We start from the raw sequence: 138117 nt of genomic DNA, 5'->3' as shown, positions 1-138117 counted from the left end.
CAGCTTCCACCTAATCATCGCCCCACATTTGGGGACTCACATCTGATCTGGACAACCACCCCCTGGCGACACCGCACCCATCTCTGAATCAGCTCGGTGGAGGTCACACAACCAGCTGACGAGGGCTCTGTAGAAAAGAATGAAGCCTCAAATAGGCAAGGTTTCAGGGTTCCTTCCAACCCTGGGATTTTAAGAGATTCTTTGAGGAAGAAATAAGGGAAAAGCAGAAAGAGAAAGAGAATAGAGAGGAGAGATGGGGAGGAAATGAAAGAATAAAATTTAAGAAGAGACAGGAAGGAAGGCCGGAGGCTGGAGACCATTCTGTGCATGTGCCAATCACCCATTCATACGGAAGGAAGCTGGTAAGGGCCTGATGGAGTGTCACGGCTCCCTGGTCGTCCACCTCCAGCACCTGCCCACTCCCGTCCCGTGAGGCCAGCCTGGGGCCTGGCTTTGCCCCGAGAGCACCAGGCTGGCTGAGCAGTGCATGCTCCTCCAGCGGGACGCGGGGCCCGGGACCAAGGAGGGGAAGGACTCTCAGAACCCTGCACATCTCCCTGGGGCCCTCAGGGTTCTAGGAGGTCTCCAGTCCTTAGGACAAGAACCCCGTCTTCCCCTCCTCGCTCCATACCCACGACCAGAGAACTGGGTTAGGCCAAAGCTGCTGAGCACTCACCCAGCCAGGCCTCTGCCAAATGCAATCATGTGGGTGGATTCCTGAACCAGTTATGAAATTGAGCCAGTCCCTGCCCCCTGCTCAAAGGCAGCAGTTTTGAATAGAACAAAGCTTTTATAATATAAGATTATATTTCTGAGCCACGTCCCCGGCAGTGGGCTAGTTGTAGTGGAGGGCTCGAGCTGTGACTCTCAGAAGCGATTTTTTTTTTCTCTGACACAGGTTTGCTGGTCTGAGCAGGGAACCAGGGCTCTGGCCCTGGGAAGAATCACAGCCCCCCGCCTCTGCCAGGAGACAGGCTAGGATAGGAGGCTGGGTGTCTGGACCTGGGCCGGGTCCCCAGAGTGGACTGGTCCTGTTAGGAAGCCTTGATACCCACCGACAGGGTGAGGGAGGAGAAGAGTTGGAAGCTGGAGCTACAGCTGGAATGTTTATCTGCTCCCCTATTTCTATGCCTTTCCTCTTATACTTCCCTTTCTGGCCACTCCCTGTTTTGCAGAGGGATTCCACTGACACAGGGCCAGCCCAGGCCCTGCCGGGTGGGCTGGTCAGGGCCACAGCACTCCCTCTTAATTCCTGTTTCTGTCTCCCGTTCTCCTCCACACAGGAAACCTCACTTCTAGGACTATCGCATCAGTGTGCTTTCAGCACTGATCCTACATGTGCACCCACCTCAGCTCACCCCAGGGACTCACAGACCTTGTCAGTTGTCCATCATCCACTGAGCAGCCCTGTCCCAGACACACACGAGCGCACACGCGCAGGCACCTGCTTGGGCATGCACACACAGCTCCTCCACTGAAGGTGCCAGCTTGTTCTGCGGAACCAGCCTTGCCAGGTTGGTTTTCTGCTCTCCATCATTTGCCTGCTCTGTACTTTGTGTTATCTGGGACTTCTTTTGGGCAAGGTGCAGCAGTCTTGCCCCTATGAATCCCCTCACGGTCTTCTTCTCACTGGAGGTGAAACAGAAACCAGGCAGTCCACACACGTGTGCACATGCACACACACACACACACACACAGCAACACCCCATCAGAGCCACAGTGTCGACCCAAGGAGGATTTGGCACCCACACAACACGCTCCACGTGCATGCCCTTGAGCTCCCTGGACTCCTGGAGCTTAGCCTGCAGAGAGCCACCCACCCTCCCTGCAAGCCCTCTCCATTCCTTCCAGCCTCCACCATCCCACGTGGTTTCACCCCCTCCACCCAGGAGTCGGAGGCGCCGCCGAGAAAGAGCAGGCGGCAAAATCACAGGACAGTCAAACCAACACGAAATCACACAAAGGATCCCAAAGGGAGGATCCTGGGGGCTCCTTCCTTCTGTGGTTTCCACCAGCATCCCCCAGGCTTCCTTCCTCTGTCCCCCCCCCCCCCCCCCCAGAAAGAGCCAGCGAGCCCAGTTCAAATCGATTGTTTTATTGACTGTTTACATACAGACGCCTTTAGAAAAGGGCGCGGGCTCCGGAGGGGGCAGGGCGCTCCTCCGCCCCGGGCCGCACTTGTGCTGCGCTTTGCGGACGGGCCGGTCCCGACGCCCGACCCCCACCCCCCTCCCGCCCCATCCCCGACGTTTACCTTCAAGAATGAAAACAGGACCCCGCCCCAGGCGCCGCGCCGAGTCCACCCTCCCTCCCGCCCCCACCCCTGCCCGCCCGCCCCCCGCCCCCCTACACTACACGGTCACACTTTACGGAACACAGACTTCTGCTACGGAGCTCGCTCGGCCGTAGGACTAGTCGCCGGGAGGGAGGGGGGCGGGTGGCCCAGGACCGGGCCTCTCCGGTCCGCATCCCGCCGCCCGGCGCGCTCCGGCTTTGTGCTGCGACCTGGGGCGCGGCCCGGGGACCGCCCTGGACTTCCTTTGCACCCCCCTCCCCCAACCTGGAACGCAGGTCTGGGCTGCGGGCAGCAGCGGAGGTGGAGGTGGAGGTGGAGGTGGAGGCGGAGAGCTCCGAGCGCCGGGACCCCAACTCACCCACAACGAAACTCCCCCAGGACCAAGCCCGCGGCTCCGCGGCGCCTTAAGTTAGGAGGAGGAGGGAGAGAACGGGGTCCCCCCCCACGCGTCCCAGGGGCTGGGAAGGGGGTGTTAGCACCAGACCCGGAGCGTCGCTGTCTTTGGGGGGCGGGGGGACAAAAACAAAAACAAAAAAACACAACGAAAATATGAAAATCGGAGGCGGAGCTGAAAGGCGCCCCAGGCACCGGGCTGGGCTCCAGCCCATCAGCAGGTTGGGGGGTTGGGGACACCGACGGGTTTGCTTCCCCGGTCGGAAGCGGGCTTCCAAACTAAGACTAGGGAGTTGCCACCAAAGTCCTGGCTTCTGGGACGTGCACCCCAGGAAGGACGGAGTGGGGGTCCAGGCGGGACCCTGCAGCGCTCCGCGCAAGGGGCTTCTGCTGCGGGTCCGGGCTGACCCCGGGCCGCAGCGTTGCCACCAGACGCTCCCCAGGTCGCCTCGGTTTCCTCGGGTTCCAGGGCCCACGGCGAGGCAGGAGCATCACACTTTGCAGATAACAATTGCGGTGGGAGTGGAGAGGCGCGGGCGTGGCTTCAGGGGCGGCAGGTGGGGTATCAGAGGGAGGGCAGCGCGGGTACTGTGCTTGCCACGGAGGGGCACTGGGTCCGCCAGGTAGTGGGGGGCCAGGGACGGGTGAAGTCGTCCCCCTCCCCACTAGAGGTCCCCGGTAGTGAAGGTCGGGGCTGGCAAAGGGGCGGAGTAAGTGAAGGTTGCAGGACGGGGTGGGGGTGGGCAGCGTCCTGCCAGCCGGGGGCTTCTGCTCCCGGGCACCCAAGGTGGGGGACGGGAATGGGCGGGCCCTCGGCGCTGGGGGTTCAGCCTGCCGTCTGCTTGTAGTTGCCATTAATTTCCTGGGCGATGTTGACCGCCTCAGCGCCCAGGGGCAGCCGATCACTGTACTCAGAGCCCGCCTCGAACTCCTCTTGGTTGGCCTTGGACTGGGACTCCGCCAGCGAGCAGGCCGCCAGGCTCTCCTCCCTCTGCAGGTCCCCGCCTGGGTCCCCCTGCTCCGCGTCTTCGTCCAGGCCCTCCCCGGAGGCCTCCTCTGGCCCCCCCGCGTCTGCCCCGCCGCCCGCGGGGTAGCTTTTCTCGGACTCGAGGTAGGAGGCACGCGGGTCAAAGTCGGCGGCGATGCGTTTCTCCATGGGGTCAGGGGCCTGTGGCCGCAGGATTAGACGGTAGGGCTTACCTGGGTGTTTGGCCAAGAGGTGGCAGCAGGCGGCGCCCAGCAGGGGCACGGTGGCCAGCACCAGGAGGAACACGCTCACCGCCACGATCACCAGCAGGGAGGGCAGCTCCTTCTTGGTGGCGAACACCACCTGCACGTGGCAGGCCTCCCCTGCTAGCGCCAGGCACACGGAGTAGTTAGTGCCGGGCCGCAGGCCGCGGAACCAGTAGGCGTTGACCCCCTCCTCCACGCGCGACCACTGCACGGCCGCGCCGCCCCCGGCTGGACACAGGTAGAGCAGGCGCAGCGGCCTCCGGCCGGGCCGCCCCGGGCCCCCGGGCCCGGATCCCCAGCGCGCCGCCAGCGGCGTCAGCTGCACCCGAGCCTCGCGCTCCGCCACGTCCAGCGCGATGACCCCCAGCTCGAAGACGTGCTGCTTGAGCTCCGAGCTCTGGTTGAACGCGTGGTTGGACACGTACCGCGAGGGGTCCCCGTGGCCGCAGCGCTGCTCCTCCACCGGGTGCGCGGAGACCTGGTCCTCCGCCTCCTCCCCCTCACCTGCCTCCGCCTCCGCCTCCTCCTCTTCCTCCGGCCCTGCCTCCGCCTCCCCGAGGGCAACCCGGGCCAGGCCTTGGCCTTTGACTTTGCCCTCGGGCTTGGACGGTAGAACGCTGTTGCCTCGGCCTTTGGCTGTGGACTTGCGCTCAGAAGTAGGGGCCTGCCCTTCAGAGTCTCCCCCAGCGCCCGGAGCGTGCTTGGGGGGCCCAGCAGCCGCCACCGCCACGCGGAGGGACGTGGAGTTGGCGCCCAGCTCATTGTGGGCACGGCAGGTGTAGATGCCCGCTTCCTTGGCACTCAGGAGGGGCACCAAGAGGGAACCGTTGGTGAGGGCCAGGAATCGGGGGTTGGCTGGAGGTGCGGGCCACGCGGATGCTGGAGTGGGGGTTGGGGCCTCGGTCTGGGTCGGCCCGTCCCCATCTCCTTCCTCCTCCCTGTCCTCTGCCCCAAGCCCCTCGTCCTCCCCGCTCGGGACGGGAGGCTCTAAGACTATGGTACCACCCGGGATCTGAAGTTGCCATTGCAGGCGGGGTGTGGGGTGTCCTTCCGCGACGCAGTGGAGCATGAGCGCCAGGCCCGCGGGCAACGGGCTGCCCGGAGCCTCAGGCGGCGGCTCCGCACTCAGCCGCACGCTGGGTGGGACACAGGACAGGGCGGGCAGGCGGTGCACCGGCACCCCCTGCAGCGCCGGGGGCGAGGCACACGCAATGGAGTCGGGCTCGGGTAAGGAGACCCTGGTGCTTGCGGCCCAGGTCTGCAGCCACACGAGGCTGCAGCCGCAGTGGAAGGGGTTGTGATACAGTTGCAGATGCGACAGCGCGCTCAACGCGTCGAAGGTGCCGGGAGCCAGAGTACGCAGGCGGTTGTTGTTGATGCGCAGGGAGCGCAGGTCGGGCAGTGCCCCGAGGGCGTCCCGGGGCAGCGAGCCCAAGCGATTGTGGTTCATTTTGAGCAGCTGCAGCGCGCTCAGGTTACGCAGGTCGCTCCACGGAAAGCTGGATATGAGGTTGTGGCTGAGGTCGAGGTTCTTGAGCTGGCTCAGCACCGCCAGCGCGCCCGGCTCCACCGTGCGCACCTCATTGTGGGCCAGCCACAGCGACGTGACCTGGGTGACGTCGGCGAAGGCCCCGCGCCGCAGCACCGTGATCTTGTTGGCCGACAGGCTAAGCGTGGTCACGTTGGCCGGCAGTCCTTCGGGCACCTCGCGCAGCTCCTTGTACGCGCAGTCGGCGAACTGGTGCGCGTACTTGTCCACGCAGGCGCAAGGCTCTGGGCACGCTGCAGCCACTCCTAGCAGAGCCCAGGCCAGCCACAGGGCCCGCGCGGGCACCATCGCGGAATCTGCAGGTGGAAGCCAGGGGAAGAGGGGAGAAGGTGACTCAGGAGCCCCGCTTCCCTCCCCCTATTAAGTACTGTCTGCGCAAACCCATCTAGGGCAGGCCCTAGGGCTCCAGTAACCTCCTCTGGGCTCAGGAGTCTCTCTTGGGCACGAGTGGGGCTCCATCAAAGTCTCAGGATCCAGTGCATGCTCTCTCTCAGGGCCCTGACTTCCTCTTCTAGCGGCCTCGGACCTCGATTTTCCCCCCTATCCCTTCAATCTGGCACCAGACCCCTCGGAGGCTCAGCGGCTCGCCTGTCTGCGCTGGGCTCTGCCCTGACCCCCGTGTGTGTGTGTGTGTGTGTGTGTGTGTGTGTGTGTGTGTGTTTGTGTGTGTGTGTGTGTCTAAGCCTTCGTTTAACTCCTGGGCAGGGAACCACAGTAAAAGTATTTTTGTCCGTGACCTGTTGTCCTTCCTGGAACCATGTGTCCCATGCACAGCGCTCGCACACGCGACCATAGGAGCAGACAACAATACAAACACGCGCTGGGCACCGCCATCAAATCAAGTCCTGCAGGGGTTTAGAGGTTCCCAGCCCATGTGCTAGCATACACACACAAAGACACCCAGGCGTGGACACACTGCACCCTGGAGACTTCATTGTTCTTTCGGCTGAACCTAGCTTTTGCACAGCGTTCTCCCTCGCGGCGCTCTCCTGTTCATTGTGCAGCTGAGCTGACAGACACAAGGACACAAGTCCTCGCACGAACCGACCCACACACGGGCACACGCGCGCACGCTTGCATGCACAAAAGCCCTCCGCTGAGGCTGAAATCCCAGCGGACCAGCAATGCCCAGAACTTGCAGCGGTGGTGGGAGGCGACCCGGGCAGCAGACCCGACGGCGCCCCTCCCTCAGACACCCAAGCACTCTGCCCTGGGCTGCAGCTCCCTGGGACGTGGGAGAACCGAGGTTGCTGGGTCAACTTCCGTCTGAGGGAGGAGGTCCTCCCCCACGCCTGGACCGGGATTGTTGAGGAGGATGTCACTAAAGATGCCTCCTCCCATCCCCAAGAGCCCAGGCGGCTCCCAGAGGGCATGGGGTCCCCAAGCTGCAGGTGACGGGCTGCCACTAGCTAAGGAAGCCAGAGATGGTCCCAGAATCTGCCCCTTTTCTGCAGCTCCGATGCCTTAGCATCCCTCAACACCCCCCCCCCCCCCAGTTAAACCTTCTCATCCGCAGCCACCCAAACAGCCTGCTGCTCCCACCTGGGGCTCTGGGACGGTAAGGCTGAGCCCCTCCCACACGCCCCTCTTTGGGAACCTGGGTTCCCCACGCCGCCTTTGCTCCCAGGGGAGGCCCCCTCCCCGCCCCTCCTGGTCTCCCCCTGACGGCACCAGCGGATTACGGGCCCCCAGGTGGGACCTACCTACACCCGGGGCGAGGTTGTGGGGCATCCCCAGGCTTACCCGCTGCTCGCCGACCCTCCGCTCGCTGCCCTCGGGCTGCAACCCCTGCTCCGGACGGGAGGTCTGGGGGCCAGGCCACTGCCCAAGGGCGCTTTCCACATCTGTTGCTGGCTGTGGGAAAGACCGGGGAGGGCGGAGAAGGGGCCAGGTGAGAGTGGGCAGCTCCCGGGCCCTGAGGTCCCGCTTCAGTTTTTCCTTTCGCGTGCGTTCCCCCCACGTCTGGCTGGCTGCACACTGGAGTCCTCGCGCGCTCCCGGCTGGGCGGCCACGCGCACAGCCTCTCCCACCTCCCGCATGGGCCGCATTTGTTAAAGCCGCAGCGGCTCTCCCCGAGGCTGAGCCGCGCGGGTCCCCAGGGTGCCCCCGCGCGCACCGCCCTCCTCCGGCTCTCCCCGGGTCCCCGCACACCCAGACCCACGGCTCCCCACGTTCACACACCGGGCAGACATTGCCACTGTGCCTAATCACACCGCCCCCCACATCCAAACACATTAGTGCAGACACACACGGACCCTTCACACCCTCCACGCAGTCGACCTTCACATGTTAGAATTCTTTATCATCATGTAATAATAACCGAGGCAATGTGCGGAGGCCTCTCTACCTTCACACACCTTTTCAAAGGCTCACCCTCGCCCGGGACGCTCACCATTGTCCCCCCCCTCCCCGCCACGCGCACACACACATTCACGCTCACTCACCCTCACGCGCGGGTCCCGCCGGGGCCGGGGAGCTTCGCTGCTAATTGAATGCCAGCCGCTTTTACGCCCAGCAACACGTGAGACAAACCATCTTTGAGGAATTTGGGGGAAGGCGAGGCGCACGACCGGAGGGGGGGGCGTGTCTTTGCCTTTAAACTCTTTCTGCAAACGCGGGCCGCGCCGCCGGCGGACCTGAACTAGGACCTGCTGAGCTGCGCGCAGCCGGGCGCGCGCGGACCCTTCCTTCCCGCACCCCCCTCCCCACTAGCAGCCTCCTCCCCGAAGCCACGTTCAACACGATGCATAATTGATAGTGTTAGCAGAGCGCCTCGCCCTCCCTGCTATTTTTTGCTTGGATCTGGGTAGATGCGAGCCCTGGTCTCCCCCGCCCCCCGCCTGTCCAACCCGGAGACGGGAGCGCACGACCCGCGGGGCGCGCGGGGAGGTGACGCCTACACCCCAGCCCGCCGCCGCCCCTGCCCAGCCGCTTACGCCCTAATCTTTGGGTCTGGATTTCCGTGGCTGGAGCAGCGCGCGAAGCCCACCGCCCAGCCTGCAGCCTGGGCGCACGGCCCGGTGGCGGGGAGCGCGGTACCGGCCTACGCCTCCCTCCCCCGGGGCGGCCTGGGCGCACCCCGGCGCCTTACCGTCAGCTCTTGGCAGCTACCGGGGAGGGGGGCACCGGGGCTGAGCGGCAGGCAGCAGCGCCCCAGGGATGGTTACAAAACGTCTGCTCCTCCCGAGCCGTGTGGGCTGGGAACTTCAGGCCCGAGCCTCTCTCGCCGTCCCTCCCTCGCCAACGTCTTCACAGCCTCTCCGGCAAACCGTCAACCCCACGCACTAGCCCCCAAGCCTCCGCGGCCGCCACCGCCAGCGTGTCTCACACCCTCACACAACAGCCGGCCTCAGCAGATTCGAATACTCGCTGTTCCCGACTCTCGCTCCCTGTCTCTGGCGAAACCCCGACATTTCTTTTAGCGACGAGGAGGTGGAGGCGCAGGAATGTCGAGGCATTTGGCTGAAACTCGATGTGTAGCTCCTGCCTGCCCATAGCAGCCCTGGAGGCCAGAATGGGGAAGGGGATGCAGGCTCCGGGAGACCCCGGGGACCCCCCCCCCCCCCGCCCTTCCTTCCCGGTCCTTTCCCTGGACGCTGCGCGCTCTGGGGCGCCCGGTTCCCGAGCCCTCATCCCAGGCCGGTGCGGGGGTTCTCTGGCGGTGGGTCGATGATGCGGGTTTGGGGCCTCTGAGATCAATCTCCCGATTTGAGTGTTGAGCATTTTAATGAGCCAGGGAAGTGGGGAAGGGAGACGGACGAGGAGCTTTGCAGCTACACGGGCTGCCCAACCGGCGCTCCGAGAATCCTTTGTAAATTAAATATGAACCGACCCGCGCGCGCTCAGCATCCCTCTCTCTCTCCTCCTCCTGCGGGGGCTGCAGGCAGCCCAACGGGCTGGGACCGGCCCGGCTCCTTCGGACCAGGATTGCAAACCCAGAATGTCACTCCACCTGCCTGGGCCTGACGACCTAGGGGGAGAGTACAGGGGCGCCCTGAGAGCGATGGGGTCTTCAAGGAGGGTTGGAGGGATGAGGGAGCCTGGGCTCCGCAGTCTGGGGCTGAGTCCCTGCGGTTGGGCCAGGGAGTGGCGCAGCGGGAGGGTCCGGTGCAACCTCTTTGTCCGTGGAGCCAGGGCGGCGTGTTGGGAACGCGCAGGGGGGCGGTTCTGCGACCTCGGTTCTGGAAGAGGGGTCCCGGAGGCGGGGGGCCCGCAGCAAGGATGGGCAGGCAGGGCCCGGGGGCGCGGGTCTGGGAGATGTCCGGGGGCGCGGGGGAGGGGCGCCTGCCCTAGAGGCGGGGGCCGAAGCTCGGGCGGGAGGCGCCCTGCTTGTGGACCTTTCCACCCAGCTTTCACCTTTCTTGTGGTTCTTTTTGGCTTGGTCGAGGAGGCGGACAGGTAGACAGGCGGGCGAGGGACAACCTGGAAGCGCTGATGGAATGGAAGGCGGAGGCTGGGGAGCAGAAGGGGGAATGGGCTGGCTCATCCTCCGCGGAGAGCTTCCCGGAACCGCAGGGACCCGCCCCGCCAGCGTCCCGGGAACCCCCGGGGCCCGCGGGCCACGCAGGACCCCCCTTTCCGTAGCTCGCTTGCCAGGGTTGCAGAAGCCAGAGGATTCGGCGGGGAGACGGGGCTCCGGGGGCCAGGAGGGCGGCCAAGGATGCGGTGGTCACCCAGGCGAGGGACCGGCCGCCCACGGGCCCCTGCGACCCCCGCCCACTCTCCAGCGAGCGCTTCTGTGCCCCGAGCCCCCGTGGGGGAGAGACGCCCCTTACCCCCGCCTGCGACCCCGGAGCGCCTAGTGCCTGCCCTGCCGGGGCAGAGTCCGCCGAGGCCGGGGCGGGAGCCACGCCTGCAGGATCAGCCTGGGACCCCCCCGGGGCGGCCGGGGCGCGGGAGCTGGCGTGCGGTCTGTAGGGTGAACGATGCTACAGTTGCGAGGGGCCCGGGAGCCGGAGCAGCGAACACCCCACCCCCGCCGCCGCCCACGTCCTTGATCGTTAAAGAAACAGGCACCTAATCAGGTGCGTGGAAGTAGGTAGGCGGGGAGGAGGGATTCAAGGTTCTCAGCCGCCGGGGGTGGGGGGAGGGGGCGGGTTCCAGAATGGGATTCTGTAGCATCCCCGGCTCAGGCTTCTGGACCAGGATGGGGGCCGGACCCTCGACAGCCCCCCCCCCCCCCGCAGCTGTGGCTCCAGGCTGGTCTTTGCGGATCGACTTCTGACTGCAGACTTCGCGGACCCGCGTGGTCCAGAGGGTGAGGAGGGTTGCAAGCCCGCGGCCCCCCGCGCTGGTTCCCGCCGCTCCGTGGGCGCCCGGTCCCGGTCCCGGGCCTGGTCCGTGCGCGCCCCCTGCTGGACACGGTGTGCCGGGAGCAGAGGCCGGGGCCGGGGCCCAGGGGGGCCCGCGCCCCCAGGGCACCGCAGCTTTCCTTCTCAAGCCCACCCAGTCTCGCCCAGGGCGTCTGCAGCCTCCTGCCCGCTGCCCACCACACGCGCCCCCTTGAGTCCCAGCACGTTCCAGTGCGCTCAGTTCTCCCGGGAGGGAGGAAATCTCCCCCTCTGCCTTCCTCACCCACACCCCCCACCCACCCCTGGTGGGGTGAGCGCGTTCTCTTTGAGTCTTATAGGAGGGTTCTAGAACACAGTCCTTAAGCCTTATGACTTTGTCAGGGACCTAAAATGTCCCAGATCTGGAAAAGAAAATCTGCTGGCTCTAAAAGCTGGGGAAACCCCCTGAGAGGTCGGAAGTCGTAGATTTTTTTTAAATTTTTTTTTATTTATTTATGATAGTCACAGAGAGAGAGAGAGGGGCAGAGACACAGGCAGAGGGGGAAGCAGGCTCCATGCACCGGAAGCCCGACGTGGGATTCGATCCCGGGTCTCCAGGATCGCGCCCTGGGCCAAAGGCAGGCGCTAAACAGCTGCACCACCCAGGGATCCCCTGGAAGTCGTAGATGTTTAATAGGAAAAAGTTCAGCACTTTTCTAACACCGTGTGAACGATCCAGTTGCACCTGCACTCAAGAGTCGTATGTGCCCTCGTATTTAGTGTGGCACGTGAGTGACTTAAGGGATGTGGGACGGCCTCGAAAGGCAGAATGGACCCAGGAGGGCATCAAATCCTCCCTGCATCACAGCGGGCTCAGGAGTCTTCCCACAGCTGCCCTCCAACCAGGGTCTCCAGAACACTCGCCGCTCCCGCCTTGCAGCTCCCACCTTGCAGCTCCGCAGTGTGCCCCCACCCCCTGGCCTCCCAACACGCACTCACACAGCGCTCCTACCTCTCTCCCCCGAGAAGCAGCTTTCTTTTTTCTAATTTCCAGCAAAAAAGCTCCCCAGCCTGGGAAGCCAGTTCCCCTTGAGGATAGCTCCTCCCACCTGCCAGCTCTCCTTCCCCTCCTACACCCTCGATGGAGTGGTCAAGAGGGGAAAGGTTTCAACGGCAGACTCCACCAGGTACCAGCTGTGTGACCTTGGCCAAGTTACTTAACCTCTCTGTGCCTCAGGGGGGGAAAAACGGGCATAAATAAGAATAACTATTGTGTTAAGTGGCTGTGAGGATTCAGTGAGTCAATGCATGCAAATCGCATAGTACCTGGCTCTTAGTGCTCAGAAACTGAGTTATTTTTTTCCAACAATAGCCAGAATTAGCCATTATTATTGCCTCCCAGAGTTGGGTACGGGTATGATGAGATGTTCTGCTACACCTGCTCCCACATGCTTGTGTCCCCCCGCCTGCTCCATAGGAAGAAAGACCTTGGCCCTGCCCCCATGTGTCTCTCTTTCCTCCCTCCGCCCCTACCCCCATGGCATGGGTCGCAATCAGAATTACTATTACGATTTGTAAAGCTCTGTAGTCTCAGATACTGAAACTCAGATTCTCATGCTTGTAGCTGTCACCAGTGTGCCTGTTTGGAAAGAAAGACTTGCAGCTGCAGCCCTGGTGGAAGGTTTTTAATTAAAACCACAATCTGTTTAAGTATTTATTGGGCTCAGTGACTTTAATTATTTTCCGGGGAAAAACAAAACAAAACAAAAATCCACATTTGCATATGGGAAGACCATTGATTTCGGAGGAAAGTAGCAACCTGTGGCAGTTTGCTGGAGGCCACTGGGAGGAATTTCCTGAATGGTTCAAATGAAGCTCGACATTATTAATAACCTGGGATCCAGTCCACAACCTTCCTCCCAGTGCTTTCATGAAATTAGCTTAACATGCTGGCAAGGCCCTTTATTGCCATCAAAATTAACGACGGCTCTTCCGGTGGCGTCTCTTGTAATTATCTGGGACTGTGCTTGTCTCACTAAAAATGGGGGGGGGGGGGAGCTCCTGCCTGGAAGAGGCAACAGACCTGCCTGCGAGGGGCAGCGTGCTTAGCTCTTCTACTCAGCCCGAGCGAGACTGGTTCTCCCCAGAGTGAGGAGTCTGGGCAGCCTGCCCCCTCCACAGTAGGGTGAAGCAGGGTAAAGGAGGGTTTCCATCTGCAGATAACAAAGTTCCCATCTCGAAGGGAGCAAGCAGGCCTGGCTTCAGGGCTGGTTGGTTCAGTGGCCCAGTGACATCAGCAGGGCCCTCTCCTGCCCCTCTCCTCCGCCACCCTTAACGGGGCTCCTGCCTGAGTCTTGTGTTCCTTGATGCCCGTTGGAGGGCTTCGGCAGCAGCTGGGGTAACATGTTTGGTGGCGGCAGACTAGTGGGACAGAGGGACTGGATTCCCTTTCTACAAGCCACAGCCTCTCCTTAGGTCTTATCCACGCCTATTGGCTCAGGACCTCTCATCTCTGAGCCAATCAGTGGTAAAGGGGATCGAATTGATTGGCTGAGAGTAATCATCTAGCCCTGAAAAGGATGTTGAGGACTCAATCCCAAGATTATCTCCAGGCAAGAAATCCCCTTTAAATCGAAGTGCTGGGGAATGGCATGATCGGAGTAATCTATAATTGTGTCAAACTGAATCGAAATGAAACTGACCGTAATGATATTAGATGCCAGGTCAGACATTAAACCACATTAGACACCATATCTGGAGATCGGACCAGCCTATGTCCACCATCTGTGACCAGGATCAGGGCGCAGTGCGCCACCAGGATTAGGGAGCTCTCTGGGGTAGGTACACGTACAAGCTAGCGAATTCTCTGCTTTCACAGAATTCTTGAAATGATAAAAATTTGTTCTTGGAAATGCCTGCGCTGGGATCCAAATGCCTGTGCTGGGATCCAAAGCTATTTTGGGAGCAGTAGAAGCTTGAGTCTTCAGTTGGATATTTATGAACAGGAGATGTTTATGAACTCAAAGATGTTCCTACATGACTTCACATCCTGAACATGTCGCCCGGTCCCACGGCAGAGAAGAGAGGCACTTTACTGTCGAGGTGGAAGACAAGGGGGAAGAACTGTACCCTGGTCTTATGAAGAATGTGGAGGCAGCGCAAAGCTGCCAGCTTCACAGACTCCTTGTGTGACCTTAAGCGACTTCTGTCCTCCTTCTAGATGTCCATGCTTGTGAAGGTAGGAAAGTGGGCTGGGTGTGCTCGGAGGCCCTTCCAGTGCTGCTGCTCTCTGAGGCCTTGGCTCTTGGGTGCTGTGGCTTTAGAAGGAGCCAGTTTGCCGGTTGAATTGGAGCATCTAGGGAGCCTCTGCAGGGGCTTCCTGCAAGAAGAGGTCTTTGGAGAGTCTGGGAACCATTGCTTGCCCTCCCCCTCATGGCCCTGGATGGCTTCTTTATTTTCCTTTCTCCACACTGCACCTGCCTTATCTCTTGAGGTCATCAGCACACCTGGGCCAGGAGCTAACTCCTCCTCCCCAAAACTGCTCTCTGTTCTTCTCAGGGCAGGGGGAGTCTTCTTGCTACAAAACACATCTTGAAGGCTCTTCCTGTAGTAGGATAAGTGAGACATCACTAGAAATTAAGTCTGATCACTCAGTATTTCAGGAGCCTGGTACGTGGGCCCAGGAAGAAATGCCAAGGCTGCCAGGGGCTTCCGGACTGGAGTGGGCATGCAGAAGGAAGACACAACTCTTCATGCCGTTCTGGCCACTGCTCTCTGCTCTGCTCCCCTCAGGTCTCCATCTCCTGGTGCCCTTAGTAGTGCCCTCAGAAGCCCCGTTTGCTGTGACCCCCTGAGGTCCCCCTGTGGCCCTCATCTGAGACCATAAGGGTCCGGCCTGGGGTGAGCGGCTCCTCCTCCTTCATCCTCCAGGTGGAAACTCCTAGAGGGTCACCCAGAGCTTTCTCATCTCCTGTCCCCATCAAAGCCAGAACAGCACAGGATGGGGCACATGGTGGCATCGAATAAACTGAATGTCCTCTGAGATAGTCTCTCACTGACAACAGGCTCTTTGTTTTTGGAACCCATTTCCCAGAAGCAAAGCTGCGATAAGGATTCACGCACATGCCCATTGACTGAGGAAATTTCTTAGCAGAAACTGGCAGGAGAAGGGAAGTAGGAGAGGAAGGGGAAGAAGCCAAGGCAGCGGTGTGATCTCAGGAAATCTCAGCCGAGGCCTGATCCCCGGGAGTTCTAGGCATAAATCACACCTCAGAGTCTATACTGATTGAGGCGGGGAAGCTCGGCCTCCTCCATGGATGCACAGCAGCGGTCAGACACTGCCTAGGGGCTGCTCCGGGAGATAGAAACTTCCAGGCACTTCCCCCGCTCACGAAGCTTCTCTGAGATGCCTTCTCAGGGTAGTCTGGTCAAGGACAGGCCGAGCTTGGTGGCCAGCGCTGACCTTGCTGGTTAGGAGGCCCTTGAGACTCTCAGGCAGATGGCTGATTCTGGATGGGAAACAGGCCCCCACGCAGGTCTCCCGTATTAGCCCCCATACCCCGCTCCAGGGCGCGTGGGCCCCAGAAGCAGAGCCATCCCACGTGTGGGGAAGACTGAGGTTGTGCCCTTCATTGGAGCAGGTCCCAATGACTAACAGCATATCCCAGAGAAAGAGCACTCCTGCCAGGCAGCTGGCCGGGGCAGAGACGTGGAGGAAGGACAGCCCTCCCTCAGGCGAGCCTCGGCATGTCCAATTCTGCACCCAGGTAAGGCCAGATCTGATGGCCGTGTCTTGGGGACAGCCAGGGACATTTCAGTGTAAGGGGGGCCAGAGCAGGAGACCAGGGAGTAGGGGGCTGCCCCTGCTTTCCTCTCTGACTTTCTGCCTTCTTTGCCTCAGTTTCCCTTCCTGTGCCATGGGGCTAAACATCCTTTCCAACCTGTCTGTCTCCTCTGGGACAGGAGCTTAGACCTGTCCTTTCTTGCTCTCAGGCCTGTCCCTACCTAGTCCAAAAGGAGGAAGCATCTTTCAAGTGCAGCCACCCCCAGGAGGGACCGCCCCCTCCCCTAGTTCTCTGCAGGGCCCTCTTTGAAGTGCCCCAAATAGGTTTTCCCTGCCAGCCAGCAAACGCCTCAGCCTCATTTCCCTGAGCCCTTATCTCCAGACCCAGCTGGAAACTTGATGTATTTATTTGCTTCTCCCAGAACCTCTTCTGTCCAACCCACAGCTCTGCTGGTGCTGCAGAAAGTGACCTTCCTGGAGATGGCTGTGTCTGGTAGCCAGGTGGGGGCCGAGGAGGGAAGGGACAGCAGTAAATCCCTCCAGCCTTCAGCCTGCAGGGTGACCCCATTGTCATCGCTGTAGTCATTGTCTTGGCTTCATAGGGGTAGGGGAGACAGTTTAGGAGGCTTGGAGAGATGGGGACAGAAGTACCAGAAGTAGTTGGGGATAGGGTCTTTCCATTCTTAAATGGACTGGAGTCAGGAGGGGGAGGGAGAAAGAGAGAAAGAGAGAGAGAGAGAGAGAGGAGGAAAGTGAAGGAGAGGGGAGCAGACAGGATAGGGGAGGAGGAAGGGAGGAGGGAGCGGGGAAGGAGGAGGAGGAGGGGAGGGGAAGGGAAGGGAGGAAGGAAGGGGAAGGGAGGAGGGAGGAGGAAGGAGGGAGAGGGGAGGGCACTGGAAGGAAGAAGCCCACAGGGCCTTGTGGGGTCAGCACAGTGCCTTCTCTAGGGTGCTGGAGGTATAGAGTTACTTTTTACTCAGTGTTGCCAATTCACAGTTTCGTGCTTTCTGTATGTCACTGCATTTGTCCTCCTCATTTCTGAAGGCTGTATTATCACCCCCAATTTGCATATGAGGCCACAGAGGGAGGCGAAGGAGCTTGTCTAAGGTCACACATGGGATTACGAGTCAGGTGTCTCCAGAGCCTGCAGCTCCTAACCACCTGCAGACTCCGGGACCCTACCTCGGGCCTAGCCTAGTCCTCTGCCGTCCTCTGCCTCGGGGGCTGCTCTCATTACCGAGAACTCCTCTCCAGCGTCAGCCAGCACCGTGGGGCCATAGAACTCCGAGAGAGAGTCTCTGAAGGCAAATTCTGTTCCCAGGCCCTCGCGCTCAAGCTGGTCAACGAACAGTTTCAGACGATCAGACAGGTGACACCGGATTTCACACTTAGGTCCTCTCACACTTGTCCGGCCGGCGTTGCGGAAGATGTCTGTGGTTAGTTAGCCAGCTTTTGTAATCTGCTTGGCTGTCGGGTTTGGGATCCTGATATTTATAAACTGAGTTTAGCACAGTCCAGGCAGCTGGTCTTTAAGGAATTCCTCAGGGCTGAGTTTAAGGAGGTTGCTGGAGCCAAGAATGAAAGAATTCTCCCTCCCTTTGTCAGCAAATGCGTTTTGTAAGGGTGGGTAGAGACTTCCACACTTTCTGTTGTGTTTTATTTGGGAAGGGGTGTCTCACTTGAAGGTCTAGACCCTTCTCTCTAAAGAATCACCACAGGCATCTGCTGGGTCTGATCTGATCAGATCAGATCTGATCTACTCAGATCTGAAGGGTCTGGAGCTGACACCTGGATCTGGATACAAAAATGAATGATGGGCCTGCCCCCCTCTGGCCCCAAGCCCCGGGCCCAGGTACCAGGCTCACCCCAGCACCAAGGCTACTCCAGGAGAGCGCGTCCTTGCAGACTTACTTCTGCTCACGTTCCCTCCCTACTGCCTCCCTGCAGCCCCTTCCACCTCATTCCCACCAGCAAGTCAACCACATGAAGGGCTTAATAAGCCCCAAGACACTTCTTACTTGCAGTGTCACTGGGGATGGGGACTTCCCCTAAATCACGCATTCTCAACGGAGCAAGATTACCCCACAGAGGATGCAAATTGGTTCAAGGGGGTCCCACTAACCACCTTAGATATTTCAGTGGTTTCTGACCCCGCAAAGGACCACAGCACACACACAGACATATGGTACGTGTGTGTAAGGCAAAAGGAAAGGGATCTCTACTTGCAGATGATAGGATTTTGTATGTAGAACGTCCTAAGTAATTGATAGGGTATCTATAGTATTAAAATTTCATGGGGGGAGGGGCATGACTAGGTAAAAATAGGTCTAAAGAGGCTCCTTATGGGGGCAAAATAAAAGTTTTGAGAAGCACAGCTGGGCCCAGAGTGTTGGGATGTTAGCTTTTTAAAGCTTGAATTTCACACTTGTGAGACCGAAAGATCAGGAGGGAACAGGAAGGGGAGGGCGGGGAGTGTCCCCGCCCCCGCCCCCGCCCGCCCCGTGGCGCCAAGGCGGTGCACCTGCCAGCTGTGGGTCACAGATGGCTCCAGTCTAGACACAGGCGCCCCGTTGGGCAAACTCCAACTCTGTGACATACAAGTTTAATGACCTTGAGTAAGGTGCACGGCCTTCCCGCCCCCACCCACACCCGCACCCCGTGTTCAGCTGTAGAGAGAGGATGAGAGGGGGCTGGGAAGGTTCCTGGGACTAAATGGGGTGCACGGTTCCTTCGGTCATGCCGCTGCGGGCAGTACTCCCCGGCTCCAGGGGGAGGCTCGGGCTCCCTACTGATCCTCGGCTGGGGTGGAAGCGGATTGCTGGGGCAGCGAAGAGGATGCTGCGGAGGGGGCAGGCCACTCCCAGGGCCCATAGGAGGGGGTTCCCAGAAGCTCCTGCCCCTCTGTCCACAGCTTCATGGACTCTGAAGCTGCTAAAGCGACCTATCCGTGGCCTCAAGAGTGACAAATTCAGGACACCTGGGTGGCTTAGTGGTTGAGCATCTGCCTTTGGCTCATGTTGTGATCTCAGGGTCCTGGGATCGAGTCCCATGTTGGGCTCCCTGCATGGAGCCTGCTTCTCCCTCTGCCTGTGTCTCTGCCACTCTCTCTCTCTCTCTCTTTCTCTCTCGTTGTGTCTCTCATCAATAAATAAATAAAATCTTTTTTTTAAAAAAAAGATTTTCGTCTGCTTCCTAACTCCATTGCTAATCTTCATCGCCCAATGTGCCCCTAAATTTCATATAGCCCCAAATCCTAACCTAAGGCCTTAGGCCACCTTACTTTTTTTTTTTTTTTTAAGATTTTATTAATTTATTCATGAGAGACACAGAGAGAGAGGCAGACACAGGCAGAGGGAGAAGCAGGCTCCATGCAGGGAGCCTGACATGGGACTCGATCCCGGGACCCCGGGGTCACGCCCTGGGCCAAAGGAGTGGCTAAACCGCTGAGCCCCCTGGGCTGCCCCCTTACACCACCTTCTAGCCCTTCTGACCCCGCCCTATCCTTACCCTCGGCTCTAACCTGGGCCCGGACAGGACCTTAGCTCTAATCCTCATCCATGGCCCTTACCCTAATTCCCCTGGCAGGTAGCCCAGGATTTCTCCAAATGAAGTCACAAGTTTTGCAATACCTGCCTCCCTCCCGAGCTTGTGGTTACCTAATATTTGTCCTTGAATTAGACCTTCAAATAATCCCACTTTAGCGTCATTCTGAGCAGCGATGTTCCAGAAATCAGGGTTTTGATACGCTGGCTCTATGTTTTTCTAGGACATATTAAACTCAGCACAACCCGGTGAACGATCCTACCCGCTCCCCCCCTCCAAGCTCTACCCAAAGTGCCTCCTGTGCCACCCGCTGCGAGGCCGCACCTAGGGAAGCACCAGGCGCCCCGGAGCCCCAGCCCCATGCACCCCTACCCCCCACTGGCCCCGCAGGGTCTCTGCGTCCCCTGCTGGCTGAGCCTGGGAGCGGCTGTTGCTCAGCTCCTTGGGGGTCCGGGGTCTGGGGTCGCGACCTGCTGCTGCCTTTGGCCTGCCACTTGGTGTCATTAACTGTGGGGTTCTTCAATTGTGAGGGCTGAAGAAAGGTGAGAAAGGACCACCCCCCTTCCCATACTCTAGGCACAGGGGCTGGAGACACCTGGGGTGTGGGGTGGGGACAACCTGAGGTCAGAGGATCCAGCAAAGGGGGGGCTGGCAGGTGGAGGGTGAAGGGTAAACTCAGAGAGGGACAATTGTCGGGGTTGGGAGTAGGGGTTGGAGGGAGAATGGGTGGGAGTAAGGATGAAGGGGGGCAGGCAGGGGGTGGGGGGAGAGAGGACAGGGGAGGGACACAGGTACCAGGCAGCAGCTGGGTATTGGGCCGGTAGAGGGAAGAGTAAGGTTGGAGTTAAAGCAGATTTCTGGGCCAGGTTCCTGGGGGTGTGAGCGCCTGGGCCTCAGGAGGCCCTGGAGCAGGCCGGGCTGGCCGCCGCTGGGCCGAGCCGTCCCTGGAAGGTTGCTCTCCCCCTCAGGTATGCAAGGCTGACACCCCTCTTTGGGGTGTGTTGGGGACACAGCACCACTGGCTTCTCAGCCACTCCAGTGTGGACACCCCTGCTCTCCTCCCTGATTCCCTCGGACCCCCCGCAATCGCCTGCTCCATTCCAGATCCTGTTTTTTTTTTTTTTTATTCCCTGAAGCCAACCCCATGCGTATATATATATATATATATTTTTTTTTTTTTGCTAAGATCTAACATCTATTAATTTTTTATAACTCACGAAGCAATAAAACTGTCATCTTCGTTGTCTGTAAAATAAGATCTTATGTTTGGGTGGTTCTTCACATATTCAAAAGCTATTTCCACATTCTCTCATTGGTTCATGCAAAGGCCTGTGATGTAAAAATGATCCCTATGATCCCATCTGACAGAGCCGGGGCCCAAGCACCGGGGAGCTTGACACACCAGACCCGTCAGAGGCTGTGGAGCGAGGACGAAACTCAGCGCCCTGACCTCTATCCCAGCAAGTTCATGGTGAGCTGACCTAGCGTTCAAACGGGAGGCACAGGGGACGCCTCCGGATTCGCTCTCGGGGACTAAAACTCCAGGACTGGAACTTGGGCGTCTGGGGGCAGGGAGATGCGGTTAAGGGTGGTGGCACTGATCAAATGACAATTCCGGGGCCGCTCACCCAGGCCTGGGGGAAGGCCAGTTCCCACACTGCCTGTGCTGTGGGAATCCCTGCGTGTACTCCTGTGGGTTCCACCTGTGACACCCTGGACAGCAGCACATTGATTACACATTGCTAATGTTCTGGGCTCCCCTCCCCCATTTGGGGGGTTTTCCCACTGGGACTCTGGGGACACAGACAGGGGGTGCACGATTACCCTGCAGGGACTGAGGGGGAAGTTGTTAGACTCTGGTCTCTGGCTCCTGACTCCCTCTAGGGGGCAATTCTTGAAACTGGTGCTTCTTTTCCTCCTCCTCCATTTGCCTCTCCTTTTGGGAGATGATCCCCCGCAGACCCACCCTGGGTCTCCCCCTTTGGAATGGGGGGAGTTCACATCTGTGAGGCCCTCGGCACTGAGCAACATGGGGTCTCAGCTCTCCTAGGTCCCGAAAGGATTTCACAAAGGGCAGCTCTCCCACATCCAGGGTCCTACCCTCTTCCCCCGGCAAGAGGCTGCCCAGTGGCTCCTGGGGTGGGCTGAGCAGCGCTTGATTGGTGCATCAGACTTTGAACATTCACATCTTTTTTTTTTTTTAAGATTTAATTTATTTATTCATGAAAGACACACAGAGAGAGAGAGAGAGAGAGAGAGAGGGATTCTCACAGGCAGAGGGAGAAGCAGGCTCCCTGCACCGGGAGCCCGACATGGAACTCAATCCCTGGACCTGGGATCCCGCCCTGAGCCAAAGGCAGATGCTCAACCACTGAGCCACCCAGGGATCCCCCAACATTCACATCTTTATTAAAGGCTGCATAACTGGAGAGAGGCACAACAGCCCTTTGTTAGAAAACCTGCGGTCAAATGCATTGGGGTTCACCATAGGACCAGTGCTCCCACTGTGGCAGCCAGTTCCTAGGTAATCCCTCAGGGAATCTCCAGGGCACCTCGATGAATGGGGGCTGAGGCGTGGGCATGCAGACCTCCCCCCTGTGAAAGCTCAGGCTCTGGAAGCTGGAGGTCTGGGCTGTGTCCTGGTGGCAGGAGCCAAGGAAGAGGGAACGTTGGGTAGCAGGGCAGGGCCAGTGGTTCTGCTAGTCAGAGGGAAGGCCCTGACCTGCCGGTGTTCTGCTGCTGATCTCTGGTACGACCACAACGCTGGGGACCTTGGTTTAGGGCTGAGAGCTAGGTTTAAGGCCTTGTCCACTGCCTCGGTGGCCATTGTCCATGTCTAAACCCAGAATGGCAGAGCTGGACGGGAACTCAGAGACCAGCTGGACCGACTGGCCCATTTATCAGGTGGGGATGCTGGAGCTCGGGAAGGGGTCTTTTCCTAGGTCACATCCCTGTCCAGACTAGGACGGGCTATGTTACGGCGCCCTGCTCCTCTTTCGGGGAGCAGTCTAACCGAACACTGGCTCTGAGTCTTAGCGGGCATCAGAATCATTTGGAGGATGTGCTGAAACAGCTGGCTGGGCCCACCTCAGAGATGCTGATTCCAGAGGGCCGGGGGAGGGCTCTCGGGGGATGCCAACACTGCAGGTCCCTGGTGTATGTGGCAAGCAGCGCTGGGTAGGAGGACACTCCTTGGTGCGGCGGATGTGGGCAGTGCAGAGGGCAAAAGCCATGCAGGCAGTGGCTGGTGGCCTGAGGACCAAGGAGCAAAGCCTAACTAAGAGGAGGTGGCTGCGTGGCCAGCAGGAAAGAAGCAAGCTCGGAAGGGTCATACTTTGGAGGGAGGGGTAGGCATGGAGCAGCAGCTTCTGTCTCTGCAGATATGAGGCCCTCTGGGGACAAAAATGCATTTTGTTCCCGAAGAAGTGAACAGAGAGCTGGCCTTCAGACACGCAGACGGTGGGAGAACCAAACTCAAGAGGGCAGTTTGGTTTGAAAGGCACTTGGGGTACCCGTGGGTGCTGCGGGCACTGTCTGCGGGGACGACCAGCAGGTCCCCTACTGCAGTGACTGGGGGTCAGGGAGGGGCTGCAGGGACACTCATGGAAGTGGCAAGTTGGGGGTGGGGGGGCCACTCGGCCCGGAGGCCAGGCCTTCTTTATGCTCTGGTTTTGGCTCCTTGACAAGAGGGGCCAGGGCTCAGGGGAAACCAACCCACCGGTGCCCCCAAAGCCTGAAAGGGGATCTGGTGGCCCTGGGCGGTTAGGACTCAGACTTTCTTGGCTCAGAACCTTCTCTGTGGGGTTTTTAGAGAAGGGGAATTTGGTCCCAGAGAGCTGATTCTGGACCAAATGACGACCGAGGGCTAGGGATTAGGACACGGGAATGCTGTGATGGGTCGGGGCAGGCGGCTGGCTCAGGGACCCCATCCCTCTCTGTCCCCGGAGATTCCAAGCCAGTCTTGGCTTCCTCTCAGCTCTGCTGGCATGCCCTCTTTGCAAAGCTGTGGCCAGTGAGAAGGGTGGAGAGGCCTTGTGCCGGAGCGGAGACGGCCCCCTCCGACCGGCCTTTGAAGTAGGTGCTCAGGGCCTGCAGGCTGACAGCTCGCTGGCTCGGGGGGGACGTGCTGGTCTGCGGGCCCAGGTAGCGGCTGTACTTCTTCAAGCCCTGCTGTGGGTCACGGCGGTGCGCGGCCAGCAGCTCGGTGAAGCTCACATTGTGCAGGGCCAGGAGGCGGGCCTGGGCCTGGGCCAGGGCGGCCGCCTGCACCAGGGGCTGCAGGGACGCAAAGCACTGCAGGCTGCTGAAGGAGTAGACGTGCTGGGCTAGCCAAGGGCCCGGGGAGATCTCGAGGAGCCGGCACAGGTCTCGCAGGGCCAGCACGGTGGCCAGGGCGCTGCGTTCGTTCACGTTTCTCGCCAGGTAGGTCTTGGCCAGACTCCTGAGTCTGAAGCTGCTGGCCTGGGGAACCCGCTCCCGGACGAGGGGCAGCACAGCCAGGAAGCCCGAGATGGCCTCCTGGAACCCCCACAGCCTGTTCATGTCTTCCAGGGCCCGGAAGAAAATCGGGAGGCTGGGCCCCCACAGCTTGGAGCAGGCCAGGACGGGGCGGCGCATGGAGCCCAGGAAGCCAAGGAAGTGCTGCAGCCCCACCTCCAGGGAGACGGCCTTGGAGAACATGCTGGAGTAGGCCTGGGGCTGGATGAGCACGCGGAACTCACTCTCCCGGTTTACAGCCGCCAGCTGGCTAATCTTCTGGGCTGGGCAGGAGAGAAGGGCAGGGTGAGGCCCCAGGGGCCTGTGAGCCCCAGGGCGGGGGCAGCGGGACCACTAGGGCTGCCGTCCCCCCACACGGAGGCCCCACCTTGGGGCCTGCCGGCAGGAACCAGGCATCAGCCTCCAAATGCGGCTCTACGCGGCTCTACGCTGGCTGCGGTGGGGCCAGGGGTCAGGAGGGGGAGGGCTGGCCACTCTGCAGACATCCCCTACTCACCTGCTGGGAGTCCAGCTCCCCCCTGCCCCCGCCCCCTGCCCAGAGTTTGCCAAGCAGGTTAGGTCCGGGTCCCTCCTGCCCGCCTTCCGTTAGCCTCACCCGCCTACACTGGGGACCCCTCTGTGTCTCCACCACATCCTCCGCTCCCTGCCTCAGCCTCCAGTCGGGACCATCGGTCGCTGAGCCGAGACTCCAGCCTGCTCAGAGCCCTGGGACACGCGGCCCACCTGTGCGACCTACTCCCTTCAGAACGTGGCTCAGAGCCGCCCTGTGAGGTCTGCAAACGACTGCCCCATCCTCGGGGGGCACCACTATTTCTGCCTGGCTGGGCCGGCCCCAGGCTGAGTCTGTGCCACACGGCAGGCTGGGACCTTCTGGTTCGACAAAGGGTACTGCAGGTAAGGCCTGTGGGGCGGTGAGGGGCTCCTGGGAGGAGGGCTCATCTTCCTCCACGACCTCGGCCTCCAGCCTCCCTGTGCAGCCCAGCGGTGGCATGAGCCTCTACCCAGAACCCCGCCCTCGAGGCCCAGGGCCTTGCTTGGACTGCTGGCCTCAGAGCGGGGACTTCCCACACGGTGGTTCTGTCTAGAAGTGCGCTGCCAGGGCTCAGAGAAGCGCTGGTCAGAGGTGAGCTCAAGAATGCACCTGCCTCATGCTCTCAGGCGCTGGTCAAGGCAGGAGTCCTTATTCCATCAGCCAAGAGGGACACCTGGGGTCCCGGGGGGACGCCACGCGCTGCCTGCTTTCTGGCTGCTGTCACTGGCCAGAGCTCTGGGCTCTCCTGGGCTCAGAACATAGCTCTGCCTGCACCTATTTCCGGGACTCGGAGACTAAGCTTAGAGCGGGGTGGGGGTGGCCACTGGAGAACCCACTTTCACTGTCAATCTTGAGGTCAAAGAAAACCAGGGGCCTGTCTTCTGCTTGGGGGTCGGCGAGGCTGTTGTCCAGGACCCTGAGGGAGCTAGGGCCCTCCAGCTGGAGGTCACTGGACTCGCTGCTGCTGTCGTCCAGCTCTCGGGAGGACTGCAACACAGAAAAACCAACAGGTCAGGGGTCCGGAGGGCGAGGGTGCATGCTGGCAATGCGAGCCTGTGCCCGTGATGAGCCTGTGTGTGCGTGCCTGCATGGTGTGAATGTGGGGACACGAGTGAGCTGGTGTGGTCGGCGGCACCGGCACGCACACGAGGGAGGGCAGGGTGTCGGGAAGAGGGAGGTGTATGTCTGAGTGTGCGCGCACGAGGATGTGTCGCAAGAATGCACGTCGATGTGTGTGTGCACGTGAGGCCATGTGTGAACCACACAGTAGTGAGCAGGAGTGAGAGACTGAGATCACGCAGGGGCGTGTGTGAAAGCACGAGCAAGGGAACGAGGGCAAATGTCAAACGTGTGTGTGCATGCATTGGGTGTGAATTTGTGAACCTGTGTTGACAGGTGTGTGGGCCTGTGAGTGTATGTGAGGGAGTGCACGGTGTGGGTGTGGACGCTCAGGGAAGGGGCCAGTGCTGTGGGGGGCACGGCCGGAGGGTCTGCTGCTCCCTTCTCTCTGAACAGACGCGGAAGAAACTCATGAGCTTGGGACAGGAGGAAGGAGGCTCAGCTCAAACCCCAGAACTTCCTCGGGAAGGGGCCTGGAGCCTGGCTCTCCTCGTCCCCGTGGCCAGCCCAGGCCCCAGCGCCCTACACAGAGGCTGGGGCGGGGGGTCCCGCTCAGCCTCAGGAGCGCCCCATCTGTGGCTGCAGGGCCGGGCAGCGAGAGCAGTGGGGAGAGGCCTCGCGACTGCTCAGGGAACCCTCAGGCCCAGGGCTCCCCTACCGGGGCGCCCGAGGCCCTGTTCCCTCCAGCTCAAGGCAGAGACACCGAGCGGCTCGGGGCTGGGGTAAGGCTCCAGGGCTGCAGCTCCCTTCATCTGCACAGCTGCCAACCCCACAAGTGTCTTCGGTGGCCTGCTCAGGATGTCCTGGGAATGCCACCTGCGGGTGGAGCCAGAGACCAAGAGGAAAGGACAAGGCCGATGTCACGGGCCAGGAGGGGGGCGGGGGTAGGGGGGTACTGCTGGCACAGTCCAGAGCAGGCCCCGGGTCTTCCTGCCTCCGGACAGCCTCTAGCAGGGTGATGCTGGGTCGACTGCCCTGCGGCTACCTGAAGCCTCCCAGGATTAATGCTGGCTTCCGGCTAATGTCCCTGGCTCGGGGGCGGGGGGGTGGGGGTGGCATGGCTCTAGCCCTAATTTTACTCCCCAGGTGAAACATTTTAACAAAACATCAGCCAAGAGCCAAGTCATTACTCAGCACAGGTAAAATGTGCTGGATTTTCCTAGGAGTGGCTGAGTTTTACTGTTTGCTTTCCATGGCCCTACCCCAGGCTCACCAGGTCCTCCCAGTCACTGACAGACTATGAATCCATCTAGAGTGGGTCTTGCTTAAAGCCCGAGATGTGATCCTGGAGACCCGGGATCGAGTCCCACGTCAGGCTCCCTGCATGGAGCCTGCTTCTCCCTCTGCCTGTGTCTCTACCTCTCTCTCTCTGTGTCTCTCATGAATAAATAAATAAAATCTTAAAAAAAAAAAAAAAAAAAGAGAGAAGCCGAGAGTTAGGGGGTTCCACACATAAGGCCCCTGCATATCCCGATCCCTGATTTGGCCATGCATCAAATGTGGATTTTGCCTGCCTTGCTCTGAGTCTTCTCATGGCCCCAGCTCCCTTCCGTCCTGTAAGGAGCCTCTGCAGGTGTCTTCCTCCAAGTTGCTGGCTAACGGACCAGAGACGTCACCTTCTTCCCCTGCCCCGGAAGGAAAAATCCAAGTTTTTTTTTTTTTTTTTTTTAATCTTCAGCCTTCCAGACCTTGCTCTTGCACTTGGGCTGGTGGAAAGAGCTGGACTCCTCTTGCTGTGTCCTCCCCAGAGCCAAAGAACTGTCCCTTTTCCCGAGGCCTCTTGGTCACCCACTGACATGGCACACTGCCAGCTTTCTCTTCGTCCTTCCTATTTTTGATCCTAATATAACAGCAAATGCACATACAGTGGCCCGGAGTCCTTCCACCAGTCTCCTTCCTTCTGGAATATCTTCTTGGGCTTTAGAGCCATAGTCAGCTCTTCGGATATCCTCTTCCAAGATCTGAACTCCCTGGAGAGCAGCACCGCAGCTTCCTTGGGCCAGCTCCATCCTCATACCGGGGTCATTTATGATGGCCAGCAGAATCTCATTTGTAGGGCCTCCCGTTGTCCTGGGGTCATTTTCTCTTTTGTGGTGGCACAACATTTTCTCTTACGTTCGGTTTCCCGAACGTACTGAAGACCATGCTGGCTCCCTTCATAGAAGGACAGCCTCCCTTCTGCTGAGCTCGTCCCTGGCGGGAAGGCTGGAACCTCCAGCCCTGACTCTTCTTCCTCTCGGATTCCTCTTCACTCTCGGGACTTCTGTCGAGTGCAGTTAGCGCACGGGGATGATCTCGCCAGAACGCCTTCCACTGAACTCCAGCTGGCCGTACACGCGAGCCCCCTCCCTGCCCTAAATCCCAGCAACACGGCCAGGAAGTACTGGCACGCTTAGAAGAGACGTCGGAAGACCCAGCAATCAACACAAGATGCAGGCTGTCTTCCTGCCCCCCCCTGCTCACAGAAGGGGCGCCACTGCTGGGCTTCCGTCCACCGTCCGGGTGACTGAGTGTGCGGGTGGGGAGCGGAGAGGGATAGTAGGAGAGACCCGGACCCAAGCCAGGAAAAGGCCTTTTCTTGCAAAATGCTTGAGATCTGCTGGGGAGGGAAGAGGAACAGCGGGAGAGGAAACAGAGCGGGGGAAGATGAGAGTCCACATGCATGACCTGGAAAGTGAGAAGTGGGAAGCTCCAGGGAACAAGCGAGCGGGCGGGCGTGGTGGGAATGGAAGGAGAGAGGAAGAGGACTTGAAGATGTGCTTCTGGGAGCTGGGAGTCAAACCCCCTTTAATATTCTTTGAAAGATGCAAGTAAATACTAGGCTTCATTTCTTTATTATACTTGTAACGGACTGTGTTTCTTTGACTGCCACAGGGGGCCCAGGCGTTTTTCAGGATACACACGGCACTAGGATACACATGCAGCCTGGCTGGTGAGCCACAGTTCACTGATCTTCCACACAGATTAACTCAGTCGGGCAACTGCATTCCGAACCCACACAGCAGGCCTACCGGCCATACCAACCCTACCCACAGGAAGCAGCTGGGTTGGCATTTTAATCACCTTCCACGAGCCTAGGAGGTTTCTTTGGGAAGATCCCGTGTCCCCCTCTCCCCTGTTGGATCACATCCCAGGACATACGGGTCACCTCCATTCAAGGCTGATAACACATACAAATCACAGACGTGCCACCGAATCCCCCAATTCAGTGGTTCTCTCCTTTCTGGCTGTGCATTAGCAGCTTCAAAAAATCCAGATGCCCAGGTTGTACCCCAGACCAATTCAATTACGATCTCTGGGGGTGGGAGCCAGGAATCTGGCATTGATAACCGATCCCCCCATAAACCCCCCCCCAAAAAAAAGACTCCCGTGTGCAGCCGGGGTTGGGAACTACTGTCCGAGTGGTCAGCAGCCACTTAGACAGGAGCCCGACTCTTTGATATTCAGCATCCGGTCACCCGGTGTCGTCTAGGCAGTATCACCATTAATTCTTATCAAGAGTCCCCAGGTTTCTGAGGAATTTTCTTAGCACCCAAGCTTAAATGACAGCTGGGATCAGTTTGGCAAGACACACACCTCTCTCGTTTTTGCAGACACAAAGCCCCAGGTCTTGCAAAGTCTGGAAGGCCCGAACCACTTCACAGGTATCTGCAAACTGGACCATCCTGTCAGCTAGCCTGTGACTCCCGCTGCCCTCTGCCCACTGCGCCCAGCTTCTCAGACGAGCACCTGCTTCTTTTCCTGACACCCACACTCACCAGCGTCACGGCCCCTCTCATGCATCGGCCATCCCCCACGGGCCTCCCTTCTACGGCTGGCCACCACTGCCACTTCAGCCACGGACTGCCCCCTCCTGTGTCCGCTTGGTCCTGCTACTGCCGGACACTGAGGCTAGTCATCTGTCACAAGGATAGGTGAGAGCAACTATTTTTTCCTGCCTTGGGCCCTAACACAGAGCCTATGGCAGAGGCACCGCTGACCACCCCCTTCCCCCCGCCCGCCCTGCCTCGTTTTCAGGCCTCGTCCTCACCCACAGGCCTGGGTCTTGCCCCTCCGCTGCCTTCTCCCACTCACGGATCACTCTTCCTGTGCAAGCAGTCTCTCCTTGAGCCTTGCCCATCTTGCCAGGCTTGTGCCAGAGCCCCCAGATTCCAGCAACAGACTCAGCTACAGCCTGGGGTGGGGGTCCCTACGCACCTGATATGCTTGGAAAACATGCTCTTTAAGTAGTAGGCCAACTTTCACACCTGGAAGGTGGGATGGAGGCCACGGTGGGGTGCGGTGGGGTGGTGGTGGCTGGGGCAGGGGTGTGCAGAAGCCTGGAACACCTTGCGAGGGTTGCCCTGCTCCCCAGTCAAGTTCCTGCAGGTACTCTAGGAGCTCCAGGGGCCTGGCAGGGGGCATAGGAGGTGGGTGAGAAATGCACAAAGGGCCCTGATTTGTTTCCTTTTAAAATACTATGTTTTATAAAAGTTTGGGTTAATTTTAAAGTAATGGTTAATTTTTAAAATGTACGGTCTGAAAAATACCAACACAAAAGCAGTGGCCCTCTGGCTCTCTCCCACTCCAGAGCTGGCCTCCGGAGGTGAGTGGCTGCTTCTAATTTTTTTTTAACTCATCACGACCTAAAATGAACTTCTTTCTCCCTCCTCCCTTGAAGAACCTCAGCTGTCACCTAGTGCCTCCCTGCTGACAGCTGAGGCTTAGGCTGACACCTGCCCCCTCGATATTGCCGGTGAGACCCCTGGCATGGCCATCCTTTCTCCCAGTGTCCTTTCTAAGCTTCTTTCTACCTCTGCCCCAGGTCAGTTTTGCTTTAGGAGGTTTTGGGGATGGAAAGAGATGCCCAGAGTTTCAGAGGAATGTAGAATGTGGAAAGGGAAGACGGAAAATCTGACTGGTGCTGAGGAACAATCGAGAGATGCCTCCAGGGTGGGTAGAGAGCCTCCGCTTGCGCGGCCAGGCAGATGCTGCGATGTACTGAGAGGAGAGGCAGAGAGATGAGTCTGAGGGATCTATGGGGCATCTGAGGGCAGATGTCAGAGGGCCACGGGCTACTTTGGTCTAGCAGCAGGAGCGAGCGCCAGGCACTAATGGAAGCCACGGGTGTGGCTTAGACCACAGGGAAGGGCACACTAGGAAGAGGAGGGGCTGTGGCTGGAAAGAACAGAGGCCTGGGAGGAAGGAGGATGAGGAGCAGCAGCTGGAGCTATGGGAACTGGGGTGGGGAGGGCAGGGGCCTTCGAAGTACCTGAGAGCTCGAGGGACAGGATGCTGTGGTCAGGGTCCCCATGGGCCAGTTCATGGTAGGATGTGCAGGGGTTGGCCACAGGGCTGCTGGCTGCAGCGGAGTGGGGTGAAGACCCCGGAGAAGACAAGGTGCTGGGTGTGGAGGTCACCCAGAAAGAAGGCTGGGCCTGGCTAAGGAGAGGCCACCTGGGAGGCAAATGCTAGAGCCTTCCCTCTGTGGGAAGGAGGCAAATGCCGGAGCCTTCCCTCTGTGGGAGGGAGGCAGGAGGAGGCATGAAATGGTCTGGGGTGAGTGGGGTCCCCTCAAGGCACAGGGGACCTTACCAGGTGGTGGGACCAGTCTAGGAGGCACAGAAGACCCGACCCGTCTCCCACTCTGATGCTCACGGGGTGTGGGAGAAGAGGGGACACAGTAACCCCCCCACCCCCCAGAGAACCAAGTTTCAGCGCAGGGAGGACACAAAGCCACCTGCAAGGGAAGAGCTGAATCCAGCAGGGAACGTGATGGTCGTGGAAGAAGGGTGTGCAAGGGCAATCATTCAACAAGTATTTATTGAGTAGCCATATCTGCCAGTCCTGACCTCATGGGCTGGGGTCCTGGCAAGGCCCAGTAGAAAGCCTTGGGGTGGCAGGATGGGGCAGTGGGAGGTACAAAGGGTAACAGATGCTTCCTATTTTTTGGGCAAAGAGGCCCGGGGGTGTGAGGAACGGCAGCCTGAATCTCACTCGTGCCCTTTCGGGGGAAGAGGGCTTACATGTCCTTGCTGAAGCCATCCAGCCATTCCTTCCTCGGTCTGCTCCTTGACCACAATGCACTGAATGCCTACGGCGTGCAGGGTCTTTGGTGCATGGGCCGGGCTGGGCCACACAGTGGGGTGGAGGCAGCCCGGGCAGCAGGGGCTGAGTGAGTGGCCACAAGGCTCCAAGAGAGGATGGTGGCCAGCAGCTAGAGCAGAGGGAGGTGCCAGGGACTCTGAGGCCTGTCTGAGGGCGGCTGGGCTGGTGGGGGGCGTCTCTGGAGGGCAAGGGGGTGGCAAGGCAACTGGAGAGCTGTTCAGTGGGACCTGGACCACGTAGTGGCTGAGGGGGTTCTCCCCGGGGGCTGTGTCAATCCCTGGGGGAGATTCCCGCCCTAAGAGTCTGGGGCGCTCTGTCCCCCTTCATTCCCACTGTTGAGAGAGGTGTCAAGCTGAGCAGCCACAGCGGAGAAAGGAAGGGCAAAAAAGTTGTTGAGCCACTGGGCTATGTTGGGGGAGCCCCGGAGGGAGCAGCCGAGGGAGCGCACTGCTCCGCGTGCCCGGCGTCGGTGGCCCATGGCCCTCTGGAAGAAGCAGGGACCCTCCCGGGCACCGACAGGATGGCCGGGAGGCCCTGTGGCTGCAGGGGTGGTGGCCTGGACTGCAGGGGCAGGGTAAGTCCACATGGGTTTACAGTACACTTTGAGGGGCAGGCGGAAGATACGCCCAAGACGGGTGGTTCTCTGCACTCTACGGGACAGGGGGCCGGTCCCGCGGCGGGGGCGGACGGCAGCCTCCTCCTGGTGGCGGGCAGGCTGGCTGGGAGAGTCGGCCTCAGAGACTGCGGCGGGGTGGTGGGAAGACCGAGCCGGGGGGCGGCATGCGCCATGGGGCAGGCGGGAGGCCCAGCAGAGGCGGAAGGCTCCTTGTGCTCTTGGCAGGGGGTGGGCAGGCGAGGCATGTGGTGTCGCGGTCTCCGTGGACTCCGTGCACTTTCCAACACAGAACCTCAGACTGAGAGCTGGAAGGGACCTCAGAGGCCACCCAGTCCAACCTTTCACTCTGTTCGGATCCCCTTTTCCCCAGCCTCCGTTAACCAACCTCCAGGGACAGAAGGGTGGCAGCCCACAGCGGTGCTCGCTCCACCGTGGGGTGGTTTTAAAGTCCTCTCTTACGGAGTGAAAACTGGCCTAATTGGGCCCTGTGCACTGCTGCCCACACCCTCGCGCCCCTGCGCTGACCCTCGCTGGCTGCGGTTAGCTGGGGTATGGGTTCTCATCCACCCTCCTTGCTGAGGACTTAGAGGTTAGAGAACACATAAGGAAGCTCCAGGCGTAAGGAAGCTCCAGACAAAGGCATTGGCTAGTCCAGCAAAGAGACAGGGCGCTGGAAGGAAGCGTTCTATCAGCATTTCGGAGGAGTACATATGGTTACTGAAGGCTCCTGCCCTGGTACGGGGGGACGGCTGGGGTGGTCCGGGCCCGCAGCTGGCATTTGGAGGCTGTCCTCAGGACAGCGGGGAACTCACTGCCTCGCTGGAGAACTCCCCAGGCGCAGGGCAAGTCTGAGAGTCACCTGCTGTGGCTGTGTCCCCTGGGACCTGGAGTGGGGGGAGGCAGGAGTCCGGGGCCGAACTTCTGGACCACTCACCGAGTTTTCAGCGTCTGAGTCTTCCGAGCTGCTGATCACCACGACGCGTTCCTCTGAAACAAGGCAGGGGGGACAGCATTAGGCCCTCCCGGGACGCCCGCTGGGTGGGGCCCCAGGTATACACTCCGTGGGAATCCCTGAAGGGCCAGTGGATGGGGCAGACGACGTGTGCCCTGCAGCGGGGGGAGATGGGAATATTCCCCGGGCATGCCTGCTGGTCTGGGTCTGTTTATTCAGCTTGGTTCCTGACACCCCTCTTTACGAGGGACCTTCCATCAGGGTCTGCTTATTCAAAACGGCTTTCTGTCACTGCCTACTGTGCCCTGTGCGTGAATACTCGATTTAGCTATTGGCCTTGAAATCGGAATTTGCTCCCCGATACAGGCAACTTGGCAAGCAGCACCTGCTTTGGAACTTTTGCAATCCTAGAGAAAGAAGCACGTTGGTTTGCTCCAACCCTCAGCCTCATGAGCTGAGATGTTTGGCTTAGAAGATACTTTATTTGGTTAATCAAAACCTTTTGATTACCAATAGCATTGTGAGCAAGGAATGTCGGTCAGGGCTCAGTGTGCAAGCAGGATCAGGGCTCAGTCTGGGATCTAGAATGAAAACAAAGGGGGCCTCTGGGTGAAGCAGATCTAGAAAGAACTGTCTCGACCATTCCAGAATTCTATTAGTTGACCTCAGCTCATGCCCCAGGACTCCCTGTCTGGCAGCGTCCCTAAGAGAGATTGAAGGACAAATGAGGCACACTTGAGGCAGGTGACCTTTGCAGACAAATTTGGGAAGTGAGAGGTGTGGACTTTCCCCGAGGTCTCTCTGGGCACGTGCTAGGTACCCACCAACAGATGCACCCTTGTGTGTGTCGGGGGAAGGAGCTACGGAACCACGGGCTTCCTCGCACTGGAATCCCAGTACATCACGCAGTAACTTGTATCCATCCTCACTCCCTCCTCTGGCAAACCGTGGGTGTCCCCTCTCCCCTCTGGTGGCAGCTGAGGGCACAACAAAAGGGGGACGATGTTGCCTTTGGCCTCCCTGGGTCCCACCCAGGCCTTGGAGGACAGCACGCTGGCTTTGGCCTCTGCCGCCTGCCCGCCTCCCTACCTGCCTCCCCAGGGTCGCCGGTTGAGTGGTTGCTGTTGGGCAGAAAGACCTCGTTTCCCATGATGGGACTTTCGGGGCTGGAGGGCCCATCCAGGGGTGGCGAGACCGCCTTGGAGGTGCTGGGCCTGGGCTGCTCCGGGGAGCTCTGGGCCAACCGAGTCTCCCGCTCCTCCTCAGACTCCATCTTGATGGCCTTCCTGGGGCACTCAGTTTGGCAGGACTTCCTCTTCTGGGGAGTGACTTTGTTGCAGACCTCCTACACGGCAGGGAGTCAGAGGCCAGGTTAGCAGCCTTCGGGGGTGCCGGGGCGGTGGGCAGAGATGCAGACCTGGGTGGCAGGGGCCTGTGGGCCTCCCTCACCCCGGTCCCCCCGCTCTCGCCGTGCAGATCGTGTCTCTCTCCACACAGGGTGCCCCCTGAGCCATCACACGCACTGGCTGTGCGCTGACCACCGCCTTTGCAGGCCTCTGCCCGCCCCGGAGCGGCTCGTGCTTATGGGGGGCTTTGCAGCATGGCCCCCAGGAGCAAGGGAGAGAACAGAGTCGGTGCTGACAAAGGCCTGCATTCTCACCCCAATCGGCCCCGCCTGCCGGGTGGGACCTGGGCCTTGGGTGGGGTGCGGAGGGAAGCTCACCTCTCTGCAGGACGGGTCTCTGATGGAGTAGGCGTGTACCGGCACCGGGTGGACCCCGGGCACCGACTGTACCAAAGCCCCAGTGTGGGTCTCCGTCAGCTGCGGGGCCTGCGCCGGACTCTCCAGCATCTCCTCCGGCGGTGGGGTCTAGAAACAGATGGAAATGAGAACCCCGGCCTGGGGGCGGCCCAGGGACCAGGAATTCCTCCTCGCACCCTCCAGGACCTCACCTTCTCGGGCCCATGAGGTGCTGGCTCTCGCCCAGAGCCAGCCAGTGACTTCTGGTATCGCACGGACCAGAAGGCCTGACAGCTTGCTCAACAGCTAGCTCTAGAAACAAAGCTCTCACTCCCCACGGAAGCCAATCCTCTCCAGGTGCGGAGTTCCAACAGCGAGGACACCCTCCCTGGGAGCTTCGCCGTGACCCTCACTCTGCCCCCGGGCCTTGATCCCACGCGGCCAGAGAAGCCAGTACACACCCGGGACACATCACTTAAAACTACTCCGGCCTCAGTTCCCCTGTGCAGAACGGGAATACCGGTACCAGCGGTCTCAGGGGACGCTGTGGATGAAGCGTGCTTAGAAGAGCACCTGGCACTTCCTAAGTGCCACCACCGATAACGGTCAGTACTGTTTTGGTCGCACCAGGTGAAGTGTGTCCTACATCTAAGTCAAAAGGAAGCAGGCAGGGGCAGTTCCTCCAAAAGCTAACCACAGAATTTCCAAATGAGCCAACAATTCTGCTCCCAGGCACAGGCCCAACGGACTGGAAACATGTTCAAACAGAAACCTGCACACGAATATTCACAGCGGCCAAAAGGTCCATCAGGTGCTGAGTAGATACACAAAATGCGGCGCAGCCATTGGTCGGGACATTATTTGGCCACAAGAAGGAAGGTGCAGCCTGGATGAACCTTGCACGCTGCGCTAAATGAAATGAAGGCAGCCAGAGAAGAACGCACGTTGTACGGCACCCCCCAGGCGAACAGGGCCACGTCTCCTTTCGGGGCAATGGCCCAGCTGGGTGGGGTGGCTGTACAAGACTGAGGGTGCTAGAGGTCACCCAACTGTACTCTCTAAGATGGTTCAGATGGCGACTTCCCTCTATGAATTTTCCCACAATAGAAAAAAAAAGATTACCGTTAAAAGAAAGAAACAGGGACCATCCCGTGGTTATTGCCAACCTAAGAGAAGGGTCAGAGGGACAAGGGGTGAAGCTATCTGATTCCCCAAGGTCCTGGACCAAGGCAGGGTTTGAATCTAGTGTTTCTGAAATGCAAGTTCCTTTATTTATTATTTATTTATTTATTTATTTATTTATTTATTTATTTATTTGACAGAGAGGGGGTGGGGAGAGAGCCTAAGAAGGGACAGTGGCAGAGAGAAGGAGAGGGAGAAGCAGGCTCCTCACTGAGCAGGGAGCCAGCTGTGGGGCTCCATCCCAGGACCCTGGGATCATGACCTGAGCTGAAGGCGGACACTCAACCGACTGAGCCACCCAGGTGTCCCCAAGTTCCCTTTTCTTTAGTCACTGTCTCTCCTTTCTATCCCTCCACACCACCTTTCTCTACTGTGAAGCATCCGCTGGACAGTTTGCTGAAAATAAGTGACAAGTGATGTGGGAAGTGTCCCTCGGAGAGGGGAGGCCCAGACTCTGGCGTTCGGCTCCAGGAACCCTGGCCTGCTATTCCTGCCTCCAATCCTGCCCCGTTGGTGCTCCAGCTCCGTGTGTGCCCAGGAGATGACCATGAGCAGAGCCCTGCGGTGAGCTGTGTAGTGAAGGAAAGGGAACCCCTCACAGCTGGACGGGGTGCGTCCTCGAGCAGAGCTACTCTGGAGAAGCCAGACCCTGGACTGTGAGATTAGGAGGAGGCCGGGGATATGCCTTCCTCCCAGGGACAAGCTCTCTCCCTCCTGTGTGGTAGAGGAGGGGTCAGGACCACACTCACAGGGGGAACCCCGGGAACTGCCTGGCCAAACCCGTGCTGGGGGCAGGAAGGGGAAACCCAGCACGGGATGGAGCCACGTGCTGCACCGGAACCCCCAGCCGGGGCTCTCCTTGGTCTCAAGCACTCTGATGTGGGATGTGGGCTCCCGTATCATTTGCTATAATGGACTGATTTCTTTTGCCCCCTCTTCCTTCCTGGATTTCTTTTTCTCAGCATCTTTACAGAAAGGAAGGAGAGCGGTCCCTCTGGATCAGAGCAGAGTGTGTATCTGGGGGAAGGGGAGAGAACAGACGATCTCCTGGGCCTCTAGGAACGCATACAATCTCCGCAGAGTGCTCTACACCAGTATTTTTCAAACTGTAGTCTGTGACCCACTGGCGGACCATGGAAGCAATCCAGTAGGTCAGGACTAGCATTTTTAAACGTTATGCACAATAGTACAGAACAGAAAGCATTAGAGCACATCCCATGTAACAAGTGTAATTTACTGTGCAAAACTATCATTTTAGTCACAGTTTGGCATGTCCATGTGCATATACTGTAGACTAGATATAAAATATATTTCTCAGGGGGTAGTGGTCAAAAATTGAAACCACCTCACACCCGTGAGGATGGCTATTACGGAAAAAAATGCGGGTGAAGATGTAAAGAAAACAGAGCCCCTGCGCACCGTTGGTGGGAATGCAGGACGGCGTAGCCCACCATGGAAAATTGCAGAGTGACTCCTCAAAACATAAAAAAATAGAATGACCAGGATCCCTGGGTGGCTCAGTGGTTTGGCGCCTGCCTTCGGCCCAGGGCGTGATCTTGGAGTCCCAGGATCGAGTCCCACGTCAGGCTCCCTGCATGGAGCCTGCTTCTCCCTCTGCCTGTGTCTCTGCCTCTCTCTCTCTCTCTGTATCTCTCATGAATAAATAAAATATTTTTTTATTTTTTATTTTTTTATTTTTTTTATGAATAAATAAAATCTTAAAAAAGAACCAGAATGACCATATGATCCAGCAATTCTGCAGCTGGGGTTATTTTACATTATGTTGTATTTTATCACATATTATGTTGTATTTTATCATTTATGGAAGTTTTTTAAAAGAAGTTGAAAAGGTCCTTTTTTAAAAGAAGTTGAAAAGGTCCTTTTGCGTCTGGATCTATGACTCACTAGTAGGTGAAGACCCCCTTCTATGAACTATGAACTTCTATGAGCTATGAACGCCCCACAGGTGGGCCTGCCTTCTTCTCTCTGCCTCTGCTGCACCCATGACACCCTGACTCTCCTGTTAACGAAGCAGGGGACACACAGGAGGGCTCACTAAAGACAAAAAAATCATGATGACTGATTTCCAGTCACTTTATAGCTTTAAAATGTTTTATTTTTTTCATTGAAGTATTATAACATCATTACAAAAAGAGCCTAGAGGGATCCCTGGGTGGCTCAGCGGTTTAGTGCCTGCCTTTGGCCGAGGGTGTGACCCCGGGGTCCGGGATCAAGTCCCGCATCAGGCTCCCTGCATGGAGCCTGCTTCTCCCTCTGCCTGTGTCTCTGCTTCTCTCTCTGTGTGTGTCTATTATGAATAAATAAATAAAATCTTTAAAAAAAAAAAAAGAGCCTAGAAGTCAAAGGAAAACGCCTCTAAGCTGGGCAGTCCCAGTCAAGCCTACCGCTGCGTCTTCTCATCGCCTCTCACACCCATGCCATGAAAGTAAAGCAACGCTTTCAAGAGGGATCAAGTGTTGGTACCAAAAGCCCAGCTCCTGCTTCCTAAAGCCGGGGCATGGGCCCAAGAGTGGCCTTTCTCCTCGCCTCGAGGAAGGACCGGACTTTCTCCTGGGACAGCCGGACCGTGCCTGCCACCTCGCCAGGGCTGCTCCATGGGTCCCTGGGGCTCCCAGTGTGTGAAATCTGTTCCCCTCCCCCAGCTCCACTGGCCTCCCTGCCCCCTTCTCCAGCCTGCTACCAAAGTAAAGCAAGAGGCTTTGCAAAAAAGAGCATTCTTTTTTTTAATTTAAAAAAATTTTAAACTAAAAAAATTTTTATTATTATTATTATTTTGCATTCTTCTGATGTCCCAAGTTCAAACTGCTAAGTAGTGGATAGGATAGTGAGAGGTCACATAAGACCCAGCAAAATGCTGTTCATTAACCAGGGACTGGGACCTGGAAGACAGCCGGGCTCTGTGGACCCGGGACACTTTGCACAGTTATTCATAGGATTTTTTTTTTTTTTTTTAAATAGGATTTCTGTGGGGACTTATTCATTCTAGCACTGTAATACCAAAACAACCCAAATATGCCCTGGCAGGGAACTGGCTAAATATAGTACGTCACATCCATTCCATAGGCCACTATGCAGATGTCAGAAGGCATCAGGAAGCTCCCTACCTATGGACAGTGTAAGAATTCCAGAGAATTCCAGAATACTTCCTTGGGTGAAAAAGCTTGGCCACAATACTATGAATATATGGTATTATGCTACCTTTGTACCAAAAAGGAACGGAAAAACCAACTACCTGTAATCGTATTTGCTTGTAGTTAGATAAAGAAATTCTGGAATGGGCAGCCCTGGTGGCGCAGCAGTTTAGCGCTGCCTGCAGCCCAGGGCGTGATCCTGGAGACCCTGGATCGAGTCCCACATCGGGCTCTCTGTATGATGCCTGCTTCTCCTCTGCCTGTGTCTCTGCCTCTCTCTCTCTGTCTCTATGAATAAATAAATAAAATCTTAAAAAAAAAATTCTGGAAGGATATGTAAGAAATTAATAGGTACATGGGCATGAGAAGTAGAAAGACAGGGACAAGGTGGGAGTGAGACATTATGTATCATTTTCTTTCTTTTTTCAAATCCAGGTAAGGTATGTGCAGGACTTGGGCGGCAAGGTGCCATACGTAGGGTATTATGTGAAAATATAGGATATGCACAATTACAGTCTTAGGCAGTATAAGAAATCATTGTGATGCTGGCTAATGGAAGGCTCAAATGAGGAATGGAGTAGGGAGGGATGCTAGGTGAGTGCTAGGTGAGTGTCCTCCCTACCTCAAAACAGTGGTTCTCAACTTAGCTATAAATTATCATCACCTGGGGGCCAGGAAAAAAATTTTTAGTACAACTTATATACAGTGAAATGCAGAAATTGTGAGTGTACAAAAGTTTAAAAAATTGGAGTACAGTTGACATATTTATCACTTTCTGTGTTTTTATTTCTGACAATGTGACTGTATTACTGATCTAAAAAATACAATAAAATGTCCTTTTTTACTTTTCAAGCTAAACATATGGGGATGCAGTACCCAAGGCAATTAGGAGTTGGCTTCTAGTCCTACCTATAGTTCGCCATGTCATGGAGCCCTGAGTTAAGTCACCCTCTCCCTGGGCCATACCTTCATCCTGTACAACAGAGGGGGTTAGACTCCATGCTCTCTCCTAGCTCTAAAATTCTCAGAGGCTAAATCCTGCCTCCTCCAGGAAGTCTCTCCAGATTGCCTCTGTCTATAGCAATCTCTCTCTCCTAAAGGCCATGCATGGCAAAGCTAGGAAGGCTCACCTGACTGCTACCACCAGACCTGCTTTCCATGGATCAGTCTGGCGTGCACATCCTTGACAGGGAGGGGCACGCACACATGGATGAGCAGGATGTGGAGGAGACCAGATGCCTGGTCCAAGAAGGAACTCAGGAAACTTAGCCCGAAGGAGAGGAATCATGCCTGCAATCATCCAAGAGAGCAAGCCAAAGAGGTGCCCCTGCATTTTCACCCAGGCAAGCAATCTAAGAGCAATCCAGAGACGGGAGTGGCCGCCTCAAGAATGAGTGAGCTTCAAGTTCCTGGAGGTGTGTGTGTGGACAGCCACAGGTCAAGGGTGCTGCAGAGGGAATGCCAACATAGGGGGGTTATGGACACCTCCAAATCCCGAGAAACTATGGTTCCTGCATACATGCTGCTCCTGAAATCACACCAATGAAACCCAAGCTGCTGGGCCTGAGGTCTGACTCCTGGCCCCATTCTTGCTCCAAGAGCCAAGTGTAGGGAGAGAGGAAGGGAAGGCCCTTATGTCGATTCCAGGAAAAGGCTCACGTATCTGGGGTGGGGTACAGGATAAGGGAGAGGTCCTCTACCACAACTATCAGGGCCACCCACAGCGACCGCCTTCTTCACCTCCTGTCCACCCCTTCCCGAACCCATCAAGTGCCACTCTGGCATTCAGCAGCCCAGAACCAGCCAGTTCCAGAACCAGCCAGCCTTCCTTTCTTCCCTCCCACCGAAAGCTCCAGTCCAGCCACCTGCCATCCCTCTCAGGCACTCTCCCTCCTCTACTGCCTGCAGACACGGGGACAAGAAGACTGTTTCCTTCCTGACGCAGGGGAACTCCGGAGCCGCCGATCTGCTGGACCATACCGCCTCCCCTTCAGACCTCAACCCCTCTCACCTGGTCAACGTCTAAAGAATCCCTGGGAGTGCCGGCAGCGTCTGGGCTGGCTCTCCTGGGTACAGCTAGATCTGGAGAACACAGAAAAGGTCAAAGGCAGGTCAGGGATATTTTGGCTTGGGCCGGAGACAGAGGAAATGTCCCTGCTGCTTTTCCTAGACTCATGCTTCAGGACCTCTCACGGCAGCGGGAGAGGGGCTCCGTGGAGGGGCTGCCATGTGGAAGGAGAGCTCCCTAACTGCAGTGAGCATGAACCCAAAAGGGAGGGGGGAAGCAGAAGAGAACAAGCCCCAGGCGCACCTGTCCATTTCTTGGCCGCCACCAAGGCAAAGTGTGAACAATCCAAAGGCTGTTATTGCTCGCTGACTTCTCTGCATACAGTGAGAGCGTCACGGTACTCTTATGACCCACAGCTCCTTTCCCTGCCACTGCCCAGTTACGGTACCAAAGACAAGCTGCTTAAACTCTGTGGGGGTCGTTTCCTGTATATGGAGTAACATTCGCTGCCTTGTGGAGGAGGCACGAGTCCATGACCACTCTAGAATTATGCTTTTATGGGCCCACGTCCACCAGCCCCAAGGGCAGGAGAGAGGGAGCTGAGGGAGCCCCCATGGCTGGCGCTTGCTCAGATGCCTTCAGATTCTGTTGCCACCCACCCCTCTCCCAGTAAGGGCGTCCTCACACCAGTTATCTATCTAGAGCTCAGATTTCAGCCTAGAGATTTTTGTCTAAGGGCTTTTAAAGGTTCCTCGCCCTGGGGGCCCTGTTGGGCATCTCTTCCCCCAGTGTCTTCTGAAAGCCCCCCACCCCCTCCCCGACATCACCAGCTCATACAGAGTCGCCACGACTCCTGGATTTGGACTGCAGAGCCAAGCACTACCTCATCTCCAGCTATGTAATGTGTCCCATCTGTGTCCTGGTTGGACTGGACAACTCTTGAGCTCAGGAACTGGCCTGCTGTCCACTTCCCAAGTGCCCAATACCAGGCAGGGCCCACGAAGGTGGGCAGTTGGTCCAGATGACAGGCCATGGGGGAGGCAAAGCATCTCCTCCACTGAGCCACAGCATGGTTTTGGGTAAACATCCAACCACTCAACAACCAACCAACCATCCAAATTTTTGGGGGTAAATATCCATCCAAGGGGACAACCTGGGTGGCTCAGTGATTTAGCACCGGCTTTGGCCCAGGGCGTGTTCCTGGAGACCCAGGATCGAGTCCCACGTCGGGCTCCCTGCATGGAGCCTGCTTCTCTCTCTGCCCGTGTCTCTGCCTCTCTCTCTCTCTATGTCTCTCATGAATAAACAAATAAAATATATTTTTTAAATAAAATATTTTTTAAAAAAATCCATCCAAGGGAGCGGGTTTTCTCCGCTCCCTTCTGCTCTAACTTCACCGCTGACTGCTCTGTTGCTAGATACCGGGCTGAAGAGGAACTTCCTGGAGTGCTTCTCTCTCCGGGGCTGAACTGATACTGGGTCTGGTTCTCAGCTTTGTATTTTGACTTCTCTGAGGATCGCCACATCACAGCTCATCCTAAAGGGTCTTGCAAATTGGTAAAACGTGACCCCCTTGGGAGGCCGCAGACCCACCCCAGGGCCTCCCCTCCTCCTTACCCTGTGCTCTAGAATCTACCATGCGAGCAAACCCGAGACTTCACGTGTCAAAAGCCACAGTTTCCGCTTCTGCCACCTGCAAATGGTCCTTTCCGGCCCCTTCCCCCCACCCAGGGAGCAACAGTGATGCAAAAGGATGCAAAGGGGCGGGCGCTCACCTGTGCCCCGGGTGATGCAGGAGACGAGCTCCTGCAGGCGCACTTTGAATTCCTCGAAGCCGTCGGTGCGCACGGCCGTGTGCAGGTCGTGGGGCTCCTCCTGGCGCAGGCGGTGGAGCGCGTCGCGCAGGAAGCCGTGCATGTCCAGCACCTCCTGGTCCGAGGCGTAGAGCTTCATCCTGCGCACCAGCGCGCTCCCCGTGCGGATGCGCTGCAGCACGGCCTCCAGGCGGCCCATGCGGCCCGCCAGCTCCTCGTAGCAGCGCTGGTACCGCGCCGTGACCCCCGCGAGCAGCTCCTGCTCCCGCGCCAGCACGTGCTCCACCAGCTGGCGCACCCGTGCGTGGATCAGCGCCTCGGTGTCGGCGCGCGCGCGGCCCAGCTGGCTGACGGCCGAGTGCATCTGCGCGTGCGCCGCCCCGAAGGCGCCGTCCTGCTCCTGCAGCACCCGGGCCATGGTGTCCAGCTCCTCCTGGCGCTGCTGGATCTCCGCGCTGATGTCGCACTTGAGCTCGCCGTGGCTGCTGTCCAGGAGCGCGCACGAGCAGCACAGCGGCTTGGAGCAGCCTCGGCAGTAGATGCTGCGGACACACGAGGCCGGCGCGGTTGAGGGCTCTCCTGCGCCCCCCCCCGCCCCCCAGCTCTCCTAGGGAGACTCCCCTTCGAGGGTGACCTCGAATCGTGGCATGTTCCCCGGTTCCGTCTGTGGCCAGCGCGATGGTGTCCAAACCACCAATAAAGCATTAGCACAGGGAAAGGTACTGAGGTTCCAACCGCTGGCCTCCACCCAGCCTCCACCCAGCCTCCAGCTAGCCTCCACCCAGCCTCCAGCTAGCCTCCACCCAGCCTCCACCCAGCCTCCAGCTAGCCTCCACCCAGCCTCCACCCAGCCTCCCCCTAGCCTCCACCCAGCCTCCAGCTAGCCTCCACCCAGCCTCCAGCTAGCCTCCACACACACAGGGGATCAGTGCTTCACACACTTCTGAACTTCCTTTCCCTTCCTGCGAGCAACCAGATGAGCGTCCGGATGCCTCCTTCCAGCCCTCTGTCTGCTTTAAACCACTTTGCACAGATAGCCAGGCTATGCAGCTGCTCGAAAGGATCTTAAGGAGCTGAGGCGACGCATCCCGTGTAATCCTCACTAGAGTTTCAGAGGCGAGGAGAGCTACCGTTACCCTCATTTCACAGGTGAAGAAACAGAGGCCCTCAGAGGTTAAATAATTGCCCCAAGTATCTACAACAATTCTAGTAGGTTGATACTTGGTTTACAAGAAGGATCATGCTACAAATGAGATCATGAGTCATGACTCTGTAACTTCCTCCTCTAATTTAACTTTTGCTTAGGACAACATTCCTGGAGGTCTGATGAGTATGGGTCTAACGTATTCTCTTTAAAAGCTCCCTGAAAGGGGATCCCTGGGTGGCTCAGTGGTTCAGTGCCTGCCTTTGGCCCAGGGCGTGATCCTGGAGTCCCGGGATCCAGTCCCGCGTTGGGCTCCCAGCATGGGGCCTGCTTCCCCCTCTGCCTGTGTCTGCCTCTCTCTCTCTCATGGTCTATCATGAATAAATAAATAAAATATTAAAAAAAAAAAGCTCCCTTAAATTCCATGTGTACCACAACTGATCCAGTCAGTCTCCCGTTATGGACAATCCAGTGATTTCCTATTTGTACTCCCCCCGCCCCTTAATGCCAATATGGACAATGTTAGGCCGCTTTATGTGGCCTAACGCGTCTTCTGTTCTATGAAATAGGTTACAAATGATAGGAGTGCTAAATCAAACCGTATGCATGCTTTTAGTTATTTAATATATTTTAGCTAGCAGACACTTCTATGGCATTATTATAAACACTTGAGGAATATCAACCCTTTTAATCCTCCTAACAGTCCTACAGAGTAGGAATTATTATATCTTCATTTTTTTAAAAAAGATTTTATTATTTTACTCATGAGAGACACAGAGAGAGGCAGAGACACAGGTAGAGGGAGAAGCAGGCTCCATGCAGGGAGCCCGACGCGGGACTCGATCCTGGGTCTCCAGGATCACACCCTGGGCTGAAGGCAGCGCTAAACCGTTGAACTACCTGGGCTGCCCTTATATCTTCATTTTATTTTATTTTATTTTATTTTATTTTATTTTTTTAAATTTTTATTTATTTATAATAGTCACACACACAGAGAGAGAGAGAGAGAGAGGCAGAGACACAGGCAGAGGGAGAAGCAGGCTCCATGCACCGGGAGCCCAACGTGGGATTCGATCCCGGGTCTTCAGGATCACGCCCTGGGCCAAAGGCAGGCGCCAAACCGCTGCGCCACCCAGGGATCCCTATATCCTCATTTTAATGATGGGGAACCTGAACAAGAGGTACAATGACTTGTCCAAGGTGACACAATTAGTGAGTGATAGACTCTAGAGACAAACTGTAGTAGGCAGAAAATGTACTAATAATCCCCAGAACCTGTGTATGTTACCTTATATGATGGCAAGGACTTAGTACATGTGATTAAGTTAAGGATCCGGGATGGGAAGATTATCTTGGATTATCTGGGTGGACCCAGTATAATCACGAGGGTCCTTATAAGGAAAATAGAGGGGGAAGCAGGCAGGCGTGAGGAAGAAGATTTGATCATGGAAGCAGAGGTCTCATGATGCTATCCTGCTGGCTTTGAAGATGGACCGGGGTCATGAACCAAGGCAGCCCCTAGAAGTTGGAAAAGGCAAGAAGACAGATTCTCCCCAAGAGCCTCCAGAAGGAACACGGCCCTACTGACACCTTGATTTTATCTCAGTGAAACCCGTTTCAGGCTTCTGACCTCCAGAGGTACATAATAATAACAACTTTGTGATATTTCGCTATACCTTTCTCTTCCTACCATCTTGGGGCCTGTGGAGGCTTTTTTTTCCTTTTTTTTTAAAGATCTTATTTATTTATTCATGAGAGATACACAGAGAGAGGCAGAGGGAGATACACAATGTAGGCAGAGAGAGAAGCAGGCTCCTCGCAGGGAGCCTGATGTGGGACTCGATCCCAGCACCAGGACCATGCCCTGAGCCAAAGGCAAACGCTCAACTGCTGAGCCACCCAGCCGTCCCAGGGCCTGTGGACGCTTGCTGGGAACAGGACTCTTAGAATGACAAGTATGTCCACAGGGCTGTGGTGCTAGGCCGTGTTTGCTGGCTATACGTGGGGTTTCCAGAACCAGAGGGAGCACACAGATCTTCTTAAAATTGAAGGTGTTTATGCGTGAGATGAAACTGAATTCCATCCAGGCAAGAGCTATGCTTACGTGAACAAAGCAAAGAACAACAGGGTGACTCCCGGTGGCAAAACAAACCAAACCAGAGTAGTCTGGGGAGAAGCAATTCATGCTTGTGGAAGCAGTGGCATGGTTCATGCCAAATTCCCAAGCAACCTTCCTGCTAAAGCCATTGGTCATAGAATTCATGTGATGCTGTACCCCTCAAGAATTTAAACTTACAAGTAAATACATAAAGGTGTAGAAAAGAAAATCAATTTGTAATGTTTTAAGCTCCCAAATTTGCAGTAATTTGTTACAGCAGCCATAGGAAACTACCATAAAACCCCAGGCAGTCTGGCTCAAGTCCATGGTCTCAAACACTCCAATGCTGCCTCTTCCAACACTCCCAGGAAAATACTGTTAGTCATTTCCCCAGAAATATTGCTGTAATTTGTTCTCACTAGCAACGATAGCCCACCTGAGGCCAGGAGAAAGGATCTTAGCTGGAGCCACTTTGGCCTCCGTTACTGAGATCAATTTGTCTTGGAACTGCTAGCAGAGACCCTGCTGGCCAACCTGACTTCAAAATTGTGGCACCAGGCACAGGGCCTCAGCTTCGCCAGCTCTCAACCTCCCCACACCCCCCGAGAAGGGAAGGCCTTAGAGCTTAAACCTCTTGATCAAACACAGGAGGACTTATTCCAGGCCAGCATAGGTTTCCTGGAGAGCCCAGAGTATGAGGGAATCATGGAGGCTGCCACTAGGTCAAGGGCCTTCAGCTCCTTCCAGCCTCGGGAAATATGATGTAAGTGACAGAGACCCAGCAGCAAGAGGCAGGGCCAGTGACTGATGTCAGTGGCAGCTGAAGCAGAGAAAAGAGCTGGACAAATGCAGATCTGACCTCGGCCCAGCGCCCTGGGCAAATACCTAACCTCCTTGCACCTCAGTGTTCTTATCTGTAAAACAGGGATAATCCCCAACTCACATGGGAGTGGAGTAGAGGATCAAATGAGAGAAGTCCTACATAAATGTTCTCAACAAAGACTGTGATTATTGTAATTGACTGAAATATTCCTACTCAACCAATGATACGAGTAACGAGAAATGCTGAGCAATTATGAAGAGAACTAGTAATTCTGCAGAGGGCAGCTTGGCACCAGCCATCAAAATCACAAATGTTTTTATCCTCTGACCCAGCAATCTCTCTTACAGGTATCTGTTCTATAGCTCTATCTCTACGTCTTTGAAACAACATCTGTACAATGTCACGCAGTATGTAAGAGCAAAAAATAGAAACAATGCTAGGCAATATGTTTTATAAATTAGGATACAGCCTTACAGTGAAATCCTATGCAGCTTTAAGAAACCACAGAAGCTCTTTATATGGAAAAATCTCCATGGCAAAATGAGGATGATAATAGGAATGATAGAAAGATTAAATGAGTTAATATATGTATATATATATATATATATACATACATACATAAAAGGTTAGAGTAGTGACTAGCATACAATGATGTTCAATATTTGTACTATTATAATGTATATTTTATTTTATATTTTTTAAAAAAGATTTTATTTACTTATTTGAGAGAGAGTGAGCAAGAGAGAGAGGACAAGTAGGGGGTAGAGGGAGAGGGAGAAGCCGACTCCCCATTGAGCTGGAGCCTGATGCAGGGCTTGATCCTGGGACCATGGGATCATGACCTGAGCCAAGGCAGATGCTTCTCTGACTGAGCCATCCAGGCCCCCCTATAATGTATATTTTATTTTATTTTTTTTTAAGATTTTATTTATTTATTCATAGAGACAGAGAGAGAGAGAGGCAGAGACACAGGCAGAGGGAGAAGCAGGCTCCATGCAGGGAGCCCGATGTGGGACTCGATCCAGGGTCTCCAGAATCACGCCCTGGGCTGCAGGCGGCGCTAAACCGCTGTGCCACCGGGGCTGCCCTATAATGTATATTTTAAATTAAAAAAATCAATAAGATGCTACCTATTGTGTAAGAATGAAGTAAGATGGAGTTAGGAACAGATGGGGCTAGGCAGGGCAAGATAAGAGAAAGGCCCAGAGTCAGGCTCCCATAAATCCCAAGGACACTGAGAGGCCCCAGAGTCAGGCTCCTACCCATCCCAAGGAAACAGAGATAATGCAGCAAAAACAGAAAAAATAAAAAATAAAAATAAAATAAACCTGGCTCCGTAACTCCAAAATGTTAGGGAGTATCTTCCTTTGGTGGTTAGATGGACAGACCAGACCCCGAGACAGCCATATATCAATCACTCAAGACAGCACAAAGAAATCTCAAGGCTGTGGGCTGCCTGGTTAGGTTCTCAATAAAAGGCCAGCCAGAAAGCCTTCAGCGGCAACCCTGTCGGGACCCCCCTCACTTCTGAGATCTTTCTCTGTATCTTGGCTTAATAATCTTCTATCACTTTACTCACTCTCTGTCCACGACATTCATTCTTCGACTCTGTGAGACAAGAACCTAGCTCTTCCATATGAAGACTATATTCAGGGGCCCCTGGGTGGCTCAGTGGGTGAGCATCTGCCTTTGGCTCAGGTCATGATCCTGGGGTCCTGGGATTGAATCCTGCAGTGGGCTCCCCGCAGAGAGCCTGCTTCTCCCTCTGCTTATGTCTCTGCCTCTCTCTGTCTCTCATGAATAATTTTTTTTAAAAAAGACTATACTCATATTTGGTTGTATCTACATAAAGACATTTTAGAAGGACACACAAGTTGATAAAAGTGGTTCTGGGTGGGGCAGGGCAGAGGTGGAATGAGACATTTCACTGTTAAGTCCTTTAAATGGTTTTTATATTTGGGGTGCCTGGCTGGCTCAGTCAGTTGAACATGAGACTCTTGATCTCGGGGTTCTGAGTTCAAGCCCCACACTGGGGGTAGAGCGTACATTTAAAAACAACTGTTCTAATGAAATCTTTTGACTGCTTTCATGTTTGAACCTTGTGAATGGATGCCTATTTTCTAAATGAGAGAAGAGAACACAAGTCAATGTGGGCAACCACATAGTGCATAGAAATAGAGAACTAAAGCTTGCTGTCACTTTCCCTGCTTTGGACCCTGGGAAGGGCTGAGTCTGAACTCAGCCTCCCTTCCTTAGGAGGAATGTTCCAGAGCTACCTTGGTGGCTCAGCAGTTGAGCATCTGCCTCCAGCTCAGGGTGTGATCTGGGCCAGGGATCGAGTCCCACATCAGGCTCCCTGCTGGGAGCCTGCTTCTCCCTGTACACCTAGGGTAGCCTGGCTGGCGGTAGAGCAAGACTTTCTGGGTTGACCCCAGTCTCTGCTAGGGCCTTACTCTGAAGCCCCATCTCCCCTAAATGGGTCCTCCTAGGGCAAGTGGCCACTGCTCCCCCACTGGACAGAGCAGACAATTGGCAGCAGGTTTCCGTGAGGTGGTTGGCCTGCATCAGACTCCCTGGGTCTGAAAGCTCCCAGCCTTCTGATAAGACCGAGGTGCAGACCATAAATTGGAGTGGCTCATCAACGGGCTGCCCCCCGGGACCAGGACTTCCTTGGCCTAAGATTCCTTCACCCTCATTCAAGGGACCCTCACTGAGCAGCACCTGTGTGCTTGGCACTTTGCGGAAGGCAAGGTGAGGTGGGCACATGCCCACAAGGAGCTCCATGACAAAAACCAGAACTTAGACACAGACATAGAAAATAGCTCTGAAGCAAAATGACAGTAATTTGCTCCTGGATTACTCAAAAGAATGAACTAAAACAGCATAGAATTAATAAGAAGTTGCTCCAGAAAGTGGCTGGAATATTACAGAATTAAGAGTCGAAAATCACTTAATTCTAGCCTAGCAATTCAGATGAAAAGAGATATGGAAAAAAATTTCGATGCTCTCATTCACAAACAGCAATTTGCAAATGCTTAAAAAACAAACCCAAACAAACTGTAGACGTAATTCTAGCAAAAAGTATACATATGGAAAAAAAAGACAAAACTACTGAGAAAAATCTAAAAAACAGGAAGATGTACCCAGGTCCCAATGAAGGAGGCTAAATATTAATGATTATCAATTCTTCTCAAGTTAGTATAAAGGGTTAAGGGAATTTTAATCAAATCACAGATGAGATTTTGAAACTGTACTGACTGATTCTACATTTCACAGGATGGAATAAACAGATCAAATAGTTAAGAAATTTTGGGGAAGCCAGTGTCAGGAAGGGGAATTTTCTCTGCCAAGATAACATAGGACAGAATGTCCATTAAGAGAGTACATGTGGGGGCACCTGGGTGGCTCGGTTTGTTAAGCGTCTGGCTGTTGGTTTTGGCTCAGGTCATGATCTCAGGGTCATGGGATCGAGCCCCATGTCGGGCTCCGCACTGGGCGTGAAGTCTGCTTAATATTCTCGCCCTCTCCCTCTACCCCTTCCCCAAAGCACATGCTGTCTGTCTGTCTCTCTCTCAAATAAATAAATAAATAAATAAATAAATAAATAAATAAATCTTAAAAAAAAAAAAAAAAGAAGAGTATGTGTGGAGCTAGTCTCAGAGTAATGAGAAAGATGAGCAGAACAGACTAGATAGTCCTGAAATAGGCCCTGGCATCTATAATAATGTGACATTTTATGGAATACAGAAAGCATCCCACACTAATGGACATTAAACAATTCCATTCAGCAACTGGAATCAAGAAAACTGGCTACCCAGGGGCAAAAAAGCAAGTTAGAGCTTGCTTCATATATCACACTTCAACACATTTGTGATGGGTCACAGAATTAAAGATGAACCCTAATGATATGATATGCTAGTTGACTGTTTACTTATGATGGTAAAGACCTTATAACCTCTGAAGAAATGGAAGAAATCATACAATCGACGGATGCGACTACCTAAAAATTCAAAACTACGTATTTTCTGGAAAGGCATTCACAACTGTCTATCATGAGAAAAGCAAGTTACAGAATGCCACACACTGTTCGTTTTGGTTTAGATGATTATAGAGATCCCAAGAGGGAGAGAAAACAGTCTACATTGATGGGAGTTAGTCACTTCTTTCTCTTTCTCCCTCCCTCCCCCTTTTCATCTATTTAGATCTTCCAAAAATTTCCATAATCACTTCAAAGTAAAGGAGTTTGGGCTTTAAATAGAAGGCAATGGAGACCTCAAAAAACATTCCATCTGGGAATTACAAAACTCTTCCTCTTCTTCCCTGAGATGGGTTGTTTCGCTTATCCATTTATGACTGTTCAGTGAACTATGTTGTTAATATTTTTTTCATTTTTTAAAGATTTTTAAAAATTTATTTATTAATGAGAGAGAGAGACAGAGACAGAGACACAGGCAGAGGGAGAAGCAGGCTCCATGCAGGGAGCCCAACGTGGGACTCGATCCCGGGTCTCCAGGATCAGGCCCTGGGCTGAAGGCGGCGCTAAACGCTGAGCCACCGGGGCTGCCCTTTTTTTCATTTTTTAAAAGATTTTTAAATTTATTTATTGATGAGAGAGAGGCAGAGGCATAGGCAGAGGGAGAAGCAGGCTCCCTGTGGGGAGCTCAACGTGGGACTCGATCCCAGGACTCCAGGATCACGCCTTTAGCCAAAGGCCGACACTCAACCACTGAGCCATCCAGGTGCCCATGTTGTTAATATTTTAATAAAAGCCTCACATTGGTGGCAGCAGAGGCGACTAGTGACCCCGTGTGAACAAAGCTGCTCTCAGGGATCCATGTGCATCATCTTCCTTAAGTTCGATCCTCGTCCTGTTTCCAGAAATGCATACAGGCTCGTCCTGGGGCCAACAGGGATGAATTTTACCACAGACCGTCCAGGTTAGCTGACCTCTGGGGGACAAGGAGGTCCTCAGTGGGCCTGACATGGAGGAAGGCAAGGAAGGGGGCGCGTGGCTGGGCCTCAGCACGCGGACCCACTGGCCGCGCTCACCGACCACCTGCAGCCAAGCGAGAGCGGGGCGCCCGGGCCGAGGTGAGCTGGCGGCCCACCTTCGGACCACAGACGCGGCCAGCCTGTCCTGCCCGGAGAGGGCACCCGCGGAGGGCCACCTGCACAGCGGCTTTAACCTCCCCGCCGGCCTGAGCACAGACAAGGCAGCTGTCCTCGGCTACTACGGAAACGGGGGTGGGGAGCCCCCGCGGGTGATCCTGGCACCAGGGGCCTTTGCAGCAAGCAGGGCACTGCGGGAGACGCCAGGGGAGCCGTGCTCTGGGAGCAGCTCCTCCTGGGACATCCCCATTGCCCGCTCCCGACCGAACGTGCTCAAGGATGGCGAGGTCTGAGTGGGCAGATCTGCTGGGGCCAGCAGAGCACCCTCCTCCTTCTCTAGCCCTGGGACACTGAGGCAGGCGGCTGTGCTGCCCTGGGAGGCTCAAGGTGACTGGGCCCCCCCACTCGGCCAGCGGGGACCCGATGGACACAATATTCTTCGCTCCTCCTCTCCTAACTGCTCCCCTCCTGGACCAGTACACTTGGAAACTCAAAAATAATGAAATGAAATGAAATGAAATGAAATGAAATGAAATGAAATGAAATGAAAGCCTCAACAGGTCTCCTGGGGTCTCGGTGTCCCCATCCGAAAGCTGTCTATGTCTACATTGCTCTGCCAGAGGCTACGTGACAGCAGGAAGGGTAGAGGACAGCTTTGGGCCTGAATCTGGTCCCTTTTCATTTCTAGCTACAAGGACTTGAGCAGGGATCTCTGGGTGGCACAGCGGTTTAGCGCCTGCCTTTGGCCCAGTGCGTGATCCTAGAGACCAGGGATCAAGTCCCACATCGGGCTCCCTGCATGGAGCCTGCTTCTCCCTCTGCCTGGGTCTCTGCCTCTCTCTCTCTCTCTGTCTATCATGAATAAATAAATAAAATCTTAAAAAAAAAAAAAAAAAAGGACTTGAGCAAATGACTTTCTTAGAGTCTTTACTTCCCTGTCTATAAAATGGGGATAAATAACGATGCCTCTCATAGACCGTTGCAAGGACAAAGGGGGGCTGGTCTATGTGAAGTCAGCTGCACAGAGCCAGCTCCACAGTGGACATTCTGGAACCATGTAAGGGGAGGCATTAACTACACATGTACATATGGCAGGGCAAGCCCTCCTTGGGGTGGGCAAAGCCCTCAATCTCAAACAGTAGGAAACATCACATTGAGCATGGTCTCCAGGCTGCCCTCCTTCCTACTGCAGCCAGGCCACATCTCCTGCTGGGACCAGGACGGCATACCTACCACTTCCGCTGTTCTAGGGAACAGGGTAGCTTGGAAATGCAGGAAGCGAAAATCCTATGAAAGTGGGACCTGCGCAGGAGAGCTGGTCCTAGAGCAGGACTCCGGGGCAGGGCCCGGCTTGCCTGAATGGCAACTGCAAAACTCTCTCCTCTAGCACCTTCACCTCCACAAGAATGTTAGGGAGCTTTCACTTTGGCGGAGCAGAAGAAGGAGCAGCCTCCCTTGGAAACTCAAATTATTAACTATAGGGCAAGTAAAAGGGATCCGTCAGTCATTTCCACAGGAGTATGAATGCATTTAATCAGGACTGGTTTCCTGAAGTCTGCGGAGGGGACAGAGTTGAGGAGAGATTTCTGAAGCCAGGAGTGGAGCTGGGTAAGTACAGAGGCTGGGACACTGAGAGTAAAAGCACTATTCCAGTTGACCTCCCCTCTTCCACCCATTCTTTGGTTGAGAAGGTGGTGACAAAGGTGGGGGAACCCGAGGGCTCAGGGAGGAAGATACTAGAAAAGAAGCAGCAAGGAAAAGTGAGAGGAGAAAGCCTTGTCTGTCTCACATGGCCATCTTATGCCGACCCCACACCCAAGAATGACAAAGAGGAAGTTTGTGCTTTCCCTCCCCACTCTTTTCTCTACAGTCCCTGCTCCCAAGTCAGAGGACCATACCCCTGGTGGACAGTGTTCTCTCAGCCACACCACTGCCCTATATATGGCAGTTAATGGCACTACCATTGAAAGGCCAGGCAAGCCAGAGACCAAGGGGAATGCCAGATACACCCCCCACCACCACTTCAACAACTCCTCTTTAATTCTTGTTGATTCCTTTCATTTACCCAAAAAAGATTTATGAAGTACCAACTATGTGCAGGTGTGGTGCTAGGATGTAAAAGTGCTCAAGGTGGAATCCTGGTTCTTATATTTGTCTCATCAGTTCCCATTGCAATAACCTTTGTTCTTGCCTCAGTAATGACTTATCTCCTTTGGTGCTGTCCCCTAAGACCTCCCTGCCTCTGGTCTCTCCAATCAACCCTTCCCAGTGGCCACCAACATGATATTTCTAAAATGCAATGACCATCATGCGCTGAGATGACTACAACGATGCCCCTCAGAAGTACAGTTGAAAAGGCATCAACTGCAAGACAATTTTTAAATCATCACATAAGTCATATGTTAATAAGAGAGTCAATTTTTGGAACAATGATAGATAACTTAGGGGAATTCACTGAGTTTTATAAAAATGCACTACAGTTATACAGTATTGAATACCAGTGTACATTGATAAAATAGGAACTTAGGTGCCAGGAAATGTTGCAAGACACCAGGACAAGGTTTATCACATAGGTAAGTATAGTGATTGTCAAATTATTTAAGTCCAATCTAGGGACACCTGGGTGGCTCAGCAGTTGAGCATCTGCCTTCAGCTCAGAATGAAATCTCGAAGTTCCTGGATTGAGTCCCATATCAGGCTCCCTGCATGGAGCCTGCTTCTCCCTCTGCCTGTGTCTCTGCCTCTTTCTCTCTCTCTCTCTCTCTCTGTCTCTCATGAATAAATAAGTAAAATCTTAAAAAAAAAAAAAAAAGTCTAATCTAATTTGGGGTGCCTGTGGGGCTCTGTCGGTTGGGCATCTAATCTTGGTTTTGGCTCAGGCCATGGTCTCAGGGTAGCAAGATCGAGCCCTGCCATTGGGCTCCACACTCAGCAGGGAGTCTTCTTCTCTCTCCCTCCCCCTCCATGTGCACATGCTCTCTCCTGCTGTCTCTCTCTCTCTCTAAAATAAATAAATATATCTTTAAATCGATCTAATTTCAGTAAAGGAGATGGCAAAAGAGACAGAAATAGCTAAAACAATCAATTAAAGCCATGAATGAGAAAACGTTATTTGATGATTAGGTTAACAATAACTTAACACTGTATTAATTATGTGACATATGGTATAAAGAGGCAGCTCTTCTACTTAGCCATACTAATCTTGAAATACTTCTCCAAATTTCAGCTTTGGCAGAACAAATACAAACTGTAAAAGATGCCAAAGCAGGAATTTGTTACAAAATTCAACAGCTAAGGTTAATCATTAAATGTTAATAGAATCTCGTAAAGTAGAAAACTGGCAGTAACTCCTTATATGTGACAAACAATTCTGATAGTCTCAAGTACGTTTATCACAATGTGTATAAAATGATTTTATGTAACTCAATGTATACTGTGGTTCTGAACTTCATTACTCATTCAACGGTCATCAAATAAATCAGTTGCCCCCAACTGAAATAATACTATTAAGATTATGAGTTAGAAAAACCTGGAAACAAAAAATTAAAGCTTGTAATACTAACAGTGATAGAGGAAAATGAGAAGGAAAAGAAAGGGGGGAAGCCTGGGTGGCTCAGTGGTTTAGTGCCGCCTTTGGCCCAGGTTGTGATCCTGGGGACCTGGGATGGATTTCCACGTTGAGCTCCATGCATGGAGCCTGCTTCTTCCTCTGCCTGTGTCTCTGCCTCTCTCTCTTTCTCTTTGTCTCTCATGAATAAATAAATAAAATCTTAAAAAAAAAAGAAAAGGAAGAGGGAAAAAGAGGAAGAGGAAAAAAATTTCACTGAAATAATGTAAATAATAAGTAATAAGAATTTTTATTTTTATTATTTTATTTTCTAAGATTTTATTTATTAATTTATTTGACATAGAGGGAGAGAGAGAATGCATGAGCAAGGGGAGGAGCAGAGGGGGAGTGAGAAAGAATCCCCAAGTAGATTCCATGCTGATTCAGAGTGCTAAATGGGGCTCAATCTCACCAAACTGAGGTCATGACCTAAACTGAAACAGAGTCAAATGTATAACAAACTGAGCCACCCAGGTACTCTGAAATAAAAGGAATTTTTAGATTGAAGAAGCCTGCCAGGTTCTAGAATAATCTGATACAAAATGCTCAACATGAAGACACTTTGGTTAAATTAATAAACTTCAAGAATGAAAATGTCTTTAAGTCTCAAGACAGAAAAAGCAAATACATTTGGCCTCAGGACTCTCCTCATGAGCATTTGATGCTGAAAGACAATGTATCAAAGTCTATAGAATTCTACAGGCAACAGTATGACCCAGGTACATTATACCCAGCTAAGATATCATTCAACAGCAACTGATAGACATTTTCAATGCCAAGAGAGCCTGGGAATTGAGACAACTTATTGACAACATCCATCCAATTAAGAGGTGGATCAAAATAAAGAATTTGCAAGAAGGAATGCTAGAGTACAAGGCCCAGGGTCATGCATGAGAGCCATCTTAACATAGAACTAAGATAGGTAGATGAGAATGGGCCATGGTGCTCTTTTCCAGCAGAGACCCTATCACAATTGTCTAAAAATGGAACTGTTTCATTAAAAGCAAACTACAATGACTCTAACCTCTTAATGTATTAGCAATTTTTTTTTTTTTTGCTTACTCTTAAATATTTTAGGAAGCTTTTTTTTTTAAAGAATATATTTATTTATTCATGAGAAACACTGACAAAGAGGCAGAGATGTAGGCAGAGGGAGAGGCAGACTTTCTGCGCGGAACCCAACATGGGACTTGATCCCAGGACCCCAGGATCACAACCCGAGCCAAAGGCAGACACTCAACCACTGAGCCACCCAGGTGCCCTATTTTAGAAAACATTTTAAGATGAAGAAATATTTCTTTGAAGTTTAGTAAGTCCAATCTTACTTCAGTATCTTTTTCTTCTGTTAAAGTCAAGGAAAATTAAATTTATTATTGCTTAAATAGCATGCTTCTTTTTAATAATCCACTTCTGAGGGGGAAAACACTGAGTTCTGAACAAGCAACTTGCAGAATCCCTTTTTTGCAATTCAGCCTGGTTGTTAATTGAGGACTGTCTGAATGTAGAGGCCAGCAGTGCCAGGAGAGGCTTTGCAGTCAGGAAATCCTGCACCCATTTGGGCCTTGGCTCAGACAAGATCTTCTATTTGGGTTAGCTCCCATTAATGCACTGGCCTCTTGCCTCACTTATACAATGGGAACAATCCTCTGCTCCTCAATCATCTTTCAAGAAGGTGTGAGAATTAAGGAAACAACCCAAGAAAAAGAGCTCAAAGAAGGAAAATACTGTTATATTAATAAGGGGGATCCTCCTACCAGAAGAGCCCATTCTCTGCCTATATAGGAAGAGGGAAAGCTTCCTGTTGGAAAGGGACTGCCCAGGTTCCAAGGGGTTGGGGAGCTTCACTTGAGGCTGGCTTCAAACCTGTCCCCTGCACAGACAGGTATCTGATCCAATCAGAAACACACTCAAACTAGGCTTAGAATTTGGGAAGAGATTCTTACTCTCTCCCACTGGATTTGAGGATGACGGGGTCTAACAAGGGCCTCTGGAGCTGCTGTAATCATTTGGCAAGCAACAGGGAGAAATCCTTCTGTGAATAGAGCTTGGAGGAAAGCCACATCACAAGAAATACGGGGAAAATAGGTCCTGGTGACACAATCTGAATATCTAATCAAGTAGGGTCAGAAGCCAGCCACAACCCTATTCACTCCTCACATCGGCCATTCATTCATTTTTGCTTATGCCTCTAACTAAACATTTGTTACTAATTTACACATTTGTTTCAGTTGTAACTTATACAGACAAGATTCTTTGAGGCATAGCTCCCATGTCCCTTCATCCACACATTCAACCAAATCTACCTTCCAGCTCTACCCCCCCACCCCACCTGCCACCATGAAAGGAAAAGCAGTTGCTCTTGGCTATGAAAACAAGTCCCCTGGGTGAGTTCATAGGAAAAAAAATGGGTGATTTGACTGTGCCTGAACTCCTGGGAGCAGCCTTCACCCCGTTCGTGCGGTGCTCCTGGGCCAGCTTTCAATCCCAGTACAATCCCCAGGAAGGTGCAACTTACACAGCTATGGTGCAAACTCTCAGGAGGCACTTGCTTGGTTCAGGAGGTCAGGGGGGCTCCCCAGAGTTGGCACCTAAGGTATCTGGCCTTCCTCCTCCAAGCCTTGACCTTACAAGGGCCCTGACAGGATGTCTTTTCCATATCCTTCTCAGCTAGACGCCCTTCGCTTCCTTGCCACCAGCTCTGCCACTGCATGCTGGCCACCTCTGCTCTGAATCTTTCCCCTGGGCTGTCCAGCCTGCTTCTCCTTGACCCGTTGTGAATTATCCAAACTTCAAGTCTCAGGAACCCTCTCCCCAATTTATGATCTCATCACACCTTTCAAACTGGATCAATAGGTCTTTTGTTTTTTCCACTCAACTAATCCAAACACTTTCTGGCTATAAGCTTTGATGGCCCTGGATTAATTCCCCCACCCCATCTGGCCATGCTTTGGGATCTGAGACCCAGATGTGGGTGCTCTCCTAGACCTATATTACTCTTGGGTGGAAGACACTCCCCATCCCTCCCAAATACACACAATGGAGAGGCTGGCAGCCACCTGGACCTCCCTCCAGGTCAGGTAGGCCCTGGGAGTGTGAGATTTGGGCATTTTCCCCAGCCTTCCATCTCCACATTCTTGTAGGCCTCACCCCCACCTGGACCATGGCCTCAGTCTCCTAATGGGGCTCCTTTTTCCCTGGTGCTGATTCTTTGTTTCAGTCTTTGCTAGATACACATAAACCCAACACTATGGTGGTCAATCTCTTCAAATTCTTTGTGGAATGGGGTGAAATGCAAAGAAGCATGCAGCCAAAGAAACAAACACTCACCTCCCATCTCCCAAACGTACCGCTTTACAGAACCACAGCGCAGAGAGAGAATCTAATCCTCCCACCCTCTGCCTTAACACCCATCAGTGGTTTTGAACAGAGCCCCCGCTAGGATCCCCTTCAGAGTACGTTCTATAAGCCATTCCCCTGGTAAAACAAGAGTAAACTGAGTGAAAAAGGAGCAAGCTGAGAACATTCTATGTTCCAGAAATGATAGGCTAGAGTCCTATCACCAGGCTCCCCCATGTCTGACTCCAGCTCCCCCTTCCAGCGCCTGCCTTCAGGCATACCCTTTACTTTGCAATTCCTGAAATGCAACGGACTCACTAGTGCCTCTGCCTTTGTACCTGCTGCCCCCACACCATTTCTTCTTTCTTACACATCAGGCTAAACGTGACACCCTCTTGGAGGCTACCTTCCCCAGCCAATGTCTTTTCTAAGATGACTCACTTTTGTGCCTGTGCTCCTCTCCTTTCTGCCCTTAACAACGGACTGAGCACACACGCAGCCCTGTGCCAAGCAGGGATACTAACTAGCAAGGGAAAGTGTAAGATAGAGGACAGTGCGAAATTATTCAACCTCAGGGTGAGCAGGTTTCCTGTTGGCCTTACAGCCTTGGTGGTTAGTTGTAGATCTGGTTTTTCTACCACACTATGACCTCACAGAGCACCACAACTGTATCTGTCTGTATTTACACTCTAGTCCCCTAGCAGATGGCCTAACACATAGGAGGAACTAAGCTGAAAAAAATGTACTCCGTGGAGGTGGTGATATCAGCCCCAAGGCAGACACTGCCAGGCTGAGTTCTAAGTTCAAAGCCACCTCTGGTGCTGCTCCCCAACCTGGGTCTGAAATCAACTCAGCCTGAATGGATGGAGTGGTCTCTCATGAATAAATAAATAAATAAAATCTTAAGAAAAGAAAAGAAAGAAAAGAAAAGAAAGAAAAAAGAAAAAAGAAAAAAGAAAAGAAAAAGAAAAAGAAAAAGAAAAAGAAAAAGAAAAAGAAAAAGAAAAAGAAAAAGAAAAAGAAAAGAAAAGAAAAGAAAAGGGGGCTGGGGATCCCTGGGTGGCTCAGCGGTTTGGTGCCTGCCTTTGGTCCAGGGTGTGATCCTGGAGTCCCAGGATTGAGTCCCACATCGGGCTCCAAGCATGGAGTCTGCTTCTCCCTCTGCCTGTGTCTCTGCCTTTCTCTCTCTCTCAGTCCTTTCGCACTGTCCTCTCTCTCTCATAAATAAATAAATAAAATATTTAAAAAAGAAAAAAGAAAAAAGAAAGGGGGGGCAGCCCGGGTGGCTTAGCGGTTCAGTGCCACCTTCAGCCCAGGGCGTGATCCTGGAGACCTGGGATCGAGTCCCGCATTGGGCTCCCCGCAGGGAGCCTGCTTCTCCCTCTGCCTGTGTCTCGGCCTCTCTCTCTCTCTCTCTCTGTGTCTCTTATGAATACACATAAATACAAATACAAATAAATAAATCTTTAAAAAAAGAAAGAAGAAAGGGGAGAGCATTAAAGGTATAAAGGAGATTTTTAAATTATGAAAGAACTCAGGACAAACTGGAAAATTTTCCAGAAAATCTGACTCAAGATCCCTAACAAACCAATACCAGGGAGAAAATCTACTCTTGGGATTCCTGAATGGCTCAGCAGTTGAGCGCCTGCCTTCAGCTCAGGGTGTGATCCTGGAGTCCAGGGATCGAGTCCTGCATCAGGCTTCCTGTGTGGAGCCTGCTTCTCCCTCAGCCTCTGTCTCTGCCTCTCTCTGTGTGTCTCTCATAAATAAATAAATAAAATCTTAAAAAAAAAAAGAAAATCTACTCTTCAAAAAAAAAGCACCAGTTCCAGGTAATTTTTCAAGAAACTTCTATAAGCTCAAACTACGTATGTTCTTTAGTTGTTCTAGAGCAGAGCAGAGAAATTATAGGACTAGGATTTTAACATTGACTTAGTACATAATACGTGCCAGGCATTGTGCTAAGCAAATCCCAGGATCACGTCCCACACCAGGCTCCCTGCAGGGAGCCTGCTTCTCTCTCTGCCTGTGTCTCTGCCTCTCTCTCTCTGTGTGTCTCTCATGAATAAATAACTAAAATCTTTGAAAAAAAAAAGCTTACAAATTCACTGATGGAGATCAGTATAAAATGGGTCAAAAACCTTGAAAGAAATCATACATACTCATAAAAATTGATCACATTTGTAAATACAGATAATAGCCTAAGTAAAATAGCATTGAATGAAATCCAGCTATGAATTAAAATAATAGTGTATCATGACCAAATAGCATTTTTCCTCCTGGGAATTAAAAAAAAAAAAAAGGCTCAACATAAAGAAACACATTGCTATATAATTCACCACAGTGAAAGGTATAAGGACACCTTCATAGAATCCCAAAGAACACCCATTCCTGAGTTAAAAATAAAACAAAATAGTAAAACAAAAAACTCTTAGTAAGCTAGAAGTGGGAGGCAACTTTCTAAATGTGATTTTGTAAAGTTACCTAAGGAAAGCAATAATAAATAGCATCATATATAAGAAAAAAACTCTCTCATGAAAGCTAGGAATAAGATGAAGTTTCTTTTTAAGTTTTTTTTTAAAGTTGCCTTTCTAACCACTTCCTTTCACCATTCAATATTGCTCTGATGGTTTTAGCTATGAGAAACAACAAAACAAAGCTACAAGGAGGTAATACATGTAAATTTTGGAGACAATAAAGTTTTTATTACTTGTGGATGACATGAATTGTTTACCTAGGAATTCAGAAGAATCAATTGGAAAAGCTTACAAAAATAAAAGAGTTCAAATGGCTAATATAATACATAAATTAGGGGGATTAAAGGATGTTAATGATCACCAGCTAGAAATAATAATGGAAAAGATTTTATTCACAGGCTCATTAAATATTATATATATATATATATATATTTTTTTTTTTTTTAATTCATGAGAGACAGAAAGAGAGAGGCAGAGACACAGGCAGAGGGAGAAGTAGACTCCATGCAGGGAGCCTGATGTGGGACTCGATCCCAGGTCTCTAGGATCACACCCTGGGCTGAAGGCGGCGCTAAACCGCTGAGCCACCTGGGTTGCCCAAATATTATAAATTTAACTACAACTTAAAAGTTCAAGAGGTATGTCCATAAAAGTATAAAGAAAGATATAACCAGAGATGAGGCCAACTCTCCCCAGATTTAATACAATTTCATTCAAAATCCCAGTGAATATATAAGTTCTGAAACGGCATCAACTGTAAAAACATAAGAAAAGCAAAATTTGGGACGCCTGGGTGGCTCAGCAGTTGAGCATCTGCCTTTGGCCCAGGGCGTGATCCTGGAGTCCTGGGATCAAGTCCCGTGTCAGGCTCCCTGCATGGACCCTGCTTCTCCCTCTGCCTGTGTCTCTGCCTCTCTCTGTGTGTCTCTCATGAATAAATAAATAAAATCTTAAAAAAAAAAAAAGTAAAATTGCTTCTGAAGAAGAATGGGAATTTGCCCTATCAAACATGAAGCTACTAGATTCCCTAGGACAGTAAGGATTAACGGAGAAATAGATCATCAGCACAGAACAGATCTTTACAAACATACCCATGACTGCTTGAGCATTTAGTATAGGGCATGTGAGATGAAGGCAAGAGTGGATTATTCAATAAAAGTTGTTGAGAGAACCAACATTCCAGTTGGGAGAGAAAAGCAAAGTGAGGAATCCTACTTTATGCCATGCAGAAAAATTGATTCCTTATGAATTAAAGATTCAATTATAAACATAAAACCATGGGATTATTAACACAGGATATAAGAAAATATTTTTAACGTTGGCATGGGAAGAAAATCTTTCCCAGTATGATCAAAGCAGGACACCATACAGGAAGACTGATGAACTGGATTCTATAAAACAAAAAACTTAAAACACAATCCCACGTAGGAAATGACATGGCAAAAGTCAACAGGAGAAAACGTTTGCACCGTCACTGGCTCTTGAAATTAAGGATTGCATGGAGCCTGCTTCTCTCTCTGTGTGTGTCTCTCAAGAATAAATAAGTGAAATCTTTAAAAAAAAAAAATTAGGAACTAATTTCTTGAAGAAAAAAACAAACAGGCAAAGGACCTAAATAGGCAATTCACAAATGAAGAAATAACAATAGGCAATAAATTTATAAAAAGCCACTAAATCTGAATCTTAACAAACAAGGAAATCCGAATTCTAATGTCCTTCTGTTGGAGGAATCTGCTGGAAACAGAAACTAATTCTGGTAGTAGAAGTCCAAGCCAGAAGCAAGCCACACTCAGGTTTAGGAAGAATGCAGTTCTGAGTGTGTTCCCAATGGGCAAAGAATACTTTTGCTATGCAGATCCCCAATGAGCACACCTAGGAATCTTACAGAAGCAATCTATTGGGAGCAGGAATAGTTCACATAGGTAGGTATGTTACCTCTTTGGCTAAAAGGGGGAAAATTAGAATTTGTAGGGCTATCTACCCCTATCTGTGGATAATTCACAAAGAAACTCTGGAGGCATTCCAAACTGGTAACATTGGTTAACTGTGGGGCGGGGGGGAGAAGTAGGAATTAAGCAGATGGGGACAGAGTGGAGTGGAGACTTTGCCCCCTTTATAAATTTCATAATTTTTTTTAACCATACACATGTATTATGAAAAATATTGGATGAAAATCCCGTGCTGTTTAATAAAAATAATTTTAACTGGATTCAATTGGATTTTTTTCCTACAGACATTCTGAGACAGCATCGTGTTATGGTTTTGACTTTCAGACAGAAACTACCTGCATCTCCTCTGGAATCTATCCATGACCCACACTCCATGGACGGTGACGTACAAAATCCCACTGTAAAACTTTCTAAAGGGCAGTTTGGTAACATGTATCGAATTTTCATACCCCTTCTCCTAGCAATGGCATTTCCAAAATATACCCTGAAAAAATTATTGGGTAAGCGTGTAAAGATGGTTCTGCAGCACTATCTACTACAGGGGGAGGCTGTTACCGATCATTATCCATTTGCATGGGATAATATACACTGCGGTCATGGCCACAGATGCTGCTGGTCCCTGGACCACATTTTGAGTTGCAAAGGCCCAGAAGCCCCTTATCCCCCGGTGCCCGTTATGTGACTCTCTGCTCCCTGCACCTTCTACCTGGCTCTGGGATGTGCCACCCCACCAGGACCAGCAGGCTCACCTCGTCAGCATAGGGGTGCGGTGGTTGGGGTTGGAGCAGAAGATGCTGTTGGACTTTCGAGTGCTGTCTAGGAACTCACACACCGACTGGCTACGGAGCTCTGCCAGGGGCCGAGCCTCGTGCTTGAGGAACCACTGGTGTGCCTCGAAGCACTTGGCACAGAGGAGCTGCTCGCACTCAAAACACCAGAAGTCCGCAGGTTCTTTGCATCGGGTGCAAACAGCTTGCGCGTCCACGATCTGCCTGTAAACCGACAGGCGCCGCTGCAGGCTCTCGAAGAAGACGTTGTCCAGGGCCGGCGAGCCAGCACCTAGAGGCCCGGGCACCTGGCAGATGGAGCAGCGCAGGCCCGATGCCTCCAGGCATCCCGAGCAGAGCGTGTGCAGACACGGCAGCAGCTTGGGGCACTTGGCTTCGGCCTGGCAGCTCTGGCAGCACAGGAACTGGAACTCCTCCTCCAGGGCTTGCTGGGGGACCAGAGAGGTGGGGTGAGGCCTGAAATCCCGGAGCCCCCCCCCAGATCCTCTGCAGGGAGCACGGCACTACGAGGCCCGGACACCCAAGGATGGGAGCATAAATCCCTACCTTCAAGGGACTCGCTCTAGAAAGGAGATACGTGAAGCGTATCTCATGTAAATCATAAACAGTGCTTAATATGGTTTGGTGGAGGGGCACCTGGGGGCTCAGGGCGTGATCCTGGGGTCCTGGGATCGAGTCCCGTATTGGGCTCCCTGCATGGAGCCTGCTTCTCCCTCTGCCTATGTCTCTGCCTCTCTCTGTGTGTGTCTCTCATGAATAAATAAATAAAATCTTTAAAAATATATATGGTTTGGTGGCTCCTGAAGAAGTTAAACACAGGAGTACTATATAACCCAGCAATTTCATTCCTAGATAGATTTCCCAAAATAACTGAAGACGAGTAGCTGAACAGATACTTTACACCCATGTCCAAAGCACCATCATGCACAGGCTCCAAAAGGTAGAAATAACCCAAGTGTCCATCAACAAATGAACAGATAAACAAAACCGGTCTACGCGTGCAATGGAGTATCATTCAGTTTTTAAAAATGAAGGAAGAGGGACGTCTGGGTGGCTCAGCAGTTGAGATCTGCCTTTGGCCCAGGGCGTGATCCTGGGGTCCCTGGATCGAGTCCCATATCGGGCTCCCTGCAAGGAGCCTGCTTCTCCCTCTGCCTGCGTCTCTGCCTCTCTCAAATAAATAAAATCTTTAAAAAAATCTTTAAAAAAATATATAAATAAAATAAAATCTTTAAAAAAGAAAATGAAGGAAGGGGCGCCTGGCTGGCTCAGTTGGTGGAGAATGTGACTCTTGATCTTGGGTTTGTGAGTTCAAGCCCCACACTGGGTGTAGAGGTTACTTAAAAATAAGATCTTTACCAAAAATAACATAAAATAAAATGAAAAGGAAGTAAATTCTCATACATGCTATGAGAACCTTGAAAACATTAGGCTAAGCAAAATAAGACAAACACGAAGGGACAAATAATTGGATGGCTCACTTATATGAAATATCTAGCATCGGCAGATCCACAGCAGCAGAAAAGTAGAGTGGAGGTTACCAGGAGCTGGGAGAAGCGGGTAAATAAGGAGCTACTGCTTAGGGAGTACAGTTTCTGTGGAGGGTGATGAAAAAAATTCTGGAAATAGATGGTGGTTGACGGTTACCCAACATTGTGAATATATTCAATGCCACTGAAATGTACACTTAAAAACCGTTAAGTTTTTGGGGCACCTGGCTGGCTCAGTGAGCGCAGCACGAGGCTCTGGATCCTGCGGTTGTTAAGTTCAAGCCCCATGCTGGGCGTAGAGATTACTTAGAAGAAATAAAAATGTTAAAAACATGGTAATTTTAATATTATGGATATTTTCTAGAAAAAAAAAGGGGGAAAAAGTGCTTAATAAAGTACTGGCCCACGAGGAATGTTCACAAGGAAGTAGTACGATTCCTAGTTGTAATAATGCACAGAATAGAAGTTACTGCAGGATGGTGCTTTCATGAAGGGCCTGGGAAAACACACTGCATGAGATGTGAAGTAGCTCCTCTGGGGCAGGAGGGCAGCTGGGGAGCTTGTCCCGAGCAGACCCAGGCAAGCTTCCGGGAAGAGGCCCCAGGAAACCCGGAGCAGACCCAGGCAAGCTTCCGGAAGAGGCCCCAATACACCCTTTGTGGACCCAGGGTGGGGGTGCGGGGGTGGAGGGCACACAGGGTGTTCCAACAGAAGGATCTTGGAGGTAGGTATCCTAGCGGAGAAGCCACCCCAAGAGCTGTGAGGCCTTAGCCAAGACACTTCTCTCGTCTGGGCCAGGTTCCCACTTCCTGATCTGGGAACTCGGCTTTTGGTTTTCCACACTTGGGACATGCCCCTGGCTCTCGGCCTGCTCCCCAGGGCTACCCCGCCATCCCCCGAATCCCTGGACCTTCATCTGAGGCTCAGGGGGGCAAGTCGCCAGGGTGGGCAGATGAGTCCAGGCCCTCAGCACCTTGCCCCCTGTCCGTGGGGCATGCCAGCCCCGAGGCCCCCCCAGCTCACCCTGGTACCCTTTCCCACTCTCAGCTGCCCCGAGGGTCGGGGCCCAGTGTCTGGCTTTCTCTCTGGGTCACTCTGGGGAGGTGCCTGGCCTCGCTGTCCCCTCCCTTTCCCGAAGCCATCAACCAAGCCTCCACCCCACCTCCCCAAGCCCAGTGGTACCTCCGCGGGGCTGCGGCTGGGGCTGGGCTGGTGGCCCTCGGAGGCGGGCTCCGGGGGAGGCATGCTGGGCGCCCCGGACGGTGCGGGGTCCTGCCCGGGCGCCGGAGAGCGGGGGGGCGCGGGCTCCTGCTGCATGGATCCCAGCACAGTTTCGCTTCTGGGTTTTGAGCCTGAGGGGGGAGGAGAAGCGAAACCGAGAGGCAGGGACCGGATCGCGGTCGCCGGAGCCCGTGGGAGGGACGGCCCCACTCAGGGCCCGCCTCCCCGGAGGAAGTGAGACAGAGCCGGGGGGCGGTTCTAGGGGCGGGGGGGGGGGGGTCTGGAGACACGCCCCGAGCCGGAGGGAGGAGGGGAGGAGAGAAGATGCTCAGCCGACCTGGGGGTAACCCGGCCGCGGCCTGGCCTAGCGGGAGGGAGGCCGGGCCGCCCTTGGCTTGACCCCGGGCACAGACAGGAGCCACAGGTGGGCCTGCTTTGGAAGAACCCAGGTCTAAGCGAGAGCAGTCACCCAAACAGGTTTGCACGCTGCAGAGGGGCAGGCCGGAAAGGAGATCTCAGCTGGGACGTGCAGGAACTTGGGGATGGGGAACGCTTGCAACAGCACGAGCAAAGGCATGGAGGTTTGAAACAGGAGAGTCTGTTTAGAAACCAGTTTCCAGGGATGCCCGGGTGGCTCAGCGGTTTAGCGCCTGCCTTCAGCCCGGGGTGTGATCCTGGAGACCCCAGATCGAGTCCCACATCGGGCTCCCTGCATGGAACCTGCTTCTCCCTCTGCCTGTGTTGTGTCTCTGCCCCTCTCTCTGTGTGTGTGTGATGTCTCATGAATAAATAAATAAAATCTTAAAAAGAAACCGGTTTTCATTATTTTCAAATTTAAGAGGGGACCCATGAGCAGGATCAGGGCTAAGGAGATGCACTTGTTCTGTGGGCAACAGCGTGAGATTAGAACCCAGAAACATGACCCAACACGCATGTTGGGACAGTCACTCTGGCAACCTGGGATGGGTGACCTGGTCTAGGACAATGGCTGTGGGATGCAGAGGAGGGATCTGAGTCTGAGACACCAGGAGGACAGTGAGTGGAGCTGAGGGGAACAGGATGATGCCTTGGTTGAGAGTTGGAAAGGTTGGTGAGTCTGAGGCAGCGCAGGCAGGGAGTGGAAGGGGAGAGCCGACGAGCAGGTATGAAGACAGCGAGGAGAGAGCAAGTTAGTTCTTGGCTAAAGGGGAAGCATGCCAGCTCCCAGCTGGTGAGGGTAGGAAGCACAACCTCGGGCAGCTTCACTGGATGAAGGGCCCTGGCTTCAAACACCAAACCACCCCAACCACTGTATTACCCGCTGGGTACAATTCTGTGCTCAGTTCCAGCTTGGAGCGGACTAGGGATGGTGATGGGACCTTGCTCTTGTAAAGTTTATCCTCTGGGCTATGTGGGGAAAGGGATTGGCAGGGAGACCCCACTTCCCAGGACCGTGTGAGGCCTCAGGGGCCCTACCCTTCCCTCCAGCCTGATCAGTACCCTCAGGGCTTCAGAATCAGGCCATCAAACTAGAAAAAGCCAAAGATGGTGAGCAGCATCTGCAGAAGGGACCTGGAAGGGTCACATCAGGGGGTGTGAGGGTCTGAGGAGGCAGGATTGGCATGTGGCTGAGACAAGGAAAGCTTCATTATTTGTTTGCTCACTTTTTTTTTTTTTTTAAGATTTTATTTATTTATTTGACAGAGCACAAGTCGGCAGAGCGGCAGGCAGGGGGAGATGGTGAAGCACACCCTCCACTGCGCAGGGAGCCCATGGGGCTCAATCCCAGGACCCTGGGATCATGACCTGAGCAGAAGGCAGACGCTAGGCGCCCCTCTTGGCTCACCTGCCCCAACTCGATGTTGAAAGTCAATGCTGCTCAGAGTGAATTTACCATCTGCATTTAGATTTTTCCCAAGTCATGGAGAGGCGAGCTAAAGCTACCTCTAGGTCACATTACGTGTCTGGGTCAAGGGGTGTGCTGTTTCCTGGACGTCTGTGATGACGAAATTCCTCTTTTTGTGCCAACAGTGAGCTGGCTATGGCTTCACTCAACAGACAAGTATCTTTTTTTTTTTTTTTAAGATTTTATTTATGAGACACACACACACACATATATATATATAGAGAGAGAGGCAGAGACACAGGCAGAGGGAGAAGCAGGCTCCATGCAGGGAGCCCCACGAGGGACTCGATCCCAGGTCTCCAGGGTCACGCCCTGGGCCAATGGCGGTGCCAAACCGCTGAGCCACAAGTAATTGAGATCCATTCTATGCCAGACCCTGCTTGGGAGGCTGGGGGGCTGGGGGGGGGGCCCACAAGGAAGAATCATTTGCTGACGGTGCCTAGAAGAAGCCCTACTTCTAGATAAGACGCTCCAACCCGCCAACCCCGCAGTATGGGGGTTTGCAGCAGCAGCGCCCCGCAGGCTTGATTCCGGAGGGAACCTGGTTCGCGGGCTCCCCCCCCCCCCCCCCCCCCGCCCACCTGGCCAGCCTGCGGGGCGCCGAGGCGCGGGCGGGCGGGCGCGGTCCTCCAGCCGCAGGGGGCGCTGTGCCGCGCGGGCCGGCCCCTCTAGCCGCCGCCTCCCGCCTCGGTGGCCCGCGACCCCGGAAGCGGCGGCCGGGGGGGGGGGGCGGGGCGCGGGTGCACCTGCCGGGAGCCATGCTCGGCAGGTCGGGGTACCGGGCGCTACCCCTGGGGGACTTTGACCGTTTCCAGCAGTCGAGCTTCGGCTTCCTGGGCTCGCAGAAGGGCTGCCTGTCCCCGGAGCGGGGCGGCGCGGGGCCGGGGGCCGGTGAGTGGCCGCCCAGCGCCGCGGAGCCGGGGCCCGGGAGGAGGAGGCCGAGGGGGGGGGGGGGGGGTCGCAAGTCCCCATTTCGAAGATTTAGTTTATTATTATTCTTTTAAAGATTGTATTTAATCATGAGAGGCCGAGAGAGAGAGAGAGAGAGGCAGAGGGAGAAGGAGAAGCAGGCTCCGTGCAGGGGGCCCGAGGCGGGGCTCGACCCCGGGACCCCGGGTCACGCCCTGGGTCAAAGGCAGGCGCCCAGCCGCTGAGCCCCCCAGGGGTCCCCTGCAGATTTATTTTAAAGAGAGAGGGAGGGAGAGAATCTCCAGCAGATGGGGCCACATCTCAGGACCCAGAGGTCACCATCTGAGCGGAAACCACCAGAGGCAGCAGCTCCTGGACTGGTCCTCCCTGACCCCGGGCGCCCTTCAGATTCCCATTTCGGCCAAAAGGAGCCCAGGGTGGAGGCCTAGGAGGTGGTCCGCCTGCTAAGGGCGCCTGGCTGCGGAGAAATGGCACAGTCTTCATTCCTCCTGGGGGTGCTTCTAGACGCCCCAGACGCCCCAGACGCCCCAGGCCCAGGCATCCGCCTGTCTCCCGGTGGGTACGGGCAGGCCCTCAGCTGCCTCTTGTTGAGCTTCCGTCATCTCCTGCTGCAGAGCCTTGAGGGATTCCCTGGCCCTGGGGTAAGATCCCCACGAGCCTCCGTCGTTGGAGGATTTGGTCCTGGTCCCTCCCGACCCTCCTGTGATGACAGCCGGCCCCCTCCCCGGGCTTCCTTTCCTGCAGGGGCCACGGGGGTCAGAGCCGGGCAGGAAGGTGCCCCGGGGTCTTGGAGACCGCAGAGGGCACGGCGTTCCTGGGAGCCCGGAGCAGAGCCTCCGGGGTTGCTTCCTGTCTAGGCTTGCAAGGGGAACGAGAGCAAAGAGAGCAGAGGATCACCATGCTAGGTTCTGGGGCTTTCTCCGCTCCACTTACATCTTGAGCCCTTGGTGCTGCAGGAGCCGGGCTCACGGGCCTCTCGTCTTCCTAGTTCACACCTCCCTTTCAAGTAAAGCATTCCGTAGTCCTTAGGGCATTAAAGGGCGGGGGTGGGGGGTGAGTTTTGAACTAGGGAAGAACATCTTCGCCCTCGCCCTCGCCATGCCGTTCACGCTTTATCCCTTTAGGCTAAAGCATTATTTCCAAGAGGTGGCCCTGAAAGCACACTTTTTGGGGCCGATGGTAGAGGAGGAAGGTTCAGGAGCATTCGGTTCACCCCCAGTGCAGTGTTTACAGATGCCTGGATGCTCCTGGCTCCATGCCAGGTGTGGGAAGCACTCCGCGTGAGCCAAGAGCATTGATCCAGGTACCCGGTGAGGAGAGCATCACTTGGATTGGCTTCTCAAGTCTAACAGCTGTTGCTTAGCAGAGACTCGGCCTTGTGGAGGTGGGACTTGGGACAGATTAGTTTTGACGAGTGGGAGGAGGGAACATCCTTACCTCGCACCTGGCTAAAGACCAGAGTCTTAGGGAGGCAACTGAGGGCCCTGAGAAGGGACGAGCCGCCAGAGAGGGAGGTGGGCAGAAAGTACCCTCGACCAGCTTCACTCCGCCCACGGCTCTGCTGCCAGAACCCGTCGGTGTTCCCTGACTGCCTCTTTCTGCTCTCTCGTCCCCAGATGCGCCCCAGAGCTGGCCCTCCTACCTCTGCCACGGCCTCATCAGCTTCCTGGGGCTCTTGCTGCTGCTGCTCACCTTCCCCATTTCCGGCTGGTTCGCCTTGAAGGTAAGGCTGCCTGGGTCAGACTCCAGGGCTTCGGGCCACGCTCAGAGCTTTGGCATTGTTGGATCAATCTTCCCTCCATCCTCTGTCCCCTTCCCCTACGGATTACATTATCGCATCCCAATGAAATGGGCTGGTCCGGGATTATCCATTCACATCTTTCAGATGAGGAAAAACAGGCTCAGACTTGCCCAAAGTCACACTGGAAGCCAGTGAGTGGTGCAGAAGCCTTCCCAAACTCCCAGGTCCTGGGGTCTGGGCACTGGCTTTAAGGGTGCACACACACAAGAAAGAAAAAAAAAAAAAGGGTGCACACAGATATTTTCCTTTCTTTGGGTCAGGCTAAAATTTGAAATGAGAAATACTCCGCTTGGCCCAGCGGGTAATAAGTAATAGGAATTGAGGCCTGGTTTTTAACAAGGGCTGGTGAAGAGGGGAAAGGGTGAGCTCTCCCTAAGGATCACATCTGCAAGCCACAGTGAAGGGGGAAGCCCAGGCAGGCCTTGCCCTTTGTGTGGCCCTAGGCAACAGCCAACCCTTCCAGGAAGCCTTTGGGTTTGGTATGGTCTGGAAGGAAGTCTCTTAGAAGGTGCTAAACCCTAGTCCTAGAAGTGCCACTGAAACAAATGCTGTGTGACCTTGGGCAAGTCACCTTGCTTCTCTGGGCCTTCATTTCTCAGTTTGGACATATTTACTTCTAAAGTTGGCAAAGCCCTTTGCTTGGGGTTGGAGTCATTCAGAACTGCCTTCAAATCTTGTCTGTTTCACTCGGGGGCTGTGTGATTTTTGAACAAGTCACGTAACCTCTCAGAGCCTTGGTTTTCTCTTCTAAAAAGATCTAAGAAGGGATACCTGGGTGGCTCTGCGGTTGAGCGGCTGCCTGTGGCTCCGGGTGTGATCCCAGAGTCCCGGGATCAAGTCCCACATCGGGCTCTCTGCAGGGAGCCTGCTTCTCCCTCTGCCTGTGTCTCTGCCTCTCTCTCTGTGTCTCTCATGAATAAATAAATGAAATCTTTAAATAAAAAAATAGTAATAAAAAAGATCTAAGGATAGCTGACACTGACCAAGGCAGAGGGGGGCGGTGGGGGGACCTGGGCAGATGCTGTTGTCAGCCCGGTACTTTGACCGCTTTCCCTCCCCCTCATGAACAGATTGTACCTACCTATGAGCGGATGATCGTGTTTCGACTGGGCCGGATCCGTACCCCTCAAGGGCCTGGCATGGTTCTGCTCTTGCCCTTCATTGACTCCTTTCAGCGGGTGGATTTAAGGACACGCGCTTTCAATGTCCCTCCCTGCAAGGTGAGGAGCTTCTCGGCTCTCCCAGAAAGAGGGGGTGGGGGCTTTTGCAGAGTGATTGTGGGAGCCAGTACCTCGGTGTGTGAGCAACCATCAAGGTCAGGGTAGGGGAAGAAACCAAAATGTTGAGGATGGAGGCTGGGAGACATCCTTATGCAGTGTACCTAATGACATGAACTTGGGGACATCGGTACCCAGTGGGTGGGTCAAGCTGGGTGGTCTCAGAGGGCCTGACCCCCCTGCAGCGCCAGCCCCTTGACCATCTCCTCTCTCACCAACCCTCCACCCCAAAGCTGACTTCTAAGGATGGAGCCGTGTTGTCCGTGGGGGCCGATGTCCAGTTCCGCATCTGGGACCCAGTACTGTCCGTGATGACCGTAAAGGACCTGAACACGGCCACGCGTATGACGGCCCAAAATGCCATGACCAAGGCCCTGCTCAAGAGGCCTCTGCGGGAGATCCAGACGGAGCAGCTCAAGATCAGCGACCAGCTCCTGGTAGGCAGCTCCTCGCACGGTAGAGGTCAGTGGTGGGCACCTGGGCCTGGCTCTGCCTGCCGAGGCTCTTTGAGCAGAGCGCCAGATCACTCTGGGCCTCAGTTTATCGTGCGTTCCAACCTTTGAAGAGCCAGTGGTCTGGGTAGGACTGAGGAACAGAAGATGAGTACAGACCATAGTGGTTTTGGAGAGGCACTGGCGCCCTGAGAGGGGAGTGGCCCCACTGAGATTCTCGGGGCCCTGCCTCACTGCTGGGGCTTTACCCTTCCCTGCTCTGCCAGCATTGCCATTGACACAGCCTCGCAGGCAGGCAGACCAGCAGATGGGCGGGCGGGTGAAAGGAGCAGGGGCCTGCCTGGGCACAGTCACCTGGGGAATTCCATGCCCCACAGGGCAGCATTTGTGTTTTGAGGGCTTTGTGTTCCTTGTTCAGAACAGAACAAGGGGACACAAGGGCATTCGGACCTTTTTCCTGCCTCTTCCCCTGAATAATGATCTGAACCAGAACTACCCTTGCATCCCTTCTGTGGCAGGACAGGATGGAAATGCATGTCCCCTGCTCCCTGTGCTCACCTTGGGCTCCCCCCGCCACCCCGCCCCAGTGGCGCTGGGTGAGGTTTCCTTTTACTCCCCTTAGCTCTGCCTTCTGGGGGCCTAGGGTTCCAGGACGGGCGGGGCAGGTAGGATTCCAGAGATCCCAGGCCCTGGGGCAGTGAGTCAGCCACGGGAGGGAGGGAAGCCCCCCCCCCCCCCCCCCCCCAGGAGGAGCGGCTGCTGTTCTGGTGAGAGCAGCTCCTGCGTGCAGAGCGTGCAGAGCATCGTAGTTTACGAGTCCTTTCCCTGCCCAGGTGTATCTGCTTTACGTTTTGCTGCAGGAGGATTGGTATTCTGGTTTTATTTTGGAGGGAGGAAACTAAGGGCTTATTTGGTGCCCCCCCCCCAATCAAGGGCAGAGCGGGCCCAGCACCAGATCAACTGCCTTCTGCCCCCCCCCCCCATCAAACCAGTGCTCCGTCTTCTACAATTGATAACAATTTTTATTTATGAAGCTACATGGCATTTTAGTGTACTTTTTGAAGGAGAAAGCTGATCTCAGCCTAGTTGCTGTCAGGGGCGGGCAGGGGAAGAAACCAGAACACCAGGCCTGTTGTGCAACAAGGCCGAGAGGGGCAGTCTGGGGGAGGTCGGTCCCACTCCACGACGTTAGTCATTGAGGGCCTGTTGCCCAGACGGAGTTGGCGCCCGGGAGAACAGGGTCAGTGCCTGTGGTTAAGGCGAAGTCTCCAGAAAGCCAGCTGCCTCCTGGAAGCCCCAGGCCAGGCGGACATCTCTCATCCTCACTCCCCTTTCTGCCTACCCCTGGAGGTCTGCCCCCTGCAGGGGCGGTGCTCTGGGCTGGGGGCATGGCTCCTGCCTCTGTTGAGCCTCCCTCCCTCCTCCCCTTTCTGTGAGGCTGCAGGCTCTGTCTGCACCCCAGGCCCTCGCAGCTCTCCCCCTCCACTCCCCGACACCAGATCCCCATCATTTCTGCCCATAATTTGAAACAATGGCCCACGTGGTCTCCATGCTGCCACCCTCCGCCCCCTTCAATCTAGTGTCCGTGGAGCAGCCAGGAGGCTCTTTCTAAGGAGCAAGTCCTGGTCACCTCCCTGCTAAACTCCTCTCAAAGGCTCCGTGTGTCAGGGTAAATCCAAGTGAGCCGAGCCCCCGCCTCTGAGCCAGCTGTCTCCTGGCCCATTGCGAGGGTCTAGCTAAACGGGACTCTGGTTACTCCCATTTCCCCAGACATTCCAGGTTATCCTGTCCCTGCCCTTGTACACGCTGTTCCCATTGTCTGGAAGAGCCCTTCTCAAGGAGTTCCTGGACCTGGTTCCAATGTGGGGAAGGGAAGTTTGCACACCCACAACACCAATCTTCAGATGCCTGTAGGGTGTCCCAAGAATCCAGCTCCATTCTGACACTGTCTCCCCAGAGACAGCATCAGATCCCATGGGTTAAGTCCCACAAGACTGCCCCCTGGCCCCCACTAAAGACGCCAGTCACAAGCCCAGGCTGTTACTGTGCTTCTGGCAACCAGCTACAGATTTGGGGGTTCCACCGACCTCCCTGGGTTCTTTTGCTAGAGTGGCTCACAGAACTGTGTTTACCAGTTTATTAAAGGATATGATAAAAGATATGAATTAACAGCCAGACAAAGAGAGGCACAGGGTGAGGTCTGGGGAAAAGGCGCGGAGCTTCCATGCCCTCCCCAGGCACACCTCTCTGGCATTCACCAGCCTGGAAGCTCTGGAGCCCAGTCCTTCTGGGAATTTTCTAGAGGCTTCTTTGCATACTGAGAACTAAGTCATTGGTCATCTGTCCCGTCCCAGTGGAAATTCCAACTCTCCAGTCACATAGTTGGTCCTCCTGGCAACCAGCCCCCATCCTTGGGTGGGCTCCAAAAATTACCTTTTGTAACATAACAAAAGACCCCTTTATTTCTCTTCTCACGGCAATTCCGAGGGTTGTAGGGCTGGGAGTCTTGAAACAAAGACATACTTGGAGGTATCATTTAAACGATCAGTGCGCATTTCTTATAAATTACAGCATCTGCTCAGTCTTCCTTCCTGCTCTACCCATGGACCAGACAGCTCCCTTCCTCCTGGTGTCACCGCCCCCTCCCTGGACCTCCAGGGGGTCAGGCCCTGTCCTAGTTGCTCACCACCAGCTGCTAGCGGCTGGGTTGTAATTGCCCTCTGCCTGCATTCCCCAGGAGGGAGCTTGGCCCCGAGGGAGGGAGGGAGGCGGTGGGGCCTCCAGACCAAAGAAGGTCCTCCCACAAAGGCTTGCAGATTTAATTCCACATCTCCCCACCACTGTTTTCCAGCTGGAAATCAATGACGTGACCAGAGCCTGGGGGCTGGAGGTGGACCGAGTGGAACTAGCAGTGGAGGCTGTGCTCCAGCCACCCCAGGACAGCCCAACGGGGCCCAGCTTGGACAGCACCCTCCAGCAACTGGCTCTCCACTTCTTGGGAGGAGGCCTGCCCTCAGTGGCTGGAGGCGCCTCACCCCTCGGGCCAGGTGAGGAGTCCTGGGAAGAAGGAGAGGTGCCCCCCAGGGCACTGGGCTGGTTGTCCGCACAGGCTCTGCGCGGAGTACTTTCCTGCATGGGGACGCCTGCCCAGCCGCTCAGGCCACCCCTCTCTAGGGCCCATGGGAAATAAGGCCAGGTGTCTGAGCGTATAGAGGCCTTGGGGAGCCCCCGTGGGGGGAAGGGACGGCACCCAGGGTCCGGGGTGGGGGGGGTGGGGGGCGCGGGTTAAGCTGAAAGCTGAAAGGCGGGCAGCCCTGGTGGCACAGCGGTTTAGCGCCACCTGCAGCCCGGGGTGTGATCCTGGAGACCCAGGATCGAGTCCCACATCGGGCTTCTTGCATGGAGCCTGCTGTTCCCTCTGCCTGTGTCTCTGCCTCTCCCCTCTCTCTGAATGAATAAAGAAATAAATCTTTTTTTAAAAAAAAAAAAAAAGAAAGCTGAAAGGCTGCCTCTTAGCAGAGGAGGAAGGGGAACTCAGGCCAGACTGGCGCAGAAGAGGGAGCAGCCACAGACAGTGCAGAGGTCACAGGGAGCCTGACCTCGGCAGCACCCTGACTATCTTCTCTCTGCTTCCTTCCCCCTGGCTGTTGGCCACCCCTCAGCAGACACCTTGGAGATGGTGAGCGAAGCTGAGCCGCCTGCCCCTCACGTTGGTGCTGGGCCCAGTCCGAAGCAGCCTGTGGCTGAGGGGCTGCTGACTGCCCTGCAGCCCTTCCTATCAGAGGCCCTGGTCAGCCAGGTCGGGGCCTGCTACCAGTTCAATGTCATCCTGCCCAGCGGCTCCCAGAGCGTCTACTTCCTCGACCTCACTACAGGTGCGCCTGCCTTCCCCGCCCTCGCCGTCCCAGCCAGGTGGCCCGTAGCGGCACCCACCCCCGTGGTCCTATTTTAAATTGCCCCCTGCTCCTGCCAGGAGTTTTGGGTGAACTTGCACCATGTGTGGAAAGTGACGAGCCGAGCCGTTGTCTCCCTGCCCTGCCCCGGTGAGCAGGGGAGCAGGTGAGCAGGGCCCCTGGGGCGAGAGCTTCACACACACGGTGCAGCTCTGCTGGCCAGGGTCTGTGCTGAGCACGGCAGTGCGTGATCCCACCTGCCCCTCACCGTGGTTCTCTGATTCAGGGATGATTGTCATCCCCGTTTCACCAGTTTGAAAACCGGGGCCCTGAGTGGTCACACAGCCAATAGTACTTGAACTCAGTGAATTGGAACCTGGACACTTAGCTGTTACTTTCCACTCCTCCTTAGCGGGCCATGCTAACCCCGTCTTCCCCCCTGCTGCGTAGCTGTCCCCCTGCTAATGCTCCGTTTTTCTCTTCCCCCATAGGGCACGGGAGCATAGGGCACGGGGTGCCCGACGGCATCCCTGATGTGGTGGTGGAGATGGCTGAGGCAGACCTGCGGGCCCTTCTGTGCAGGGAGCTGCGGCCCCTGGGGGCCTACATGAGTGGGCGCCTAAAGGTGAAGGGTGACCTGGCCGTGGCCATGAAGCTGGAGGCTGTCCTCAGGGCCCTGAAGTAGCAGCTTTGGCTGACTGCCCATAGGCCAGCCCCGATTCTGGCGTGAAGCCGGGGGTGGGGGGACGTCTTGGAGGAGGAGGCGCTGGTGCCACACCTCGGGTTGTTGAGCCTTGAGAAGTTTCAGGCTCGGCCAGGAGCCAACGAATGGAGGCTGGCAGACACAAGAGGCTGGGAGAGACTGAGTCAGGCCGCCTTGCCGTCTCACCTGGAGTGCTTCTCTGGACAAGCCTTTGCCCATCCCGGCCCCTGGCTGAACACCCAGCCCTGAGCGGGCCCACAGAGTGCTGATCAGAGAGCAGGGCCCGCTCCCCTCTTCCAGCTACCTGACTGGAGAGACGGGGCCCACAGGGCCAGCCCGACTGCACCTGATTTGGTCCCAGTGTGAGGGAGCCAAGCGTATGGCTCGGGTCCCGGCTGTAGAGTGGGGATCAGAGAGGTGATGGGGGCGAAGGAAGGCAGCCCACCGCCGAGAGTCACCGCAGGGCAGGGATGTGCCCTCATGGCAGTGGTTCAGGCCCAGGCCAGTGGGCGGTGCGGATGGAAAAGCGCGGGGCCTTCTCGGCGTCCAGCCCTGCTCCTGAAGATGGCTTGCCTCACCTCCCGGCTCTGTCTTGCATGCCTGGCAGGCCGGGGCCCAGGGCAGCATGTAGGAGGGCCCTGCTGTTCTGTGCTTTTTACCAGAGGTTTACGAACCACCAATAAATGTGCTGTTTACAGTGTATGGAAGAGAAGTGGGGGCACAGGGGTGGGTTGTGGGGGTCCCCGAGGCCATGCTCCTGCTGGCACCTGGGCGAGGACAGGGGCTCAAGAAAGGAGGGTGTGTGCATCACCCACAGTTCCCCTTCCTGCCACGGGGTTCAGAGACCGTGGGGCAGGTGCAGGCTCTTCTGCTGCTCTTTACGGTAGAAGCTGGCCCAAAGAGAAGGTGTGGGTGTGTCAGGACTGGTCCTGCAGACGCCCTGCTGAGACCGGGGTGAGGGGTCTTACCAGTCGCCTTCAGGAGAGTCCCGTCCCTCTTTCTCCACTAGCACAAGGGAGGGAAGGGGACGGAACGGGCCTGGAGGCCTGGCCCAAACCCCAGGGACCTCAGGGAAGGGGCCTTTTGCTTGTTTAGCCCTAAGAAATGAATCTCAGTTCCTGAAAAGGCTTGTGAGAAAAGGAACCCACAGAAATCGGGATCTCCCCTTTGCAAAACAGCTCTTGGCTGGTCCTCCGGGCCCGGGCTCCCCGGGGCCTCCCCGGCACCACTGGCTAGTTGTCCCTCTGTTCCCGCCAGTGCCCACCCTCTCCCTCCCAGCGTGGGCTGCACAGCCTTGGGGTTCAAGGGTCGGCCCCGGGGCCCATCCTGGAGGGCCAGAGCCCCAGCCAGCTGGCCCTCCTCTGCCCTCAGCCTGTTCAGGAGCCGTCCCCGTGGTCCCTGCTGGCCACTCCCGCCATCCTTGAGGCCCAGTGGGGCACAGTCCTCTGCCCTCGACTAGGCCCCCTCAGCACTTGGGCATCGCGCCCGTTCCCCACTGTCCTTGTCGCCGTTCTTGCCTCGGTGGCTGCTCTCCCTGCCGGACCCTGAGCCTCCCGCGCGAGCTCTGGTCCCTCCGACCCGGCTGCACGCGGTGGACCAGGAGTTCCAGGAAAGCCCGCGCCTCCCTCCCTCGCAGAGCTTAGGAGAAACCGAAACTCAGATTCTTGTGGATGTGGGAGGATCAAGAGAACATTTACAGGAAACTGAAACTTGTGGGTGTCTCTCTAGGTGGAGGGTAGGGCCTGCTACTGATTCCCCTGGTGGGCAGAAGTCATTCCTTGATGAGGCCAGCCCTCCAGGCCGGGGGCCCCCAGGTTCCAGGGCCCCTGGGCTTCTGAAGACTGAGGAGACCTTGCAGTCTGTGTGTTGGGGGCGGGGGGGGGGGGGACAAGGGGCACTTAACGGGCAGTAGGGTGTGAGGAGGGAGGGAGAGGATGTCAATCAGAGGAGGCTTCCCTGAAGAGGCGATGCCCTTGCAGCCACAGGGCAGGCTGACGAGGTGGGGCACGAGGTGGGGCACGGGGTGGGGCACGGGGTGGGGCGTGCATGCCACAGAGTGGGAAGCCCCTGCGAGGCTGAGGCTGCAGTCGAGGCAGCTGAGCACCTCTGATTTTGGGAAATGGAGCCTAAGGTATGGGGGTGGTGCAGAGATTTGGGGGAGAGACCTTAAAAATAGTAACACCAGACCATGCATGTCCCTGCACTGGGCTAGACCCTTGCTAGCTATCCTCTTCTCCCTCAAGGTAACCTTGTGAATAACGATAAGACGCTTATGTTGACATCATGTAATGTATTACTTTTCTTTTTTAAAGATTTTATTTATTTAGGGCAGCCCTGGTGGTGCAGTGGTTTAGTGTCGCCTGCAGCCCGGGGTGCGATCCTGGAGAGCCCGGATCGAGTCCTATGTCAGGCTCCCTGCATGGAGCCTGCTTCTCCCTCATCCTGTGTCTCTGCCTCTCTCTCTCTCTCAATAAATAAATAAATCTTAAAAAAAAAGATTTTATTTATTTATTCTTGAGAGACACAGAGAGAGAGAGAGAGAGAGGCAGAGACACAGGCAGATATGGAAGCAGGGCCCACGCAGGGAGCCCAACGACATGGGACTCGATCCCGGGACTCCAGGATCAGGCCTTGGGCTAAAGGCGGCACTAAACTGCTGAGCCACCTGGGCTGCCCCATGGAATGTATTACTTTGATGTCATTTTAAAAATAAGTAAATTTGAAAAAAAAATAAGTAAATTTGGGGGTAGCTGGGTAGCTCCCAGTCCGTTAAGCATCTGCCTCCAGCTCAGGTCATGATCCCAGGTCCTGGGATCAAGTCAGGCACTGGGCTCCCTGCTCAGCAGGGAGTCTGCTTCTCCCTCACCCTCTGCCAGACTCTTCCCCTGCTCATGTGTGCTCACTCTCTCTCAAATAAATAAACCTTAAATTCATAAATTTTGGGTAGCTGGTACAGTCATGTCACTCAAAATTTTTTGAAGATTAAGAAGTCATAGTATTAAAAATTTCCCTCATCTCCTGACTCCATCCACATATTTCCTGCACCTGCCTCCAAACAGGTATCCCCTAATATTAGTTTCTTGGTTATGCTTCCAGAAGTTGTTGTTTTTTAACTGCATATACAAGAAAACCCAAATATATATATATCCTCCAGGGTTTTTTTTTCATACAAGTGGCAACATAGCATATGTAATGTTGCTTTATTTACTTAATATTACACCTTCAGCATCTTTCCATAATAGTACACTGCAACTTTTTTCACTGGGTTTTTTAGTTACACAGGATTCCATTGTTCAAATGTACACTATTTAACCTGCCTGCATTGGTACAGTTTATTTTTTGTGTTTTGCTGTTTCAAACAATGTTGCAGTGATAGCCTTCAACATATGCTTCTTTGCCGGGGTTGAGTTTATCTGTGGGATAAAATCCCTGTAGGAAATGGCTAGGTTAAAACATTTGTAATTTAATAAATATTGCCCAAATGCCTCTTTATAGATGTTCAAAGGAGCTTTATTTGATCATCAGAAACAGAAAACTACAAATAACTAAATGGTGCCGCTCTCCATACGGTGGGAGGGGCAGACGGTAAAAAGGTGCAAACAAACTATAGACAGACGTGATAACTTGGGGTTATTCCTATTTACACTCCCATCATTTGTGAGTAAGGGTGTGTTTTCCTCGCAGCCAGGCCAACACACACTGTTATTAAACTTCTGGAATTTTTGACAATCTTGTAAGTGAAAAATTGCATCTCAGTGTAGGGTTTTTATTATCATTATCCAATTGTTTATTGCTTTCTAACTTGGATTTTCTTTTTTTAGATTTTATTTATTTATTCATGAGAGATAGAGGCAGAGACACTGCAGGGGGGAGAAGCAGGCCCCATGTAGGGAGTGCAACGTAGGACTCGATCCTGGGACTCCAGGATCATGCCCTGGGCCAAAGGCAGGCACTAAACCGCTGGGCCACCCAGGCGTCCCTCTAACTTGGATTTTCAATCCCAGCAAAAGCACAGGATTTTTGCTGTCTTCCTCCAGCATTTACTTTTTTTTCCCCTTTTTAAAACAATATACTGCCAGGGGGATCCCTGGGTGGCACAGCAGTTTGGCGCCTGCCTTTGGCCCAGGGCGCGATCCTGGAGACCCGGGATCGAATCCCACATCGGGCTCCCGGTGCATGGAGCCTGCTTCTCCCTCTGCCTGTGTCTCTGCCTCTCTCTCTCTCTCTCTGTGACTATCATAAATAAATAAAAATTAAAAAAAATTTAAAAAAATATACTGCCAGGAGATGCACCCATTAAATGGAGTGCTGGATGAGTTCTGACAAATGTGAACACGGTGCACCCATCAGCCAACACAAGACGGAGGACAATTCCATCAACTCACAAAGCTCCCCCAGGCTTCTTCCCAGCCCCAGGCCCCCGCGGGTCTGCTCGTCCATCGCAGGGGTTACATTTCACGTTCTGGAACTTCAGACAGATGCAGTCGCGGTATGTATCCTCCCGGGTCCAGCTCCTCCCCGCCCTCGCGTGTCTGAGAGTCCCATTCGTAGCGTCTGTCTGTAGTGGCGCCTTTTTGCTGCCTGTTCCTCCCACAGTGTGGATGGCTGCACCGTTACTTTAGTGTCTGTTAATGAGGATCAAATAAAGCTCCTTTGAACGAGTGGGGACATGCGTTTTATTTGGGTAAACACCTAGGAGTAGGGCACCTGGTGGTTGAGTGGCTGCCTGCAGCCCAGGGCGTGATCCTGGAGTCCCGGGATAGAGCCCCACGTTGGGCTCCCTGCACGGAGCCTGCTTCTCCCTCTGCCTGTGCCTGTGCCTCTCTCTGTGTGTCTCTCATGAATAAATAAATAAAATCTTTTAAAAAATAACATCTTTCCTTCCATTAAAATATCTGATTGGGATGCAGGTGCTCTCACGGTATTTTGCACCTCACTAACTTCCTGTCTTTCTCCTCAGAGCACTTTACCTGCAGTACACGGGCGTCGGCGAATGTTAACTTCATCTCCTGCCACTAAGGCTTTAAGACCCTTTCTCTTGCCTAATTGCATCGGCTGCCATGGAGGTGGGCACTTTGAGGGTGGAAGTGAGAGGCAAGATCCAGCAGGAAGAGAGAAAGGGAGGGGGAAGGTTCTAGAGGGAGGCTAGGGAACAGGACCCAAGCCTGATGGAGGGATTAGCTGTGGACAGAGTGGCCCCTTGCCCCTATAAAGAATGAGGAAGTCGGATGGGGTAAATATCTGGGCGAAGGTAAAAAAAATCTGTGGTTCAGCCCACCCACGCCCCCGTGCAACACACAGGTCGGTGTGGTTGGTGGGAAGATCTCAGTCCTTGGGTGACTCACTCAACGTCCGGGCTTAGCCTCTGATGCGGGGGGGGCCCCCCCGCCCCAAACCTTGAAATGAGAGCGATGAGGAGGTGGGCCTGGGGAGAGTTGTGTAGGGAGGGATGGGAGCTGGGAGGAGAACACTTCTGGCTCTTTCCTCTTTCCGGTGAGTGTTCCTTGGACGGGAAGAGAGGGGCCTCGAGGGAAGGGGGAGGGGAGAGGGAGGAGGCAGAGAAGAAGGGGCTCCCTACCCCAGTCCTCTGCTGGGACGGCACCTACCTTCCCCGACTTTCCAGAACCGGCCACAGCGTCTGCCATACAATAGGCACCAGCACCTGTTTTTTAAAACGAACCGGTTGAAGGAGGCGGGGAAGTACTGGATTTGCTGGGGAAGGTGGAGGTAGGGGATGGGGAGAGAGACGGGAAGAGGAGGGCCGCAGCTGGAGGCTGGAACAGAGGGAGCAGCAGTGCAACTGCCGGCGGCCCCCCGGGGAACGGCCATGTGGACCACCCAAGGGGGCCAGAGTCGGGTCAGCCTGGGGAAGGAGAAGCCTGGGGGGCACCCGGGGCCTCCCGACGCCCATCTCCTCGAAGGGAGCCCATAGCAGCCCAGGCATGAGCTTGTGGCTCCACCTGGTGGCGGTGTCCCCGTTCCCAAGCCGGCCCGGGCTCTCCGGGAACAAAGAACGGGGCGACCTGAGGGGCAAGCAGGTAAAGGGGGGACCAGAGCCTGGGAAATGTACACCTCGCCTGACCAACGTCACCCATAGGCGCACACACCCCGTGTATCCCCAGGCCCCGGGTGGGCCTGTTGGTGGTGGTGGGGGGGGGTGGAAATAGGAAGGCAGGAGGACCTGGCCTGGAGAAATTGGGGAGGTCGACTAGTGTGACCAGGAAACTGCAGTCCATAGAGTTAAATCTGTAAAATGGGGGACGCCCCAGTGGCTCAGGGGTTGAGCGTCTGCCTTTGGCCCAGGGTATGATCCTGGGGTCCTGAGATTGAGTCCCACGTTGGGCTCCCTGCGAGAGCCTGCTTCTCCCTCTGCTGTGTCTCTGCCTCTCTCTCTCTCTGTGTCTCTCATGAATAAATAAATAACATCTTTTAAAAAAAATCTGTAAAATGAGGCTGATTGTATCAAAGGCAAATTTTAAGATGTTCCTAAGATGCAGTACTATTAGGTTTGGAAGTTCCTCCCCAGATCAATTATGAAACTCACAGAATTGCTACATTAAATATAACATATTACTGTGAAAGAACATGAAGTGATTTTTGTAAGTCTGCTTGGAAATTATTTGGCTAAAAGTGATTCATTTACAGTATAATCCCAGGAGTTCTTAGGGCTCTTGGGTGCTCATTTGCATTCTTGAAGTGCTCACGGAGTTTTTAAAAAAATATAATTTACAAATTATTTCCAAATGTAATGAAATTCTTATGAACACTACATTTAATAATTAAAGAAGTTGACACAGAATTGATGACATACATTAACAACTGATGACATCTTGTAGACATTTCATTAAACATTTAATAATTTGGGTTATTGTATAGTTTTTGCATTTTGGAACTAGGGCTCCTCTTGGGCTTTAAACTTTTATGTAGGTCTCTGAGAATCTCCGGGACTCGGTTCTGTTTCCCTGGAACTACCTTACTTGGACAGGAAGTGGTTCTGATAACACCCCAGTAGGAGAGCTATGAAGGATAAAAATGGGGTAATAATGCACTTAGCACAGTGTACACTAAACTCCAAGCACCTGATAGAAAGTAGTAGATGTTATTCACTATATTTGCACACACGTACTCACATACTAGTTCCCTCATTCATTAAAAAAAAAGTTGTATTGGGCACTCACTCTGTGCTGGACAAGGCAATGTTACAGGTGCTGGGATAGAAGTCAAAAAACCAACCCAAACTTGTATCCTCATGAAATTTATACTCTAGTTGGGAGTGTAAATAATATATAGGTATATAAACAGCAAGCATGAAAAATAAGAAAGTCTTTCTCCTTCTGTCTGTGTCTCTCATGAATAAATAAATAAAATAATAATAATAAATAAAATATTTAATAATAAATAAAAATAAATAAATAAATAAATAAATAAATAAAATCTAAAAAAAAAAAAAAAGGGACTGCCTGGGTGGATCAGCAGTTGAGTGTCTGCCTGCAGCCCAGAGCGTGATCCTGGGGTCCTGGGATCGAGTCCCGCGTCGTGCTCCCTGCATGGAGCCTGCTTCTCCCTCTGCCTGTCTCTGCCTCTCTCTGTGTGTCTCTCATGAATAAATAGATAAAATCTTTTTTAAAAAGTTTAAAAATAAGAAAGTCAGGCAGTGTGTGAGAAGGATAGAAGTGCCTTGGGAGAGGACCTGGCATGCTCTAGAAGAGCAAGGCAGCCAGTGTGGCTGGAGTGGAGAGTGCACGAGAGTAGGAGGAGGTTATTGGGACAGAATGGGGCCAGGTCACATAGGATGTTGGAGGCCATTGTGAGGACTCTATGGGATGAGGACCCGCTGGAGAATTCTAGCAGAGGGAATATGAAAGACTGAATATACGAGCTGACAATGGCCAAGCTACATATAAAATGAACTTCGACCTCAACCTTCAAACCACTGCCTTTTCTACAATAACCAGCCCAGGAAGCCAGCCTGCTGTGCGTCAGATTTGTGAGAGGCCAGACCGCTGTCTCATGTCAATCCAGGAAGCCAGGTTCCTTTGTGCTCCTCCTCCCAACTTAGAATCAACCAGAAAAAAGCCAAATGTGCACTCCTAACCCATCACACAGGATGTCTTACTTCTGGTCAGCCACCTACAGCCTCCCTGTGCCAGCAGCCTCCAATGGGGGCACACCCAAAGCCTCCCCATTTTCCACCATAAAGCCTCCCCATGCGTCTGCTGCCTTTGAGTCTCTGCCAAAACACAAGTGACGGTGTGCTTTGACTCCCTTCCAGAGCAAGCTTCCGATAAATAGCCTTTGCTTTTCTCATCTGGTTGGTCTCCATTTATTTCTATAAATGACAGAAATTGCCTTCCGTTGTAGAAGCTGCTCTTTTTGAGGACAGACTGTATGTAAAAGCAGGAAGATCCAGGAAGAGGCAGTTGCAGCAATCCAGGCAAGAGTTGGTAGTGGTTTGGACCTACCTGGTAACTGGGCAGGTGACTGGAAGGGAGTGGGCTCTGGGTATATGTATTTAAAGTTGTTCTTAGGGATCCCTGGGTGGCTCAGCGGTTTAGTGCCTGCCTTCGGTCCAGGGTGCAATCCTGGAGACCCGGGATCGAGTCCCATGTCGGGCTCCCTGCATGGAGCCCGCTTCTCCCTCTGCCTGTGTCTCTGCCTCTCTCTCTGTGTCTCTCATAAATAAATAAATAAATAAATAAATAAATAAATAAATAAATAAATAAATCTTTAAAAAAAATAAAGTTGTTCTTATTTGGAAAAAAATTACATATTCACAGGTGTGCAAAGGAGCACACCAAGAGGTCCCCTCCCCATCTCACATAACCCCAGCAAGGTAGCAACACCAAGGAATTGGCATTGGCATCGTGTAGTTTATTCAAATTTCACTGGTTGCCTGTGCCCTCTGTGTGTGTGTGTGTGTGTGTGTGTGTGTAGCTCTACTCAACTTTTGTCACATGTGAACCCAAAGTCACCACCACAACAATCAAGACCCTCAACTGTACCGTTGCCATGAGGTCTCTTGTGTCACTCCTTTCTAGCCACATCCCTCCCCTCCTGTTCCTAACCTCTGGCAGCCGCCACCGGTCTGTAACTCTGGGATCACGTTACCCACAAGTGTCGCACACATGGCATCGCGCAGCAGGTATTCTTCTGAGACTGGCTTTTCCATGCCCCGTAACTCCCTGGAGGTTCATCCCAGCTGGTGCTTGTATCACTAGCTCGTTACCTTTGGTTGCCCAGTGGCGCTCCACAGTCGGGGTGCGTCATGGTTATGTTTAACCGGTCACCTGTTGAAGGACAGCGGGAGGTCTCCAGGTTGGGGCTATTTACAAAGAAAGCTGCTTAGGAACGTTTGAAAATGAGTTTCATTCATCCAGGATAAATGCAATTGCTGGGCCCTTGGTAAGTCCATTTTTTAAAAAAGATTTTATTTATTTATTCATGAGAGAGAGAGAGAGAGAGGCAGAGACACAGGCAGAGGGAGAAGCAGGCTCCCTGCGGGGAGCCCGACGCGGGACTCGATCCCGAGACCCCAGGATCATGCCCTGGGCCAAAGGCAGGCGCTCAACTGCTGAGCATCCCCCCACGCCCCCCACCACCCCCCGGGCATCCCAGTAAGTCCATTTTTAGTTTTGAAAGGAACTGGTTATATTTTGAAGCTCGAGCCACAGGATCCCCTAGCAGATTAGATGTGGGTGTGAAAGACAGGAGTCAGGGGAGCCTTGAAAGGACCTAATGCACGTAAAGCAGTGCTGGGACGGGTGAGGGCTCGTGTCAGCTAGATGGCAGCTCGGCAAGTGACAGCGAACGACAACACAAACCGAGGAAATGAGAAAACCCGCGAGTCACCGTAGACCACAAGCACCAGGGAGTCCTTCAGAGGCAGGTAGTGCCCGAAACCCCTTTGCTACCTGCATGTATCAAAAGTGAGAGAGGACTTCCACCCTCTCTTGGGATGCGGAAAGGCACAGGACAGTGTCATCCCCATTCTAGTGAGAAAAAGCCAGATAATCCACAAACTGTAAGTCTTTAAACTCACCAGAGAGCTGAGGTCGTCGGGAGCAACCATGAGAACTGAATTCCAGAGAGTGACAAGTGCCTCTTAGGGAAGACAGGACAGACAGTTTGCCTTGGGGGCTCCCGAGGGGGCAGGAGGGAGTCGTGGAGTGGAGGAGCAGGGGAGGGGAGAGGCCCTTTCCCCAAGGCACATGTGCAGGGGGTGAAGGCCTGCTGCCGGTGGGCAATCCCTGGACCTCACTTGTTTCTCGAGGAGGTTCTTTCCACCACCAGGGGCAGGGCCCGGGAGGGTAGGGGGAGCCCCCTCTGGTCCCTGGGCTGCGGGAGGAGAGGCAGAAACTAAGATCCTGTTGCTGGGGAAGGATAAAGGTCAAACGCCGCCGCCGCCGCAGCCACTTGCCCTTGTGGGAGGTGCACACCTACCACTCAGGTAGGGTTTTGTCTAAGACCCACCTGGAGGCACAAGGTGAAGGTCAGGAACACCGCCAGGGCGCCCCCTCTGAGTGGCAGGTGCACGACTCCCCGATGCTGGGCCCGGGACGGAGAAGCAGCAACAGCAGCCTACCAATGGGGGGGGCAAGAGCACGCCGAGGGACCACGGGGACAGGCAGGGACCTCAGCGCGGCTGAGGATGCGACACCAACAGCAGGACCTGGCCCCTCCTCGGAGGACCCCGGGCTGCCTACAAGAAGCCCTCTTCAAATATAAAGACCGAGGTACGTTAAAGTAAAAGAATGAAAAGTAGACAAGCCATGCAAACACCAACCCAAAGATAGAGCGAGTGCCTACACTAGCACAAGGTGAGGGAGCCTATGGGACAGAGACTATTCCAGGAATAGAGGGACACAACACAGAATGATAAAGAGGAAAATTAACCTCAGAGTGGAGAACAGACCCCCACCCCCGGGACAATTACAAGTGATAGAACTGGAAGGAGAAGTAGACTCACCCACTCATCTCTCAATAAATACCTCACAGAACGAATGAGTAGTCAGAACGTCAGTCTGGATGTATAACTCAAATAACAATTTTTTAAATATTTATTTTTTTACTTTTTAAAAGATTTTATTTATTTATTCATGAGAGACACAGAGAGAGAGAGAGAGGCAGAGACACAGGCAGAGGGAGAAGCAGGCTCCATGCAGGGAGCCCGACGTGGGACTCGATGCCTGGACTCCAGGATCACACCCTGAGCCAAAGGCAGATGCTCAGCCTCTGAGCCACTCCGGCATCCTTTAAATAACACTGTTAACTGTCTAAAAAACCCGTTGACATTTATAGGACACTCCACCCAACAACAGTGGAATACACATTCTCTTCGAAGCACATGGAACTGGCCCAACATTGATCATATTCTGAGCCATAAAACAAATCTCAACTTAAAAAAAAAAAGATTTTATTTATTCATTCATGAAAGACACACACAGAGAGGCAGAGACACAGGCAGAGGGAGAAGCAGGCTCCCTGCAGGGAGCCCCATGTGGGACTTGATCCCAGGACCCTGGGATCATGACCTGAGCCGAAGGCAGACGCTCAACCACTGAGCCACCCAGGTGTTCCTGTGGAATAAAATTTAAAGTATTGCTTAGAGGAAATGGCAGCATTGCGTATCTGTATTAGGGAGTAAAGGAGAATATCTTGATGACCTTGTTTAGGTAGACTTCTTAGCTAGCACAAAGAGTACAATCTATAAAAGAAAAACATGGTTACATTGGCTTTCACCAAAATTAAAAACTGCTTTTCTGAAGGTACTAGGAAGAAAATGAAAATACAAACTCCCGATTGGGAGAAAATATTTGCAACACCCATAAATGATAAAGAACCTGTGTCCAGAATAGATAAAGAAAACTTTTGAATCAATAATAAGGCCATTTAAAAATGGGCAAAGGATTTGAAGAGAGACTTCATGAAAGATGAGATATAATGGAAAATATGTACATGAACAGATTCTTCCCATTATGAGTCATCAGGGCAGGGCAAAATAAAACATAATGAAATACCACTGCATACCTATGAGAATGGCTTAAAAAAAAAACAAAAAAAACGAAGTTCTGGCAATAGCCAGTTTGTGAAGCAATAGCCTCTTCAGACAACAATTTGGCAGGTTCTTGTACAGTTAAACATGCACTTATCCTATGACTCAGTAGTCTCATTCCTAGATGTTTACCCAAGAAAAATGAAGATGTATGTCCACTTAGAGATCTCTTTGTGAATGATTACAGCAGTTTTCTTCATAATGGTGCCAAACTGGAAATGACCCATATATTCATCTTCTGGTAAGTGAAAAAAAAAAAAAAAACAAAAACAAAAACCCAACCCCGTGGTCCCTATGATGGAACACTACTCAGCAATAGAGAGGAACAAGCTATCGATACATGCGAGAGCACGGATGAATTTCGAAAGCCTTCCATTAGGTCCAAGATGACAGATAGAAAAGGCTGTGTACTGTGTTTTATATAAGATTCTAGGAAAGGCAAAATATGGGGGCTGAAAGAAGATCAGTGGTGGCCGGGGGTTGGAGGTGGGGGTAGAAAATTGGCCACACAGCAGCATGAAAGGGCTTTTTTTTAAAAAGATTTAATTTTTTATTTTATTTATTCATGAGAGACAGAGAGAGAGAGAGAGAGAGAGAGAGAGAGAGAGAGGCAGAGACCCAGGCAGAGGGAGAAGCAGGGTCCATGCAGGGAGCCCGACGTGGGACTCGATCCCGGGTCTCCAGGGTCACACCCTGGGCCGAAGGTAGATGCTCAATTGCTGAGCTACTCAGGTGTCCCCATGAAAGGGCTTTTAAGGGTGATGGAAATATTTCACATCTTGACATGTTGTATTTTTTTTTTTTACAACTGCACATACTCATCCAAACCTTTCCTACACCTGAACTGGGTGACCGTCACCGTACGCAAATTATTCGTCAATATATGCGGTTGAGTTTAAAAGTGAAAGAGGCAATTGCTGTGAATCAGAAAGGAGGTGGCCTCCGATGTCATGTATCCTGGAAACGGAGTCCTGCACCCTCTGGTGGCGTCCGGGGACAGTGACAGTCTGTTTTCTGGCTGAGAAGCTGCCAGACTGCTGGGACCCCAGTCCCCATCTGTTGCCTGGCTCGGGTGCACCACCAGCTGGCTCAAGTCCCTGGGGCCAAGTGGGTTTGGTGGCCCGTGTCACCCGACTTTGGGCGGGTATGTGTAGGGACACTGCAGAGAGGGAACTCCATCAGGACCTGTTTATTTAGTCAGACGTTCCCAAGCGCAGCGGGGAGAAGCCGGAGGATGTAACCTATTTAAAAGCAAACAAACAAAGACTTCAGAAGTTCTCAAGGAGAAAAAGAAATGACAAATTGTCGGCCTCTCGGGGCACTCCGCCTCACTAGAAGTTTCAGGGAAATAGCAGTGACTCAGTTATGGCCTTTTGGTATCGTTGCAAGCTTTGCCTACTGTCCGCGCGCCCTGGGAGGGGCACGTAAGCCTGGAAGGGGATGTCCTGTCCCCTGCGCTTGGACCCGGGTCTCAGGGTCGAGTTTAGCCCCAGCACAGACCGGGGCTGCGGGAAAGAAGGCCTCACTGGGTGTTGAATAATGATGGGCAACGCTGGCTGCATCCGAGGACACGACAGCCCGGGGTCCTGTGAGCTGCCCTTTTATCCAGGACTTTCGTGTCCACGGCCCAGAATAAAATCGCTCTGTGATTATCATCATGAGGGCGGCTGGGGCGATCCGGTGACCTTTGTCAGATTTGGGCGTGGGGACTGGGTTAGCTTCATAAGATCAATCCGGAGGCATAACATCAATCCACAGTTTCCCGCCTGCCCGCTGGGAAGAGTTTAGCATAGAGCTGACCCGCTTCCCTTGGTTTGAAAGAACTCCTTCTAACGTGGGGGGTCTTTTTCAGAGATGATAACTTTTCGGATTTCTCCTGTGGTTATTGGTCTTTTGCTCGTTGAGTCATTTTTGGCAATTTACAAATATATTCCTAGAATGTTATGCTTTAATGTTGAAACACTCTAATTTGTAAGCATGGGGTTATACGTCCTACTCTCTTAAATTTCAGAAATAATCTCCATGGCTGTGTTAATATTCCCTCCTGAATCTCATGTTTTTATTATTATTTTGTTCCTGACCAGACTAGTTGATGGATTGTCCATTTTATTTATTTTTTTATTTTTTTAAAGATTTTATTTATTTATTCATGAGAGACACACACACACACAGAGGCAGAGACACAGGCAGAGGGAGAAGCAGGCTCCATGCAGGGAGCCCGACGCGGGACTCGATCTCGGGTCTCTAGGATCAGGCCCTGGGCTGAAGGCTGATGCTCCACGGCTGAGCCACCCCGACTGCCCGGCTTGTCCATTTTAATTAGTTCCTGCCTTCCCCTGCCAACAAAGAACGATCTAAGTATGAATTATACTGCGTCTAAGAAGAATTTTGCCTCTCCCCTCGCAGCTGCTTTTTGAACCGCTCTTTCCAGGAGTCCTGATTCCAGGGAGCTGCAGAGGAAGGAGATGAAGGTTTGAGCAGTGGTCTGGCCGTGCTTCAAAGCACAGGCGTATGGTTTTCCGTCTGGTCCCAGAGGCCTGCGACGACCTCGTGGGAACCACGCCCCTGTCTCCAGAAATGGGCTTGCCTTTGAATCCCAGCGCTCCTATTCACTAGCTGGGGGAAGTGGGACAAGTCGCATGGGCTCTCTTTGCCTCAGCTCCTCCATCTGCAAAATGGGAATAGTAACAGCACTGCCTTCCTAGGGACATTGTGAGGATTAAAAGGGAACATTTGTATAGCATTTAGGGCAGAGCCTGGCACAAGGCTGTGGTCCACAAGGTAGCTATGGTGAGCGTCATTCTTGGTGTTCTCCTGCACGGTCTTTTGCTTCTCCCATTCCCCCCAGAAGGTAACTGTGCTTTTCCCAAAGGCCAGATCTGAAGAGGCTTCGTGAACCGAGGCACGGGGTGGGGGTGATGGAAGGTTGCCCTAGAGGGCAAGAGGGACGGGGCTGGGGAAGAATGAGGGAGGGCACAGTGAAGCAGGCAGAGAAAAGAGGCTGGGAGAGCTTCTCCCAGACTGGAGAGATGGGCCTACACCTCTGCTAAGTAGCAAGGACAGCGTTTGCTCGGGCCAGTGCCCTGACGACGCGGTGAATCTCCAGGGACACAGCTGTATGGTGTCCCTGTGCTGTGCTGCCGAGTTCAGCCACTGGGCCAGCTCGCAGTGCCTGGCGTGGACTAAGGACCACAGGGTCCGTCTCTGTTGTTCTGGGTCTTTTATTTTAAAATGTATTTATTCATGAGAGACACGCAGAGAGAAGCAGAGACACAGGCAGAGGGAGAAGCAGGCTCCCTGCAGGGGGTCCGATGCGGGACTGGATCCCAGGACCCCAGGGTCACGCCTGAGCCGAGGGCAGACGCTCAGCCACTGAGCCACCCAGGCGTCCCTCCGATGCCCCCACTGCAAGCCTCTGTGGCTTCCCCCAAGCCCAGTGGCGCCTCAGGTCCTCCAGAGGCTACAGTGTCTCCCCCTGGCTGTCCTGCTCTGAGGCCCTGGCCTGTCACCGTGCAGCTGAGGTTTTGCATGTCACCTCTTCTCTCTTCTCTGTGTCCTTCTCCACCCTCCACCCTGTTTTCTTCTGTCCAATTCTCTGGCAGAAGAGGAGCAGCACGGAGCCCAGGGCGCCCCCGCTCCTCAGGGCACAGATGGGGAGACTGAGGCCTAGCAGCCCGGAGAGTTAGGACCACAGCCAGGTCCCCTGCCACTTGCATGGCATCTGCTCTCTCTGCCCCTCCTGCTTCCAGCCACGCCAACCCCAGATCGTCAGTATTTAACAGATTCTGTGGCCTAGACCTACGAGGAGGCTGACAGGAGGCCCACGGAGCCTCGAGATGATTCTAATGGCATAGTCTGGGAGGTGGGGAGCGTCTCCACCTTAGGGCTGAGCAAGCCCGGGGCAGGGGGTATTGGGCAGGTGTCCGGGAGGCTCTTTGCAACCCAAGTGGCTCAGGAGTGCCTGGACGTGATGCTGGGGCCCCTCTGGCTTGGGGAACCCTGGAGGCAGGTGCTGAGGCAGGGGTGGAGATGGCTTGGCCGCCAAGCCTCCCTTCTGCCCTTGGAAGGTCCTGCCTGTATGGGGCCGAGTACCGGGCTCAGGTGGGGCCCACAAGCATTGCCAGGGACGGGGACTGAGGATGAATCACCTTTTCTCGGTTCCGGCAGGGAAGGTGATCCCACCCTCTGGCCCTGGGAGAGCAAGCAGCCCCCGGCCCCTGAGCCCTGTGCCTCCGGGAGCCTTGAGCTGAAGGCACGGCTTGTCCCCGGAGATACACCAGCAACACCCGGCCCCGGGTCCCGGACGGGGGCCTAGAGCATGGCTTCCAGCACCGGATCCTTCTTGAACTCACCTGTGGCCTCAGACAAGTTCCCATGCTGGGCTTCAGCTGCCTGACCTGGGAACTGGGGACTCGTGACTCAACCTCATAGGGTCCTTCTTGTCTGAGACCCCCCCTTCACCTGGGGGGGGGCACCTGGAGAGGAGGGGGCAGGGCCGGAATCAGGACAGCATCTCCGCGGGGTACAAGGGCGAGGCCACAGCAGAATGGGGGCCCCCGGATAACGGGCACCTGCCCACACTCCTCCTCGGTCCTCCAGCGCCTCATGGAGGGTGGCGAGGTCCCAGCACCTGGCACCATGCGCCAGGGAGGAGCTGGCGCCCAGCACGACTCCGTGGGGAGGTGGGGCTGCAGCCCCGCTCCGTCCTGTGGACTGGGCTGGAGGAGCCAGGCGGGCTGAGACTCTTCTGGAGGAGCTGCTTGGCTCCAAGAAGCCCTCCCTCTCCACCTCTGCTGCCAGGCATCGAGGCACGAATAGCGTGAGAACCAAAGCGGTGTGTGTGTGGGGGGCAGCCTGCACTCACCCAGGGCTCCTTGGAGGGCACTCCAGGTCGGCCTGTGGGCCACGCACCAGGGCATTCCCATGTTTCCACTGGGGAAACCGAGGCCCAGAGCACGACTTACCCAAAGTCACAGAGCCTGTGAACAAACACGAGCCTGGCCCCTAGAGCCCTGGTGCTTAGACCCAGGCCTCCCCTTCCTCACTCACGTCAATCCCCTGGGAAGGAAGGAAGCTGGCAGGGCCAGGTGGGTGCTCACGGAAGGGGAAGAGGAGAGGTGACCCAACCGTGTCCAGGGCTCAGGGATGCTGTGGGGGGGCGGGCAGCCACGGGGCCCCTCTCCGTGCCCTTCAGCCTCACTCAGGCAGATGCCTGCGCTTCCCTTCCCGGGAGACGCCGCAGCAAAGGCTCCGCCACCCCCCCAGGCCTGTGTGGCCAGCTGCGGGGAGCACCAGCTATGGGGAGCACCATGTGAGCTCCGGACAGCAAGCCTGACCGCAGGCCCAGCACAGGCCCGGCATCGGGAGGCTCTCAGGCTGCAAGTGAAGCGGGGGTGGCCGGCAGAGTCGGTGCAGGAGGAGGGCAGGTTGGGGGGACTGGGCAGGGGTGAAGGGCTAGAGCTGCCCCCCCACACTGCCTCGCCCCCTGCCCACGGGACGCGGGGCCCCTTGTCACCCAGTGGGCTTGGCCTTGGGATAAACCACTGCGGGGCTGGGGGCCCCCTGGTCGAGTAGTGGTGGTGGCTGTCCCCCCACCATTCCGCCAGGGGAAGGAGGCGGCCCAAGGACGGCCCCTGAGCCCGACCCAGCCCTGGCCAGCCCCGGCGGCAGGCCACAGCGCAGAACCACAGGGTAGAAAAACCTTGTTTTATTCAGCCCAGGCCTGGGCGATCTTGCTCTGTGATATGGCCAAAATATAAAAAATAAAAACCAACAACCGACAAAACAACGTTGTAGAGAAGAGTTAAGTACAAAATTGGGCCTGGCATCCGGAATCCCTGTGGTTTCGGTCTGCGCTTGCTCCCTGAGGCCGGCAGGGAGGGATGCCTGTGGCTTCCAGCTGCCCCTGCCTGGGGTGGGGGCTGGGCCCCTTGGGCCAGGTCGGGCCTGGCGGGAGGCTTCCTGGGGAGCCAGGCCGGCTTTGGGAAGTGGGGGAGATTGGCCGTCTGTCCCTCCTCGGCAAGATCAGGATCTAAGGAAAGAAAGAGAGTGGGTCAGTGGCGGGCTCTGGGGCAGGCCCCTCATGCAGCCCAGACAAGGCTGGCCACCATGTCGCCGGCGGAGGGATGCCCTTCCCGGACCCAGATCCCAGATGGAGGGAGGGCAGGCTGGGGAGGAGCCCCCAGCCCCAGCCTCCAGGAGAGGGTGTCCCGGCCTCAGCCACGCACGCAGGGGCCGTCTCAGCACCACCCTTTCCCCTGGCCCCCTGTCCTCCAGGCCATTAGCAGAGCTGCTACTGTCTGGAAACACTTTCTTGTTTTTTCTAACTCGGTACTTTTAAAAAAAGCCTCCTTCCTCCTTTTCAGAAATATGATCGAAAGCCACAGGCGTCAGTCCCGTGGCCTTTCTGGGAACACTGCATCCAGCTTCCTGTGCGCTGGCCCGGCCGCCCGCCTGTGGTCAGGTACCAGAGACGCCCTAATAAGTCTTGATTGAGCCTTTCCAAGCACTTATGTAAAGGGCCTGGAAAGAAGGGCCTCCGCCTTCCCTGGCCCGCAGGCCCCAGGGGACCAGAGGGGGCACGGGGCTGCTTCTCCGCCCGGCCTGTCGGGGGCCTCTCTCGTGCATGGCCGGGGAGCGGGATGCTGTTTCAACCCACCCTTCCCAGCGGCGGGATGGGCAAGAGAGGGACGTGGTTCCCTGCCTCTGTGCACACCCCTGGCCCCCTTTTTGCCGTGTGCCCCTTTCCTTCCTCCTTTTCCTTCCACAGAATTGCTTCCCAGAAACCCTCTACCATTTAGGTGACCCCTGAATTGGGAATGGCTGAATGAGACAGGCCCTGAGGAGGGAGGTTAGAAAGTCAGACCTAAAAAGAGCCAAGTTGCCAGGGATGGGGCAGGAGTCAGTTGTTTTAGACGTATTCTGTGACCTGGACAATTCTGATCAAATTCGATTTAGGAGGAATCTAATCTCTAGACTAGAGGCTGCTGTTCTCATTTTTAATATACAGAGGGTGGTAGTAGTGGTGGGGTGTGTGTGTGGTGTGTGAGCAGTCAGCTTAGTGGGGGCAGCTGAGGATGAAAGGGCGGTCTCTAAGTGGGTCCTGACTCTGATCACACGCGGAGTCTTAATCCTGGTCACACACTGAGCCCTGAGCCTGGACACACACTGAGCCCCGACCCTGGACACACACTGAGCCCCGACCCTGGACACACACTGAGCCCTGAGCCTGGACACACACTGAGCCCTGAGCTTGGACACACACTGAGCCCTGATCCTGATCACACTGAGCCCTGACCCTGGTCACACACTGAACCCGGGCCCTGGACACACACTGAGCCCTGACCCCGGTCACACACAGAGCTCCCCCTGCGACACACACTGAGCCCTGACCCTGGTCACACACTGAGCTCTGACCTTGGTCACACACAGATCTCCCCCCGCCCCCTCCCGACACACACGGAGTCTCAAGCCTGGTCACACACTGAGTCCTGACCTGAGCCCTGACCCCATCACACACTGAGCCCCGAGCCTGGTCACACGCTGAGTCCCGACCTCGGACACACACTGAGCCCTGAGCCTGGTCACAGGCTAAACTTCATACCTGTCAATCATTCCTAAGCATATGCTTTTGTTTCTCCGAGCCCTGAAATCTCTGTCATTTGTCCCGCAGCTGATGGACTGAAGTCCAAGACTACTCCTGTTTTGTTTTGTTTTTGTTTTTAATGGAAAAGACTTGCTTTGAGCAACTCAAAGGGTCCCCCCGCAAGTACTTCATGTGGGAAATCAGGAGACAGACTGAAGACAGGCAGCCTGGGACACGGCACCTGAGGGCCCTGCCCTAGAGCCGTGTGCCAAAGGCCTGGCCCAGAGTTCTTCAGCTGCCTGTACAACTGGGCCCAGGCACTGGTGACGGCTCATTCCAACCAGAATCAGGGCTAATCTGGGACTGTTTAATTCAATTGATTTGACAGAGACACAGCTGCCATTCCCTGAGCACCACTGGGAAGGCTTCTCCAACACCAGGCCTTGATCTTTTAACCTCACAAGCCTACGTGGGAAGGGCCTAATTTGTTGTTGAGAAAGGTAGTTCAGAGAGGTGAGGCGACCTGCCCAATGTTCCAGGTGAAGAAGGCAGAGAACCAGGCTGCAGACCTCCCCCCACCCAACTCTGCTTCCTCCTGCTGGTTCCCACTTGAGAACGCTTAGGGAGCCACACAATCTAGCCCCAGGTCCACACCCTGTGGCCGGAGCCCCCCTGGGAGCACTCGGCTTGAGGCTGGCACGGATGGGGCTCCACCTGCTTGGCTGTGGACTGGGCCTGACTGCAGCTGTGCGTGACCCAGGGTGCAGGCACGGTGGGTGGTTGATACGCCCCCCCCCCACTCCCCAGGTAGGAAAGGGGCTGGGGCAGGGAGGGTGGTGGGTGAGCACTCACTGGACAATTTTGCAGTTTGTGGTAGAAACATAGCGACCTGTGTAGTGGATGTTGCAACGCACCACATTGTTGGTGAAGTCAGACTCCAAGACTATATACTTCGGGTTCACGTGGACCTGAGGAGGAAGGGATCCGGTCAGGGGGCCACACCTCACCTGGTCAGCAGGGAGGGTGGTGGGGGTGCAGACAGACAGACATGGAGGAGGCCGGGAAACGGAGAAAGACCGCTTGAGACCAAGAGCTACGGAGACAGAGATACACTGATCCAGAGATACAGCCTGTAGTCAACAAAACACGTCACCAGATCTTATCGGAAGATGGGAAGCTTCCCCAGAGCCGGAGCCCAGGCCAGCTGGGGCCTGCGTGGGGTGCTCAGGGTCAGAGGGGCTGAATCACTGCCCCGGTGGTGAACGAGGGATGCGCGGGGACCCGAAGCCTGGTTTCCCGGGTCTGAAGCTGGGACCCTCTCGCCACACGTCCGTCGAGAGGAGCCGTGGCAGGGCTGCTGGCTACCAGGTGGCCTCCCCTGCCCTGGAGCCCGAGACGCCGACTCTCACTGAGATGATGGCCCAGGTGTAACCTTCAATGCTGGACTAACTGGCGAGGGGGGTGCCTCACTGGGGTGGGCCACACCCGGCTCACACTTGCAGAACACCGAAGAACGTGTCACTTCTAGACCCTTCACACTCCCCACGGGCAGGAATTGTGCAGGACTTATGTGGCCTGAATCCCTGGTGCCTGGAACCCAGAGGGGCCTTTGTACAGGTCTGGCAAGTGGAGGCACAAGGGAAGGAAAAGAATACCCCTGGCAACCTGGCCCCTGGCCGCCGAGCTCCCTGGGAGGCTCCAGGGACGGGGCTGAAACCGGGGGCGTCCGGGTTGCTGCGTTCTGAATGCAGCTTTGCCGGCGGCCGTGTTCAGGCGGGTTAAAGGGCCGCCCCAGCCTGGCTTCACCGCTCACTGCTCGGTCTTTGCTTCTCTCGGGCGTGCAGCGGCGGGCCCAGGGCGCCCAGCACCGCGGTTCCCGGCCCTTGCTTTGTGCGGAGGAGGAGGAGGCAGCGATCGGCCCCCTGGTGAGGCCGTGCGCAGCCTGCGTGGAGGTACCACGTTGGGCTGTGTGTCCTGAACATGCTTTTCTCCTTGGCTCCACCCCACCCCACCCCAAGGGAAGTGGCACTGGGGTGAGCATACTGGAGAAGCGGTTCAGGCCAGAGGGGACTCGGTCACAGGAGCCCTTGGCTTTGCAGGGGTCTCTCTCAGAGAGCGCCAGCGCCCTCTTCCAGATGGCACGAAGCCTCCCCTCCTGCAGGTGGCACGGCGGGGGAGCGTGGGTGCACCGAACAGCTTCCCAAGTCACCTAGGGAAGACAGCCTCACTACCTCCTCCATCACCACACCTGGGCCAAAGGTTCCTGCTTGTCTTTGTGGCCAGAGAGGCTCTACCTGCCTGAGGCCCAGAGCCTCCAAAGGCAAGAGGAGAGCTCCCCGTGAGGTCCAGGACAGCGCCTGTGCTCAGCAGCTGGGGAAGCGAGGGCCCTAGAGGCTGGAGCATTTACGGCAGGGGCAGGGACACGGAGCCCAAGCAACAGGAGCAGCAGGAGGGAGCACCCCAGACCAGGAGGCCCACCTTGAGGATGTAGTTCCCGGGCTGCACGTCCGTTATGTCGATCCACTGGCAGTCGATGTCCGCGTTGTAAGTGTCATAGCAGCCTGGGCTCAGGCCCTGGGAGGAGGGACAGGGGTCCAGGCTGCGGTGCTGTGCACTCCCCAGCTGCCCAGGGCCACGCCAGCAGTCTGTGCCCCTCCAGCCTCCCTCCTTAAGCCAGCTGGGTGGATGCACCAGAGAGAAAATAGGGGCGCAGAGCAGCCAGGTGGGTTGGCCTGGACGAGGGGGATGCTGGGAGAGTGGGCTGGAGGAATGGATCAAGAGATCCACTCTGCGGATGCCTGGACCGACTGCCAGAAAAGGGGGATCTGGGTGGACAAACGGGCAGCAGAACACTGTGCCATCTAGACTTCGTTGGAACGTTCCTTTCTTTCCATGGGCAGCCACGCCTGGGAGCCACGCAGGAAGGGGCCTGTGCTGGGGGGTGGGAGGGATGTGTGGGCAGTTCCCCAGGGCCCGTGGTGGCCTGGGGGCTGATGAGAAGACCCTGGCTCCCACTGGGCTGAAGGGCCAGGAGCCGTGGGGCTCCTCAGTGCTCCCCTGGGCAGGGCTCCCTCCTGGTGCTACCGAGTGCCCGCCCCGCCCTCTCCCTGGCCGCACCTGCGTGTGAGAGGTGCACGCGTAGCGCTTGAGGTTGCCGAAGTCACACGTGCTGTCCTCCAGGCAGAAGCTGGCCTTGTGGCCCTCGGCCACCTTCTTGCCTGTGGCTGCATCCAGCAGGTCATAGTGGCTGAACTCATCCATGCTGTGGTAATGTCTGGGGGCAGAGGACACGAGGAGAGAAGGGGGCCGAGTCACCCCTGGGTTCCTGAGCTGGCCCTGGTGAGCCTGCTGTGGCACGGCCTCCCGTCCCCCCTGGGCTCCCGGGGCTCCGTGGTCCCCTGGGTCCCCCAGAGCGCCATCTCTGGTGCTCCCCACCTGGCCAAGTCACCCTGGGGGAGCACCTCCCCAGGACCCCACATTTCTTTTCTGGGCTCCCACCTGTGCTAGCCTCCCTTGGGCAATTCCCTGTACTCTAGGCATTTCCATCCCGTAAGACCGAGCATCCTGCAGTCTAGCTTTTGCTAAAGGACTCTCGCCCTAGTGCTGGATCCGTGGCACAAAATACCTCACAGGTGCCCCAGCAGCACCTGCTCCTCCCAGAGCACTCTCGGCGGGAGGAGCTCAGACCCTGAGGCCCTGGGCCCACAGGAGGGGCCCCACTCACTGGTGGCAGCTGTGCCACTCCCAGGTGTGCCGCGGCCGGTTCGGGAGGAAGTCTGCGGTGCCCTGGTTCTTCACGCGCTGGGGGAAGCGCAGCAGCACCCGCACATCGTAGTCGGTGGCCTCGGGGGCATAGGCTGTGCTGCAGAGACAGGTGGGGAGAGAGGAGTGAGGCCGGGGACTGTGACACCGATGCCCAGAATGGGCCCACTTGTGCCTGAAGAGCCTCACAACGGACTCCCGGTACGGTGGCCAAAGCTCAGGCCCCTCCCCGTCCCTCCTGAGCACACGGACTTGGCTGTCCCCTCCCTTGTGGCCTCCACCAGGTGCCGGCAGCTACCAGTGAGGTCTTTCCGAAGTGGCATCTGGCCCGACAAGGACAGTCACACCCGCAGGTGATTCTCAGCTGGGGATGGCCTTGGGGCGTGGGGACATAGCAAAATCTTCGGAGGGCTTTTCAGAAGTGGCCCCTATCCAGGAGATTCTGGACAAGCGGCCCCTCCTCTGGACGGAGCCCAGACGGTTGACCAAAGTACGCCACGTCTCAGGTGTGGGCCCAAGAAACAGGCTTGGGCTCTCCAGTGTCCCTCCCCTCCGTCCGGGGGTTCTGGCTTCGAACACTGTTTCTCAAGCCGACTTCAGCCCTGGTAATCCATACGTGTGCCCAAGCGGTTCATTTGATCCAGATCTCACCCAGCCTCCTAGGTCTAACTCGTTTCCTCCTCCAGGAAGTCTGCCCTGATTGCCTCACTGAGACAAGTCTTGACTGCCTGTGAACTCTAACAATGGGTGGCCTGTGGCTGTATCCAGCAGGTCATAGTGGCTGAATTCATCCATGTGGCCCAGCCCGACACCACATGCCCCCTGAACGGGGTCGGTAGGACCAGGCCGCCTTTCCCTGACCGCACGGCAGCAGGACCAGGAGCTGCCCTTGCCTGTTCAGGGCGCACGGGCCTGCTGCAGACCGCCTGCTCCCAGTGTCCTTGCTGACCCCTCTTTCCCAACTGAGATGGGCTCTGTGAGAAGAGGAAGGGAGGGAGAGAGGAGCGAGGGGCAGCAGCGAGGGGAGACACGCACGCGCACGTCGGGGGGCCGCCTGAACTCCCCTTCCGCAGAGGATGCCGACAGCTGTCCTGGCCGGCCTCAGGGGCACTTCCCTGGCACTCACTACGGTCTGGGTCCTGAAGCCAGAGGCAGCAGGCGGCCAGCTGTAGGGATTAGCTCTCTCTGAGGACGTCTGCACAACAGGCAGTGTCGGCTGCCAGGACGTAAGGCCCTTGGCCTCGTCTGGGGGAGGCTTGGAATCTGTCTGGGTCTGGGCTGGAGCAAAACATCCTCCTTCCCCCTGTTCAGTCAAATCCTGCCCTTCTGTTCGGCTCCGCACACCGTGGGAACCCGTCAGGGCCTGAGGTCTGGGCCCAGCTGGCCGCAGACTCGCGGGGAGACTTGGCGGGGCGCCCTCCCCTCCTCTGGGCTCGGCCCAGCCCACGCGCTCCGGACTCTCGGTGATCTTGGGGGCCCGGCCCTGCCGCCCCGGCCGCAGTCCTGCTGGGCCTCCCAGCCCGGCCCCGCCGCTGCCCTCTCCTCCCTGACCTCCCCCGACAGCTCCAGCCCGGGAGCCAGCTCTCGGCCGCTCCCTGCGGCTGGCTCCTGTCATCGGGGCGCCTGAGGGGCCACTCCCCAGAGGCCCAGGACCGGGGCCGGCTGCCTCCCCTCTCCAGCCCATCCGCACAGGATGCTCCACGAAGACGGGGCCGTATTCTGGCTTTGACTCACACCCCTCAAAATTCAGCCTCGGTGGCCTGCCGTGGAGGCCGTGAGGTGCTCCCTGCTGGAGGGATTGTAACAAGGACACGACCATGATGCTCTGCCCCAGGGACAACTGAGACGGGAGAACTGAATGCGCAGGCCCACTGAGTACTTCGCTGCACCCCCTTATCCGCGGTCTCACTTTCCGCGGCTTTGGTTACCCACGATCAGGGCAAGGCACTCCGAGCCAAGGACGCAGCGAGCAAAGCTACATTCTGGTGCAAGCGCCCTGTCCTGTTACGGATAGACCATGCCTTGCGGGGAGCTACTCTGAGGGGCTTGGGTGGGGAAATGTTGAGATTCCAGAGGGCTTCCCAGATACTGAAAAGTAAAAGTAAATAAAGAATTAAAAAAAAAAAGAAAAAAAAAAGCCAGCAAGTAATTGCTCTCCAACGTGGAGGGACGTCCACAAATGAGGCGGGACGATGTAATCTCTAACTAATTCTTTGAGCACAGGGAGATGTCCCAAAAGCATATGTATCTGAACAGAATATTCGAGGTTAATCAATTCCGAAGCAAGCTCTGCAGGAGGCAGAGTCGCCTAGGGATAAAGCAGAGCTGGCCTCGCTCCTTCCTTGGGGTCTTGCCAACTGGTCTCCTTCCCGTCCCGACTGCCGCACGTACCCAAGGCCTCTCAGTCCCGGTGCCCCCTGCCCCTGCTGGAGAGCCACATCTGTCCTGCGGGGCGATGGTGCCATGCTCCTGCCCTCTGTCCCGATGGCTCGTTCCCCCACTGAGCTTCCCTGGGTCCTTGTGGGAGCACCTTCTCCTGGGGGCAGCTCAGGGTGGGAAGGCCTTAGCTCCTCTCTGCTCTTCAATTGCCTGCCTGCAAAGGGCTGGTGTGAAGATTAAACACCACAGTGAGGTTCCCTGTATAGTAACCTGTACAGAAACGCTTGCCTGTTGCCTTCCCCTCCTGGCTCCCCGCAGCAGCCGAGACTCCCAGATGAAGAGGGCAGGGTCACTCGGCTTGGAGGCAGCCTGGCTGGCATGAGCACGGGCTCTGGGGGCCTCCCAGACACTGTCCCCACATTCCACACTTCATCCTCTGCCCCTTACCTGGCCAGACACTTCTCCTCCGCAGCACAGCGCAGGGAGTAGAGATGGGCTCTCTGCACATAAGTGGATGCTTGCACGTAGTTGGGGTCCGGGACCAAGTCGGGGAGACCTGGAGATGGAGGAGAGATGGAGGAGGGGGAAAGAGTTGGCGTCGAGGGGCGTCAGGCTGGCCGCGGCTAATGCCCAGAGATCTCCCCGACCTCAACCACCCTCCGCCACCCTCCGCCCTCTACACAGGCTGTCGCCTCCCCTAAGAAGCCTCCTCACCGGAGCGAGGGGTGTGATTGCAACTATTCCCTCTGGGCTCAGGTGTGGGCCGGGGAGCTCGGGGAGCAGGGACCTACTCCTGGAGCTCCGTGCTGCGGGGGCCTCGGAGGCCCCCCTGGAGGAGCTGGGACACGAGGGAGGTCTGGGAGGGAGGGTGGAGTCTGGAAAGCCGGCGAAGGGGGAAGGGTATGCTTGGCGGGGCGAGCAGCATGAACAGGGGCCTGGAGGCAGGGCTGCGTGAACCAAGTGGTTTCCTGGCCCGGGCACTCCCTCCATGTCCTCGTTCCCCAGGCTTCTGGGCGCCAGCCCCCAGATGCCCTCTGCGGCCGGCATGCTTCCCGAACCACCGGGAGAGCCCTGGGCTCTGGCCCCAAGTGGATCCTGGAGACCTCACGGGCAGAGCCAGGTGAATGTCGGCTGGCACAAGCGGGGCGGGCAGGAAGGGAAGGGCAGCGGGGAAACATCCGTAGCACAGGCTGCTGACAGGGCAGGATTCCTTTCTTCTCCCCTGGCTGCCTCCTCTGGCCTCCAAGCTGAGAGGCCCGGAGTCTGCTCAGACCCTGCGGTCACCTGCTCCCCAGGCCACGCTAGGGCCAGCGCCCTGGCCATCCTGCCCTTCCCCGGTCTCTGTGCATCAGCGGGCCCCAGGGAACAGGTATTAGGAATCAGCAGAAACCAAACTCAGGTGTCCAGACCCTCTCTGCACTGGAACCATCCAATCTGGCTGCTGGCCTCGCAGGTTGGTAGGTGGGCAGGGGCCTCCAGAGCCCTGGGCTCTCCCCCCGTGTGGCCGCGGACTCGCGAGCCTGGAGCCTCTCTGTCCCCTCGTCCTCAGGCCTCAGGGATTCTGGCCGTTAAGCGAGGACATGAGGCCATAGGTTGCTTTTCAATTTCTTTCAAGCCCTTGGTTCTTGGGGGCCAAGTGAGGTGCGGGCAGGGAGTCACACAGGCAGGATTCCAGCCCCTTTTCTTGCTCCCCAAACACTCTGCTCAGTTTTCAGCCCAAGGTGAGGCTGACCCTCACACACACGCATCCCCTAGGCTCCGAGACCCCAGCTCAGCTGGCCCTGGCCCCGGGCCTTGGCCCCACGCAGGAGCCCGGTCCAGGCCGCCAATGTGATGTCACCTACTCGGAATGAAGAGGAAGCTTGGAGCACAAGGGTGGGTGAGGATGAGGTGGCTCCTGGCTGAGGGGGGCCGTCTTGGCCAGCCTAGGTCCCATTACTCAAGCTCCAGGAATGCCTGCAGTCATTTCCCCAGGGATCCCTGGGCCCTCAAAGCGAGGGCGCACCTCGCTGCCAAGCTGGTTCTCCCCCTCTGGTCCCCGGAAGCCTCTGGTGGGGGGAGGGGAGGAAGAAAGGACCGGTAGGTCCCTTTCCCCATCATCAAAGCGCCTTTCCCGCAGCAACGTGTGGGGGTGGGTTAGCTGGGCCTGAAGCCTCATGAGACCCAGTTATTTGGCACCAGCCGGCCTGCCTCCCCCACCCCAGGCCCGGTTTCAATAAACAATGCACAGATGGCTCCTCAAAGCTTTTCTGGCCCAACCCTTCCTCTCTAGGCCATTCTATGAGCCGGCTGTGCCGTCCAGGGAAGTTAGGAGAACCAGCTGCGAAAGAGGCGAGAGGTACTTCGGGCCCATGACTGAGCCCTGACCCTGGCCCTACATGAGGCCAGACGTACTAAGGGTTTTTTTTTACCTACAACAACTCTGAACCTCAAATTCACAGTCTCCAGATTATGTAACAAACCTTTGTACTTAAAACAGTTTTGGGGCACCCTGGGTGGCTCAGCGGTTTAGCGCCGCCTTCAGCCCGGGCGTGATGCTGGAGACCCAGGATTGAGTCCCGCTTCGGGCTCCCTGTATGGAGCCTGCTTCTCCCTCTGCCTGTGTCTCTGCCTCTCTCTCTCTAGGTCTCTCATGAATAAATAAAAACTTAAAAAAAAAAAAAAAAAAAAGAACTGTTTTTAAGGAATTGCTTTGACCTCATTAATCCTTTTTATTGTAACGGAGTGGGTGGGTTTGGGTATCTGCAGCATCTACACGTAGGGGTTCTGGAGGACAACCAGCGACAGACCCCTCAGAGCTGCCCCTCACAACGGGGGTCCAGGCCCTGGCCATAGATGACCACCTTCCTCTTACTGCTGAGGAATCTCAGGTTCACCTCCTGTTCCAGGAAGTCCTCCCTGACTGGTAGCGACATTCCAGGCCACACAGGCTTCGGTCTCACCACTAGATCTGTAGGATTTAGAATTAGATCTCGTCTTATTTACCTGGGTCGACTCCCCCCAGACTCTGCACTCCCTGAAGGCAAGGACCAGGTCCCCCCCACCCCCCCTTAGCGGGCAACCCTCCAGGCTTTGGGGCTGACGGACTGCCCTGTCGCATGGGCCTGTCTGTTAGGTTTCTTTAATGATTAGTGGCTTGATACTTTTCTGTTCCAACCACGGAGTGCGCTCTGCATCCTGTCCCGTAGGAGGCACGAGGGTACACGAGGTGCTGCAGGGACCAGGGCTCAGAGAGGGTGATGAATTTGCCCCTATTACACAGGGAGTCAGGGCAGCCCTAGGAGAGGCTCCCCACCCCCTCCTAGGACTCCCTTTAAGACTCTTTTTATAAAAATGAACTTTTTGGAAGTATAATCTACACACAGACAAATTCAGACTTAAGGCATACACTTTAAGTTTTGACAAATAATATACGCGGTGGGACTATCACCACCATCAAGCTACGTATTGTTTCCACCATCCCTGAAAGTTCCCTCCTGTCCTTCCCGGTAAATCCCCCTTTCCCCCTCCACCACCTCAGGTAATCAATGATCTGCTTCTTAATCACTGTAGATAATTATGCCTTTTCTAGAACCTAAATGGAATCACTCCTGGCATGATTTTATTTTCTTTGTTCTGTTCTCTCTGACCATCACAGGAGTCCCCTAACTGGCTCCTCGTGGCCATGCTCCACCTCTGTCACAGTGGGGGAAGTCGCTGGAAAAGAGAGTAGCCCTGGAAGCTCAGGCTGGGACCCCCTTACCCCATTAGAGGAGGGGATCCCTTGCAGAGGTCCCTGGGAACCGCAGGTCCCTCCCTCAGGTGGTGGGCTTCTCAGGGAAGGAACAATGCCTCCTCCTCCACCTGCTCTCCTAGGAGGTATTCCATCCACAGCAGGCCCCAGGCTTGGGCTCTCAGCCCCAGGGGGCTGGGATTTGGGCCCATGTGTTGGTAGAAGGGCACCCTCCCTGCCTTCAAGGGAAGGCTTGGACAGGGGCTTGCAAATGTAGGGATAGGGGATTGGTTTGCGGTATCTGGCTTAGGGGTTAGGGGTTAGGACCAGGCCCTCCAGGCCCATGTTACATGAAGTGCACCTACAGCTGCATCATGTGCTCATCCCCCAACCCAGGAAGCATGCATTTTAAGAGGAAGACCCCCGAGAGAGGGTAAGGCTTACTCAGAAGGCCAGGAGAACTCTCCATTGTGGGGCTGTAATTTTCAGGAGGGGTTAGAATCTTTTATCCAGAATATATGGCATCATCCAGCCCTGGGACCTGGCACTGGAGACTCTATAAAGTGGGTTCCAATGAGAACGTCTCCCAGAGACCCCACATTTCTCTACATGCAGAGACTGAATGAACTGGAACCTTAATGTCAGAGCCAAGTAACCATTATTGGGGGGCACTCTTCCCCAGAAACAAAGGGCTGACCATGGGGGTTGGGCACACAGAGATCCAGGCTGTATAGTCTAGGCCAGGGTTGGACCAGGGACACCGAGGCAGTGGGCAGTAAAGGCCCCTGGGATGGCTGAAAGCAGGCTGCTCCGGGTGTAAGCGAATCGGGTCCCAGGGCCATTCTGCAGGCAGCCTTGGAGGGGGGCCCCATCAGACCCTCCAGGCCTGGGAAGACACAGAACCAAGGCAGTCTGCATTCCGGCTCCATCCCTGGAGCTTCCTCGGGGTGGGGGGGGGGTGGGAACCCAGGGCCCCTTCATAAGGGGCGCAGGAGCTGCCCTGTTCCCCACCCCAGGCTGGCCCACATGTCAGCCTGCAGCCCAAGGCCTGTCTTCCTCCTCCCAGGCAGGACCCGGCTAGGGCCTTCTCCGGGAAAGACTCCATCTCATCCAACCTCCCCAGTGTTCTTAGGCTCAGTTTCCCCATCTGGATGCCAGAGAGAGAACACTCACCTGCCCACGAGCACTTCTGTGGCTCCAAAAACATTTGGAGATGAAAATACTTTTCAGGAGCTACTCAGTCTGTTCCCTAGCCTCAGGCAAGAGCCCAGGACCTCTTAGAACCTCTACAGAAGATACTTCAGCAGCCCGGCAATCCTCCAGCTGTCTGACCTAAATCCTTCCTGCTCCAGGAAAACACTGCTCCCTCCCTCTCAGCGGCTCCAGGAGGCCACCGGGGCAGAGGGCCTGTGGTTACCTCCTGGTCACCTGCCCACGCCTCACCTGTTCCCCTCCTGTGGGTTCCATAAACCTCGGCTCCTTTGAACTCTATCCTCCCCAGGCCTCCAGCTCCAGAAGTGGAATGCAAAATAGCCCTAATCTCTTGAGCCTGGGGCTGGAGGATACACGGTGCCCAGAAACCGGTGGCGGCCTGGGAGAGATGTGTGGGACGGGACAGCAGCGAGGCTGGGAAAGCGGAGAGGGAGAGCTCAGGGGCTCGCCCTGCACCGCGAGGAGCTGACGGGGCCTCCAGGGTGGGAGCTGGCGGCTGAGCCCCCAGCCCCGGGAAATCCTCGTCTCATCATCAGGACATTGAATTGTCAGGCCTGGCCCGCACCTGTGTGACGGGGCAGCTGCGGGATTTGCTGGTCCTGCCATGAAGGGGCGCCCCCAGCCCAGGCAAAGGAGCTGTGAGCAGCCAGGAGGCCAGGGGGCCAGGCCCAGACTTCTGAGGGTGCCCGCTAAGGCCTGTGGTCTGGCCTCCACCCGGCCTTCTAGACCTCACAGCCCAAGGGTCAGGAGGCCGCTCCCTAGCACACCAGACCTCTTCTGTCCTGGTCTGATGCCACGGGGCCTGGTCTTGGAATTCCGCTCGCTTACACACACACACACACACACACACACACACACACACCCCTGCAGGGTCCAGTCTTTGGGCCCCGACTCTGAGAGGGGATCTGGGAGTGTTTGTTCAGCTGAGAGGCTGCCCAGGAAGCAGGTTGGGCTGAACCTTTTGTGGGGGGGGGGGGGCTCTGGCCAAGCCCGTCTGCTGCCCTCTTGCCCCCTCACTCCCTTGAGCTCTTCCCCTCGCTGTGAACACAGCCCCCGAACCCGTTGCCCTCTGTTCCCCGTGCCCCCAGCCCTTACCTCCTGAAGCCTCTGTGGCTGCTTCTGTCCCCTGGGTCCCTCCCAGCCCCTCAGGCCCTTCCCAGTGACTCAAACTTTCATCTTTCTTACAAAACCTGCTCAGCCCACTGCCTTCCCATCTCAGCTCAGGGCACCTGTCTCCTTCCAGCTGCACAGGCCACAAACCTTCGTGGTACGCCTGACCCGTCTTCCTCTTACCCCCACGTCCAAGCCATCGGGAAATCCCATCACAGCTCCATCTCCAGAAGAGATCCTGAATCGGGCTTCCCACCACCTCTGTTGTTAGCGCCCTGCGCGGCGCCGTCACCCCTGCCTGTGTCTCTGTACCAGCCTCCTCTCCGTCTCCCACCTGCATCCTCCTCGCTGCCGATCCCGGCAGTCAGGGACCCTGTTCAAATGTCACTGCTCAGCTCAAAGCCTGCAGTAGCTCCCCAACGCAGGGAGAGGAAAAGCCAAAGTCCTCCTAGTGGCCTCTAAGGGCCTGCTGCCTCTCTGGCCTGCCTCCTATCACACCCCTAGCTCAAGTTCTACTCTGTTCTAACCAGACCTGAATACACTTGAAACCCCCAGGGAATCCCTGCCTCAGGGCCTTTGCACTGGCGGTTTCCCCTTCCTGGAATGCTCATCCTGATTGTTGCCTGCCTCACTCATTGGCCTCCTCTCTGCCCAAATGTCCCCTTCGTGAGGCCTACCTTAACCACCTATGCAACCTTCTCCTTGCCCCTCCCCATCCACGCCAGATTTCTAGTTACCTCTATTTTCCCACCATCCTTACCACATTGTCATTTCCGCATTTATTATGTTTAGGCAGGAAAATACAATGTCCCCAAAGGCAAGGGTTTTGTCTCTTCCCGCTAATACTCCGCTCTAGACTGCGCCGGGCAAGCAATAAGGCCCTCAATAGTTCTGGAGTGGGTGATTTTCCTCCGGAGATGCCATCTCTTCTCCTCAACCAGAGTAGAGCCCAAGGGGGTGGGAGGGACTGCCCTTTGCCTGCCCCCGCCAACTATGGGGGCAAAGCAGGTGGGAGAGAGGCCGGTGAGCTGGTGGTGGGCGCTTAGGCCCCTGAAACCTGTAACCTGGTTTCTGGCTGCCGGGCCGAGACTTCGGGGGAGGACAGGCCTGGGTCTGGGGCCTCCCTGACCTCTACGTGCGCAGCTTAGGGCCTGGCACCTGTGTGCCCTGGCACGCACAGGCGCGAACACCCGCAGGGTCTGGTGGCCTCTGCCTGCGTGAGCAGACTTCATTATCCAGCAAAGGCTGAGGCGGATTCCAAAAGGCCTTTCTTTTGGAAAAGGATTAGCTTTGGGGTTGGAAAACCCACGGTTGCAGTTGGTCTGCAAGCAGGAGGAAGGGCGGGTTGTTTCCTGGGGCTTTGATGGCAAAGACCCCTGGGACCCGAGTCCCTTCCTGGTCAGGCGTTCTGACACCAGCACCAGCCCATTGCTAGGTGACACTGAAAGGCCCGGTTCCTGAGTGCCCATCAAGCAAGGGGGGTGGGGGCAGGGACCCAGGCCTGGCGCCGCCCGGTAATCCCGAATCCACACAGAAAGGCCCTCTGGGTCCAGCTGCCTGTGGCAAGGAGGCTGTTAGGTCAGAGCAGGGGGGGACCAGACCCGGCCTCGCCTTCCGGCCGAGCCGACGGCCTGGCTGAGCCACTGCCGCTCCGCAGGAATGCCCGGCACGGGAATTGGAAGCAGGTGTGGGCTGCCTGCGCGGACCACCCGCCTCCTCCCCTTCCTCTCCTGCCATTCCAGCAGGGCCCTGGGGAGTTTTCCATGTGTTCTTGGCTCGGACAGGAGTGGGATGGACTCAGGCTGGGGCTACTGGCGCAGTGTGTGTGTGTGTGTGTGTGTGTGCGCGCCCGTGCACACACCTCTCCTTCGGAGAGGAGAGGGCGCTGAAATGGGGACCCCTAGGGTTAGGAGAGAGGGAGGAGGGGGGACAAGAGGCCAGAACTCCTGGGTGGAGGGTGGCAACAGCCTGGTGCTACTACCCCAAAGGCCTGTGAGGCCTGCAAACTCAGGGCAAAAGTCCAAATTCTGGTTTTCCAGGGGGTTTAGGCCTGAGAGAAGCAAGGAGCCACCCCGTCCCCGAGGGGCGGGAGCAAGAGGCTGGGGCGGTCCAGCAGGGCAGAGGGGCGGCCTGGCTCCCAGCCCCGCCGGGGCCACAGGACCGGCTACCTCCGGGGGCTGCTGGGGGCACTACACGAGGAAACAGAAATCCCGTGCTTAGCAGAGCGTCGGGTGCACGGTCGATGCTCGAGAAATACCAACTTCCATGACTATTATTTAAGACAGGAGCCGTCTCTTTTTGCAGGGATGGTGCAGCTTGAGACCAGGGGAGAGAGGATGTGGCTCTGCAACCAGATAACAGAGGAGACAGGAAGTCTGCCTGCGATGAGGCTGCCAGGGACACTGGCTTGTTCCGACACTAGTGACCTTCGACTGCCAAACAGGGGAGCAGGAAGGGGACCCAGGTCCCTCTGTCTCCACAACTGGTCTGACCCTTTAAGACAGTTTCCTCGGCCTGAAGACTCCATTTCCTTCTGAAGGAGCAGCCAAGACAACGTCAGGAAGGAAGAAGGGAGGCCGGGTTGTGATTCTGGCTCTACCACTCACCAGCGAGGTGACTTTGGATAAGTCATTTAACCTCTGGGGGCCTCAGTTTACTCATCTGCAAAACGGGGATGATAAACAGTACCTAGGGTTGCCCTGGGGATTAAGTGACTCCTCGGAAAGCTCCAGGAAGAGAGGAAGACACTTAGGAAGTGTGCTAAGGGCTTGTGACATAAATGTTCTGGAGTCTGGCGTGAGAATGGCAAGTCTTTGCAAACATCCCACTGGGAAGGGACTCTTTGCTTCCAAAGCCTCGCAGATCCTCAGTCCCATCTCACCCTGTCATAACCAGTGCCTGGAACATAGCAGACGGTCAAGTACCTGTTTAGTTACCAAATGAAGGAGTCACTAAATGAGGTGCGTAGGACAAGCAAGAATACAGAAAGTCAAACAAAATTCTGCTGGTGGTCAGAACTCCGCATCGGAGGTCATGCAGACGCACCACCTGGTTTCACCACCAAGAGGCTGTGCCTGTCACCTTATCTATGAGATGGGACCAAAGACAGGAGCGGCTCGGGGCTGCGGCGGGAATTAAGGGCAGTGATGTGCAAAGTGCCCATAAATGCTAGTGTCATCCCCCCTCCCCTGGTTGCAGCTGGGGAAACTGAAGCCTGGGGGACTGCTGGAGGAGGCTGAGGTGCTCAGCCTGCCCCACCCTGCTCGCAGGGCAGGTGGCATGTGGGTCCTCCCAGGGTCATCAGGGCTGGCTCGTTACTCTAATCCCCGCCTTGAGGCTGGAACTCTGGACACTTTTTGGGGAGAGGCCGGCTCCTGTCCTTCCCTGCATCTACTCTAAGCCCTGTGGCGGCAGGGAGGTTACCTGGAGAAGGGGAGGAGGGGCTCAGGGGCTAGCTCAGGCACAGGGACGGGGACAGCGAGCCAGGGCTGCTTTCAGGGACTAGGGGGTCCTATCTGGCTTCTTGGGGGCAGCGGCTAGATGGAGACGGGAGTGTGCTGGGAACACTGCTGGGTGTGCAGGGAGGTGAAACATCCAGGCCGGGGAGCAGCCTGGTTCCCATGAGGCTGTGGAGGGGTGAGACGGGGGAGGAAGAGAAGGAGGTGCCTCTGCTTCAGGAGCAGTAGGCTAAGGCGTTTGTTTTGTGGTGAAGGCCTTCGGGAGCTACAGAACTTTCTTGAGCAGGAGAGTAATACGGCCAGCACTGCAAGGCTTTATCTGCCCCACATGTAGAGGGACTGGCCGGGGAGAGGCTGGGAGCAGGGGAGCAGGGGGGAGGCAGCCAGGGCTTCGTCCTGGGCTCTGATTGGCCGTGGGAGGACGGGGACGCAGGACCAGGCCAGGGAAGGCTGGCACAGCCATCAGCGATGCCCTGGGACAATGGCCAGCGGGGCCGCTCCATGTTGCTTTCCACGGGGTTGCCAGCGCCGGTGAAGCAGGCCGGGGCTAGGAGGGGGAGCCTGGGGGAAGAGCTGTGGTCTTCGGGGACCAGTAGTCCTCTTAGTCCAAAGACCACCAGCTCAGAGAAGCAGAGGCCGTGGAGTGGGGAGGCGGGAGCAGGCACAGGAGGCGGGGAGGGTGGGGCTGGCCACGGCGGAGGGAGAGGCACAGTGCAGGGGGCACAGCTAGGCCTCCCCTAGGCCTGGAAGCCCTGGGCCACCCTGCAGGCGTCGGCCCGGATTTGCTGAGAGCCAGGCAAAGTATGTGACCCTCTCTGGGCCTCTGCTTCCTGGTCTTCTCTCCAGTTACAAGTTGCAGAGCTGGAGACAGTGGTATTGCAGGAGGCCTGGGCAGCCCCAGCCCTGGGTGGGAGGGAGAAGGTGCAGGCGCCAGAGGAATAAACCGGGCTCTGGACAGACGCTTGGAAACTGCCCAAACATGGAGGGACGTGGGCGGAGCGCACATGTGTTTGGTGTTGTGAGGACACGTCCACGCCCACACACATGGGCTGCCAGCACCCAGCCTCAGACCCCTGGGTGTGTGGCCAGGAGGAATGAGGTCAGTCCCAGAGAATCTGCCTTGGACTCCCACACCGGGCCTGGGGGTCTGAGCTCAAGCACAAGGCTTGGCCCTCTCTTAACGGGGATTTTCCATGGTCTGGGCCTAGCAGGGTGGGAAGGGGAAATCAATGATGGGGGAGAAAGTACTGCTCCTTCTCTGGTCTCTCTGTGGGCCCCAAACTAGCCTGCATCCCCACGCTCCCTCCTACCTCCCACCCCATCCCCTCCATGACCAGGGGAAGGAGCACCTGGAGGGTGCTGATGGCTGTTACCTGCAGCAACGCACAGATCCCTCCTCCTCTGGCAAGTCCTCTCTGGGCCGCTAGCCCCCACCTGGGGAGGCCCCTTATCTGGGCTCCCGCGGCTCATGCCCTGCAAGCCTGCCCCATCACAGCACTGAGGTGTCCCCTTTGCTATGCCTCTCCCAGACCAGGGGCCGGATCTGATGCTTACCAGCAACAGCAAAAATGCCTTTAACCCCAAATGAACGGTGGGGCTCAGGGGCAAGACCAGAGACACCGATAAGCCCCGAGCACCCCCACTCCAGACGTGGCCTTGCCCTGGCCGGTCGCCTCTGAACTTTAAGAACTGTCAGGCCAAAGAGGGGCCCTAGAAAACCCACTGGCTTGGGACGCAGGTGCTGAGTCCCAGGCCTAGCTCTGCCAGAGTGCTGGGGCATTGGAGGCCTCAGATTTCTCCCATGCCCTTCTGACTGAGCCCCACTTTGAGGTCGAGTATCCTAAGAAAAGCCTCATGAAAGCTTAGCACCCCATATATGGGTTGCCCTCTCCTCCAAGGAGCTCTAGGAGCGGACGATGCCCAGCTTGTAGCCCCCTCCAAGAGCAAATCTCTTGGAGGCCCAGATGTGGGGGAGGCCACAGTGGGCAGGAGGACGCATGCTTCATCAGAGCACAGCAGGGCCCCCCCATCTAGCTCCTGTCCCAATCTCCAAGTGGGATTCAGCACCCAACTTGAGTGCTATGCCATGGATGTGAGGGAGTGGGTGCTACCAGTGGGGACACACCTCTCCCCTAGCCTTGGGTTCCAGCAGCCCTTCCCCCACCCCCACCCCCACCCCCAAGCAGCACCCTCTCACCCAGGTCAGTGTGGCTAGAGACAAGGCAGCAGTTCCTGAGCGGACACACAGGCAGAGGAGCAAAGGCTGGGGGTGCTGTGCCTGTACCCCCTGGGCCCTGCCGGGCTCAGCCCTCACCTGGTACGCCTGGCACAGCAACCTTGGCGTGGAGCACAGAACTGGGGCAGTGACTGCAGCCCGAAGGGGTCAACGGAAAACCCTGATCGAAGCTGACTTTGGACTTGCAATAGCCACCTAGCCTTGGCCAGGCCACTCGGGGGCCCTCAGTGCGGAAGCCTGTCTGCCACAGCATGTGTGGAGCTGTCCACCGGAGGAAAGCTGCCGCTTCACGGGGTTGTCCCTTCACGGGCTTCTCCCGTACGGATGGCTTGGGCCTTCCCAAGACCAGGTCACAGTTTTGCATCCATCCCCACCCTCTCCCCCGCTGAAAATGAAAACGCCAGAGGGAGGCCGTCTCCAGCTCCCTCCTGGGGCTCTCCCGGGAGCAGCTGAGCTGAGCGAGAGGAGAGGAGCGAGCTGAGCTGAGCTGAGCGAGGTATGGGCCTGGGCACCCAAACATAAAAAAAAATAATAATAATAATAAAATAAAAACCAGTAGCCAAGAGAAGTAGTATCTGCAGCAACACTTTTTAAAACTCAGAATCGGTGGCCAGAAAAATCTGTGACGGAACAAAATAATCAACATTTCAAATAAGTACAGGATCAGTCCGCCTCTGGCTCCCGCACCGCTCGGCGGGGCTCGGTTACTAATTGTGCTTGAAAGCGGGATACTACTCTGTTCATCACAGGTTTTTCTTAGACGTTTGCATGACTTTTGACCCAAGAGGCATTAGCATGTCACTTTCCTTGATCCCTGAGCTTTTTTTGACATCCGCCTTAAATTTTGCGCCCGGGGTCGGTGCCTCGCTCGCTAGCTTGGCCAGCCTGGCCCTGGCAGTGTCCCCCCTGCTCCCCGAGGGAAGTCCTGTCGTTCAGTCTGGACTGCGGCCTGGGCCACGAGGTGCCCCCCTGACCTCCTGCGCGTCGCGGGCCAAGCTCACAGATGCTAGGGGCTGGGATTTTGCTGCACGTCCAGGGGCATCCCCCCGGGAGGCCTTAGCGCACCCACCCCGAGCGAGACCCAGCTTTCCCCCTGCGAGGCTGGCGCTGCGGAGGGGGGTGGGCGGGGGGCGGGTGGCAGATGCCCCCCTACTCCGTTGAAACAAGGGAGGGGGGCAGGCAGGGGAGGGGGAGAGCGTCCTTCCCTTTGTCCCCAGCTGACCCCCACCTGCAGGTGCAGGGGCCTCCTCCCGCCAAGCCCGGCCAGGTGCCGCCTCTAGGGGTGCGCGCGGGCCTGGGGGCCCCGGAGGCCGCGGGGGCGCGGGGGCACGGGGGGGGGGTCCCGGGCGGGTACTCACCGCGGCCGCTCGGGCTGGGCCGGTACACGCTGCCCACGCTGAGGCGCCCCTGCTGCGCGCCGGCCCGCTCGGCCCCGGGCGGGGGCGCGTCCGAGCTGCGCAGCGGCAGGTAGGGCGGCTCCGGCGCGCGGAAGGGCGGCTGCGGCTCGGCGTGGGCGTAGGGCGGGAGCCAGGCGAGGCGCGGCGCGGCGGGGCCCGCGTCGGGGGCGGCGAGCTCGGGGCCGGCGGCCTCGTGGTACAGGCTGTGCGCGTAGCGGCGGTCCAGGCCGTCGGGCGCGGGCGCGGGCGGCGGGGGCGCGTAGGGCCGCTCCGCGCCGGGGTAGAAGGTCTGCGGCGGGAGCTCGGGGGGCTCCTCGCCGCCGCCGCCGTAGTCCTCGTAGCGCGGCCGCGGCGGGAACGGGTAGGCGCCCCCCGCGGAGACCGAGGCCGAGGCCGCCGCCGCCGCCAGCGCGCCCCCCGCGCCGCCGCGGTAGTACACGTAGCCCTGGTCGTAGCTGCGCGACCCGGGGTCGTAGGCCTCGTACTGGCCGACGAAGGGCGCCTGCGGCGGGGGGAACGGCTGCGGGAAGGAGGGCTGCTGGCGGTAGGTGGCGGCGAAGGCCGAGGCCGCCACGGACGAGCCCGCGCCCGCGCCCCCGCCCCCGTGGCGCGGCGGGGACACGGCCGTGCGCACCCGCGCCAGCCCCGCGCCGTCCCCGACCGCCACCTCGCGCCAGTTGTCGGGCACCTGGCCGAAGCCGAAGGGGTGGCGCGCCTGGCCGCGCACCGTGTCGGAGCCCGCGCGCCCGGGCAGGGGCTGCAGGGGCTGCAGGGGCTGCAGGGGGTGCGCGGGGAGCGCGGGGAGCGGCGGGGCCTGCCTGCGCCGGAGGCCTCCGGGGCCGCGCCGCGCCGGGGCCTGGGGGGCGCCGGCCAGCAGCAGCCGCGAGCTACCGTCGGGGCGCGGCGGCCCGGGCGCCACGTACTCGGAGCCCGAGTTGAGCAGGCTGTACACCTGCCCGTTGTTCTCCCAGCGGATCAGCTGCCGCCAGCGCCCCGCGGCCGCGCCCTGCCCGGGCCGCGCCTCCTGCCCGCGCGCCAGGGCGCAGAGGCAGGCGCCCCACAGCAGGGCCCGCAGCCCGCCGCCCGCGCCCGCGCCCGCGCCCGCGCCCGCACCCATGGCGGCCCCTCGGCACAGCCCCCGCGGCGCGGCGCGCGCTCCTCTGCCCGCGGCCTCCACGACGGCTCGGCGCTCCGCCCGCCGCGGCTCTAGCTGAGTCCATGCCGGCCGGGCCCCGCGCGGCGCGGCTCCTCCGGGGACGGCATGGCGAGGCCGCGGGCGGGGCGGGGCGGGGCGGGGCGGGGCGGCGCCCGGGGCGCGGGGCTCTCGGCGGGAGAGGGGTCCCCGCACCTGCCGCCCGCGCCGCGGGAACGAGCCGGGGCCGGGCGCGCCGGGAGGCCTGGAGGCCGGGAGGCCGCCCGCCGGGGCCTCCTCCGCGCGGCCCTACGGCCCGCCGGCTTCGGGCCCGGCTCCCGCCGCCCCAGCGAGCGCGCAGCCAAGCCGCAGACCTGCCTCCGGGGAAGGCGGTGAAGCGGGGGGGCGGGGGGGGGGGCGGGAGGCCTCGCGCGGGGCCCTGGCAGGCGGAGCCGCGTCGACAGCCCTGGGACCATTTCCCCCAGCCTTGGGCTCAGCATCCCTGGGCTCGCGCACTGGCTTCTCCGGCCCTGAAGGAGCCCCTAACCCCTGTTCACTCCCGCCGCCCCCCCCTCCCAGGACTCCCCGAGCGCCCCTTCCCCGAAGCCAGCCCTAAGAGACCCCCCTTCTTGTTGATGGGGACATGCCGAATCCCCCCTCCCCCTGAATCTGGACCCCAGTTCCTTAGGCCTGAGCACAAAGGGGCTGGAGCTGGAGCGTCAGCTTTTCCCCCCTCCTGGCACACCTCTTGGCCTTCCTCTCCTGATGGGTCTCCTTGAGGACATGCCGAATCCCCCCTCCCCCTGATTCTGGACCCCAGTTCCTTAGGCCTGCGCACAAAGGGGCTGGAGTGTCAGCCTTTCCCCCCTCCCCGCACACCTCTTGGCCTTCCTCTCCTGGTCTGTAGAACAGGGTGTAGAACGGGGTGTGCCCCTGTGCCCAACAGAACTTGTGAAGTCACGGGAGAGGTCAGTTTCTCATACATTGCATCGCATGGTTTCTGTTCTCTCTCTCTCTCTCTCTCTCTCATCAACATAGCCTGGCAATAATCTGAGGGTGCCTGTGGGTAAAATGCGACCCAGGGGCTGTCTTTGATGGAGCAGAGGAGGCCTCGAGTGCTGAGGGAACAGCAGGAAGGGGGGTTCCGGAGAGCCAGGCCTGGTCCTGTTGTTGTGATGAAGTCCCTGGGGGTGGGTGGGGGGTCTTGGGCAAGGCCCTTCTCCGTTCTGATCCAGTTGCCACATCTGATCAATGGGGGATTCGGGCAGATGGTCCCCAAGAGTGCTTTGAGAGTTTCTCTGTCTTCTCCGAGGACAGCGGGGATAGGAGGGGTGCCAGAAGTTTGAACCTTGGCACCCAAGGAGTCACCCTCTGACTGCCTCCCCTGGGCTGCCTTCCCCAGCCTCACTCATGCGTGAACTGGAGGGCAAATATTTCCCTCCTGTGCTTCTACATCACGTAGGAAGAACTTGTCCTTCACTTGGCCTCTGCAGATTCCCCTCTGCTTTGGAGACTCCTGGAGCCCACCTGGGAGAAGCAAACCAGAGTGGACATTCCTCGGGGACCCTGGAGCCCTGGCCCTCACCCTTGCCAGCTGGCATTTGTTCACCCATTGCACTGTGCCTGGGGTGAGGCTCCATTCAGCGGACTCCTGCCGGCAACCCTTCAACACAGGCCCCTCAGTTACCTCATGTGGGGTTAAGTTTCGGACCCCAGGTGGGACTCCGGCCAGGAGTCACCCGTTTGGCTCCTACAAGGAGCCAGAGTAAGAGCCAGGCTCACTGGGGGCCGGGACCTGGAGGGTTAAGCCTTCGAGGCCTCCTGCCTGCCCCCTGCAGTGCGGGCCCCAGCTGCTTGGAATCCCTGGTGTCCCGTAGGGCCCTCCAACCAGCCAGATGGGCAGCAGCGCCAGGAGAGGAGGAGGAGAAGTGGAAACAGGCCTCAGGGTACCCCCAGTCAGGGAGGGGGGAGGGAAGAGGAAGGATGGAGGGAGGACAGAGGATGGCTGCTAGGTAGGGGAGCCCCACCAGCTGAGAGTGGAGAGGACCCCTCTTCTAGAGCCAGGCAGAGATGGGGTTGTGGGGAGATGGGGGCACAGGCTATCGAGCTCAACTGGCCTCTGCCTGAGAGCCAGCTCTTGGCGTGAAACCCTACCCAGTGCTGGCTCCTGCTCCTCTTTCTTTTTTTCTTAATAAGGTCGAATCAGAGTGAGTCAGAGGAGCCAAGTTTCCTGTTAGGCTCTGTTTGAATAAACTCTGCTCTGAACAGAGTTTGGGCCTCTGCGTAGGTTCCCCGAGCCAGGGCCACGGCCCTGCCAGCCGTCCCTGCTGAGAGCAGAGAGCTGGGGTCCCCAGGATGACCCCCCGGGGACCTGGCCCGGCCCTCAGCCATTCCCTGGGGAAGCCTGTTAGGCACTCGGAGCTTCAGTCTTCAGTCTGTATCTCGGGGGTGACAATACCCTTCTTGTGGCATATCTGGGAGGATGAAATGAGAAGATTATGAAAAGTGCCTGGCTCGGCGCCAGGCATGTGGCCACTATCTTCCTCCTCCTGCACCCGTGAGAGGGGAAGAGAGGAGGCGGGGCTCATCTCCCATGGGGGGTTCCCCCCCATTTGCTCTGCCCCTTTCCTGTTTGTATCTGTCTCGAGCACCCTTCCTGGTACTGGGGCGGCGGGGGGGGGGGGGGGGGGATCCTTGTGGGGAGGGGGCGCTGAGCACCACCCCCTTTCTCCCTCCTCTCCACCCCCTCCCTTGACCTTCTTTGGCCTTCCCGTCTGCACCTCCTGCAGCTCTGTGAGCCCAGCGGAGCCTGCCCCACTCCCTGTCTCCAGACACAGGGCCAGGCCTCGTCTGCCTCCGTCGCTGGAGGTGTCCTGGCATCCTCCGACTGAAAACCTTCAGAGTGGCCGTCTTAGAGAGGCCTGGCCGGGCTGCAGAGGGTGCAGAGTTGGCTCCAGTGAGGCCCTTGAGTCACCAGGCTGGGCTGGGCTGTCTGGACGTGAGGAGGTGGCGTGGGGGCTCCTCTCTGGGCCCTGTCCTTACAGGCTGGGATTCACACTCACGTTTTTAAGGTCTAGCCATATGGTTGATGAGGGAGCAGGGCTAGCTGAGGACAAAGCACAGCTGATGTCCCGCAAACAACCCCCACCCAGGGTGGGATATGTGTGACATTCTTTAGGAAGCTTCCAGTTGTCTTAGTTAGTGCCTTGCTAGAGGGAAAGGCAGTCTTTAACGTGACAATGGCAAGGCCTCCAGTACCGTGTAGGTCCTCCTTAGCATATGAAAATGCTTTTGAAATCTCCCTTTTTGCATAGCTCCCCCAACCCTGCAAGAATATGCTCAGCCACCCCTCACAGGCCCGGGGCAGCAGCTCATCCTGCCCAGGGGTCTCCCGGTCCCGATCCGGGCTTTAATAAAACCACCAAAGATGTCTCATGAATTCTTTCTTGGTCACTGGCTCCAGATCTCACCTATATTCCAAAACTTCATCCTGGTGGAGGCTTATTGCCAGTTCCTGTCACTTGGAACCAGTCTCGAGGGACCTCGGAGGGCCAGCTATGCAGGGCTGCAAGCTTGTCGAGAGCACGACTTCAGTGAGACCGACTGTGTGCTTGGATCTGGGCTGGGCTGCTCTGTTGCTGGGCTCGGGGAGCAGTTAGTGTCCCGTGCCTGACCCTGGAATGGAACTCAAGGTTCTGGAAAATCCACGCAGGAGTGAGGAAACATTAGGCCTGACCTGCAGAGGGTTTGGGGAGCAGAGGAGGAACTGAGTGCGGGAGTCCTCTCTGCTTTGCAGGGCGAAGGGCCAGGAGGCCCACTGGGGGTCTGAACATTTCTGTGATGCGGGAGGGAGGAGGAAGGAGGCAGTCGTCCCCCTCCCCCCCAGGCCCTGACACCTGGGTGGGCAGCTCAGGAAAGGGCACTGGTGGGATTTGTGCAGAACTGGGAACGGAAGCTCCGGCCCACCCAGCCTTGACCTCTGTACCCCGGCCCTGACTCTGGAAGGGGGGCCGGAGGAAGTGCTGCATGAGGAGGCCTGGTGAGCTGACCCAGAACTCGCTGACTCCGCAGAGTGAGGACCACCGAGTGACCACTGCCAGCTGAGGCCTTGCTCCCCCCTCCCCGGCAGCCACATCTGGCACAACGGTCAGGGAGGCAGGGGGGCTCCGGTCCCGGAGCCAAGCCAAGGGAGGGGCCGTGGCGGGGACTGCGGCCCTTCGGTTTGGAGTGTCTCTCCAGGGCTGGAACTCTGGAGAAGTCCGGAAGTGGGGGAGGTGAGGTCAGGACCTTTCCGAGGGACAGATGTGGTGGGGGCGGGTGGGGGCGGTGCGGGGAGGAAAGGAGCCACCCTTCTCTAGGACCCGGAGGAGTTCGGTGGCTCTGGCTGCCTCCCACTCGCCTTCCCTCCCCGCAAGCTGGGCCCCTGCCCGCCCCCTCCCCCACCCTGGTTCCCTGGGATTGGAAATACCAGAGCTGAAATAACAGTCTGGGCACCGAGGCCCGTCTCCACGGAGGCAGGAAGCCCCTCGGTCCCCCTGGGCCACCAGCCTGGCCAGCTTCTCCCTTTCCTGACTCCCGCCGCCCCCACTCCAGAGGCAGGCGGGGCTGGGGCCTGCCGATGGGAACCTTCCCTGCTCCCACCCCCAGGCCTCCAACCCCAGGCCCAGAAACTAGAGGCCCAGCTGCTCCTCAGGCCCCGGGACCGGGGCCTCCCTCCGTGGGGTTGCGCCAAAGCTGTCGGCAGGGGCCTGCTGTGGGGAGAGCCCCCTCTGTCCAGCTCCGGGGCTCGGGGCGGCAGGTGGGCCTCAGCCCGCGTGCAGTGTGGGGAAGGAGCCAACGGAGTCCCCTGCCCAAAGGAGAAAGCTGGCAAGACCAAGCAGGGTGCCAGTGCCTCGGGCTCCAGCCCTGTAAACCCCGAGGAGGGAAACTGAGGAAGGAACCCAGGGGTGCTGACTAAGGCATCCTGGCAAGGCTAAGGGAAGCCTCGCTCCTCTCCTTTCTCTGCTTTAATTTTCCTGCCTCTGTGTCTTTAACTTTCATTTGGGTCTCACTGGGTTTCTTTAGCTTTTTTGCTTCTTTTTCTCAACACTCCCCCCCCCAACTTGTCATTCATTCACTCATCCTCTCCGCGCCCCTCCACTTCTGTGGCTCGCGGTCTCTTCCATCTGTCTGTTCCCGCACATGGCTTACCCACTCACTGCGTCTCTGCTGCCAATGTTTCTCTCAACTATTCATTTGTCTGCACATTCAGTCAGCAGGTCCCCTGCGTGCCTGCTGAATGCCAGGCCCTGGGCCGGTGGTGGGTGGGTGGGAGGGGGACAAAAGCCTCACGTGGCTGCTCTCCCAGGAGCTTGCCATCTAGTGAGGGTGACACAATAGGCAAGACCAGGGTGAAGAGCCCCGGGTGGCGGTGAGGGTGCTGGGCCAGCGCTCTGTGACCTTTGAGAGAATTTCTGTCCGTCCGTCCGTCCGATCCTGATCCCTGTCCCTGTGTGACTCCGTCCTTGCGACACCTTTGTGAGGTGGCTTGCTTTCTGTGGGGCACATGCAATTTGCTCATTTGCCTCTGGTGGGGGAGGCAGTGAGCTGAAGGGCCAGTGTGTGGGGCAGGTGGCTCCAGGCTTCCGAGGGAGCAGGGCCCTCGGGGCAGCGGACAGCAGTGCCCACTCCCGGGCTCTGGTGCACTTCAAGGCGCTGAGCCTGACGCTTGGGCTTCTACTCAAGGGATGTTTTGCAGGCAATTCCAGGTAAGAGGAAATGATGGTCACAGGTATGGATTAAGCTCCTACTGTATGCCACAGGACTGGACAAAATAAGGTTCTTCACTGCTGGTATTTCCTATAGTTTAGTGTGTGGGACGCCCCCCTCCCCACCCCAGGAGTCCTCGAGGAGATGAGTTTTGCCCGCTTGGGTCCTGGAAGTAGGGGTCACAGGGTATGAAAGAGGAATAGAGACAGGATACCAGCAATCTCTCCCTTACATATTCTACAGCTTTTTATTGCAGATTACAAAATATGTCAGTTATAGGAAATTGAGAATATAGGCTAATAAAATAAATTACTCTGTAACATAGACAAAAACCACTCTCTCCAGTTTTTCCCCCCCTCTTTAAAAAAAAATTGAGGGATGCCTGGATGGCTCAGTGGTTGAGTGTCTGCATTCGGCTCAGGGTATGATTCCAGGGTCTCGGGATCGAGTCCTGCATCAGGCTCTGCAGGGAGCCTGCTTCTCCCTCTGCTTATGTCTCTGCCTCTCTCTGTGTGTCTCTCATGAACAAATAAATAAAATATTTAAAAAAAATTTTTGAGATCATATTACATATATTGTTTTAAGACCTGCTTTATGTAATCATATTTGATGACCATTTCCCATGTTAGGGTAACTGTCAAGACCTGCTTGCCTTTTCAGTATTCACATTGATCGTTGTTAAGCCTTCATCCCCTTTAGGACGGAACCCGGATCCAGAGTCTACAGTCAGATCTTCAGGTTCACTCTGGCGGGAAGAACTCAGATCTCGGTTGGGATATCCTGACCCACTGGTTAAGATGGCAAGTTGAGTGGTAGGGATTACCTTAATTTCTATCTGCCCTGAGGCCAACCACATCCTTCCTTCATTCCCCATGGAGCTAGTGGTGATCCTGACCCACTGGTTAAGAGGGCAAATTGAGTGGTAGAGATTACTTTAATTTCTATCTGCCCTGAGGCCAACCACATCCTTCCTTCATTCCCCATGGAGCAAGTGGTGGCTACCAGCCATATGTCTACATACAAGGGGGACTCCAGAGACCCCAAAAGACGTGCTCCACAGACTTTTTTGTGTTCCCCAGGAGAAGAAGCATCTGGCAACTTAAAATTTTTTAAATAACTTAAAATTTTTTTACTATAATACATACACAGTAAAGTATGCAAAGTGTTCATTTTGATGAATGATCCCAAAGTGAACACACCCATGGAACTTCCACCTAGATCAAGAAACATCACAGCAGCTGGCAAATTGTAGCAGGAAACTCCTTAAAGTTCTGCCTATATCAGCACTTGGCTGCATCTATTTTTCTTCAATAAGATTTTTAATGACTGAATTATGTAGATAAATCATGATTTAATTAATAACCTCCCTTGGGCAGCCCGGGTGGCTCAGTGGTTTAGCACCGCCTTCAGTCCAGGGTGTGATCCTGGAGACCTGGGATGGAGTCCCACGTCGGGCTCCCTGCATGGAGCCTGCTTCTCCTTCTGCCTGTGTCTCTGTCTCTCTCTCTCTCTCTCTCTCTGTCTCTCTCATGAATAAATAAAATTTTAAAAAATATATAGGGAATATTTAGTACAGTGCTTACAAACACTCAATAAGCAGCAGGCATTATTAGCACCTTGGATTAATTAATTAGAAGTTGGATTTCCAGAGAAAGGGTTTGAACATTTCTGAGGTTTTGATACAGGTTATTCAGCTGGTTCCAGAAAGGTGGTCTCCATTTACCTGCCCAGAATGCCCTGGCTCTTATCACTACTGTGTACTGTCTTCTTCAAAGAGAATTAAACATTAAGCATAAAATATGTCGATGTATTTTTTTTAGTTGCATTTCTTTGATTACTTGTGAGAGTGAGCCTTTTGTCTGCGTTTGTTGACCTTCCACGTGATTTCCCTGCCTCTACCTTTGTACACAAGTCTATTCTAGCACAGTAGCCAGAATGGCCCATTTAAGACCTAAGTCAAAATTTCTTTTTTTAAGTCAAAATTTCTCTCTTCTGCTTAAAACCCAGTACCGGTTCCCCATTCACGGAGAATAAAAGCCAAAGCCCTCTTGGTGGCTCCAGGGTCCTCCTCAATTGGAGCCCGGCTCTCCCTGCACCAGCCTTACTAGCCTCACTCTGTCCTCCAGCACCCTACCTCGCCCCACCCCCCATGGCACTCTGAACTTGTTCAAGGTTTGTTCAACTGTCATCTTCTCAATGAGGCCCCTCAGTACTGATCTAACTTACTCTTCTCTTTTACCCATAGTGTTTCTAAAATATCGCACAACTTACTTATTTGTTTGTTGCCTGTCTCTCCCCTGCAGAATGTAAGCTCCATAGCGGTAGACACGTTGGCTTGGTCACTGGGGTGTCTTAAGAACCTAGAACTATGTCTGGCACATAGGAGGCACTTGGTAAATATTTATTGATTAAATGAATAAATGGTGAATTTCCTGGTCACATTCTTCAACTATTTTCTATTGTAACACTCATCTGTTTAGTATGCGTTTATAAGATGTAGTATATTTTGCACCTATCCATATAAAACTCTTTGTCACATCTTGCACAATGAAGTTTTGACGTTTGTCATTTGCATTGATATTTTTATACTTTACTAATATGCCGAAGTGCTTCATTTTTATTTATTTCCCCTTATGATCTCAGACTTTGTTGTGTGACCTTTGCCTTCACCAAGAATATATACATTTTCAATGAATATTTATTTCTGATTTCACTTTTTAAAAAAATATTTATTTATGTATGGAGAGAGGCAGAAGGAGAAAATCTCAAGCAGATTCTCCTCCAAACTGGGTATGGAGGAGCCGATGTGGGGCTCCATCTCACCACCCTGAGATCATGACCTGAGTTGAAACCAAGACTTAGCCGTTTAACTGACTGTGCCCCCTAGGTACCCTCAAAATTTCACTTTTTAACTCTTTAACCTATTTAGTCTTCATGCATAATGAGAAGTAAGAACATAACTTTAAAACAAATTAAGCACTGGGTGTATTCTGTATGTTGGCAAATTGAACACCAATAAAAAATAAATTTATTATTAAAAATAAAAAAAAATAAAACAAATTAAGCAACTACCCCAAAGTTGATCATAAATGAATCAATCATTTTCTGGTCATCTAAAAGACCATTTTTAATCATATGCTGAATGTATTTTATGTGTTTGGGCTTTCTGTTCTGTTCCATTGGCCTGTGAGACATTGCCTATTTTACACAGACATTGCCTATTTTAATAATCATGACAGCCCCTTTTATTATTTTTTAATTATGTTTTGCTCTGGTCATTTATGTGAACATTAGAATTTTTTTGTCAAGGCAAACAAAATCAAAACAATCCCTCTGTGAATTGGAATTGGATTAAGTTTATAGATTAAGGGACGCCTGGGTGACTCAGCAGTTGAGCGTCTGTCTTCAGCTCAGGGTGTGATCCCAGGGTCATGGGATTGAGTCCCCCATTGGGCTCCCTGCATGGAGCCTACTTCTCCCTCTGCCTGTGTCTCTGCCTCTCTCCCTCTGTGTCTCTCATGAATAAAGAAATAAAATCTTTTAAAAAAAGTTCATAGGGATCCCTGGGTGGCGCAGCGGTTTAGTGCCTGCCTTTGGCCCAGGGCGTGATCCTGGAGACCCGGGATCGAATCCCACGTCGGGCTCCCGGTGCATGGAGCCTGCTTCTCCCTCTGCCTGTGTCTCTGCCTCTCTCTCTCTCTCCGTGACTACCATAAATAAATAAAAATTAAAAAAAAAATTAAAAAAAAAAGTTCATAGATTAATTTAGTGACAAACAACTTTACACCATTGAGCATTTCCATCCAGGAACATGGTGTATCTTTCTATTACGAAGGTCTCTTCTATTGTTATTCTTTAGCAAAGTTTTGTTTTATAGATGAGTGTGTTTTTTGCTTCTTTTTAAAAATTTTTTGTTTGTTTGTTTTTTGCTTCTTTTCATGAAATACAGAAATTGTGTCTGTGTTCGGGAGCTTCTGAAATGGCTCCCAGTGATCCCTGGAAGTCCTTACTTGTATGATCCCCTCCCCTTGTATGTGGGATGGACCTAGTGACTGGCTCCTAATGAATAGAATGTGGCAAAAAGTGATGGGATGCTACTTCTGGGTCTACGTTATAAGAAACTGTGACTTTTGTCTTGCAAGAACTCCCTCTGACCCTCTCACTTGCCTGCTCTGATGAAACCAGCTGCCGCATTGTGAGCCACCTTATGGGAAGCCCATGTGGCAGGGAACTGAGGGTGGCTTCTGGCCAACAAGTAGCAAGGAACTGAGGCCCTTGGCCCAAGAACACGTGAGGAATGGAATCCTGCCGGCAACCACGTGGATGGACTTTCCCAGGTGAACCTTCAGAAGAGACCATAGCCGTGGCTAAGAACTTGATTATAGCTTCATGGAAGATCCTGAGACAGAGAATTCAGCTAAGCCACACCCAGATTCCTGACCCACAGAAACTGAGATGGTAAATGTTTTGAACCACTAAGCTTTGGGGTAATCTGTTATGCATCAATGGGTAACTAATATAGCATCTTTTGTTGTGTTGTGTTGTGAGCATTATGTTTTCTAACTGGTTGGTAGGAAGTAGAAAAGGGGAACTTTTCTGTAGTTATTTTATAACTGGGCGCTTTACTAAACCTTCTGTTCTGATAATTTTGTATTTTCCTAGTTTTTCTAAGAAGACCATCATATTTGCAAATATAATTTGTTCTCTTTTTCCTGTCTAACTGTGTTAGCTAGGATCTATGAAACAATGTTGAATAACAAAATAGTAGAAATCTTTGCTTCGTCTCCATATTTAATGAGAATGCTTCTTGACTTCCACTCTTTTGGTGCTGCCTGTGGGCTTGAGAGTTAGTATTTTTTATCATCTGAAATAAGCGTCCTTCAATTTCCAGTTCACTGGAGCTTTTTAGAAGAAAATCAGGAATGGTTGTTGACATTTACCAAACATCTATTTGGCATGTGAAATGATCTCTCTTTTTTTATTTTTTATTTTTATTTTTTATATCTTTTTTTAAAAGATTTTATTTATTTATTCATGAGAGACACACACAGAGAGAGAGAGGCAGAGAGACAGGCAGAGCGAGAAGCAGGCTCCATGCAGGGAGCCCGATGTGGGACTCGATCCCAGGACTCTGGGATCACACCCTGAGCTGAAGGCAGATGCTCAATCACTGAGCAACCCAGCCATCCCATGTGAAATGATCTTTTTCTTCTCTGACCTATTGCTGTGGTTATTCAGCTTACTCCTTTTTTTGATATAGCATCATCCATGCATTCCAGGAATGTTTGCTCATGATGTATACTTTTAATATATTATTGGACTTACTTTTGACTTAATCTGATTAAACTTTTATTAGGACTTTTTATCTATATAAATGAGACTGGCGTATGAGTCATTCATGCATTCCATTTTACTTTGGTGCCATTTGTTGGGTTTTAATATAACTAGGGTTATTTTGGCTCTACAAAAAGAATTGAGAAGTGTGTGAGTCAGGGTCCTGGCATGAAACATCCTCCCAAAATAGTTTAAATAAAGAGACTTGAATGAAGGGGCTACCTACAAAAGTGTGAATAAGGGGAAGGGAACAGACAAGGGATGGTGAGGCACCTGGAAACTAGTCATGACCAGGAGCTGTTACCATCTTCACAGCCACAGGGACAGGGGAGGAACCCATGTGACTGGAGCACAGAGAGCTAAGGCTGGGGACATTAGTGCCCAGAGAGAGGGCACTAAAGTAGGGAGGGAGCAGGGAAGATATACCTGCACTTCTCTCCTCCCACCTTCCAGCTTCCTGCCCATGCCTCCTGTTGTCAGAACCCAAGTGGAAGCTTTGCAGACCAAGGGGTCTCTGGGAGGTATGCAGTTTGTGGGGAGTCAGCCCCTGGGGCATGAGATGTGGCAGGGAAGGATATGGTTTCTGTCTCATGACTGGATCCTGATGGATCCCTACAGAGTCATGTGCCTAACAGCTTTTAAATATTCACTGAGGTCTTTTATACAACTTCCTTATACAGATTTTTGTTGTTGTTCACTATGATTTTGCATATTTTGATTCTCCCTTGCTTGCTAAGAGTGCATGGCTGAGTATTTTTCCCCCACAGAAGGTAGAGCTGTGCTTGATATGTGTTCTAAGTTCAGCGTGTAGGAAAGTCTTTCTTGTCTTCATGCAAGAATGCACCTGGCAGATTGCTGCAATTTTAGGTCACAACTGTGACCTCTCAAAATTCTGTAGAAAAGTGGTCCCTAAAGTGTATTCCATTGAACACTCATCTTACCACATGGTGGATGCAAAGAGGTTTCATTGTCAAATAAATTTGGAAAACTGTACTCTCTAATCTTGCTGAGTTAAGAATATGAACAAACACTTAAAAAAAAAAAAAAAACAACCCTGAGACTCGGGCTGGGATTTTGTCTTTTTTCTTCTTCTTTTTTATTTTTTTTAAGATTTTATTTATTTATTATTCATAAGAAACAGAGAGAGAGAGGCAGGGACATAGGCAGAGGTAGAAGCAGTTTCCATGCAGGGACCCTGATGTGGAACTCGATCCTGGGACCCCAGGATTATGCCCTGGGCCAAAGGCAGGCGCTTAACCACTGAGCCACCCAGGTGTCCCTTATTTTTTTTCTTCTTCATTCAGCACTTCCTGAGTTTGTTTTATGGCAGAAGCTCTTTTCTCCAACAGAAGCACTTCCCAACATTCCAAGGAATCTCTCTTCCATTTATACATTTTCAGGAATATTATAGATGTTGCCTGAACCTTTTGCTCTCCAGGGGTGCTTATAGGATTATTTCCTTATCCTCCAAATGGACAAAATCCTGAATGGTATTTCCAAGGATGCCTTTGTTTTTACTAATTTGACATGGGTAAAAGGAACCTTTTAACTTTATAGGTTCAGGTTTTTCGTCAGCCTTCATTCTACTTGGATTCTTGCTTTTGTGCAGTTTCTTCTTTGGGCCTCCATGTCTGTTATTTTTTCTCCTATTGTTTTTTGTCCCTTTGGGTATTTCCTCTGCATTTTCAGAGAACTCCTATCTTCCGTATTTACGGATTCAATTTTCTGTAGTTTCAGTTCTGTTCTTTTTACCATCAAAATGCAATTTTGAATTCTGTTGCTGCTTTTTGGTTTCTTTATAGCCTTTGGGGTTATGGTTTGCTTTTGATTTCTACCTGCTTCTCAGCCAGCAAACTTCTCATCTCATCCTTTCCTCTTATTTTTGACTCTCCTTTCTTAGAATTCACATTTTAATTAAATGAATTGAGTACAAAGTGAATGTGGTCTGAAAGTTATTTATGTTTTTGTGACAAATCTTTTTCGAAGGAATTCTTTTTCTCTGCCTTTTGAGGGACACGATCTTTTCCCTTCATGATACAGAATCTTTCTAAAGACTGTATTTGCAAGCATGTGTTTACATATGGGTGTGTGCATGTGGGCGTGTGTTTGCTTTTACTCCTCCTTAAAAAAAATCAGTATTTTGTGAAATGTTATTATTTTCCCCAAAACAGGAGGCAAAGAAGGAGATTCTCTTTAGCTCATCATACACCTGGATGCTTTTCCAATTGTCCTGTCATATTTTAGGCTGAAGGACTGGTTAATGAAAACTCATGTCACTGGGTGGCTGCAAACACAAATTGCCCGTGATGTATGTCCTCCCCCCACCCACTCATTGCCGGAGTCAACCCGTGGATCTCACTGGCTCCAGGGTATGTGTGTGTGTGTGTATGTGTTGTGTGCACATGCACACTTTTTTCTCAGGTCAAGGCTTCCAAGGGCCATTATGAGCTCGGGGATCTAGTTGAAGGAAAGGGATGGGCATCAGCAAGGGGCAGGCCCCGTGGGGAAATATGCCTGTGCACCAGGGAAGCTGTATGCCATGTTCCTTCTCTAGGTAACTGACAAAGCCATGACAAGGTGTCTGCCCACCCTGTCAGGACAGGAAAGATGTGGTATCAGAGAAAACCTGATCCAGGGAGGAGCTTCCCCTAGTTGTCTACTTGGCCTATCAACTGTGTGCACCCCAGGACTTCCCAGTGAGCTCCTCCTAAATGCGGTTGATCTGTAGCACTGATACATCTTCCATCTGCCATACTGTCTGCAAACCCCATGCTTCCCACCTGTCCTCCAAGTCCAAGGGCAGTCAGCCCTACTTGCTTCGCATGAGGGAACTTTTTGCTTTCTTAGAAACTGGAATTGTGAACCAGCCCTCGGGGGTCTCCCTTCAGTCTGGATCTTGCCCATTTTCCACAGATCGGCGGCATTCCTGGCACAGAAATACGCCTTCCCTGGTTCCCAGGCCAACACAGGCTTTCCCTTTATATTCATTTGATCAATTCAGCTGGGATCCAGGCAGAAGGAGAGCCCTGCAGCAGCATAACAGGATGTCACGTGGGACTTTTCCTTCTGTTCTGGAATGCAGCTAAGACCCAAAACTGAGTACAAAAACACTAGGGACCCTGTGTCCCTACATTCAGAGAATTGCGGGTGAGCAGAGGAGCTATATTATCTCCCTTTGGTGGGGCTTCCAGGGGGTCACACTGGTTCCTCTCTCATCAACTACCACCACCTCCCACAAGGGGTGCAAAGGGCAGGGGTGAGGGGATTCATTTGCTGTGTGGGCAGCGCTGTTACAGCAGAGGCTACTCTCTCCCCTCTTTGGGGGAGGCTGCTTTTTCTCCCCAAAGCCACAGGGAATTTCGAGTTATGGCAGACCAGCACATCATAGCCCAGGCGAGTGTCTGCGGACTCTGTGATATACCTCTGCACTGAGTAGGGAAAGGGGAAATAGTTAGATGGCAGGTGGAGAGAGCCATGTGTGGTGGCAGAGCTCAAGCCCACATGCTGGTGTCCAGCCCAGGAGGTCCTCATGCAGGACTTTGAAGGATGCCTTCGCAGGTCCTCCAGTGGGAGCCAGCTTTTGAACAGAGAATGAGTCAGAGGGGCCAGAGAAGCAGGGACAGTCCACCCAGGAGAGGACAGTCTTAGGAGATTTGCTTCCATATCCTCCTGGGCCCCCCAGTCCCAGAGATCCCCGGAAGAGAGAGCAGGAGGATGGATGTAGTCGGATTCCCCTTGCTCTGGGCCATCAGCTGGGGGTCAGGGCTCGTCTAAGTGGAGGTGGGGAGGCCGGAGGGGATGAGCAGGAACCAGTCTCAGTTCTACTTACAGAAACTAGAGTGGTTGGGACGCCCGAGGGGCTCAGCAGTTTAGCACCTGCCTTCGGCCCAGGGTGTGATCCTGGGGTCCCGGGATGGAGTCCCGCATCGGACTCCCTGCATGGAGCCTGCTTCTCTCTCTGCCTGTGTCTCTGCCTTTCTCCGCGTGTCTCTCGTGAATAAATAAATAAAATCTTAAAAAAAAAAAAAGAAACTAGACTGTTCTAATAGATGAAGATGGCAGGGAGTTGGGCTATGCAGCCATTGTCACCGAGAGCCCTGCCACCCAGCAGAAGAGGGGATTTCAGCAGGGCCGAGTGTGGTGAGGAGGGTGGTGGTTAGAAAGCCTCTTACACCCCAACAAATTGAGACTCAAGGAAATCTGTTACATTTGAACAAAAGCAAAAGGGAAAAAACCCAGCTGTGGAACGCTTAAGGTAAGGAAGGTACAGAAGTGTGGGATGGGAGCATCCGTGACGGAAGAGGGAGAGAGGCAGCCATCCGCGGGGTGGGGGTAGGGGACCTCAGGGGCGGGAGTAATGCGTCTGTGCCCTTTTGCTTGCAAGTGATAGAAGCCCCGTTCACACCAGCTTCAGCAGAAGTGGGATTTATTGGAAGGATCCTGGAGCATTTCACAGAATCTAAGTAAGAGTCTGAAAGTTGAGTGGGAGGAGGGGTGGGGCCACAGGTGGGCGTGAGCAGCATCTGGAACCCAGGATCTGCAAGCCCCAGGACCTTTGCACACCCTTATGTTTTCCTTGCACTGCAGGTCAGCCTTGCTGTCCCCTCACACAGACTGGTCTTCTCACAGGGAACAGAAAATGTGACCATTAACAGCTTCTAAGTGTTGTGACCTGGGGGTTCTGCTACAGGACAGAACTGCCTCTCAGTGGCCCCAGAGGAGGCTTGGACCATCAGCTGGGCCCCGTGAGGGCCGCTGTGCTGAGAAGCAGTGAAGGACCGTCCCAGGAGAAAGAAGGCTGGGGTCCATCAGGTGGTCTCTTTCTTTTCTTCTTTCTTTCTTTCTTTCTTTCTTTCTTTCTTTCTTTCTTTCTTTCTTTCTTTCTTCTTTCTTCTTTCTTCTTTCTTTCTCTCTTTCTTTCTTTTTTTTTAATTAATTAATTAATTTATTTATTTATGATAGTCACAGAGAGAGAGAGAGAGAGAGAGGCGCAGAGACACAGGCAGAGGGAGAAGCAGGCTCCATGTACCGGGAGCCCGACGTGGGATTCGATCCCGGGTCTCCAGGATCGCGCCCTGGGCCAAAGGCAGGCGCCAAACCGCTGAGCCACCCAGGGATCCCCTTTCTTTCTTTCTTTCTTTCTTTCTTTCTTTCTTTCTTTCTTTCTTTCTTTCTCTTTCTTTCTTTCTTTCTTTCTTTCTTTCTTTCTTTCTTCTTTTTCTTTCTCTTTCTTTCTTTCTTTCTTTCTTCTTTCTTTCTTTCTTTCTTTCTTTCGATTTTATTTTTAAAAAATTTTTAAAGATTTTATTTATTTATTCATGAGACACAGAGAGGGAGGCAGAGACACAGGCAGAGGGAGAGGCAGGCTCCCTGCAGGGAGCCCAATGTGGGACTCAATCCCGGGCCCCCGGGGTCACGTCCTGAGCCAGAGGCAGATGCCCAATGACTGAGCCCCCTGGACGTCCCACGGCTGGTGTTTCTGGCAGGAATCGGACAGCCTCATGCTGGCCTCCTGCAAAGACGTGGCTCCCACTGCAGAGGCTCTGATGACACTGTGCCTCTTCGGAGACCCATGGCAAGGGAAACAACAGATAACAGCTTGCATTTATTGTGTGCCTGCTGTGTACCAGGCCCTGGGCTGTGCTCTGCGTGAAATTTCACTTCGTCCTCACAGAAAACGTATTATTTCCACCCATTTCGGGGATGAGGATGCAGCAGCTTGGAGAGGGTAGGAGCCAAGGTCATGGGGCCCTGAGGGGCGGCCCGGGCACCCTGCCTGTTTGTGTCTGGCTCCAGGCCCACCTTCTTCACCATCAAGCTCTTCCACCTCCAAGATTGAGCGTCTGGGCCTGGACATTTCCAGGGAAGGAAGAAGAGTCCATGGGGTCCGGGGTGTGGTTCTGTGGCGTGGACCTACAGGCAAGCACAGCCGGAGCAGCGGACGCTGCCTGGGGCCCGGCTGAGTCGCAGGGAGCTCGCAGAGGATCCTTGGATCACCTGAGAAGAAGATTCTATGGTAAATCTCTGCTGTGGTCCGTGCTGTGGCTGCGAAGCCCGGCCCTCGACCCTGGTGGCTTGCAGGGGAGAAGGGGGCCCAGCGTCCTGTGCTCCCTCCTCCTCCACCAGCTGGAGGGGAGTCCTTGTCCCTGTCCAGGCTCTCACTGGGGACCCTGCGGACTGCAGGCAGCACCGTGCCCAGCAGAGGGCGCCAGAGCCTCTTCACGGCCAGGAGGGCCGCGGGTCTGTAAGCTCCCTGCCCATTCCTCCTGCCTCCGTGGGCCTGGCTCTGCGCACCTGCACCCTGCGCACCTGCACCCTGCGCACCTGCACCCTGCGCGGACAGATGTGCATGTGCCTCTGTGTGTGTGGGGGGGGGCGGGGGGCATGTCAGGGCATCGGGACCCATACGCTGTCCCTAAGAAGCCTCTGATTTTACAGATTCCAGGAAAACCATTTTCCGGGCAGGCATTTCAATTCTAGTTTCTGTTGCACCGCGGGGCAGGCACAGAATGACTTTGCAGGAAGGGAGGTCACCAACCCTCCAGGGCCTGGCCACGTAGGTCTCGGCTCCCAGCTCACTCCTGCCATCCTGGTGGACCGTCCCAGCATCCCGGGAGCCAGGGCGGTAGCAGCCTCACCGGACAGCTGGGGATGATGAGGCTCAGAGAAGTTAAATAACTTGCCTGAGGTCACACGGCGAGGAAGTGGTGAAGCTAAGGTTCGAACCCTCGTCTCTCCGATCCCGAAGAACATGCTGGTCTCGCATCTTCGGAACTAGATTTCTCAGACTTGTCTTTTCCTCACACGCAGACCCCACCAAAAATGGGCTTGAAAGCAGCCCAGAGAGGTTCCGGGAGCAGCAGCTGGCTCGTGGCTGGGCGGGCAGCTGAGAAATGAAGGTTGATGGACGGTTTGTGGCCAGTTTCTAGGAGTCCGGGAGCTGTTTGCTGTGGGCTGATGGGGAGTGAGAGCCCAGGTGGGGGGGAGGGAGAAGGGGGAGGCAGAGATAGGGAGGCAGAAATGAGAGAGAGAGAGTCAGACGCAGAGACACAGAGAGAAAGAGACACTGAGAGAGACACAGCGGGGGAGCATGGCTATGAGGCACCCAGCTGCCTCGCTGGCTTCTCGCCCTCAGGGTGGGTCTCCTTCCAGCTTTGCATGGAAGCCTGATGGCTGGTTGGGGTCTCTTTATGAAGGGAAGGCCTGACCATAGCACCAGGCTTCTGGGACAGAGAGCAGGGCTTGGAGAAGAGAATCTTCCAGGCCTGAGAGTGTCTCCTCCACATACATGGCATTGGGGTATGAGCCCTTCCAGCTCGGGGGCCCGGGGCTCAGACCCAAGGAAGAGTCAGCATTGCAGCTTCGTCCTGGGTGCCTCAGGGCTGAGGCGTGTCCCTCTAATGTACCTGACCTCAGTTGCCCTTCCTCACTGCCCGGACGCCTCTCTTCTTCCTCACAAGAGGAAATGCAGGCGCTTGCTCGGCCTGTGCTCCGCCTGCTTCCTGAGCAGTCTGCTTTCCCAGGAACAGAGCGAGGACTCCCGCCTTCTGCTCACACACAGGCCTGTGGTACCCCCTGCCCGCAGCAGCACTTGGCAGGCCTTTTGGGCATTTCTCTGCCCCCCACCCCCGTCTCCACCCTTCTCTCCATGTGGTTCTCTTACCTCCCTGCCTGCCTCCTGGTCCCCCAAGGTGGGCAGCTCAGAGGCCACCGGTCCCTGGGACTCGGCTCCCCGAGGAGGCTGTGGAGCTGCAAGTAACAACAAACTGCCCTCCATATAGAAGTAGCACCACTGTCTGGGACTCTCTTAGGCTGGGAGAGGCCTCTAGGCTGGAACCCAGGAGACCAGCCTGGCCCATCCCATCCATGTGCAGGTGACCTAGAGTCAGCCACTTCCCTTGCGTGGCCTGTGCTACCTGGCTGACACTTAGGGGTTCTCTGGGGTTGCCTGCCCTTTAGGCCAACACTCTACCCTCCAGACTATACTCGAGGGGAGGCATGAGGACCCAGCCGCCCACAGGCCTCAGGCTGCCATTTGACCTGCCCCCAAAGCATTCTGCTCTGCCCCTCAAGGAAGACTTGCACCTGGGGCTGCGGCACACCTGGGAGCCAGAGATTGGTGGGGTCCGGTGGGGAGGAGAGTGAAGGAACTCACTGGTTTATAGCAGCTGCCAGCTCCCATGGGGTAGCTACTCCCTGCCCAACGGATTTCAAGCTACTGACTTGATGGCCCTGCGTGCAGAACTAGGGAAGGCGTGCAAATAATTGTGCCTGAGCCAGGACGAGTGGACCTGAGCACAGCTAAGGGGAAGAAAGGGCGTGCATCTGGGGACCCTGACCGCAAGGACGTGCCCAGTCCCCTGGGGGGAGAGCCCCCAGCAGATCTGCAGAGCTGCACGGCCCTCTGGCTACACCTCAGAAGAGGGGATTAAAAGCGCCAGGGAGCGTTATGAAGGAATTTCTTTCAGAAACAATCAAATCACTTTGCAATTTAATTGCCTAAATATTTTTTACCTAATTTAAAATCGCCTATCATGTGAATAATTGGGCAACGCTTTATTGAATTACGGGAGGAATGCAGTGCCCAAATTGAAGGAGTAATCAAACATTTGCATCTTTGAATCAAGTGGTTGATTGACACCCGAGGAGGCTGTGCTGGAGGGGGCTCCCTTGCTGGGTCCCCCTTCCTGGGAGCCCGAAGGCGGCAGGGGCCCTTTCTGCGTGGCCCCCCTGGCCCGGCCAGCCTCCCCGCCTCCCCTGCTGCTCCCAGCTTCACTACACTTTGCTCAGCTCCCAAGTTCTCCTGGTTGTCCTGTGTCTCTCGCTGCCCTGGGCTTTCCCGGTCCTGTCCTCTCCCCTCGCCCAGCTGTCCTCCTTGTCCTCTCTTCCTGCCTCTGTCTCTGCCTCGCTCCTCTCACTCTTCTCCCCCCCTCTGGATATTGTGTTTGCTTTGTGGGTTCGCTTTACCTCTCCCCCTGCTGATTTGGTGCCAATTCAGCCCTGCCCCTCGGGGGAGCCCAGAGCAAGGGCCTGTGGTGAGCCCGAGACATCCTCAGGATTTTGCCACAGGCTGTTGGTGGTGGGAAGGGGTATTGGCAATGGTGGCTCTTGGAAGAGGATGAAATCCTAGCATGGGCCAGCTTGCATGGTGTAAATACCCCCCACGGCTGCCTGCAAGCCACCGACACCATGGCACCGAATGCGAACTGGGAAGTGATGTGCTTTGGTGCTTTGGAGCCAGTGCACCTCC

At 55.0% G+C, this 138117-nt stretch overlaps 4 protein-coding genes, 3 long non-coding RNA genes and 1 pseudogene across 35 annotated transcripts; 4 read left to right on the top strand and 4 right to left on the bottom strand.

Annotated features, from left to right (window-relative positions):
• Nucleotides 1–2328: 2328 nt before the first annotated feature.
• ISLR2 (immunoglobulin superfamily containing leucine rich repeat 2) lies at nt 2329–10406 on the bottom strand. Of its 9 annotated transcripts, XM_072809592.1 has the most exons (4): nt 10247–10393; nt 9828–9924; nt 7215–7325; nt 2329–5767 (listed from the first exon to the last, which is right to left on the bottom strand). In XM_072809592.1, the coding sequence occupies exon 4, from the start codon at nt 5757–5759 to the stop codon at nt 3516–3518; it is 2244 nt and encodes a 747-aa protein (XP_072665693.1). In that variant the 5' UTR covers nt 5760–5767; nt 7215–7325; nt 9828–9924; nt 10247–10393; the 3' UTR covers nt 2329–3515. The 9 variants fall into 9 exon arrangements, with proteins under 9 accessions (XP_072665693.1, XP_072665688.1, XP_072665691.1 ...); XM_072809587.1 differs by lacking the exon at nt 9828–9924 and having other exon boundaries at nt 7175–7325; nt 10247–10406; XM_072809590.1 differs by lacking the exon at nt 9828–9924 and having other exon boundaries at nt 10247–10406.
• LOC140623268 (uncharacterized) lies at nt 9728–12454 on the top strand. Its single transcript, XR_012022936.1, has 2 exons — nt 9728–10495; nt 11796–12454. It is a non-coding gene; the product is annotated as an uncharacterized lncRNA (long non-coding RNA).
• An 8802-nt stretch (nt 12455–21256) lies between these two features.
• Nucleotides 21257–67029, bottom strand: PML (PML nuclear body scaffold). 13 transcript variants are annotated; one of them, XM_072809563.1, is made up of 10 exons: nt 66771–67029; nt 64060–64526; nt 42729–43309; nt 40957–41027; nt 34594–34740; nt 33960–34215; nt 33695–33847; nt 32853–32905; nt 24933–25083; nt 21257–23827 (listed from the first exon to the last, which is right to left on the bottom strand). In XM_072809563.1, exons 1-10 carry the CDS (start codon nt 66903–66905, stop codon nt 23040–23042), a joined length of 2802 nt encoding a protein of 933 aa, XP_072665664.1. In that variant the 5' UTR covers nt 66906–67029; the 3' UTR covers nt 21257–23039. The 13 variants fall into 13 exon arrangements, 12 of the variants coding, with proteins under 12 accessions (XP_072665664.1, XP_072665665.1, XP_072665671.1 ...); XM_072809568.1 differs by having other exon boundaries at nt 23679–23822; XM_072809564.1 differs by lacking the exon at nt 33695–33847.
• Nucleotides 45869–46201, top strand: LOC140622851 (large ribosomal subunit protein eL33-like; annotated as a pseudogene).
• A 77-nt stretch (nt 67030–67106) lies between the features above and the next one.
• On the top strand, nt 67107–78452 carry STOML1 (stomatin like 1). 7 transcript variants are annotated; one of them, XM_072809578.1, is made up of 8 exons: nt 69423–69585; nt 71241–71347; nt 72496–72645; nt 72936–73139; nt 76006–76201; nt 76817–77029; nt 77128–77213; nt 77539–78452. In XM_072809578.1, the coding sequence occupies exons 1-7, from the start codon at nt 69453–69455 to the stop codon at nt 77199–77201; spliced, it is 1077 nt and encodes a 358-aa protein (XP_072665679.1). In that variant the 5' UTR covers nt 69423–69452; the 3' UTR covers nt 77202–77213; nt 77539–78452. The 7 variants fall into 7 exon arrangements, with proteins under 7 accessions (XP_072665681.1, XP_072665682.1, XP_072665684.1 ...); XM_072809579.1 differs by lacking the exon at nt 77128–77213 and adding an exon at nt 70849–71008 and having other exon boundaries at nt 69455–69585; XM_072809580.1 differs by lacking the exons at nt 69423–69585; nt 77128–77213 and adding an exon at nt 67107–67233.
• Nucleotides 78453–95494: 17042 nt separating this feature from the next.
• On the bottom strand, nt 95495–117904 carry LOXL1 (lysyl oxidase like 1). Of its 2 annotated transcripts, none has more exons than XM_072809560.1 (7): nt 116615–117904; nt 103976–104084; nt 101112–101249; nt 100505–100661; nt 99866–99961; nt 98240–98355; nt 95495–95833 (listed from the first exon to the last, which is right to left on the bottom strand). In XM_072809560.1, exons 1-7 carry the CDS (start codon nt 117768–117770, stop codon nt 95827–95829), a joined length of 1779 nt encoding a protein of 592 aa, XP_072665661.1. In that variant the 5' UTR covers nt 117771–117904; the 3' UTR covers nt 95495–95826. The 2 variants fall into 2 exon arrangements, with proteins under 2 accessions (XP_072665661.1, XP_072665662.1); XM_072809561.1 differs by lacking the exon at nt 116615–117904 and adding an exon at nt 108414–108462.
• Nucleotides 116619–128306, top strand: LOC140623264 (uncharacterized). Its single transcript, XR_012022933.1, has 3 exons — nt 116619–116723; nt 125837–125926; nt 127483–128306. It is a non-coding gene; the product is annotated as an uncharacterized lncRNA (long non-coding RNA).
• LOC140623263 (uncharacterized) lies at nt 119714–123205 on the bottom strand. Of its 2 annotated transcripts, none has more exons than XR_012022932.1 (3): nt 122976–123205; nt 121256–121521; nt 119714–120259 (listed from the first exon to the last, which is right to left on the bottom strand). It is a non-coding gene; the product is annotated as an uncharacterized lncRNA (long non-coding RNA). The 2 variants fall into 2 exon arrangements; XR_012022931.1 differs by having other exon boundaries at nt 121256–121460; nt 122976–123196.
• Nucleotides 128307–138117: the final 9811 nt, after the last annotated feature.

This window comes from Canis lupus, chromosome 32 (genome assembly GCF_048164855.1).
Source record: "Canis lupus baileyi chromosome 32, mCanLup2.hap1, whole genome shotgun sequence".
NCBI classification, from domain to species: domain Eukaryota; kingdom Metazoa; phylum Chordata; class Mammalia; order Carnivora; family Canidae; genus Canis; species Canis lupus.
Note: the sequence above shows the minus strand (reverse complement) of the source record. Positions and strands in the feature narration are given on the sequence as shown.

Coding starts and splice junctions, on each gene's coding strand:
- PML (XM_072809563.1), bottom strand. CDS start 66,905: ATGCAGCAGGAGCCCGCGCCCCCCCGCTCTCCGGCGCCCGGGCAGGAC. Junction 43,310..64,059: donor CGCACCCCTATGCTGACGAG/GTGAGCCTGCTG, acceptor GTGTGTCCGCAG/CATCTACTGCCGAGGCTGCT. Junction 23,828..24,932: donor CCTCAAGATTGACAGTGAAA/GTGGGTTCTCCA, acceptor TCTCCTGCCCAG/CCCAGAAGATTAGCCAGCTG.
- LOXL1 (XM_072809560.1), bottom strand. CDS start 117,770: ATGGGTGCGGGCGCGGGCGCGGGCGCGGGCGCGGGCGGCGGGCTGCGG. Junction 104,085..116,614: donor GCCCAGCCCGAGCGGCCGCG/GTGAGTACCCGC, acceptor CTCCATCTCCAG/GTCTCCCCGACTTGGTCCCG. Junction 101,250..103,975: donor GAGGAGAAGTGTCTGGCCAG/GTAAGGGGCAGA, acceptor CTGTCTCTGCAG/CACAGCCTATGCCCCCGAGG.
- ISLR2 (XM_072809584.1), bottom strand. CDS start 7,706: ATGTGTTTGGATGTGGGGGGCGGTGTGATTAGGCACAGTGGCAATGTC. Junction 5,768..7,174: donor CAACCTCGCCCCGGGTGTAG/GTAGGTCCCACC, acceptor TTCCACCTGCAG/ATTCCGCGATGGTGCCCGCG.
- STOML1 (XM_072809576.1), top strand. CDS start 69,453: ATGCTCGGCAGGTCGGGGTACCGGGCGCTACCCCTGGGGGACTTTGAC. Junction 69,586..71,240: donor CGGCGCGGGGCCGGGGGCCG/GTGAGTGGCCGC, acceptor TCTCGTCCCCAG/ATGCGCCCCAGAGCTGGCCC. Junction 76,202..76,816: donor CGCCTCACCCCTCGGGCCAG/GTGAGGAGTCCT, acceptor GCCACCCCTCAG/CAGACACCTTGGAGATGGTG.